The sequence below is a fragment of the Coregonus clupeaformis genome, unplaced genomic scaffold (genome assembly GCF_020615455.1).
Source record: "Coregonus clupeaformis isolate EN_2021a unplaced genomic scaffold, ASM2061545v1 scaf1044, whole genome shotgun sequence".
Taxonomy (NCBI): Eukaryota; Metazoa; Chordata; class Actinopteri; order Salmoniformes; family Salmonidae; genus Coregonus; species Coregonus clupeaformis.
In genome coordinates this window covers 14,884-159,062 of record NW_025534498.1, presented here as the reverse complement: position 1 = coordinate 159,062, position 144,179 = coordinate 14,884, and the positions used below count along the sequence as shown (strand labels likewise).

General features: G+C 44.8%; 6 protein-coding genes and 2 non-coding genes across 9 annotated transcripts; 5 read left to right on the top strand and 3 right to left on the bottom strand.

Moving 5' to 3' along the window:
• Positions 1 to 6,106: 6,106 nt before the first annotated feature.
• LOC121554695 (zinc finger and BTB domain-containing protein 18-like) lies at positions 6,107 to 19,484 on the top strand. The gene is made up of 6 exons (XM_045217377.1): positions 6,107 to 6,615; positions 7,048 to 7,178; positions 12,442 to 12,624; positions 17,092 to 17,232; positions 17,551 to 17,662; positions 18,079 to 19,484. Exons 1-6 carry the CDS (start codon positions 6,333 to 6,335, stop codon positions 19,038 to 19,040), a joined length of 1,812 nt encoding a protein of 603 aa, XP_045073312.1. The 5' UTR covers positions 6,107 to 6,332; the 3' UTR covers positions 19,041 to 19,484.
• LOC123486166 (zinc finger protein 358-like) lies at positions 18,083 to 21,149 on the top strand. Its single transcript, XM_045217376.1, has 2 exons — positions 18,083 to 18,206; positions 19,766 to 21,149. The coding sequence occupies exon 2, from the start codon at positions 20,135 to 20,137 to the stop codon at positions 20,702 to 20,704; it is 570 nt and encodes a 189-aa protein (XP_045073311.1). The 5' UTR covers positions 18,083 to 18,206; positions 19,766 to 20,134; the 3' UTR covers positions 20,705 to 21,149.
• Positions 21,150 to 41,406: 20,257 nt separating this feature from the next.
• On the top strand, positions 41,407 to 58,081 carry si:ch211-89o9.6 (Krueppel-like factor luna). Its single transcript, XM_041867610.2, has 8 exons — positions 41,407 to 41,899; positions 45,553 to 45,665; positions 45,900 to 46,011; positions 46,188 to 46,345; positions 49,115 to 49,205; positions 49,491 to 49,615; positions 55,964 to 56,057; positions 56,554 to 58,081. Exons 1-8 carry the CDS (start codon positions 41,602 to 41,604, stop codon positions 57,561 to 57,563), a joined length of 2,001 nt encoding a protein of 666 aa, XP_041723544.2. The 5' UTR covers positions 41,407 to 41,601; the 3' UTR covers positions 57,564 to 58,081.
• Positions 58,082 to 58,321: 240 nt separating this feature from the next.
• trnak-cuu lies at positions 58,322 to 58,394 on the top strand. The gene has a single exon. It is a non-coding gene; the product is annotated as a tRNA-Lys (tRNA).
• A 375-nt stretch (positions 58,395 to 58,769) lies between these two features.
• LOC121554700 (DNA repair protein complementing XP-A cells homolog) lies at positions 58,770 to 76,957 on the top strand. Of its 2 annotated transcripts, XM_041868395.2 has the most exons (7): positions 58,771 to 58,988; positions 64,853 to 65,984; positions 66,156 to 66,369; positions 74,732 to 74,837; positions 75,128 to 75,293; positions 75,694 to 75,811; positions 76,264 to 76,957. In XM_041868395.2, exons 3-7 carry the CDS (start codon positions 66,177 to 66,179, stop codon positions 76,416 to 76,418), a joined length of 738 nt encoding a protein of 245 aa, XP_041724329.1. In that variant the 5' UTR covers positions 58,771 to 58,988; positions 64,853 to 65,984; positions 66,156 to 66,176; the 3' UTR covers positions 76,419 to 76,957. The 2 variants fall into 2 exon arrangements, with proteins under 2 accessions (XP_041724328.1, XP_041724329.1); XM_041868394.2 differs by having other exon boundaries at positions 58,770 to 58,988; positions 64,853 to 66,369.
• trnae-cuc lies at positions 59,363 to 59,434 on the bottom strand. Its single transcript has one exon. It is a non-coding gene; the product is annotated as a tRNA-Glu (tRNA).
• A 1,930-nt stretch (positions 76,958 to 78,887) lies between the features above and the next one.
• Positions 78,888 to 83,834, bottom strand: saraf (store-operated calcium entry-associated regulatory factor). The gene is made up of 7 exons (XM_041867847.1): positions 83,616 to 83,834; positions 83,064 to 83,248; positions 82,697 to 82,877; positions 82,271 to 82,549; positions 80,228 to 80,477; positions 79,742 to 79,836; positions 78,888 to 79,469 (listed from the first exon to the last, which is right to left on the bottom strand). Exons 1-7 carry the CDS (start codon positions 83,680 to 83,682, stop codon positions 79,444 to 79,446), a joined length of 1,083 nt encoding a protein of 360 aa, XP_041723781.1. The 5' UTR covers positions 83,683 to 83,834; the 3' UTR covers positions 78,888 to 79,443.
• A 3,132-nt stretch (positions 83,835 to 86,966) lies between these two features.
• Positions 86,967 to 138,873, bottom strand: LOC121554137 (protein WWC2). Its single transcript, XM_045217378.1, has 24 exons — positions 138,588 to 138,873; positions 130,223 to 130,332; positions 110,369 to 110,484; positions 110,089 to 110,176; positions 109,925 to 110,001; positions 108,907 to 108,986; positions 107,633 to 107,762; positions 106,751 to 106,879; positions 105,936 to 106,009; positions 104,239 to 104,481; positions 101,747 to 101,834; positions 99,225 to 99,894; positions 98,162 to 98,273; positions 96,507 to 96,590; positions 96,302 to 96,388; positions 93,268 to 93,466; positions 92,797 to 92,958; positions 91,973 to 92,088; positions 91,250 to 91,484; positions 90,878 to 91,045; positions 90,068 to 90,160; positions 89,579 to 89,830; positions 88,878 to 89,005; positions 86,967 to 88,395 (listed from the first exon to the last, which is right to left on the bottom strand). The coding sequence occupies exons 1-24, from the start codon at positions 138,719 to 138,721 to the stop codon at positions 88,329 to 88,331; spliced, it is 3,642 nt and encodes a 1,213-aa protein (XP_045073313.1). The 5' UTR covers positions 138,722 to 138,873; the 3' UTR covers positions 86,967 to 88,328.
• Between the last annotated feature and the right edge of the window lie 5,306 nt (positions 138,874 to 144,179).

The following is a 144,179-nucleotide window of genomic DNA, read 5'->3' as shown; positions in this document are numbered from 1 at the left end:
GTCGAACCAAAACATACTTAATTCTTCAATCAACACATGGATTCTTTTTATAATACACTCCAATGGCTCCATATTGTTCGGTACCTGAATCACAGTGTTAGAGATGGGCTGTGGTTAACATTTTATAATGTCATGTTTCTGTGTGTACAGTAAAGAGTTTCTTATATAAACCTTTATATTCTCTTCTGTACAATTTGTGTTTACAGTCTGCAGTCCATAAGGACCTGCTGATATCCGGTGTTGCTGGCAGGAGAGACTGGACCTCTAAAGCGGCTGGTCACAAACCCTGGCCCCAGATCAGGACCCTGGATCAGGAGCCGTCGCTGTTCCTACCTGAGTTGGAACCGGGACCGAACCACGAGGGACAGAAACTCTGTAGTGGGCAATAATATTTGACGTGTATATACAGTATATATGATATTATAAATACCTCACATGCGACTCGTAATAAGACTAAGCAATTAGCCTATTAAAATGTTCATCTGACTCCATAAGATAAATATAAATATGCAAGAGATTATGTAAACTATGTACAATCAAGTATTATGCGTTTAGCTGACTAAGATCAAGGAATGGTCATGATGGAATTCTAAACAAGTATTACTGAATAACATTGTAAAATGAATGGATTCACATACAATGCATAAAGGTTAAGTTACAAAGCATTAACAAGCTTTACAAGGCATTATTCTAAGCATGGTCAGAGGGTGAGAAAGAAACCATAGCTCATGGGAGAGGGAGAGAAAGAAAGAGTGTAGGTATCTCACCACAGCAAGTCAGGAACATAAGAGAAAGAACAATTCATCTAAGACCCTTTTATAAGCATCTGAGTTGTTTGGATTCAAAAACTGAGTTGTTGACCAATAGTATTACTGTAAAGTTAACCTCCAATCAGATATCAGACCTACAGGATGTAACCTCTGCTTCTCAGAGGTGAGACAATGGGGGTTGGTGAGATCAACACAGAGGAAATTCATGCATACAGTTGATAAGAAGAATCACTTCAGGGGCTGAGCTGCCCTACAACTCCACCACCACACACAACACAACCAGTGGACAGGTGTACTGAACAACCTCCAGTCGTAAATTCAATCAGGGCTCCCGAGTGGCGCAGCGGTCTAAGGCGCTTGAGGCGTTCGATTCCAGGCTGTATCACAACCGGCCGTGATTGGGAGTCCCGTAGGGCGGCGCACAATTGGCCCAGCGTCGTCCCGGTTTGGCCGGTGTAGGCCGTCATTGTAAATAAGAATTTCTTAACTGACTTGCCTAGTTAAATACACTGCTCAAAAAAATAAAGGGAACACTTAAACAACACAATGTAACTCCAAGTCAATCACACTTCTGTGAAATCAAACTGCCCACTTAGGAAGCAACACTGATTGACAATAAATTCCACATGCTGTTGTGCAAATGGAATAGACAACAGATGGAAATTATAGGCAATTAGCAAGACACCCCCAATAAAGGACTGGTTTTGCAGGTGGTGACCACAGACCACTTCTCAGTTCCTATGCTTCCTGGCTGATGTTTTGGTCACTTTTGAATGCTGGCGGTGCTTTCACTCTAGTGGTAGCATGAGAAGGAGTCTACAACCCACAAAAGTGGCTCAGGTAGTGCAGCTCATCCAGGATGGCACATCAATGCGAGCTGTGTCAAGAAGGTTTGCTGTGTCTGTCAGCGTAGTGTCCAGAGCATGGAGGCGCTACCAGGAGACAGGCCAGTACATCAGGAGACGTGGAGGAGGCCGTAGGAGGGCAACAACCCAGCAGCAGGACCGCTACCTCCGCCTTTGTGCAAGCCCTGCAAAATGACCTCCAGCAGGCCACAAATGTGCATGTGTCTACTCAAACGGTCAGAAACAGACTCCATGGGGGTGGTATGAGGGCCCGACGTCCACAGGTGCGGGTTGTGCTTACAGCCCAACACCGTGCAGGACGTTTGGCACTTGCCAGAGAACACCAAGATTGGCAAATTCGCCACTGGCGCCCTGTGCTCTTCACAGATGAAAGCAGGTTCACACTGAGCACATGTGACAGACGTGACAGAGTCTGGAGACGCCGTGGAGAACGTTCTGCTGCCTGCAACATCCTCCAGCATGACCGGTTTGGCGGTGGGTCAGTCATGGTGTGGGGTGGCATTTCTTTGGGGGGCCGCACAGCCCTCCATGTGCTCGCCAGAGGTAGCCTGACTGCCATTAGGTACCGAGATGAGATCCTCAGACCCCTTGTGAGACCATATGCTGGTGCGGTTGGCCCTGGGTTCCTCCTAATGCAAGACAATATATACTAACATCCCCCATCAGGGTGGCCTAGAGGCCCTCAAGTTCTCCCTCAATGAACGTCCCCCTAATGCTCTTCCCAGCACCAATTGTATTGTGGACCTGGCTGAACTGGGGAGTACTATGGCTCCTTATTATGCTAACCTAAACTCAGCAAAAAAATGAAATGTCCCTTTTTCAGGACCCTGTCTTTCAAAGATAATTCGTAAAAATCCAAATAACTTCACAGATCTTCATTGTAAAGGGTTTAAACACTGTTTCCCATGCTTGTTCAATTAACCATAAACAATTAATGAACATGCACCTGTGGAATGGTCGTTAAGACACTAACAGCTTACAGACATTACGCAATTAAGGTCACAGATATGAAAACTTAGGACACTAAAGAGGCCTTTCTAATGACTCTGAAAAACACCAAAAGAAAGATGCCCAAGGTCCCTGCTCATCTGCGTGAACGTGCCTTAGGCATGCTGCCAGGAGGCATGAGGACTGCAGATGTGGCCAGGGCAATAAATTGCAATGTCCGTACTGTGAGACGCCTAAGACAGCACTACAGGGAGACAGGACGGATAGCTGATCGTCCTTGACGTGGCAGATCACGTGCAACAACACCTGCACAGGATCGGTACATCCGAACATCACACCTGCGGGACAGGTACAGGATGGCAACAACAACTGCCCGAATTACACCAGGAACGCACAATTCCTCCATCAGTGCTCAGACTGTCCGCAATAGGCTGAGAGAGGCTGGACTGAGGGCTTGTAGGCCTGTTGTAAGGCAGGTCCTCACCAGACATCACCGGCAACAACGTCGCCTATGGGCACAAACCCACCGTCGTTGGACCAGACAGGACTGGCAAAAAGTGCTCTTCACTGACGAGTCACAGTTTTGTCTAACCAGGGGTGATGATTGGATTCGCGTTTATCGTCAAAGGAATGAGCGTTACACCGAGGCCTGTACTCTGGAGCGGGATCGATTTGGAGGTGGAGGGTCCGTCATGGTCTGGGGCGGTGTGTCACAGCATCATCGGACTGAGCTTGTTGTCATTGCAGGCAATCTCAACGCTGTGCGTTACAGGGAAGACATCCTCCTCCCTCATGTGGTACCCTTCCTGCAAGCTCATCCTGACATGACCCTCCAGCATGACAATGCCACCAGCCATACTGCTCGTTCTGTGCGTGATTTCCTGCAAGACAGGAATGTCAATGTTCTGCCATGGCCAGCGAAGAGCCCGGATCTCAATCCCATTGAGCACGTCTGGGACCTGTTGGATCGGAGGGTGAGGGCTAGGGCCATTCCCCCCAGAAATGTCAGGGAACTTGCAGGTGCTTTGGTGGAAGAGTGGGGTAACATCTCACAGCAAGAACTGGAAAATCTGGTGCAGTCTATGAGGAGGAGATGCACTGCAGTACTTAATGCAGCTGGTGGCCACACCAAATATTGATCCCCCCTTTGTTCAGGGACACATTATTCAATTTATGTTAGTCACATGTCTGTGGAACTTGTTCAGTTTATGTCTCAGTTGTTGAATCTTGTAATGTTCATACAAATATTTACACATGTTAAGTTTGCTGAAAATAAACACAGTTGACAGTGAGAGGACGTCTCTTTTTTTGCTGAGTTTATATATATAGGAATGTTTGAAAAACAGGTGGTGCTGAATCCAGACCGTAACCCTTTTCTCTCCAATATTCTAATTCTGAGATATTTGGATGACATTTTCATGATCTATACAGGGACCCAGGAAGAACTTTTGGAATTCCATGCTTATCTAAACTCTATGAATGAACACCTTCATTTCACCATTAACTATCACCTATCACAAATCAGTTTTCTTGATGTGATGGTTATTAAGGACAAAATCTCCCTCTCTACAGATCTCTATAGGAAACCTACGGACAGGAATACCCTTCTTAGAGGTAACAGCATTCATCCACGTCCACTTATTAAAAGTCTCCCTATAAGTCAATTCAGTCGCATCAGAAGAATATGCAGCTCTGATGCATATCAGAAACAGACCACGGACCTCACACAGAGGTTTAAGGAAAGGGGGTACAAAGACAATTGGGTAAAACATGCCAATGATCATTTTGAAGGACTAACACAGCTGGAAAGCCTTCAACCAAAAGTTTAAGAAAAAGCAGAAGTTGTCCCCTCATGCTTCACCCAATACTCACCATTGGGGAAGGCATTTAAGGACATTATCAGGAAGCACTGGTACATTATTGATACTGACCCACAATTGAAACCCATTTTGAAAAATCCCCTACGTATGGTCTTTCAAAGACCCCCAAACGTGAGAGAGATTGTGGTTCAATCTGATTACCCACCAGAGAAAAGGGAAACGTTCTTGGACAAGGTTCCGGAGGGTAATTATAAATGTGGCCAATGTGCTCAATGCAGCTTCACATACAAATGCAACTAATTTACCCACCCTGCACAGGACAAAGATTTAAGATCAAAAGCCTGATTACCTGCATGTCCACCAATGTTCTTTACATGTTGAAATATCCTCGTGGTCTGTCTTACATAGGTAAATGCCTTAAGACACAGATCTGTGAGCACCGCAGCAATATATGGACAGGTGAGACAAAAAATCTGGTTGCTGTTCATTTTGTACAAGCTGGACATCCTATTAGTTCTCTGAGATACATTGGAATAGAAATGGTCAAGATGTTACGCAGGGGAGGGGACATTGAGAGGAAACTTCTTCAAAGGGAATCTTTCTGGATCCACAGGCTCAACACACTTTCTCCTCTTGGCCTTAACGAGGAGTTTGACTTGAAACCATTTTTATAGTTTCAATATGTCCAAATTGTGTTTGTTTTTTTGTCCTAATTGAACATTACATGAATATTGTATGTATATTACTGCAAATATTGATAACATTCCTTGTATATGATCATATATTTTGATACATTGAATGTTCATATTGTGAACCTATGTTATACATTTTTTACCTCCTGTTTCAGGAAGAGATGTCACTTAGTACTGCCCTTATATATATATAGGACCTTCCACCCCCACCTGGGATATGGATGGCTTATGAAGACCTAAGGGTCGAAACGTTGTTATAAATAAATATCACCTGGGAGCATGAGCAGCACAGTGCAGCGTTTTCCTTTCTGCTTTTCATATGTTCTTCAGCGTTTGTAGCCAACTCCTACTCATTTCAAAAACGTTTAATTCGGTAATTTTATTCCATTGTGCATTGCAGTAGTGAACTGTCACGCTACTTGCCACACATTGAGCCTATTTGTCGCTTTGATTGGCCAACATAAACAACAAGCTATACATGTGAATGCTACCTGTTGGCTACTGGTCTTTTTACGGGGCGCACATAACTACAAAGAAAAGTGTGCAGTTTTACTACATTAATCATTTGAAATGATTGTAAGATGGATGTTTTAATGTTTTATTTTATTTTTGCAAAAATTGTACTCACACAAGTATTCGAATACTATGGATGTTCGAATAACCGTGCACATCCCTAATAATCGTATTTGTGGCCAAAGCATAAATTGGATAAAACACTTCAAAAACCCCATCTTAAACTTTTATCTCAAACTAAGGTTAAAAAAAATGCTTGCTATTTCCTTAAACAGGATGAGCTGGCCAATCAGCAGTCTACTCGTGTGAATATTTTTAACGACCGGTATATGCCCACACCATTCTGTTGTTGGGGTACGCCCACACCATTCCAACACACAAAAGCTGCTTTTTAACATAATAAATTACAATTTTAAGCAGTACCGTATTTCAAAGAACATGACGCATATTTTTTATTTATTTAACCACACCCTTTGAGCTATGACGCCAACCAATAAGATCCTTTCTCTTCAGTGTTAACGGAAGTGAACTGTGACCAAGAACAATTTCCATGTTTGCGGTTTTATTTAGACGTTTATTAACACCCTGGAACTCAGAATATAACTAATGTAACTGCACAGCATCACATACCTACACCAGGTAGTGTTTAATTCGCGTTGGAGACAGGACTTGGTTGATAGATGTTATCTAGGTAACGCTAGCTAGTAACGTTAGCTGCTAACAATGGCTAACTGTATGGTTTTTCACACTCAAATTGCCTCCATCATGGAGATGCTAGCGAATTCAGCCGTGGCAGAGATTTGTAAACTCGTAGACGACGACTATGCTGTGTTTCGTTTGGAAATAACTCAAAGCCAGAAAGAAAACAGGGCATTGCGGAGGAAACTACAGCAAGTGGAACTGAAGGTGGCACGGGAGCGCGCAGAGAGGACAATGCGAGAGCGCGTCCTCGCCAGTCGTCCCAGTAGTGTCAAGATCCTCGACCGATACAGAGGAATGGCAAGAGGTACATTTTGCAGAAGGCGGAGGCTGCGGGGGCTGTCGCCCCGTTACCCTCACCACGTGTTCAGATGCGTTACCCATAATTGGGTCTTGTTCCATTATTGGTGACCCCTGATTACTTGTCTATCTTGCACACATTTTTTTATTTTACCTTCATTTTACCAGGCAGGTCAATTAAGAACGAATTCTTCTTGCACAAAGACACAATATAATATTCTAACGATATTCTTGATTTACTGAATTTCCTATTGTCATACTCAAAAGAATGTGATGCATGGAACATAGTAAATCAATCAATAAATAAATAAATAGTGTATCAAGAAGTTATGAGAAGTGTTTCCTTACATCCTTGCCAATTGAAGACAGTGTACAATATAGCGTTGAGCATTGACAGTACCTAACTTAACCACCCCTTTTTCCCCAATCACTCTCTTAGGTGAAGGACATCTCACTGGAGGCCACAGGAGCTTTGTGAAGCCAGCGGGACACAATGCGTGGAGAGATGACCAACCCTTAGCTATAGATGAGGGGAGTGGAACCTCAACTCAGGAGGTTATCGTGATAGAGGTTAGTGTCATAGTGTGACATACACATTTACAGATCATCAAATGTTGCCCATTTATTTCAGAAAGGCTCCCCTCAGCCAAGCTTTGGGGTCTGGTGGAAGAAATTCTTAGAATTTTAAAAACAATTTTCCTGCAATTCTACACTGTTTATTAACAGGGGGAATCCATATTTATGAACAGAACACAACCATTTTTCTTAGGTTTTGCCACAATAAATTATATTGAAAAAGTGTTTTAATTACTAGATTACTAATCTTCTCCCTTCCCTGAAAATCCCACCCCTAATAATTAATTGACAGATCAGAAACCCTACCAACCCTGTGACTCACAAATATCCTGCTCCTCCCCTGACAATCCCACCCATAGTGACCGATTGACAGGCCAAACTGTCAAGGATAAAGCATGATAATGAAATCGAAAATGGGAGGGAAAATATTGTTTTACTCAATAAGGATTTTAATTTTGTACTTGGTAGGTTAATTAAAAACATTGTTAAATTGCACATTAAGTTTATCTTCTTTTTTGTCACAATGCGATCACAATAATGTAGTACAATTACAAATGTGAACTTTGATTGATCTTTTATGGCAGTGTTATCTGGTAGGGCATTGAACAAGAACTGTCAACTTGAAAATGCAAACTAGAGCTCTCCATCACATGATCGGGTCTTTGTCACAGACTACAAATGAAGACACAACTGCGTGCGTTCTTATCCAATTCCGAGGTGCATGTTGAAGATCTTGGAAGAACTGTCCACATTTACTTTTAGTCAGCCAACAAGATGAGTAGGCCTAACGAACAGCAAAAGCACTAGCCTATGTCAATCTACTATCACCCATAGTACAAAAGTTGACCTATTCTGTGCGAGAAATAAATATTCCAAACAGTCTAGGACAGTTATGGGATGCGATAGATCCAAAATTAATACAACCACTAGCATCAAAAAAGATTTTTTTACACAATGTGGCTGACGCAACAGATCAGAACGTTTAGCTTTAAGTGTTGATAATCTATTAGGCTATTTCTTCACATGATAAGCGCAGCAATGCGCATATGGCAGTAGGCTATAAGCACAAATGATCCATTAGCGGGAAAACACCTTTATCAAAAGTGACCGCAAATGCAATTATGCATGTAATGCTTATATTGTAAAGTTGCATTTTTATGGTGAAAATTATCTTTCCAAAACTTAAAACTCACGCGCTGCTTATGTATGCCAGTTAGGTTCTACACCCATTGTAAAGCAAATTAATGTGCTTAATTTTAAGACGTTATTTGTCCACTTTAGTTGTGATACAAACCTTATCAAAGCATATAGGCCTATGGGCTCGGCTACATGAAGTGTGCGACCTATGATTAGAAAAAGTCGCAGGTGCATCACAAGTGATATGCTAATATTGCCACCCATCAGACTATTTTTGATTTAATCTTGTCTTTACATATATTAAATAATAAACAGAGCATTCGGGAAAGTATTCAGAACCCTTGAATAACAATAAAAATAATATGCCATTTAGCAGACGCTTTTATCCAAAGCGACTTACAGTTATGCATGCATACATTTTGTGTATGGGTGGTCCCGGGGATCGAACCCACTACCTTGGCGTTACAAGCGCCGTGCTCTACCAGCTGAGCTACAGAGGACCACAATCTTTCCACATTTTACATTACACCCTTATTCTAAAATGGATTAAATAAATAAAACATCCTCAGCAATCTACACACAATACCCATAGTGAACAAAGCGAAAACAGGTTTTTATAAATTTTTGCAAATGTTTAAAAAAATTAAAATACATACAGTGGAGAAAAAAAGTATTTAGTCAGCCACCAATTGTGCAAGTTCTCCCACTTAAAAAGATGAGAGAGGCCTGTAATTTTCATCATAGGTACATGTCAACTATGACAGACAAATTGAGAATCCAGAAAATCACATTGTAGGATTTTTAATGAATTTATTTGCAAATTATGGTGGAAAATAAGTATTTGGTCACCTACAAACAAGCAAGATTTCTGGCTCTCACAGACCTGTAACTTCTTCTTTAAGAGGCTCCTCTGTCCTCCACTTGTTACCTGTATTAATGGCACCTGTTTGAACTTGTTATCAGTATAAAAGACACCTGTCCACAACCTCAAACAGTCACACTCCAAACTCCACTATGGCCAAGACCAAAGAGCTGTCAAAGGACACCAGAAACAAAATTGTAGACCTGCACCAGTCTGGGAAGACTGAATCTGCAATAGGTAAGCAGCTTGGTTTGAAGAAATCAACTGTGGGAGCAATTATTAGGAAATGGAAGACATACAAGACCACTGATAATCTCCCTCGATCTGGGGCTCCACGCAAGATCTCACCCCGTGGGGTCAAAATGATCACAAGAACGGTGAGCAAAAATCCCAGAACCACACGGGGGGACCTAGTGAATGACCTGCAGAGAGCTGGGACCAAAGTAACAAAGCCTACCATCAGTAACACACTACGCCGCCAGGGACTCAAATCCTGCATTGCCAGACGTGTCCCCCTGCTTAAGCCAGTACATGTCCAGGCCCATCTGAAGTTTGCTAGAGTGCATTTGGATGATCCAGAAGAGGATTGGGAGAAAGTCATATGGTTAGATGAAACCAAAATATAACTTTTTGGTAAAAACTCAACTCGTCGTGTTTGGAGGACAAAGAATGCTGAGTTGCAGCCAAAGAACACCATACCTACTGTGAAGCATGGGGGTGGAAACATCATGCTTTGGGGCTGTTTTTCTGCAAAGGGACCAGGACGACTGATCCGTGTAAAGGAAAGAATGAATGGGGCCATGTATCGTGAGATTTTGAGTGAAAACCTCCTTCCATCAGCAAGGGCATTGAAGATGAAACGTGGCTGGGTCTTTCAGCATGACAATGATCCCAAACACACCGCCCGGGCAACGAAGGAGTGGCTTCGTAAGAAGCATTTCAAGGTCCTGGAGTGGCCTAGCCAGTCTCCAGATCTCAACCCCATAGAAAATCTTTGGAGGGAGTTGAAAGTCCGTGTTGCCCAGCGACAGCCCCAAAACATCACTGCTCTAGAGGAGATCTGCATGGAGGAATGGGCCAAAATACCAGCAACAGTGTGTGAAAACCTTGTCAAGACTTACAGAAAACGTTTGACCTGTGTCATTGCCAACAAAGGGTATATAACAAAGTATTGAGAAACTTTTGTTATTGACCAAATACTTATTTTCCACCATAATTTGCAAATAAATTCATTAAAAATCCTACAATGTGATTTTCTGGATTTTTTTTCCTCATTTTGTCTGTCATAGTTGACGTGTACCTATGATGAAAATTACAGGCCTCTCTCATCTTTTTAAGTGGGAGAACATGCACAATTGGTGGCTGACTAAATACTTTTTTTCCCCCCCTGTAAGTATTCAGACCCTTTGCTATGAGACTCGAAATTCAGCTCAGGTGCATCCTGTTTCCATCAATCATCCTTGAGATGTTTCTACAACTTGATTGGAGTACACCTGTGGTAAATTCAATTGATTGGACATGATTTGGAAAGGCACACACCTGTCTATGTAAGGTCCCACAGTTGACAGTGCATGTCAGAGCAAAAACCAAGCCATGAGGTCGAAGGAATTGTCCGTAGAGCTCCGAGACAGGATTGTGTCGAGGCACAGATCTGGAGAAGGGTACCAAAAAATGTCTGCAGCATTGAAGGTCCCCATGAACACCGTGGCCTCCATCATTCTTAAATGGAAGAAGTTTGGAACCACCAAGACTCTTCCTAGAGCTGGCCGCCCAGCCAAACTGAGCAATCGGGGGAGAAGGGCCTTGGTCAGGGAGGTGACCAAGAACCCGATGGTCACTCTGACAGAGCTCTAGAGTTCCTCTGTGGAGATGGGAGAGCCTTCCAGAAGGACAACCAACTCTGCCGCACTCCACCAATCAGGCCTTTATGATAGAGTGGCCAGACGGAAGCCACTCCTCAGTGAAAGGCACATGACAGTCCACTTGGAGTTTGCCAAAAGGCACCTAACCAGATTCTCTGGTCTGATGAAACCAAGATTGAACTCTTTGGCCTGAATGCCAAGCGTCATATCTGGTTGAAACCTGGCACCATCCCTATGGTGAAGCATGGGGGTGGCAGGATCATGTTGTGGGGATGTTTTTCAATGGCAGGGACTGGGAGACTAGTCAGGATTGAGGCAAAGATGAACGGAGCAAAGTACAGAGAGATCCTTAATGAAAACCTGCTCCAGAGCGCTCAGGACCTCAGACTGGTGCGAAGTTTCACCCACCTTCCAACAGGACAACGACCCTAAGCACACAGCCAAGACAATGCAGGAGTGGCTTCGGGACAAGTCTCTGAATGTCATTGAGTGGCCCAGCCAGAGCCCAGACTTGAACCCGATCGAACGTCTCTGGAGAGACCTGAAAATAGCTGTGCTGCAACGCTCCCCATCCAACCTGACAGTGCTTGAGAGGATCTGCAGAGAAGAATGGGAGAAACTCCCCATATACAGGTGTGCCAAGCTTATAGCGTCATACCCAAGAAGACTCGAGGCAGTAATCGATGCCAAAGGTGCTTCAACAAAGTGGAAAAAGTAAATGGGTCTGAATACTTTCCGAAGGCACTGTACGTGTGAAATTTGTTTTGATTTAGAATGGACCATTATCATGCACCTGTCTTGAAACCGTGGCAGCTGAATAAATACATGTCATCTATGCACTTAAATAGCGAATGGAGGATGCTTTTCCATTGGTTCATTTTCATGCCAGCCAGGTAGGCTATACTCCTGTTGTAAAGATAAGCAATGTGCTTAATATTAGGAAAGTTTAGAAATAAATATAGTAGGCCTAGCCTATAGAAAGCTGATGGGATCCTCCTCTTTTTAATAGAGGCCATCACATTGTTTTCTCGTGCAATTGCATAGCCTATAGAAATTTTGCATAGCCTATAGAAATGTTGTTCAACATGAGCTCATGGGCTCTCATTAAGTGTTTGATTAGATTTTTGAATAGATTTGCATTGATGTCAGAGTGATTAGAGGGACAACAGAGTGCTGAGTACCAGGCAGTTAACAAGTTTGGTAGGCTACCAATGACCATCAGCAGCATCAGAGCTTGGAGAAGCCTAATTACCGTGACTAAACAGTCCTGTGGAATTTGACTGCCTTCATGACTCGTGACCGCCGGTGTGGCGGTAATACGGTCACCACAACAGCCCTACTTGTGAGACTTCCCTACGACTTTGTTATTCAATTCAATAACCTCTCTTTTTGTCAGTCAGCAGATGCAGAGGCTGCAGGTCCTGGGGTCAAGCAGGAGAGGTCTGAAGGAGAGGAGGACCCACGGCACAGCAGAGACATCCAGACTGGCGCAGCAGCTGGAGTGGCGCCCCCTGTAGCAATGGAGGACATCGCAACTGCCGCCGCGCCCCAGGCCAAGACTCGACACAGCATCACGGAGGTCAGTGGAACGCAGAACGCCGTCAAGTCAGAGTCAGACACAGAGACTTTAACTGTAACACACAGGCTCTTACATACAGGATCTGACCACAGATCAGACCCAGAGGGACTGGGGCTGGGGAGACTGGGCTGTCCTCCTGCTCCTGGCACAGAGTACTTACCGGTATTTCACCAGAGCCAGAAGACTGTTAATTCCTGTGGAAATACTGATGGTGATGCGTTAGACACTAGCGGTGATGATCTGTCTTGTTTTTACACTACAGAGATGGACCCTGGCAACATATCCTTGGGTTTAGAGACACAGACTGATCTGTCTAGAGGGGACTGGAACCGGTACAGTAGTAGTGTATACTCTGAAGGGTGCCTAGATAAGAAAGGGGAGGTTATAGTCGTAGATGAGGTGACTGTGAAAGTGGAGGGCGACGCTCCTCCCACATGGAATGCAGATAGTCACCTAGGAGACGGACACTCACAGGGCAGAGATTTGTTAGATTACAGGGGAAGCTTAGAGACAAATCCAAATGCTGTGACCCACTCACCTTTACACACGTTCTGGGATCGCGACCCAGTGTTGACGTCGATGGCATCTTCTGATTCACACGGCCGCGTCCTTTTCGATCAGGTATTGAACTCAAACGACAGGGCTAGAGCCCAGGCTCAGGGAGGGGGAGCCACATCAGGCAATAGTAAAGAGAAACGGTTCCTCTGCATGTTCTGTAACAAAGGCTTCAGCTGCCCCAAGAAGGTGGAGGTCCACCAGAGGGTCCACACAGGTGTGAAACCCTTCAGCTGTACCCAGTGTCATATGTGCTTCGCCCAGGCTGGCAACCTGAAAAGGCACCAGAGGGTCCACACAGGGGAGAAACCCTACAGCTGCCCACAGTGTGAGAAGAGCTTCTCCCGCCAGCACCAGCTAAAGATGCACCTGAAGGTCCACACAGGAGAGCGGCTGTTTGCCTGTACGCACTGCGGGAAGAGGTTCTCAGAGAGGAGCTACCTCAGGATACACCAGCAGAAAAACCATTCCATTCCATAAAATAGAAAGTAACCATTCCACTCAATAGCTTCTGAGGTTTAGATCAAACCCTGCATTAAAGAGAAAGAATAATTACATTGTTGTCAGCAGAAAAGATCCACAGATGCATTTGGAATAACGAGAATAACAGATTTCAGTGTTGAATATTCCTGGGTAGAATGACCTCCTGAGTGGCGCAGTGGTCTAAGGCACTGCATCGCAGTGCTAACTGTGCCTCTAGAGATCCTTGTTCGAATCCAGGCTCTGTCGCAGCCGGCCGCGACCGGGAGACTCATGGGCGGCGCACAATTGGCCCAGCGTCGTCCAGGGTAGGGGAGGAAATGGCCGGCAGGGATGTAGCTCAGTTGATAGAGCATGGCGTTTGCAACGCCAGGGTTGTGGGTTCAATTCCCAGTATAAAGAAAAGATATATGTATTCACTAACTGTAAGTCGCTCTGGATAAGAGCGTCTGCTAAATGACTAAAATGTAAATGTAAATGTAGAATATTGCATCCAGACATTGTGTGATATACTGTGCAAATATACTGAACAAAAATATAAACGCAACATGTAAAGTGTTGGTGCCATGTTTCATGAGCTGAAATAAAAGATCCCAGAAATGTTACATACGCACAAAATCTTATTTCTCTCAAATGTTGTGCACACATTTGTTTGCATCCCTGTTAATGAGCATTTTTCCTTTGCCAAGATAATCCATTCACTTGTCAGGTGTGTCATATCAAGAAGCTGATTAAACGGCATGATCATTACACATGTGCACCTTGTGCTGGGGACAATAAAAGGCCACTCTAAAATGTGCAGTTTTGTCACAACACAATGCCACAGATGTCTCAAGTTTTGAGGGAGCGTGCAATTGGCATGCTGACTGCAGGAATGTCCACCAGAGCTGTTGCCAGATAATTGAATGTTAATTTTTCTACCATAAGCCGCCTCCAACGTTGTTTTAGAGAATTTGGCAGTACGTCCAACTGGCCTCACAATCGCAGACCACATGTAACCACGCCAGCCCAGGACCTCCACATCCGGCTAATTCACAGGCGGGATCGTCTGAGACCAGCCATCCGGACAGCTGATTCAACTGAGTATTTCTGTCTGTAATAAAGCCCTTTTGTGGGGAGAAACTCATTCTGACTGGCTGGGCCTGGCTCCCCAGTGGGCTGTGACCCTGCCCATTCATGTGAAATCTATAGATTAGGGCATAATGAATTTATTTCAATTGACTGATTTCCTTATATGAACTGTAACTCAGTAAAATCGTTAATTGTTGCAGGGTGCATTTATATTTTTGTTCAGTTTATAAGCAAAAGTCTGTTACATATTGTGTTTGTACTGTGTAGGCTGTATGATGTTCACAAATGCCTATTGCATTACTTCCATTCAACTACTTCATTTTTTTCCCCAAGACACTTTCAATAAGGAAATTATGCAGTTTATCAAGTTCATGCACATTTTTGGTTGAGACGTGTATGTTTTATTTTCATATGGATGTTTAATAAACACAATTGGACTTTTCTAAGATTGAGACTCTCTGTAGTATACATAACATCTGATCTCACCCAACGGCGCTTTAGAACCATTATAGACTTACTAAATATACCCACACACTAACAAACACCTACTGTACACATCAAAATAGTTTAGTCAGGTTTGTCTGATGATGACTTTTGACTTATCATAGCTGACTCATATTTACCCACAACATCATATTTATGTCTACCATGATGGTTTTAACAACAATGAAGTCATTCTGTAACTACAGTTGTGGTCAAAGGTTCTGAGAATGACACAAATAATAATTTTCACAAAGTCTGCTGCCTCAGTTTAGATGATGGCAATTTGCATATACTCCAGAATGTCATGAAGAGTGATCAGATGAATTGCAATGAATTGCAAAGTCCCTCTTTACCATTAAAATGAACTTAATCCCCAAAAAACATTTCCACTGCATTTCAGCCCTGCCACAAAAGGACCAGCTGCCATCATGTCAGTGATTCTCTCGTTAACACAGGTGAGTGTTGACGAGGACAAGGCTGTAGATCACTCTGTCATGCTGATCGAGTTAGAATAACAGACTGGAAGCTTTAAAAGGAGGGTGGTGCTTGAAATCATTGTTCTTCCTCTGTTAACCATGGTTACCTGCAAGGAAACACGTGCCGTCATCATTGCTTTGCACAAAAAGGGCTTCACAGGCAAGGATATTGCTGCTAGTAAGATTGCACCTAAATCAACCATTTATCGGATCATCAAGAACTTCAAGGAGAGAGGTTCAATTGTTGTGAAGAAGGCGTAAGGGTGCCCAAGAAAGTCCAGCAAGCGCCAGGACCGTCTCCTAAAGTTGATTCAGCTGCGGGATCGGGGCACCACCAGTGCAGAGCTTGCTCAGGAATGGCAGCAGGCAGGTGTGAGTGCATCTGCACGCACAGTGAGGCGAAGACTTTTGGAGGATGGCCTGGTGTCAAGAAGGGCAGCAAAGAAGCCACCTCTCTCCAGGAAAAACATCAGGGACAGACTGATATTCTGCAAAAGGTACAGGGTTTGGCTGCTGAGGACTGGGGTAAAGTCATTTTCTCTGATGAATCCCCTTTCCGATTGTTTGGGGAATCCGGAAAAAAGCTTGTCCGGAGAAGACAAGGTGAGCGCTACCATCAGTCCTGTGTCATGCCAACAGTAAAGCATCCTGAGACCATTCATGTGTGGGGTTGCTTCTCAGCCAAGGGAGTGGGCTCACTCACATTTTTGCCTAAGAACACAGCCATGAATAAAGAATGGTACCAACACATCCTCCGAGAGCAACTTCTCCCAACCATCCAAGAACAGTTTGGTGACGACCAATGCCTTTTCCAGCATGATGGAGCACCTTGCCATAAGGTAAAAGTGATAACTAAGTGGCTCGGGGAACAAAACATCAACATTTTGGGTCCATGGCCAGGAAACTCCCCAGACCTTAATCCTATTGAGAACTTGTGGTCGATCCTCAAGAGGCGGGTGGACAAACAAAAACCCACAAATTCTGACAAACTCCAAGCATTGATTATGCAAGAATGGGCAGCCATCAGTCAGGATGTGGCCCAGAAGTTAATTGACAGCATGCCAGGGCGGATTGCAGAGGTCTTGAAAAAGAAGGGTCAACACTGCAAATATTGACTCTTTGCATAAACTTAATGTAATTGTCAATAAAAGCCTTTGACACTTATGGAATACTTGTAATTATACTTCAGTATACCATAGTAACATCTAACAAAAATATCTCATAACACTGAAGCAGCGAACTTTGTGAAGACCAATACTTGTGTCATTCTCAAAATGTTTGACCACGACTGTACAGTATAGGACTCAAACGTAGTGGGGATGGGTAAACACTCCATGTTGAAACTGTGTTTATTATCTGTGTGTACGTCTGTGTAATCTGTATCACCTGTCTGTTCCAGGAGGAGGAGGAGGGTCCAGAGGTGCTGCTGATGAAGGAGGAAGGGTGTGAGGGGGCCATGGTCATGGAGGACAACCAGACTACACCTCCTGAACCATCAGAGGAACCAGCTGAGCAGCACAGGACCACACACAGTCTCACTGAGGTGAGCCCACTGTGAACTACTGTCTGAATGGTATTAGGTCAGGGCCCGTATCCACAAAGCCTCTCAGAGTAGGAGTGCTGATTGAGGATCAGTTTTGCCTTTTAAATCATAATGAATAAGATTATATGGAAAGATATTCGATCAGCACTTTTGCATATTATCAAATCAACTAGCACGTTTGCATTGTATCAAATACACTAACATGTTTTGTATAGTACTCATAGCAATCCTTCATTGCTCAATCAGAAGATGCTCCATAGCAGGGTGCTCATATCAGATTTCTTGATCCAACATCTTCTCACTCTGTATCTCTTACAGTCAGTAGACATGGAGGATGGGAAGCCTGATCTGCTGCTAGTCAAAGAGGAGACAATAGAAGACGGACCAGAGAGCATTGACCTGCTGAGTGGACTAAAGATGGGGGAGCAAGGTAAGGGAGAAATACATATAGCCTACCTACAGTAATAGAGGGCGGCAGGTAGCTTAGTGGGTAAGAGCGTTGTGCCAGTAACCGAAAGGTCGGTGGTTCTAATCCCCGAGCCGACTAGGTGAAAAATCTGTCGATGTGCCCTTAAGCAAGGCACTTAACCCTAATTGCTCCTGTAAGTCGCTCTGGATAAGAGCGTCTGCTAAATGACTAAAATGTAAATGTATAGATCTATAGTGGGAATAGTGATGCGCCTGGCTATAATTTTTTCTTCATTCATCAAATCAATACAACTTATGTTTAAAAACAGAAACACACATTATAATGTATGAACTTCACCAGGTATTTGACAAAAAAAACTCCATATAAAGAGTTCTCTGTCATGTTTGTAAAGTCTATCTTGTAACCTCTTCCTGCAGGTGATTGGCTGGAGGCTAACAGAGGAGACTGGGCGGCCATCTTGGATTCCCAGACCCAGACTGGTGCAGCCAAGGGCCCAGGAGACAATGTCACTGAGCAGGACAGGACCAGAGGCCACATAGTGGAGGTCAGTGGATGGGACAGCGTCCTCAACTCTGGGCTGGGGAACAACACTTTTAACCACTACCAGAAACAGACAGTTGAACACAAAACAACAACTGAACTTAGTCTCCATGACAACAGACTGGCTGAGACCAGGGCGAGGCGTAGATTTGATCTGCTGGGACGGGGTGGTGTCGGTATGCGGCGGAAGAGAACAGACTCGGCTAGCGATGCTCCGTCCTGCTCCTATAGTTGTGATTCAGAGAGACTGATGGCACCTCAGGTTAACCCCCTTATAGGTGCTGCCTTCAGCCTGCCTTCTATAGGATCTATCAACTGGAACATGGACCCTGTGACAACACAGACACTCCCTGGCCTTCGTCCTCCTCACACTCTCCTAATGTTAAACCAGACCTCAGACAATGCCAGTGCCTCAACACTTAATGGCTACACAAGCCCATTGACAAATGACAGTGGTAGTGACGCTATCAGCAGATCCGGTGGCAAAGATAAGCACTTCCCGTGTTCATTCTGTGGGAAAACCTTCAATTTCCCCAAACAGTTAGAGATCCACCAGAGGATGCACACAGGGGAGAAACCGTTCAGTTGCCACCTGTGTGAGAAGAGGTTCTCCCACCAGCACCACCTGAAGAGACACAAGAGGGTCCACACAGGGGAGAAACCCTACAGCTGTCCCCAGTGTGAGAAGAGGTTCTCACGCCAGGACCAGCTGAAGATGCACCTGAAGGTCCACACAGGAGAGAGCCCGTTTGCCTGTACTCACTGCGGGAAGAGGTTCTCAGAGTGGAGCTACCTCAGGATACACCAGCAGAAAATGCATATGTATAGTGATATATAATGTACTAGTTAATTTGTTCTTAGTTAATTCTGTTGGTTTTGGATATAGCGGGAACTGGATGAGGTGAACTGAGGAAAGAATGAGTATGATGAGGCAGAGTAGATGATATGGTGATGGTGTCTGTAAAAATGCTTCACTGATGAAAAGTGACAACCTTGTCCTGTTGTTTGATGCTGGTGTTTTATCATGAGGAAATTATAGTGCCTTAATTCATGTTTATTGACATAAAGTAGTTTGTAATGTTGAACCTTTTCCAAAGTATTTTTGTAATGTTGAACCTTTTCCAAAGTATTTTATCAAAGTGATGGTACCAGATTTACAGAGAAGGTAAAGTGTTACCATAGTGAGAAAAGTTATTCTACATGTCATGTATCATTTTGTGCAATAAAAGTACCGTACTTCACGTTATGTGATTGTATGACCATTTTGTTGAAATTAAATACAAAATTGACTGTGCTGACTGACTTGGTTATTTTTGTATCATTGCACGGACTGAGTTTCCCTTATCTCAGTCGAACCAAAACATATTTCATTATTGAATCAACACATATGGGCATTGTTTATAATACACTCCAATCGCGCCATATTGTTAGGTAATTGAATCACAGTGTTGGAGATGTGCTTGACTGTGGTTAACATTTTATAATATCATGTCAAGTTTGTGTGTACAGCAAAGAATTTCTTATATAAACCTTTATGCTTTTCTGTTCAATTTGTGTTTACAGTCTGCAGTCCATGAGGACCTGCTGATATCCGGGGTTGCTGACTGGACCTCTGAAGCGGCTGGTCACAAACCCTGGCCCCGGATCAGAACCCTGGATCAAGAGTCGTCGCTCTTCCTTCCCGAGTCGGAACAAGGACCGAACCACGAGGGACAGAGACTCCACCACAACCACCACACAGAACACAACCAGTGGACAGGTGGACTGAACAACCTCAGTCCTACTGGTCATCAGAGAGACAGAGGCTCCAGTCAAGGATCCAGTCTGCAGCCCAGACCCTTCTCTTCACAGTCTCAGTGCAGAGATGAAGCAGGGCCTGGGGCTGATAGCGATAGACCCTCCTGTTCCTATGATACAAACACCACAGTATCCATGATGAACAGAGCAAGTCACCCTGGGCTTCAGCCTTCACAGAGAGTGGTGGGAGACCCCCTTGGTGGTAGTCTATCAGGAAGTCTGTCTTCTCCTTCAGGGTCTTGTTTAATGCCTGGTGAATGGGTTCATAGAAAGCCTGGACCTATGTCTAGCCTTCCTCAGTTACCTCATGGTTGCCCCACCAATACAGACAGGTTCAAGATGGGCGTTCGCCACGAGAAGTACCTAGCCTATAACACAGCACACAATCCAAACAACACCCAAACAATGGCTAGAGGTCAAGGAGGGAGCGCAAAGACTAACCACCTGAGGGTGGTGGCTCCTGCTTCTACTTCCTCTAGTGTCATTGGGTCACAACGTGGGAGGCCGAGCATTAGGTCGGAAGCCGACAAGCCGTACGCCTGCCCCACCTGTGGAAAGCGCTTCGCTGAGGCAAACTATGTGAAGAGGCACCAAACCGTTCACACCAATGAGAGGCCCTTCAAGTGCAAGCTGTGTTACAAGAGCTTCTCCTTCCTGACTAACCTTATCAGACATAGGAGTGTCCACAATGGGAAGAAATCGTAGCAGTGTGGCTTGAGATATACACAGGTGATATCTGGGATCCATTCTTTAGCTGACATACTGTATTATAGTTATCATGTTAAGTGGCTTGGAGTAAGATATTGTTATTTCATTACAAAGACCCTCAGTTGAGCATCTGGGTATGCTCACATTCTCAGATGATACAGACTTGTTGTTTCGTGTGCTGGCATAGCCAAAACACTGTCATTTTATTGAAGTGTAACTATATTTCCCTTCTGAGTTTGGTTTTGCCTATGTTCTATACCCTCTATTTTTATAACATATTTATAACAACCCCTAACATTATTGGGCATAATCAGGTGGTACCTGTTCCTTTATGTGCTAAAACAATGTGATCAAATCTGTTAATAAATTAGGAACCAAGTTGTCCTTTTGATACACTATATGACCAAAAGTATGTGGACACCTGCTCGTTCGAATGTCTCATTCCAAAATCATGGGCATTAATATGGAGTTGGTCCGCCTTTTGCTGCTATAACAGCCTCCACTCTTCTGGGAAGGTTTTCCACTAGATGTTGGAACATTGCTGCGGGGACTTGCTTCCATTCAGCCACGAGCATTCGTGAGGTCAGGCACTGATGTTGGGCGATTAGGCCTGGCTCGCAGTCGGCGTTCCAGTTCATCCCAAAGGTGTTTGATGGGGTTGAGGTCAGGGATCTGTGCAGTCCAGTCAAGTTCTTCCACACCAATCTCGACAAACCATTTCTGTATGGACCTCGCTTTGTGCACAGGGGCATTGTCATGCTGAAACAGGAAAGGGCCTTCCCCAAACTGTTGCCACAAAGTTGGAAGCACCGAATCGTCTCGAATGTCATTGTACGCTTTAGTGTTAAGTTTTCCCTTCACTGGAACTAAGGGGCCTAGCCCGAACCATGAATAACAGCCCCAGACCATTATTCCTCCTCCACCAAACTTTACAGTTGGCTCTATGCAATCGGACAGGTAGCGTTCTCCTGGCATCCGGCAAACCCAGATTAGTCGGTTGGACTGCCAGATGGTGAAGCGTGATTCATCACTCCAGAGAACGCGTTTCCACTGCTCCAGAGTCCAATGGCGGCGAGCTTTACACCACCCCAGCCAACGCTTGGTATTGCGCATGGTGATCTTAGGCTTCTGTGCGGCTGCTTAGTCATGGAAACCCATTTCATGAAGCTCCCGACGAACAGTTATTGTACTGACGTGGCTGCCAGTGGCAGTTTGGAACTCGGTAGTGAGTGTTGCAACTGAGGACAGACGGTTTTTATGCGCTTCAGCACTCGGCGGTCCCGTTCTGTGAGCTTGTGTGGCCTACCACTTCGCAGCTGAGCCGTTGTTGCTCCTAGACGTTTCCATTTCACAATAACTGCACTTAGAGTTGACCGGGGCAACTCTAGCAGGGCAGAAATTTGACAAACTGACTTGTTGGAAAGGTGGCATCCTATGACGGTGCCATGTTGAAAGTCACTGAGCTCTTCAGTAAGGCCATTCTACTGCCAATATTTGTCTATGGAGATTGCATGGCTGTGTGCTCGATTTTATACACCTGTCAGCAACGGGTGTGGCTGAAATAGCCGATAATTTGAACGGGTGTCCACATACTTTTGTATATATAGTGTATGTTGACTTTTTACTTACTTGTTTGTTATATAGTATTATAAACTGGGTGGTTCGAGCCCTGAATGCTGATTGGCTGACAGCCGTGGTATATCAGACCATATACCATGGGTATGACAAAACATTTTTTTTTTTTACTGCTCTAATTACGTTGGTAACCAGTTTATAATAGCAATAAGGAACCTTGGAGGTTTGTGGTAAATGGCCAATATACCACATTTTACATTTACATTTTAGTCATTTAGCAGACGCTCTTATCCAGAGCGACTTACAGGAGCAATTAGGGTTAAGTGCCTTGCTCAAGGGCACATCGACAGATTTTTCACCTAGTCGGCTCGGGGATTAGAACCAGCGACCTTTCGGTTACTGGCACTACGCTCTTAACCACTAAGCTACTTGCCGCCCCCACCACGGCTAAGGGCTGTATCCAGGCACTCCGCATTGTGTCGTGCTTAAGAACAGCCCTTATGTTGCGTTCATAACCAAGTGGGAATTTATTACATACGACTGGGAAAGATCCACTTGAACGGCCCTCCAGCTGGTAACTACTGGTAATTACAAGTCTATCATCCTGAGCTCCCGATTCTCCCGCATGCTGACCTCTGACCTCACCTACTAAGGAAATGACCTCGATAATAGCATTTTGGGCTGGTAAATGCAACAACAAAACATGATTTATAAAAAGCAATCTATTAATATGGGTTTTCAACACTAATAATTTGTTTACAAGCAGGATAGCTGTACTTTTAGTTTATAGTTTACGCAGCTTGTTGGCCATTAGCCAATCTGCCTTTCTCAATGAGTTAAAAGCACGTGAATGCATCCAACTGGTATTTACGACTTAACAACTGGTAAATTCCCACCTCCCACTTAGTTACGAGCGCCTCATTAGCCGTGGTATATTGACCATATACCACACCCCTCAGGCCTTATTGCTTAATTAAAATTGGCCTTAGTTTCCTTGGCTTCCTTCAATCTAAGCCAAACGTGTCAGCCATTTTTTAAAGGTAATTTACTGTCATTTTTCCACCACTGGAAATGACCACCAGCACAGAGTAGGGTCTTTAGAATCTACACTGAGTGTACAAAACATTAAGAACACCTTCCTAATGTTGAGTTGCAAACCCCCCCGTCCCCCCATGTCGGGGCATGGAATCTACAAGGTGTCAAAAGCGTTCGACAGGGATGCTGGCCCATGTTGACTCCAATGCTTCCAACAGTTGTGTCAAGTTGGCTGAATGTCCTTTGGGTGGTGCACTATTCTTGATACACATGGGAAACTGGCACCAACTACTGTACCCCGTTCAAAGGGACTTAAATATTTTGTCTTGCCCATTCATCTTCTGAATGGCACACATACACAATCCATGTCTCAAGGCTTAAAAATCATTCTTCAACCTGTCTCCTCCCCTTCATCTACACTGATTGAAATGGATTTAACAAGTGACATCAGTAAGGGATCATAGCTTTCACCTGGATTCACCTGGTCAGTCTGTCATATACACTCAGTGTATATATGGTGCTATTTAATGGGGGTCTCTGGTCTAAATACTCAGCAACACTTTCTACTCCACCCACTCCATAGCCCCCAATGCAATACGCTGTAGGCCTATAAATTACATTAGTATTCCCAATGCCACTTTTACATTGGCACATAGCATAGTTTTTTCTCTATAAGCCAATATCAAATCAAATGTTATTTGCCACATGCGCCGAATACAACAGGTGTAGACATTACCGTGAAATGCTTACTTACAGCCCTTAACCAACAATGCATTTATTTTTTAATAAAAAAGTAAAATAAAACAACAACAAAAAAGTGTTGAGAGAAAGAGCAGAAGTAAAATAAAAGAACAGTAGGGAGGCTATATATACAGGGGGGTACCAGTGCAGAGTCAATGTGCGGGGGCACCGGCTAGTTGAGGTAGTTGAGGTAATATGTACATGTGGGTAGAGTTAAAGTGACTATGCATAAATAATTAACAGAGTAGCAGCAGTGTAAAAGGATGGGGTGGGGTTTGGGGGGCAGTGCAAATAGTCCGGGTAGCCATGATTAGCTGTTCAAGAGTCTTATGGCTTGGGGGTAGAAGCTGTTGAGAAGCCCTTTGGACCTAGACTTGGCGCTCCGGTACCGCTTGCCGTGCGGTAGCAGAGAGAACAGTCTATGACTAGGGTGGCTGGAGTCTGACAATATTGAGGGCCTTCCTCTGACACCGCCTGGTATAGAGGTCCTGGATGGCAGGAAGCTTGGCCAATATGTAATGTATAGGCCTACAGTGTCCCCCATTAAATAACACCATATATAGATTCTATAGACCCTACTGAGTAATCCCAACCTCACTTTTACCTTGGCACCTAGAATACTTTTCTCTCTATAAGCCAATATACACTGCTCAAAAAAATAAAGGGAACACTTAAACAACACAATGTAACTCCAAGTCAATCACACTTCTGTGAAATCAAACTGTCCACTTAGGAAGCAACACTGATTGACAATAAATGTCACATGCTGTTGTGCAAATGGAATAGACAACAGGTGGAAATTATAGGCAATTAGCAAGACACCCCCAATAAAGGAGTGGTTCTGCAGGTGGTGACCACAGACCACTTCTCAGTTCCCGTGCTTCCTGGCTGATGTTTTGGTCACTTTTGAATGCTGGCGGTGCTTTCACTCTAGTGGTAGCATGAGACGGAGTCTACAACCCACACAAGTGGCTCAGGTAGTGCAGCTCATCCAGGATGGCACATCAATGCGAGCTGTGGCAAGAAGGTTTGCTGTGTCTGTCAGCGTAGTGTCCAGAGCATGGAGGCGCTACCAGGAGACAGGCCAGTACATCAGGAGACGTGGAGGAGGCCGTAGGAGGGCAACAACCCAGCAGCAGGACCGCTACCTCCGCCTTTGTGCAAGGAGGAGCAGGAGGAGCACTGCCAGAGCCCTGCAAAATGACCTCCAACAGGCCACAAATGTGCATGTGTCTGCTCAAACGGTCAGAAACAGACTCCATGAGGGTGGTATGAGGGCCCGACGTCCACAGGTGGGGGTTGTGCTTACAGCCCAACACCGTGCAGGACGTTTGGCATTTGCCAGAGAACACCAAGATTGGCAAATTCGCCACTGGCGCCCTGTGCTCTTCACAGATGAAAGCAGGTTCACACTGAGCACATGTGACAGAGTCTGGAGACGCCGTGGAGAACGTTCTGCTGCCTGCAACATCCTCCAGCATGACCGGTTTGGCGGTGGGTCAGTCATGGTGTGGGGTGGCATTTCTTTGGGGGGCCGCACAGCCCTCCATGTGCTCGCCAGAGGTAGCCTGACTGCCATTAGGTACAGAGATGAGATCCTCAGACCCCTTGTGAGACCATATGCTGATGCGGTTGGCCCTGGGTTCCTCCTAATGCAAGACAATGCTAGACCTCATGTGGCTGGAGTGTGTCAGCAGTTCCTGCAAGAGGAAGGCATTGATGCTATGGACCGCCCGTTCCCCAGACCTGAATCCAATTGAGCACATCTGGGACATCATGTCTCGCTCCATCCACCAACGCCACGTTGCACCACAGACTGTCCAGGAGTTGGCGGATGCTTTAGTCCAGGTCTGGGAGGAGATCCCTCAGGGGACCATCCGCCACCTCATCAGGAGCATGCCCAGGCATTGTAGGGAGGTCATACAGGCACGTGGAGGCCACACACACTACTGAGCCTCATTTTGACATTACATCAAAGTTGGATCAGCCTGTAGTGTGGTTTTCCACTTTAATTTTGAGTGTGACTCCAAATCCAGACCTCCATGGGTTGATAAATTTGATTTCCATTGATAATTTTTGTGTGATTTTGTTGTCAGCACATTCAACTATGTAAAGAAAAAAGTATTTAATAAGATTATTTCATTCATTCAGATCTAGGATGTGTTATTTTAGTGTTCCCTTTATTTTTTTGAGCAGTGTATATTTCATATACAGTGTATTGCATTGAGGGCATTTATTTAACTTTGGAATATGTTTTAAACCCCATATTTAATGCACTTAAATATAAACAAATATGAATAATTGTTCATGTTTAGACAGACACATTTTCATATATCATGAATAAATGAAGGGTAATTAATTATACTTCTACTATTACATGGGGGACTTTTATTTTACTATTTTCCCCGAATTTCCGTGACCCGGAAGTACTTTTTTAATTTTACAGACGAGACACTGCTGAGCGTCACGGCAGCAACTGCAGCTTTGCATAGTGCACACAAAAGATTGAACTACATGGGGGGAAATCTAAACTAAAGATAATGACTACTTTAAATAAGATAAAGAATCTTATAATTGAAAAATGGTTGGAGCTTCAGTAAATGAATGTAAAGAACATAATAGCCTGCTGGTAAAAAATGTACAATGACAATTTAGAAAAATAAAATTTTATTTTTATGGTATGACTCTAGTTAATTTACTGGTGCTATTGTTCAAGGACGCAATTTTGAAATGTTTAAGAAAAGTCTTAATGTATTTTTGTTGTATTGCACACGCAAATTGCACTGTACAGGAAAAACGATTTCCATAAAACCAGGGTCCAGTCTACTCACTAGAGTCCCTATTATACAAAAAAGGTGAGTTTGAACAAAAAGCAAGTTCATAGCAAGTGTTGTTTATCTTTTACTGTGGTCAAACAACTTAAAATGGCACTGTACAGGCATAAAGATCGATTGTGTGTCCATAAAACCGGGGTCCAGTCTACTCACTGACTTAGCTATTTTACGAGGCAATAATATGTCACACAATCACAAAATCCTGAACACACACCTGACACCTAAGGCTGGCCTAGGGCTGATTTAAATGTATAAAGTCTGCAGCCTGCTCATCATCATTCGGATAATGTAGGTCATTTACAGGTATGCCAGTCAATTAACACTTCATCTACTGGTCACATTGTTTCCATTGTTTCATTGAAGCAGTTAGCTTCTTACCCAATCACCTGCTTATACTGGTTGGAATTCTGCACCAACAGTTGAAGTCGGAAGTTTACATACACTTAGGTTGGAGTCATTGTTGGAGTCATTAAAACTCGTTTTTCAACCACTCCACAAATGTGTTGTTAACAAACTATAGTTCTGGCAAGTCGGTTAGGACTTCTACTTTGTGCATGACACAAGTAATTTTTCCAACAATTGTTTACAGACAGATTATTTCACATATAATTCCCTGTATCACAATTCCAGTGGGTCAGAAGTTTACATACACTAAATTGACTGTGCCTTTAAACAGCTTGGAAAATTCCAGAAAATGATGTCATGGCTTTAGAAGTTTCTGATACCAACCTGGCGCCACGAAGATGGCGGCCTTGCGACTAGCTCTTAGGAAACGTTGCAGTATTTTGTTTTTTTATTTATTATTTTTTATATTATTAGCTCAGAAAGTGTTTTGTATCATTACATACAGCCGGGGAAAACTATTGGATATCAGAGCGGCGGTAACTCACCAGCATTACGACTTGGAATAAGACTTTCCCGAAGCAAATCCTTTGTTTAATCTCCCCAGGGCGACTGAACTGATTCCAGCGGCTGACCCAAAACATCGCCAGTGGAGGAGAGGCACTCGGAGCGGCCTGCTGGTTCAACTTTGGAGGCGCGCACACCACCCACCGCTTCCAAGTATACTACTCGCTAATGTTCAGTCTTTGGTTAACAAGATCGACGAACTCCGGGCAAGGATTTCTTTCCAGAGAGACGTCAAGGGCTGTAACATACTTTGTTTCACGGAAACATGGCTCTCTTGGGATATTCTGTCAAAATCGGTCCAGCCAGAGGGATTCTCAGTTCATCGCGCAGACAGGAATAAATATCTCTCCGGGAAGCAGAAGGGCGGAGGTGTGTGTTTCATGATTAACGACTCATGGTGTAATTGTAGTAACATACAGGAACTCAAGTCCCTTTGTTCACCCGACCTAGAATATCTCACAATCAAATGCTGACCGTATTATCTCCCAAGATAATTTTTTTCGGTTATAGTCACGGCCGTGTATATCCCCCCTCAAGCCGATACCACGACGGCCCTCAAAGAACTTCACTGGACTTTATGCAAACTGGAAACCATATATCCTGAGGCTGCATTTATTGTAGCTGGGGATTTTAACAAAGCAAAATTTGAGGACTAGGCTGCCGAAGTTCTATCAACATATCGAATGTTGTACTCGCACTGCCAAAATCCTAGACCATTGCTATTCGAACTTCCGGGATGGTTATAAGGCCCTCCCGCGCCCTCCTATCGGCAAATCTGAACAAGAGTCAATTTTGCTCCTCCCTTCCTATAGGCAGAAACTCAAAAAGGATATACCTGTGCTAAGGACTATTCAACGCTGGTCTGACCAATCGGAATCCACGCTTCAAGATTGTTTTGATCACGCGGACTGGGATATGTTCCGGGTAGCTCCCAAAATAATTTAGATGAATACACTGAAACGGTGACTGAGTTTATCAGGAAGTGTATAGGTGATGTTGTGCCCACTGTGACTATTAAAACCTACCCTAACCAGAAACCGTGGATAGATGGCAGCATTCGTGCCAGTCTGAAAGCGCGAACCACCGCATTCAACCATGGCAAGGTGACTGGGAATATGGCAGAATACAAACAGTGTAGCTACTCACTCCGCAAGGCAATTAAACTGGCAAAACATCAGTATAGAGACAAAGTGGAGTTGCAATTCAACGGCTCAGACACGAGACGTATGTGGCAGGGTCTACAGACAATCACGGACTACAAAAGGAAAACCAGCCACGTCGCCGACACCGACGTCTCGCTTCCAGACAAGCTAAACACCTTCTTCGCCCGCTTTGAAGATAACACAGTGCCACTGATGAGGCCCACTACCAAGGACTGTGGCCTCTCCTTCTCCGTGGCCGACGTGATTAAGACATTTAAGCATGTTAACCCCCGCAAGGCTGCCGGCCCAGACGGCATCCCTAGCCGCGTCCTCAGAGCATGCGCAGACCAGCTGGCTGGTGTGTTTATGGACATATTCAATCTCTCCCTTTCCCAGTCTAATGTTCCCACATGCTTCAAGATGGCCACCATTGTTCCTGTACCCAAGAAAGCAAAGGTAACTGAACTAAATGACTATCGCCCTGTAGCACTCACCTCTGTCATCATGAAGTGCTTAGAGAGACTAGTCAAGAATCATATCACCTCTACCTTACCTGTCACCCTAGACCCACTTCAATTTGCTTACCGCCCCAATTGATCCACAGACGATGCAATCGCCATCACACTGCACACTGCCCTATCCCATCTGGACAAGAGGAATACCTATGTAAGAATGCTGTTCATTGACTATGGCTCAGCATTCAACACCATAGTACCCTTTAAGCTCATCATCAAGCTCGAGGCCCTGGGTCTGAACCCCGCCCTGTGCAACTGGGTCCTGGACTTCCTGACGGGCCGTCCCCAGGTGGTGAAGGTAGGAAACAACATCTCCACTTCGCTGATCCTCAACACTGGGGCCCCACAAGGGTGCGTGCTCAGCCCCCTCCTGTACTCCCTGTTCACCCATGACTGCGTGACCAAGCACACCTCCAACTCAATCATCAAGTTTGCAGACGACACAACAGTAGTAGGCTTGATTACCAACAATGACGAGACCGCCTACAGGGAGGAGGTGAGGGCTCTGGAAGTGTGGTGCCAGGAAAAGAACCTCTCACTCAACGTCAACAAAACAAAGGAGATGAATGTGGACTTCAGGAAAAAGCAGAGGGTGCACCCCCCTATCCACATCGACGGGACCGTAGTGGAGAAGGTGGAAAGCTTCAAGTTCCTTGGCGTCCACATCACCGACAAACTGAAATGGTCCACCCACGCAGACAGTGTGGTGAAGAAGGCGCAACAGAGCCTCTTCAACCTCAGGAGGCTGAAGAAATTCGTCTTGGCACCTAAAATCCTCACAAACTTTTACAGATGCACAATTGAGAGCATCCTGTCGGGCTGTATCACCACCTGGTCCGGCAACTGCACCGCCCGCAACCGCAGGGCTCTCCAGAGGGTGGTGCGGTCTGCCGAACGCATTATCGGGGGCAAACTACCCGCCCTCCAAGACACATACAGCACCCGATGTCACAGGAAGACCAAAAAGATAATCAAGGACATCAACCACCCGAGCCACTGCCTGTTCACCCCGCTATCATCCAGAAGGCGAGGTCAGTACAGGTGCATCAAAGCTGGGACAGAGAGAATGAAAAACAGCTTCTATCTCAAGGCCATCAGACTGTTAAATAGCCATCACTAGCACATTAGAAGCTGCTGCTGCTTATTGAAATCACTGGCCACTTTAAGAAATGGAACACTAGTCACTTTAAAATTGTTTACAGTCACTTTAATCATGTTTACATATCTTGCACTACTCATCTCATATGTATATACTGCATTCTGTTCTATAATATTCTATTGTATCTTAGTCCATGCCGCTCTGTCATTGCTTGTCTATATATGTACAGTGGGGAGAACAAGTATTTGATACACTGGCGATTTTGCAGGTTTTCCTACTTACAAAGCATGTAGAGGTCTGTAATTTTTATCATTGGTACACTTCAACTGTGAGAGACGGAATCTAAAACAAAACTCCAGAAAATCACATTGTATGATTTTTAAGTAATTCATTTGCATTTTATTGCATGACATAAATATTTGATCACCTACCAACCAGTAAGAATTCCGGCTCTCACAGACCTGTTAGGTTTTCTTTAAGAAGCCCTCCTGTTCTCCACTCATTACCTGTATTAACTGCACCTGTTTGAACTCGTTACCTGTGTTAAAGATACCTGTCCACACACTCAATCAAACAGACTCCAACCTCTCCACAATGGCCAAGACCAGAGAGCTGTGTAAGGACATCAGGGATAAAATTGTAGACCTGCACAAGGCTGGGATGGGCTACAGGACAATAGGCAAGCAGCTTGGTGAGAAGGCAACAACTGTTGGCGCAATTATTAGAAAATGGAAGAAGTTCAATATGACGGTCAATCACCCTCGGTTTGGGGCTCCATGCAAGATCTCACCTCGTGGGGCATTAATGATCATGAGGAAGGTAAGGGACCAGCTTAGAACTACACGGCAGGACCTGGTCAATGACCTGAAGAGAGCTGGGACCACAGTCTCAAAGAAAACCATTAGTAACACACTACGCCGTCATGGATTAAAATCCTGCAGCGCAAGCAAGGCCCCCCTGCTCAAGCCAGCGCATGTCCAGGCCCGTCTGAAGTTTGCCAATGACCATCTGGATGATCCAGAGGAGGAATGGGAGAAGGTCATGTGGTCTGATGAGACAAAAATAGAGCTTTTTGGTCTAAACTCCACTCGCCGTGTTTGGAGGAAGAAGAAGGATGAGTACAACCCCAAGAACACCATCCCAACCGTGAAGCATAGAGGTGGAAACATCATTCTTTGGGGATGCTTTTCTGCAAAGGGGACAGAACGACTGCACCGTATTGAGGGGAGGATAGATGGGGCCATGTATCGCGAGATCTTGGCCAACAACCTCCTTCCCTCAGTAAGAGCATTGAAGATGGGTCGTGGCTGGGTCTTCCAGCATGACAACGACCCGAAACACACAGCCAGGGCAACTAAGGAGTGGCTCCGTAAGAAGCATCTCAAGGTCCTGGAGTGGCCTAGCCAGTCTCCAGACCTGAATCCAATAGAAAATCTTTGGAGGGAGCTGAAAGTCCGTATTGCCCAGCGACAGCCCCGAAACCTGAAGGATCTGGAGAAGGTCTGTATGGAGGAGTGGGCCAAAATCCCTGCTGCAGTGTGTGCAAACCTGGTCAAGACCTACAGGAAACGTATGATCTCTGTAATTGCAAACAAAGGTTTCTGTACCAAATATTAAGTTCTGCTTTTCTGATGTATCAAATACTTATGTCATGCAATAAAATGCAAATTAATTACTTAAAAATCATACAATGTGATTTTCTGGATTTTTGTTTTAGATTCCGTCTCTCACAGTTGAAGTGTACCTATGATAAATATTACAGACCTCTACATTCTTTGTTAGTAGGACAACCTGCAAAATCGGCAGTGTATCAAATACTTGTTCTCCCCACAGTATATTTTCTTAAATTCCATTCCTTACTAGTTTTGTGTGTATTAGGTATATGTTGTGAAATTAGATATTAGATATTACTTGTTAGATATTACTGCACTGTCGGAGCTAGAAGCACAAGCATTTCGCTACACCCGCTATAACATCTGCTGAACACGTGTATGTGACAAATAACATTTGATTTGATTAGATTTTTAGGCTAATTGACATCATTTGAGTCAATTGGAGGTGTACCTGTGGATGTATTTCAAGGCCTACCTTCAAACTCAGTGCCTATTTACTTGCCATCATGGGAAAATCAAAAGAAATCAGCCAAGACCTCAGAATAAAAATTGTAGACCTCCACAAGTCTGGTTCATCCTTGGGAGCAATTTCCAAACGCCTGAAGGTACCACGTTCATCTGTACAAACAATAGTACGCAAGTATAAACACCATGGGACCACGCAGCCGTCATACTGCTCAGGAAGGAGTCGTGTTCTGTCTCCTAGAGATGAACGTACTTTGGTGCAAAAAATGCAAATCAATCCCAGAACAACAACAAAGGACCTTGTGAAGATGCTGGTGGAAACAGGTACAAAAGTATCTATATCCACTGTAAAACGAGTCCTATATCGACATAACCTGAAAGGCCCCTCAGCAAGGAAGAAGCCACTGCTCCAAAACCGCCATAAAAAACCCAGACTACGGTTTGCAACTGCACATGGGGACAAAGATCTTACTTTTTGGAGAAATGTCCTCTGGTCTGATGAAACAAAAATAGAACTGTTTGGCCATAATGACCATCGTTATGTTTGGAGGAAAAAGGGGGTTGCTTGCAAGCCGAAGAACACCATCCCAACCGTGAAGCACGGGGGTGGCAGCATCATGCTGTGGGGGTGCTTTTCTGCAGGAGGGACTGGTGCACTTCACAAAATAGATGGCATCATGAGGAAGGAAAATTATGTGGATATATTGAAGCGACATCTCAAGATACAGTGGGGGAAACAAGTATTTAGTCAGCCACCAATTGTGCAAGTTCTCCCACTTAAAAAGATGAGAGAGGCCTGTAATTTTCATCATAGGTACACGTCAACTATGACAGACAAATTGAGAAAAATAAATACAGAAAATCACATTGTAGGATTTTTAATGAATTTATTTGCAAATTATGGTGGAAAATAAGTATTTGGTCACCTACAAACAAGCAAGATTTCTGGCTCTCACAGACCTGTAACTTCTTCTTTAAGAGGCTCCTCTGTCCTCCACTTGTTACCTGTATTAATGGCACCTGTTTGAACTTGTTATCAGTATGAAAGACACCTGTCCACAACCTCAAACAGTTACACTCCAAACTCCACTATGGCCAAGACCAAAGAGCTGTCAAAGGACACCAGAAACAAAATTGTAGACCTGCACCAGGCTGAGAAGACTGGATCTGCAATACGTAAGCAGCTTGGTTTGAAGAAATCAACAGTGGGAGCAATTATTAGGAAATGGAAGACATACAAGACCACTGATAATCTCCCTCGATCTGGGGCTCCACGCAAGATCTCACCCCGTGGGATCAAAATGATCACAAGAACGGTGAGCAAAAATCCCAGAACCACACGGGGGGACCTAGTGAATGACCTGCAGAGAGCTGGGACCAAAGTAACAAAGCCTACCATCAGTAACACACTACGCCGCCAGGGACTCAAATCCTGCAGTGCCAGACGTGTCCCCCTGCTTAAGCCAGTACATGTCCAGGCCCGTCTGAAGTTTGCTAGAGTGCATTTGGATGATCCAGAAGAGGATTAAGAGAATGTCATATGGTCAGATGAAACCAAAATATAACTTTTTGGTAAAAACTCAACTCGTCGTGATTGGAGGACAAAGAATGCTGAGTTGCATCCAAAGAACACCATACCTACTGTGAAGCATGGGGGTGGAAACATCATGCTTTGGGGCTGTTTTTCTGCAAAGGGACCAGGACGACTGATCCGTGTAAAGGAAAGAATGAATGAATGGGGCCATGGATCGTGAGATTTTGAGTGAAAACCTCCTTCCATCAGCAAGGGCATTGAAGATTAAACGTGGCTGGGTCTTTCAGCATGACAATGATCCCAAACACACCGCCCGGGCAACGAAGGAGTGGCTTCGTAAGAAGCATTTCAAGGTCCTGGAGTGGCCTAGCCAGTCTCCAGATCTCAACCCCATAGAAATTCTTTGGAGGGAGTTGAAAGTCCTTGTTGCCCATCGACAGCCCCAAAACATCACTGCTCTAGAGGAGATCTGCATGGAGGAATGGACCAAAATACCAGCAACAGTGTGTGAAAACCTTGTGAAGACTTACAGAAAACGTTTGACCTGTGTCATTGCCAACAAAGGGTATATAACAAAGTATTGAGAAACTTTTGTTATTGACCAAATACTTATTTTCCACCATAATTTGCAAATACATTCATTAAAAATCCTACAATGTGATTTTCTGGATTTTTTTTTTCATTTTGTCTGTCATAGTTGACGTGTACCTATGATGAAAATTACAGGCCTCTCTCATCTTTTTAAGTGGGAGAACATGCACAATTGGTGGCTAAATACTTTTTTCCCCCACTGTATCTGTCAGGAAGTTAAAGCTTGGTCGTAAATGGGTCTTCCAAATGGACAATGACCCCAAGCATACTTCCAAAGTTGTGGCAAAATAGCTTAAGGACAACAAAGTCAAGGTATTGGAGTGGCCATCACAAAGCCTAGACCTCAATCCTATAGAAAATTTGTTGGCAGAACTGAAAAAGCGTGTGCGAGCAAGGAGGCCTACAAACCTGACTCAGTTACACCAGCTCTGTCAGGAGGAATGGGCCAAAATTCACCCAACTTATTGTGGGAAGCTTGAGGAAGGCTACCCGAAACGTTTGACCCAAGTTAAACAATTTAAAGGCAATGCTACCAAATACTAATTGAGTGTATGTAAAATTCTGACCCACCGGGAATGTGATGAAAGAAATAAAAGCTGAAAGAAATAATTATCTCTACTATTATTCTGACATTTCACATTCTTAAAATAAAGTGGTGATCCTAACTGACCTAAGACAGGGAATTTTTACTAGGATTAAATGTCAGGAATTGTGAAAAACTGAGTTTAAATGTATTTGGCTAAGGTGTATGTAAACTTCCGACTTCAACTGTACATTATAGCGCAAGTCTGGAATGGCGTTTTATTTCACACTGGTATCAAACAAAGACTAAGCTAAATTAGGAATTTATTGTTTTGTTATTTGGATAAAGTCCTGAATTAGTCAGTCAGCAGAGAGTTAAAGTGACAGTACAAAATGCAGATCTATGATTTAGACTCAACCTACATGAGTATACTGATCTCATAGTGGGTGCTGTTACAGAGTCTTGCACATCTGGCCTTGGTGGACCTCATCTGTTTACTTGAAGGAAGAGGCTTGAAGAGCGGATTGGCTGTTTTGTATTCTAGGGACACAAGTGAATAGACTGGACCCTGGTTTTATGGACACACTATAGATTGTTTTGCCTGTGCAGTGCAATATTTGTATCGTAGAGTGTCCAATGGCTCCATATTAAGTCATTTGACGTTATTTGTCAGGCAGGCCATATGCATTTTTTGGCACAGGTCAAGGCCAGTGGGCTGATTTAAATGTGTAAAAGGCGCAACTGGCTCATCATCATTAGGTTATAGGTCGTTTACAGCAGGATTTCCTGAACACTGTCCTGTGCCCCCCCTGGGTGGACGTTTAGTTTTTTGCCCTAACACTACACAGTTGATTCAAATAACCAACTCATTATCAAGCTTTGATTATTTGAATCAGCTGTGTAGTGCTATGGTAAAAAACTAATAGTGCACCCAGTGGAGGCCCCAGGACCGAGTTTGGGAAACCCTGGCTTACAGGTATGCCAGTCCATCATTGTTTACATTGTGTCTTAAACTAATCTCACCTATAGGCCTACAGTGTATTTGTACAAATGGCTGTGAAGTATTTGTAGTTAATCATTTTCAGTAATGTTAGTTCATTATATCAGAGCTGTAGCTCCACCCACCGGTGAAGTGGAGCAGAGCATGCTGGGCGATATCCAGCTTAGAGAAGATCAGCTCGAGAAAAGTCAAGTGAGAGAAAGTTCCAGCCATCCTCGTGTTTTCCCAACAGTTAGCTTTCATTGTGTTAGCCAAGGCCGGTGTGCGTCCTTGCTGATATACCACACACACACTTTGGTTGAAGCAAGTTGCCAGACCACTAAGTGCCTTAGCCCATCCATACTACATACAATGTGCTGTGCTGTTCCGTCCCTGTGCATATTCAGCGTTATTAAACCACCTCAACTGGAATCCTACCTGTCTGTCATCTGTGCCCTTACCAGCACACGGGAGCGAACACATAAAGTAGAAACTAACCTAAATAATATACAGTCCACCAAGTCCTCACTTACATTGTGGTCCGTTCGAGCCGGATAAAGGTGCAGCGAGTTACCGGTGAAGCCAAGCCTCACCTTATCCAAGTTATGGTAGCACAGCACAGTATGTACATGGGCAAGAAGACGACCTTCAGCCTCGCATGGAGGGAGCTGCCAAGATGACACCCCTCACTCCACCCAGTCCCTTCCTCTCCAGCCAGGCCAGATGGGACACAACTCCAGATGAGTGGGGGACCTTCAGAGAGTACAGGTCCGTCCTAAACCCCCCATCTGACCCACGAGAGCAGAAGGATGAGCCACAGTAAGCAGAGTAAGGAGCAACATAGAGGTTTGTCCATGGTCTACAACAGTCACTGGGAACACAGGAAGCGACCTACAGAGCATGAGCTAGTGAGTACATCGAGCAAGAGAGAGCCCAGCTGCGGCAGTCCCAGCAAGCTATGCAGGTCAGGCTCACTCAGCTACGTGAGCAACAAGAAGAGATGGTACAGCTCTCCGAGACACTCCGCTCCGTGCTGCCACAGCTCACTTCCCAGTCTATAGCTAGTCTCTCTCCCACTAAGCCAGCCCCTACAGAGCCCTCATCCCGAGGTATCCTTCCAGCAGATAGAGTTCTGCTGGCACCACCACTGCCTGCGTTAGAGCTGGTTGAGCATATGAAACCATCACCCAACGAAGAAGATACGGCTTGCGATGGACAGTACGACAACAGTGAGTGGCCTGACCCCCCCAATGTGGCCTCCAGCATTTGATGAGTCACTACTGCCGTGTCATCAGAGTGACACTCCAAGCCTACAGTGCGGCTACCAAGAGCCTCCTTCAGCAGCTATGAGTTCCCTCAGTCCCGGCGCTCACTCCACCTGTCAGGAGGCTACTCCTCCACCAATGGTCCAGCTAAGAGACATACCTACCTGTCAGCTCCTAGACACTCCCAGTGTGGAGTACCAGCCCGTTGACGGTGCCAGGGTGTGTCTACCCGTCCCTGCCATTGGTTCTCAGTTTGCCCTCAGAATGGGTATCCAGCCTGTTCCTGACAAGGTGTTTCAGTCTGCCACCACGAAGGACCCATCAGTCAACAGTAGCATACCCATCAGTCAACAGTAGCCTGCAGCCAGCCACTGTTCCAGAGTTGCCACCCGATCCTGCTACAGAGCCGAAGTTAATCAACGAGGTGGACTCTTCAGTTGCTCCGGCTACAAAGCATCAGCCAGGAGTAGCCACGGTGGTGCTCCAGACCAACATGGTGCTACAGCCGTCTTCGGTCACAGGGGCTCTGCCTACCCCTGTCCTGGAGCCCAGACCAGCTACCACAGATGGGGCCCAGTCTGCCCCTTCATTTAATTTTTTATTTTTTTACATTTTAGTCATTTAGCAGACGCTCTTATCCAGAGCGACTTACAGTTAGTGAGTGCATACATTTTTTATTTGTTTTTTTCATACTGGCCCCCCGTGGGAATCGAACCCACAACCCTGGCGTTGCAAACGCCATGCTCTACCAACTGAGCTACATCCCTGCTGGCCATTCCCTCCCCTACCCTGGGCCAATTGTGCGCCGCCCCATGGGTCTCCCGGTCACGGCCAGCTACGACAGAGCCTGGATTCGAACCAGGATCTCTAGTGGCACAGCTAGCACTGCGATGCAGTGCCTTAGACCACTGCGCCACTGATTATGGGGCCGAGCCTACCTCCTGCTCCAGTCTCCTGTCTGTTCCTGCTATAGGAGCTCAGCCTACCCCTGTCAAATCAGACTCACTGTCTGCCAGGCATGAGGAGCAGCCTTCTCCACCCACGAGGGCCCAGCCTGCTTCCGTCATAGTAGACCCAATGCCTCCTACCCGGGCAGCCCAGCTGGACCTGAAAGTACAACCTGGCCCTGTCTTCAGATCACCAGCTCTTGCAACAGAGAGCCATCGTGTTGCAGCCACAGGCCCACAGACCGCCGTTGATGCAGATCATCAGCCAGCATCTCCCTGGTTGCCACCAGCCGCAGCCCAGGGATCCACAGCCCCTGTCCCAATATCGCTGCCACCAGCTGCAGCCCAGGGGCAACCACCTGGCTTTACACTAGGAGTCATCCCTTTTTCAGTTAGGGGGGCTTCACCAGAAGCCAACGACAAGCCCCCACCAGCTCCTGATGAGGAGCCCAGTTCATCTCTAGCCACGGGCCCTCCACTTGGCCCTGTCTTCCAGACACCGGCTGCCCATGCAGTGCGGTTCATACTTACCTCAGCACAAACAGACCAGCCCAGCTCTGTTGGGGAGCCCCCACCTGGTCTTGAGTGGGAGCCCACCAGGGCTTCCTCTACGGGGGCCGCTTCAGCCTCCACCCAGAGTTCCCATCCAGTCCTCGCCAGCAAGGTCCTCTCCGATCCTGTGGGGGAGCCTCAGCTTGCTCCTCGTCGGAGACCTTCAGCGACGCCTCCTAAGAGGCCAGAACTTGACCCTGACTTCTGGGCCCTTCAGGCTTCTGCCCTGCAACCTCCGCTAGTCCCTGCCTGTGATGTCCACCCTGGCTCAGTCGGGGAGCCCCAACCTGCCAGTCGTCGAGAACCCTCTGCAGCTCTAGCCCAGGGTCCACAGTCACACCCTGCCTGGGGAGCTCTGCTGCCTTCTCTGGAGAACGCGCCTGTCCCTGCTGTGAGACCTCAGCTCAGCCCGATTATCAGCTCAGATCTGGCTCCTGACCCTAAGACTCAGTTTCCCCTCGTCTGGAGGTCCTGATCCGGTTGGGGAGTCTCCGCCAGAGCCAGAGCCCTTTACGCTGTCCGCCATAGAGCTATTACCTGGCCCTGCTCTAGGGATCAAGCCAGCTCCTGCCAATGGTGCCCAGAGCGCTCCCTCTTTCGAGTCTCAGACTGTGTCAGCCCCAGAGACTGTTTCCTCTGATAAGTTTGCCCCTAGTACAGATTTCCTGCTGGTAGCCCCAACAGCCTCTGATAGTCAGTTGCTGGAGACCTGTTGGACCATGTAATAGGACCTGTCTGCCAGCCTTTACTTGCCACAGTGTCCTGCACTTGGTTATTAGTCAGGCCATGTTGCCAGGCCTTTAGGTGCCCCTGTCCTTAGCTCCCCAGTCACCAGACACTCAGGTGCCCTATTAACTAATCAGTCAGGTGTTTCCCCTAATTTCCTGCCAGCTGACACCCTAGTAGTTTGGACTGTTTCCTGCTGTTAGAACAAAGCAGTGTTCCATCAGTTACATTCACCCCTCTCCCATGAGGACATTCTCACCACAGTGTGCCCCTGATGGACTAAGTGTTCCTGCCCAGCTGTTACGGACAGCAGCTCTTCTACTCCACAAGAGCAGATAACCCTTTGCATAATTTAAGTACTGGACTAGAGTTTATTTGTTATTAGTGGTTATGCCTAGCGAGGCCCTCTATTGATGGGGCGGCTAGACACCCATGTCTGTTAAGTTTGGGTATGATATGTAAGTAAGAGTTAAGTAAGAGTTAAGATAGTCAAGTGAAGTATTGAGCCTTTCTTAGGAGTGAATTAACATAGTGAATTCAGGGGCGGCTGTACAAAAGGCTGTGAAGTATTTGTAGTTAATCATATCAGTAATGCTAGTTCATTATATCAGCGCTGTAGCTCCGCCCACCGGTGAAGTGGAGCAGAGCATGCTGGGCGATCTCCAGCTTAGAGAAGATCAGCTCGAGAGAAGTCAAGTGAGAGAAAGTTCCAGCCATCCTCGTGTTTTTCCAACAGTTAGCTTTCATTGTGTTAGCCAAGGCCAGTGTGCGTCCTTGTTGATATACCACACACACACACACACACACACACAAACACACACACACTTTGGTTGAAGCAAGTTGCCAGACCACTAAGTGCCTTAGACCATCCATACTACATACAATGTGTTGTGCTGTTCCGTGCCTGTGCATATTCAGCGTTATTAAACCACCTCAACTGGAATCTTACCTGTCTGTCATCTGTCGGGAGCACACGGGAGCGAACACATAAAGTAAAACTTAACCTAAAGAATATACAGTCCACCAAGTCCTCACTTACAGTATTGTACTGCAGTGAATGGAGTGGGTGAAGTAGAAAGTGTTGCTGGGTATTTACACCTCAGTCCCCCATAAAATAACACCATATATAGATTCTACAGACCATGGTGAGTTATCCCAACGCCACTTTTACTTTGGCACCTTTAATAGTTTTCTGTCTATAAGTAAATATGTAATTTATAGGCCTGTAGTGTATTGCATTGGGACCGATGGAGTGGGTGGAGTAGAAAGTGTTGCTGGGCATATAGACCTCAGTCCTCCATGAAATTAAACCATATATATACATTCTACAGACCCTAGTGAGTAATCCCAACCCCACTTTTACGTAGGCACCTAGAATAGTTCTCTCTATAAGCCAATATGTATTTCATATACAGTGTATTGTGTCGGGGGCATTTATTTGACCTTGGAACAAATTTTAAAACCCACATTTAATGCAAATGTCACGTAAATATTAAAACATGAATCATTATTAATGTTTAGACAATTATTTTCCATATATCATGAATAAATACAGGTTCATGACACTTTTATACTATTACGTGGGTAACATTTATTTTTAAAATTTCCGAAATTCTGTGACCCGGAAATACTTTTGTAGTGTTGGTGACGAAAGGCTGGTAGCACAGAAGAAGAAACTGGAGCTACAGAGCTAGCAAGCTACTTGTTTTAGCCCACTATTTATGTTTAATCACTTCGTCCAACTTAGTCGTTGTCGAAATTTGAAGTGAACGTGATTCAATATATCCAATATACATCGCATGAGACTGTATTTATCGACTTTTAGTGCTCGCGAGCCAATCGTCCAAAGATGTCGGGTCGCCTTGAGTTCCAGACACAGCTAGCTTCCATTATGGAGGTATTGGCCAATGCAGCCGTGGCAGAAATCTGCAAACTGGTAGACGACGACTATGCGGTTGTAAGTTTGCAAATGTCACAATGCCAAAGGGAGAACAAAGGTTTGAAGCGAAAGCTGAATCTTCTCGAGCTGAAGATGGCCCGTGGTTACGCCGAGCGAAGGCTACGGGAAAGCGCAATGAACAGCCGACCCAACAGCAGAGTTCATATCAACACCAATGACAAATTCAGAGAGTCGTCTTTATCAGCTGGTAAGAAGACTGTCAGTAATACCATACCATCTTAAATACTAGTTTATTTGATTACCCTGCTGATTAAAATAAAATAAAAACACCACTGGAAAATAGGGCAGGCTGACATGGCCAAAATATCGTAGAACGGTGTTTTAATTTTTGACGATATTTGACGGTTCTGAATAATACGTTCTAAATATGCTTTATAGGTAGTGCATTAAAAACTTAAATGGTTTTAATGGGCTTTTTCCATTCTGATTGCTTTATACTGTTCAATCAAACTTCAGCCAAAAATAATAGGTGGACAAAACTGACAGTAAAGTAGTCCTTTTTGTAGAACATTACATAGAAATCAAAGTCCTATTTTGTAGCCTCAAACTCTGGTACTGTTTCTATTTGCATAGTTATTTGTTCACTTCCAGCATTCATTTCCAGCATTTTCATCAATTTCTTCATTTCCTGCAATCATTTTATCATTTGCACACTAACGTTTCTGTTAAAGTTTCCTTTATGACAATAATTATTCTCCTCTTTCACTGTATTTTCGGCTTTAATTGCAGTTCTTACTTTCGCCACTAGGGGCAGTCGGCCGAATTCCGGGGCTCTATTTGGCAAGCTTGCCTTCGGTCATGTCTAGATGGGATACAGCTTTTGTCAAATTGATGTGAAAAGTTGTTTTTTTTTGCATTTTAGCTAACCCTATCCCAGGGGTCTCCAACAGGTAGATGATAGATCTCAAGCTACCAGTAGCTCACAGCCCGACGAGTAGTTCGCTAAACAATTCTGAAAGTGCATGCATTTTTTTCATGTTCCATAGTAAACTGTCAAACATAAAGCTCCTCCCGGCTACTATCCAATCAAAGCTACATTATCCAACCCCTGGTTAGCCACTATTGGCATAAAAAGCCAAACGTAACACAATATCTGCCAATTGATTTCCAGCAGTATTGCTCGTCTGTCTGTTTGGTGCACGCATTTGTCTATCACTCCGTAAGTAGCCAGTTAGTGATGCTAGTCATGATGACCATCTTGTGGGTAGACAAAGACTTTCCCAAAAATCTTCTCAATTAATGTTAACTGCAAAGTAGGCTTAACTGACAGAAATATATCATGATTATTTGTATCAATCGGGTGGGCATTTTTGCAAACTCTGTCATGACGTGCTGCAGCAGTAGGCCTAACATCGCTGTGGTCCTCTGTAGCTCAGCTGGTAGAGCACGGCGCTTGTAACGCCAAGGTAGTGGGTTCGATCCCCGGGACCACCCATACATCAAAAAAAAAAATGTATGCACGCATGACTGTAAGTCGCTTGGGATAAAAGCGTCTGCTAAATGGCATATTATTATTATTATTATCGCTAGACCGACACATTCCTCTTTGTCTAAATGCGCAATTAAAAGGGTATTGCACTCAAATCAAAATGTGTTCGTTTTTTTCCCCAGACCTCAAAATTGTTATTCTGATGGGATTTAAGCATTGACATGGATTCAGAACATCAGTTTCTCTATGAATAATTGTACTATTGAGAAAAATATACTTTTATGGGGCCTTATTGCTTGTTTATTTAAGCAATAAGGCCTGAGGGTCTGTGGCATATGGCGGATATACCACAGCTAAGGGCTGTTCTTATGCACGACCCAATGCGGAGTACAGCCCTTAGCCGTGATATATTGGTAATATACCACAAACCCCCCGAGGTGCCTTATTGCTATTATAAACTGGTTACCAACATAATTAGAAGAGTAAAAATAAATGTTTTGTCATACCAGTGGAATACGGTCTGATATACCACGGCTTTCAGGCAATCAGCATTCAGGGCTCGACCCATTATTTTACAAGGTATGTTGACCGAAAACACATCTCTTGTACACCAAGGATCCGGGGTTGCAGGGTAGAGGGGAAGTGAAAAATGTGCCAATTTGAAAGCTAAAAAAAAAAGGTTGGAGACCCCTGCCCTAACCCTTTTCCTAACCTTAACCTAATTCTCCTAACCTGCTATGTTAATTCTCCTAACCTGCTGCGTAATTTCTCCTAAACATTTTGACAAGCTGTATCCTTTCTAGACAAAACCCTTGCCCTCCCGTAGTTGTTGACTTGTGCTAGAAAGTTAGTTAGCTAGCAGTTATTGCCATCATTTTTTCCAGTCACTACTGAATTATTTTATGTAATAAATCAAACATTAAAATAGCGTTATAGAAGTTCAAGTCAAAATCCAAACTGGTCCGTGAATGAATACCGGTATATCATTTTGACGGTTTACCGCCAAGCCCTATGGGAAAACCATAAAAACGTGTGTAATATTGACAGCTTTTTCCCCCATTGGGGCCACCTACACTGAGTGTACAAAACAGAAACACCTTCGTAATATAGAGTTGCACCCCCTTTTGCCCTCAGAACAGCCTCAATTCGTCAGGGCATGGACTCTACAAGGTGTCAAAAGCGTTCCACAGGGATGCTGGCCCATGTTGACTCCAATGCTTCCCACAGTTGTCAAGTCGGCTGGTAGTGGATCTCTACTCCAACTAGCTTGTTCCATCTTATTCCACAGATGCTCAATTTAACTGAGAGCCGGTGACTGGGCAGGCCACTGCAGTAAGCTGAATTCATTCCTGGACAATCCTAGCCTTGTGGCATGGGGCATTATCCTGCTAGAAAAAAATCTATTCGCAGATGGATACACTGCTGCCATGAAGGGATGCACCTGATTAGCAACGATGTTCAGATATCCTGTGGTATTCAAACGTTGCTCCACTTTTATCAAGGGGTCCAATGTGTGCCATGAAAACACACCCTACACCACCCCCACAAGCCTGCAATGTTGACACGCGGCATGATGGATGCATGCACTCGTGGTTTTCTCCGTACCCTAGTCCTCCCCTCAGTGTGAAACAGAAGGAACCGGGATTCATCAGACCAGGCAATGTTTTTCCAATTCTCTAGTGTTTTCGTTCCTTAACCCACTGCAACCGCAGTTTCTTGTTTTTTGCTGAAAGAAGTGGAACTCTGTAAGGTCGTCAGCTGCCATACCCCATTTGTGTCACGGACTAACGAGTTGTGCAATCTTTTATTGGTCTTTGGGCACCAGTGTTGTAACTGTAGCCCGTCTGTTGTTCTGCACAATTCGTGTCAGCCTTCTTTGTCCTCTTTCATCAATGGCCTGCCGTTGGCTGGATGTCCTTTGGATGGTGGACCATTCTTGATACACACTGGAAACTGTTGAGTGTGAAAAACCCAGCAGCGTTGCAGTTCTTGACACACTCAAACCGTTGCGCCTGGCATCTACTACCATACCCCGTTCAAAGGCACTTAAATATTTTGTCTTGCCCATTCATCTTCTGAATGACACACATACACAATCCATGTCTCAATTGTCTGAAGGCTTACAAAAAATCCTTCTTTAACCTGTCTCCTCTCCTTCATCTACCCTGATTTGAAGTGATTTAACAGGTGACATCAATAAGGGATCATAGTTTTCACCTGGATTAACCTGGTCAGTCTGTCATGGAAAGAGCATGTGTTCCTAATGTTTTGTACACTCACTGTATACAGTCATTGGGATCCACCTTTTTTGGGGGGTTATTAAAATCTGACAAAGCTCATCTAGGCCAATGTTACCTCGTCAACCTGCAATTTTTTTAATCAGTAATTTTTAATCATTTTTTTTATTATAGGTGGTGTCTACGACATACAACTGGATCCCATGGGGATGTGGTCAGGAGGACCTGTAGCCAATAATGATCACAACAACAGCTCCCAGATGCATTCCAATCCCATCCGAGACAAGGTAAATTCAAGAAACCAATCCTGTAATGCTGGTTGTCAATGTCTTACACAGTTCAAGAAAACAAATATACTTGGTGGCTAACCGTTATATTTCATTATAGCATAGTCCTACAGTACACAATGGCCCATTTTGAACCATTTTGGGCACTTGGCAGCGTCTGTCACCAGTAGGTCATCATCAACCATGTTGTGGTGTATATTTATGCAGTTAATTCCTGACCTTTCTATCTTCCAGTCGCCAGATCTGCAGCTTGTGGAGCCTGAGTCTCTTCTGGTCAAAGAGGAGAGGATGGAGGATCCCCTTGGAGACGCAGAGGCAGACGACGTAACACTGATCGGAGAGGACGGTTAGTGTGTTAGTCCGTCTCAAGTTTGGTTGCTGTGTTGCAGATACTGTAATTACTCACCCCATGCATTTGATCAACATCAAGACTCCATTCTCACACTAGTCAACCTTGCCATAACTTTGACTTGAGTTAGCTCAACCATTAACCTGCTCTCATTCCCTTCCTCTCTCCTCCAGGAGTGGTGGAGTGTGGACCTCGTGGAGGCAGAGGTAGAACCGGCGCTGAGGACACCCCATCCCATCCACCCACTTCAGCCCATGGCCCAGAGCAGCTCAGCCAGCCTCAGCACCCCGAGCAGCAGCAGCAGGGCCCCAGGAACAGGCACCGTGTGGAGGTCAGTGGCTCGGCACCTCTCCTTAAGTCTGACAGTGAACCCCAACACGCAGGACTGCTGCACCAACCCCACCCTGCTGAGTTTGATATGTTCGGTGGTGATGACGACAGAGGGGATGTTCTAGGGCCGCTGGGCTCGTTCTTTAATGAGAGCAACCAGGCAGAGACGGCCGGGGCCGGGCAGCCATCTTGTTCGTACAGCACAGTCGCTGAGGCCGCCGCGTCGTTTCAGTCCAGGCACCGCCGTCAACTTTCACTTCCTGCTTCGGTCACCATCCACCGCCATCTCCCGGGGAAACGAGAGGAGGTTCTGAACGTCGACGAGGAGGAGGAGGAGGAAGGGAAGGAGCCTCCGGAGAAGTGGGGCCGCGACAGTGGAATGTCTGCAATGTTTGGGGGAGGAGGCAGGTTCCAGGGTAACCATGGCAGCATGGCCGCCCCATCACAATCTCGCTCCATCAATGACATTGCAATGCCGTCGACTTCCGACGCAAACGGGTGGGCACACGGCGGCGGGGGCAGAAACACTGGCGGCGGCAACACTGGCTTCCCCCTGACGAGGGACGGCAAGGTCCCCCACAGGACCAGTGCCCGGGAGAAACTGTTCATCTGCAACTTCTGCGGCAAGGCGTTCAACCGGCCCAAGAAAGTGGAGATCCACCTGAGGACCCACACAGGGGAGAGACCATTCAGATGCAACACCTGTGGGAAGATGTTCTCTGAGGCTGGCAACCTGAAGAAGCACCAGAGGGTCCATACAGGGGAGAAACCCTTCCACTGTGAGCTCTGTGGAAAAGGATTCGCCTGGATACGCAACCTCAAGACCCATCATGAGAGGAACCATCCAGACGTATATCCCCCGGACATGAACAGGGACATGAGCCCTAGTTTTATCTCACCTGGACTACTGCCCAGTCATATGGTCAAGTGCCACAAAGAAGAACATAGGCAAATTACAGTTGGCCCAGAACAGAGCAGTATGGCTGGCCCTTAAATGTACACTGAGGTCTAATATCAATAACATGCATGTCAATCTCTCCTGGCTCAAAGTACAGGAGAGATTGACTGCATCACTACTTGTCTTTGTGAGAGGTATTGACATGTTGAAAGCACCAAACTGTCTTGTTCAGACAGCTAACACAGCTCAGACAGCCAAACATACCCCACAAGACATGCCACCAGGGGTCTCTTCACAGTCCCTAGTCCAGAACAGACTCTGGGAAACACACAGTACTACATAGAGCTATGACTACATGGAACGCTCTTCCACATCAAGTAACTCAAGCGAGCAGTAAAATCCGATAAGAAAAACCCAGATAAAACAACACCTTATGGCACAATGCGGACTGTGAAGAGACACGCGCATACGCTAACACATGCACTCTACACACACACATACATTGTAATATTGAGTATTGTAGTGGTGTAATGTGTTGTATGATGTATTGTTTTATTTTTTGTGATTTGAATCCTGTTTGGACCCCCCTGGGCAGCAGCTAGTGGGGATCCTAATATATACGAATACAAAATTAGCTTCACCTAACGGCAGGGGCAGGGCCCCAACTTACTCATTTAGTTTTCCTTCTCATCTTAAGCTAATCAAGTTTCCACTGTGTTTTAGAAACCAGCCTAATGTTTCTAGCCAGGAGGACGCAACCTTATGATTAAAAATGAATCAGGGGTGACCTACCATCTGGCGAACTAACAGACCAACAACTAAACACTGCTCTAGGGCCAGTCATCATGAATCACAACTCACTAGAGTCAGAGCCCCGATAGATGGGTACGCATGCAAATGTTCTGGGGCATGACGGGTTGTTTTGATTATGTACATAAGACATTTCATATCAGTTGACTAAGGGAGGGTGAATATCTGGTCCAAAATAAGCTACCGATAAGGTATTCATGGTAAATGTCAACCTTAAAGTGTCAATCTGGAGTGGATGATGCTGGTTAGTTTTGTGTACATATTTAAAACAGTACTGTATATCTAATGCTAAGGGAATATTTTACATTGGACAAATTAACTTTGTAAATAAGGCCCAGCGGCCCCAATAAGTTTATGAATGAGTGGCAGTTTGTTAAAGTAAATCACTTTTCTCCTAAAGAATCAGCATGTATTACAATGCCTCTTCTATGTTTTTTTGATTTTCTACATATGGAACTATTATGAATAAAATACATTCCTTACACTGAGGTTTCTGTCATTATTGAAATTAATAGTCAATGGTGCTTTATATGGCAGACAAAGGAAAGCTGAAGGGATTCAAATGACTAACCAATAAGAAAAGCTGTACTGGAGTTACTTGAAAGTCTGTCACACAGAAATATCTCCCACCACCTGCAAGAACACTCATAAATAGTCAATATTTGTTTAATCCTTATTTAGCAAGACACAAGTTTGTTAATCTTCCAAGAAGTTCTTAATGTCACTTAATCTTTGTGAAATAAATTATATATATATCAAATCACTCAAACCCATAAGGTCACTATAACCACAATATTTAATTGGACAGGTCCAATAATGAGGTTCTGAGTAACAGACATCTATTAACTAATCAAATGATGCAACAAGATGCATATAAAATATCAGTAAACATCTTATATAGCTACATAACATACTTGTTGCATACATGTAAGATATACACAATTTGTAATCATTGGTCCGAATATTTATTCCAGTCACAGTTGTGTGATTTAGAAATGAATATGATTCATTGCATAATAGTAATTGTGATATCTAATTCCTGGTCCATCCCTGTGTTTCCAGTCTGCAGCAGTGGAGGACAGAGACCCTGACATCGTGCTGATCAAGGTGGAGGATCTGGACCCACAGGGAGGAGGACTCAGCATCCAGGAGGGTGAGTGGAGACTACAGGGGTGGAAGGCAGTGTGTGGTGAAAGTGGGTAGTGGTGCTAACAGCAGGGCTTGGTAATCAAGGGGTTAGACTTATTAGGATCTGACACAAGGCTAGTTAGATCCCATGTAAAGACTACGCTGTTGCAGACATCCCTGCCTGTTATAGAGCTTTGAAAACATGTTATAATGGCATTGACATTCCCCAAGTTTAGCTCCATGGTGAGATCGCCCATTGATTTCAACACCAGCCAGTGGTGTGATTGTGACGCTGTATTCTCTTCTCCAGGGCTGGAGGAGTCGACCAGAGACAACTACAGAGGAGGAGCATTACCCCTGGAGGCCACCCACCACACCTCACCCTCAGACCACACCCACCACCACCCCGGGACGACCAGGCACCACACCACGGAGGTCAGCTATGGCCGTGTGTCGTACGAGAACCACCCCCTTCCACTGTGGACGAATGGGGGCAGTGGTGGTTCTGGTGACACTAGCGTCCCAGGGCCGTCCTCCCTCAACCTCTCCTACCCAGCAGGCCCAGGCATGCTGATCATGGGAGGGAGGATGGGGCCTGCTGGCTCAGAGATGGGTCAGCACAGGGGCTTCACTGTAGAAGGCTCCGGAAGCTTCTCCGGTTCTATGGGTTGTAGAGAGGGGTCAGAGATGGCTGGTTATGAGATTGCAGAGGCACAGGGGGGTCAGGATATGTACAAAAGCGGGAGGAAGAAAGCGGTGAGGAAGAAAGCGTACCTCTGCAAGTTCTGTGGTAAAGGGTTCTCCTCCCCGGCCAATCTAGAACCGCACCTTAGAACCCACACGGGCGAACGGCCGTTTGGGTGCACGGTGTGCGGGAAGCACTTCTCTCAGTACTGGAACCTTAAGATCCACAAGAATGTTCACACGGGGGAGAGGCCATACCCCTGCGCGCTCTGTGGGGAACGCTTTGCCGATCCTAGCAACCTAAAGAAACACCAGAAACGACATCATCCTCAGCAGTAGTAGTACTAGATGGGACAGGGATATAATATCAACCATCTATTACAATATGAGGAGGGCCAGGTTTTTCCTGAAAGCTCAGATGGTTATAGATTTCAACTAGGACCAAGTGTTGTCCCTGATCACATGACCTGACCAGAAACAACTCTGATAGTTATAGGATAAAACTAGGACCCAGAGTTTTTCCTCTGGTCAGGTCACATGATCAGGAATCTCTTGGCCTTGAATCTAGACCCTATATTAGAATTAGTAAAGGGGCTTAGGGAAGGGTTGTTGGTGGAGTCTTAATCTCTCGTGGGAAGATGCACGTGCATTTGAAGCAATTACGCAAAGATTTTAAGTTTGGGTGTCCGAGATTAGTGTAGTCTGGGTAATTTTGTCTTAGCTGGTGATGGTAATAAGCATATTTATTTGTTTTCTATTCATAAAGTTGTATGAAAATTATACTATGTGGTGAGAATAGTGCATGTTTGATCAAATCCATTTAGAAGATAGATGATTCCCCTTATACAGTGGGGAGAACAAGTATTTGATACACTGCCGATTTTGCATGTTTTCCTACTTACAAAGCATGTAGAGGTCTGTAATTTGTATCATAGATACACTTCAACTGTGAGAGACGGAATCTAAAACAAAAATCCCACTCTAAAACAAAAATCCCAAGATGCTTCTTACGGAGCCACTCCTTAGTTGCCCTGGCTGTGTGTTTCGGGTCGTTGTCATGCTGGAAGACCCAGCCATCTTCAATGCTCTTACTGAGGGAAGGAGGTTGTTGGCCAAGATCACGCGATACATGGCCCCATCCATCCTCCCCTCAATACGGTGCAGTCGTCCTGTCCCCTTTGCAGAAAAGCATCCCCAAAGAATGATGTTTCCACCTCCATGCTTCACGGTTGGGATGGTGTTCTTGGGGTTGTACTCATCCTTCTTCTTCCTCCAAACACGGCGAGTGGAGTTTAGACCAAAAAGCTATATTTTTGTCTCATCAGACCACATGACCTTCTCCCATTCCTCCTCTGGATCATCCAGATGGTCATTGGCAGGGGGACCTTGCGTGCGCTGCAGGATTTTAATCCATGACGGCGTAGTGTGTTACTAATGGTTTTCTTTGAGACGGTGGTCCCAGCTCTCTTCAGGTCATTGACCAGGTCCTGCCGTATAGTTCTGGGCTGATCCCTCACCTTCCTCATGATCATTGATGCCCCACGAGGTGAGATCTTGCATGGAGCCCCAGACCGAGGGTGATTGACCGTCATCTTGAACTTCTTCCATTTTCTAATAATTGCGCCAACAGTTGTTGCCTTCTCACCAAGCTGCTTGCCTATTGTCCTGTAGCCCATCCCAGCCTTGTGCAGGTCTACAATTTTATCCCTGATGTCCTTACACAGCTCTCTGGTCTTGGCCATTGTGGAGAGGTTGGAGTCTGTTTGATTGAGTGTGTGGACAGGTGTCTTTTATACAGGTAACGAGTTCAAACAGGTGTAGTTAATACAGGTAATGAGTGGAGAACAGGAGGGCTTTTTAAAGAAAAACTAACAGGTCTGTGAGAGCCGGAATTCTTACTGGTTGGTAGGTGATCAAATACTTATGTCATGCAATAAAATGCAAATTAATTACTTAAAAATCATACAATGTGATTTTCTGGATTTTTGTTTTAGATTCCGTCTCTCACAGTTGAAGTGTACCTATGATAAAAATTACAGACCTCTACATGCTTTGTAAGTAGAAAAACCTGCAAAATCGGCAGTGTATCAAATACTTGTTCTCCCCACTGTAACACCAAGGTATAGGTTCAACATACAACAAAAACCAGTAAATGGGTTGAAGTAACCATATTTGTTAGCAGTAAACTTGTAAATATCTTGTTGGGTGATGGTACTATTTTCTATTTTGAGTCCAAAATACTCTACGCTTATAGGGATAAGTCTATTGTGTCACAATTCTGTGAAACTTTGATCGATGTCCTTATCTTGTAATGTTAAAAGAAGATTAAAATGTTTCTTTGCAAAAACGATGAATGAATTAATGTGGTTATTAACATTACATTACTCCATCACAGGACATTCAATTTCCTCAACTGTGACACAATATCAATATCTTAAAGAGCATTCATCACATCCACAATCTATGCCTAAAATGGGAATAAAATAATTATCACTTAAAGATATTCTCCGGTACTTTTGTATACTTTTTAGCCAGTAGTTCTGAAAGTAACACCCACGAGCCAAAAGTGGTCCTGGAAAATTGCGTTCTACATCACAAATGTGCAGATGTGTGCACCACCTCACTGCTCTCTCTCTACTTTGTGCGCGTCTTGCTAGCTTTCACTCAAATGGCAAGGGGCTGAAGCTTATTGGTTGAAACTCGAATTGCTAGGGGGCTGGCCCACGTGGTAGTAAATGTAGGGAAAATGGCGCCACACAGCTTCCAGAAAACAGTCGCTTTCAAACTAGGGATTTCGTGGCTAATTGAGGTAAGACAGTAATTCTGATCATAGATTATGCATGTATGAGCCACACATTGACACATCCAGCCCAAAGCGGGAGGTTTAAAAAATACTATATACTCACCAGTACCGGAGCATGTCTTTAACAAATGTACTAGTTTTAAGAAATTATTATTTATAGCATGGAAGTCAAAATGGTGAATTAGATTTTCCTAAATATATGTTTGATTTACAGTACACGGAGTATACAAAACATTAGGAACACCTGCTCTTTCCATGACAGACTGACCAGGTGAAAGCTATGATCCCTTATGGTTGACACTTGTCAAATCCACTTCCATCAGTGTAGCTGAAGGGGAGGAGATAGGTTAAAGAATGATTTTTCGCCATGAGACAATTGAGACATGGATTGTGTATGTGTGCCATTCAGAGGGTGAATGCCACAGGAATGGATATCTGAACATCATTACCAGTCAGGCGCATCCTTTCATAGCAGCAATGTATCCATCTGCAAATTGAGTTTTTCAGCAGGATAATGCCGCATGCCACAAGGCTAGGATTGTCCAGGAATGGTTCCACGAACATGACAGTGAATTCAATTTACTGCCCAGTCACCAGATTTCAATCCAATTGAGCGTCTGTGGGATGGGATGTAACAAGCTATTTGGAGTAGAGATCCACTACCAGCCAACTTGACACAACTGTGGGAAGCATTGGAGTCAACATGGGACAGCATCCTTGTGGAATGCTTTCCACACCTTGTAGAGTCCATGCCCTGATGAATTCAGGCTGTTCTGAAGGCAAAAGCGGGTCCAACAGAATATTACAGTAATTACAGTAACCTCTAAATCAAATCCAATTTTATTGGTCATGTACACATATTTAGCAGATGTTTTTGCGGGTGTAGCGAAATGCTTATGTTTCTAGCTCCAACAGTACAGTAATACCTGACGATACAAAGCAATACATGTACAATTCTGAAAAAGAAAGGGATTATGAAATATATAAATATTAGAACTAGCAATGTCAGAGTCCGGAATATAAATATTTATGTATATGATGGTGTGTATACAGTCGTGGTCAAAAGTTTTGAGAATGACACAAGTATTGGTCTTCACAAAGTTCGCTGCTTCAGTGTTATGAGATATTTTTGTCAGATGTTATTATGGTATACTGAAGTATAATTACAAGCATTCCATAAGTGTCAAAGGCTTTTATTGACAATTACATTAAGTTTATGCAAAGAGTCAATATTTGCAGTGTTGACCCTTCTTTTTCAAGACCTCTGCAATCCGCCCTGGCATGCTGTCAATTAACTTCTGGGCCACATCCTGACTGATGGCTGCCCATTCTTGCATAATCAATGCTTGGAGTTTGTCTGAATTTGTGGGTTTTTGTTTGTCCACCCGCCTCTTGAGGATCGACCACAAGTTCTCAATGGGATTAAGGTCTGGGGAGTTTCCTGGCCATGGACCCAAAATGTTGATGTTTTGTTCCCCGAGCCACTTAGTTATCACTTTTTCCTTATGGCAAGGTGCTCCATCATGCTGGAAAAGGCATTGGTCGTCACCAAACTGTTCTTGGATGGTTGGGAGAAGTTGCTCTCGGAGGATGTGTTGGTACCATTCTTTATTCATGGCTGTGTTCTTAGGCAAAATTGTGAGTGAGCCCACTCCCTTGGCTGAGAAGCAACCCCACACATGAATGGCCTCAGGATGCTTTACTGTTGGCATGACACAGGACTGATGGTAGCGCTCACCTTGTCTTCTCCGGACAAGGTGTTTTCCGGATGCCCCAAACAATCGGAAAGGGGATTCATCAGAGAAAATCCTGTGTAGCTCAGTTGGTAGAGCATGGTGCTTGCAACACCAGGGTTGTGGGTTCGTTTCCCACGGGGGACCAGTATGAAAAAATGTATGCACTCACTAACTTTAAGTCGCTCTGGATAAGAGCGTCTGCTAAATGACTAAAATGTAAATGTAAAATGACTTTACCCCAGTCCTCAGCAGTCCAATCCCTGTACCTTTTGCAGAATATCAGTCTGTCCCTGATGTTTTTCCTGGAGAGAAGTGGCTTCTTTGCTGCCCTTCTTGACACCAGGCCATCCTCCAAAAGTCTTCGCCTCACTGTGCGTGCAGATGCACTCTCACCTGCCTGCTGCCATTCCTGAGCAAGCTCTGCACTGGTGGTGCCCCGATCCCGCAGCTGAATCAACTTTAGGAGACGGTCCTGGCGCTTGCTGGACTTTCTTGGGCACCCTGAAGCCTTCTTCACAACAATTGAACCTCTCTCCTTGAAGTTCTTGATGATCCGATAAATGGTTGATTCAGGTGCAATCTTACTAGCAGCAATATCCTTGCCTGTGAAGCCCTTTTTGTGCAAAGCAATGATGACGGCACGTGTTTCCTTGCAGGTAACCATGGTTAACAGAGGAAGAACAATGATTTCAAGCACCACCCTCCTTTTAAAGCTTCCAGTCTATTATTCTAACTCAATCAGCATGACAGAGTGATCTCCAGCCTTGTCCTCGTCAACACTCTCACCTGTGTTAACGAGAGAATCACTGACATGATGTCAGCTGGTCCTTTTGTGGCAGGGCTGAAATGCAGTGGAAATGTTTTTGGGGATTAAGTTCATTTTCATGGCAAAGAGGGACTTTGCAATGAATTGCAATTCATCTGATCACTCCTCATGACATTCTGGAGTATATGCAAATTGCCATCATCAAAACTGAGGCAGCAGACTTTGTGAAAATTAGTATTTGTGTCATTCTCAAAACTTTTGACCACGACTGTAGACATTGTGGACAGTATATAAATAGAGAAGGTGTGTACAGCGGTAGTTATATAGGATAGGACTATAATACAGTATATACTTATGAAGTGGGTAAAACAGTATGTAAACATTATTAAAGTGACCAGTGTTCAATGACTATGTACATAGGGCAGCAGTCTCTAAGGTGCAGTGTTGAGTACCGGGTGGTAGCCGGCTAGAGTTCTGGGCAGGGTACTGGGCGAAGGCCGTCTAGTGGTGACTGTTTAACAGTCTGATGGCCTGCAGATAGAAGCTGTTTTTCTGTCTCTCGGCCCCAGCTTTGATGCACCTGTACTGTCTCCACCTTCTAGATGGTAGCGGGGTGAACAGGTCGTGGCTCGGGTGTCTGAGGTCCTTGATGATCTTCTTGGCCTTCCTGTGACACCGGGTGCTGTAGATGTCCTGGAGGGCAGGCAGTGTGCCCCCGGTGATGCGTTGGACTGACCGCTATCTATCTAGAGTTTAGTTCATCTCATAGGCTCTTTCTCCTCTCTTCTTCCTAGTTTGCAGCTCCTGAATCAACTCCATCAACACTAAGACTGGGACAGAACCTGGGAAGTATCACACCAACAGGAGGACCTGACCTGACAGCAGAGTGTAAGTGGAGAATGAAAATAAACCAGGAATGCATGATAACCGTGTCGGCGCCCACCAGACAGCGTCACTCACTTACAATAGTTTACTAAAAGCTATTTTTTTATGAGGAGGGAAACGAGGCTAGTTCAGTCCCCCTTTTAAGTTGAATGCACTAACTGTAAGTCACCGTGGATAAGTGTGTCTGCTAAATCAGGGTTTTCCAAACTCGGTCCTGGGGTCCCCCCTGAGTGCATGTTTTGGGTTTTGCCCTAGCACTACACTAATTAAAATAATCAAAACTTGACGATGAGTTTATTATTTGAATCAGCTGTGCAGTGCTAGGGCAAAAACCAAAACGTGCACCCAGGGGGGGTCCTAGGACCGAGTTTGGGAAACAATAACTAAAATGTAAAAGGCCTCTCTAGCTTATTATCCTTTACCATAACTTTTAACTCAGAATGAGTGTCTTAACTAGTATTTACAATAAACATGCACCTTTTCCATGTTCCTTATCCAGGTACTGTGGAGTCCTCCAGACCCACACTTCCCGCCCCTGCCTCACAAAAAGGTATTGGAACCACCAGTCCCACAGCGAGCCTAGGTAATACAGCCAATGTGCCCAAGGGAGCGCCAGACAACACACCTCCAACCCAGACCACACAACAGCTCAGCAAGCAGAGAGCAGCCAACACGCAAGGCTCTGAGTACTCACTGTTTGAGCTGGAGACCTTCTTCACGCGCTGGGCCCCAGACACATCGGCATCAACAGCGCCCTCCGGTGGTCCCTCGTGCTCCTACACCGACGACACTACAGACACTGACCCAGACTGCCTCATAGTCGACCCAGAGCCTCATCCCCAGCTCCCCTCAGCGACTGTCAGGCCCACAGGGGAGGGTGTGCCTTTCTCTGGGCATCAGGGAGTTCAAGCAGCCACTCTGGGTGTGGGTGGGGCCATCCAGGGGCATCCCACATGGAGCAGGGCAGCCATTTTGAGAGCGTCTCAACAAGCACATCAGCGGCAGCTTCAACGACGCCTCAGAGCACAGCAGCTACAACAGACTCACCCAGAAAACCCAACTACCTCCACCACCAACACTACTAGTACCGGTATGTCTTCCCAATCCCTTCACTCCCTGGTAGGTCTACCACCAGGGAGAGGGGCTACGGCCAAAGGCTTTGCCCACATCGAGGTGACCCTGGCTGGACAGCAGGCAGCCCAGCTGGCCCAGCAGCACTGCGATGTGGCCGGGAGGAGAAAGAGCTACGTGTGCCGAGCCTGCGGTAAGGCCTTCACCGGTCAGTCCAACCTGGAGGCTCACCAGAGGGTACACACAGGGGAGAAGCCGTTCAGGTGTGCCACCTGTGGGAAGATGTTCTCAGAGGCTGGCAACCTGAAGAAGCACCAGAGGGTCCATACAGGGGAGAAACCCTTTGCCTGTAGCCACTGTGGGAAGTGCTTCGCCTGGATATGCAACCTCAAGACTCACCAGCAGTCAGTCTGTGGAGGTGGAGGAGGAGGGGTGTGAGGCATAGAATTAGAATCAGTAGACTGGACGGACATGGTTCTAAAATCTACAATAGAATATTGCTCACACAGACATTAATGGGAATTCATTCTAATTCTATGTTGTGCGAGCAACAACACCCCAAACCTCCAAAACAAACACTACAATACAAAGGAAATGTAAAAGGGATTAGCAGAAAGTTGTCTTTACATGTGACACTTTTTTCCTCTGTTCAACTCCAGATCTTTGTTACAGTAGTTAGAATAAGGGGCTTATAATTTCATGGCCGACACACTACCTTAGGCGATTATTAGATAAAGTATCTTTATTTGAAAGTAAAATGTGGTATTAATATCGAATATCATGTGCGTATTTTCTGAACAAATGTGTTCCAATACATGTATTTTTTATATTATTAAGGTACACCTTTTTTTTTTTTTGCAAGATTTGACATGTACTAAATAATTGTCAATCTGTGTCAGTCATTCAATAGCAAGTAATATAATGTGGCCACAGACAGTGACATCAAAATAAACATATTTTCTTAACACAATAAGGTAGTATTTGGTACTAAATATTCACATCGATTATGAACTATTCTGTGCTTTTGTGAGACCAGCAAGTTTGTTTTAAAAATCCGTTTTTGTTACGGGGACCTACAGTCATTGTGTAATACTAAATGCAACCGCAATGTGGCAAAACGCTACAAGTAATTATATTTCTTTTCAGACTTTCCCGCCGTACTTTCAAATTCATCTGCAAATACAGGCTTCTTGTAGGCCCGGCTAGCTCAGTCGGTAGAGCATGAGACTCTTAATCTCAGGGTCGTGGGTTCGAGCCCCACGTTGGGCGCTATTTTTTCTATAGACCTTTGAAACGAACAAGTCATACATTTGGCATTTACGGGTGAAAGTGTGTTGCCTTTTTTATGTAATTCCGCTGCTAAATCGATAGCTTCAGAGTCCATACATTCATCGTGGAAAATAAACGCTAGTGGGCGTGGCGTTTGGCCGGAGCGATGTGGCTAGGTTCAAACCAGGCATTTTACTATCGCTTCCCTTAAAAATATAATTAATATAACATACATGATACATGATACATGATGTATAAATACGCCACAATACATGATGGTGAAAAAGATTAGCAGAGGATGGTGTCAATCCATCCACCGATGGGTAACCTAGCTAACGTAGAAGGCGTGAAATAAAACCTTTGGGTTATGTGCACAGCTGTAGCTGTATTTTCATTGGTCAATTCTTGTGGCGCGGTCTCTGGTCGGTTTTCGAGGATCAATTCTTGGTACAGTTTTGGTAGAGGACGTGGTGAAAAAGGACTAGCAGAGGATGGTTTCGATCCATCGACCTCTGGGTTATGGGCCCAGCACGCTTCCGCTGCGCCACTCTGCTCTGGAATGCTTTAACAAAGGATTTTGTTCATAAACCTGAGGTAGGGCATATATGACATATATCAACTGCTGGTTTCATTGCTACTCTTTTCTTTTGTTGTATATTATTTGTTTATATTTATTTTTGTACCCATAATTTGTCATCATTACAGTTCAATACATTCATACACTTCCCTTTCACCCTTTCAAAAACAATTAGCTACCTTTTTCAAAAGGTAAACATTTGATAATACTCTTGTTTCACACATACAATGTGCATAATATATCATGCATGTATATTTACGGCCGCTGATTTATTTGTGAATTTACGGGGTCTATTTATGTATCTGAACATTACTAACAATGATTGTTATAACTAACCCATTGTTCTAGCTGTGCATGCGGTTATACGACTGAGAATGAAGAAAAGTATTAATTCCCTGACCGGGAATCGAACCCGGGCCGCGGCGGTGAGAGCGCCGAATCCTAACCACTAGACCACCAGGGAAAGTTAAAAAACTTAGGACAGTTTGACTATTCATCTGGGTTACCATTTGACGCTTTGCGCTCTGCCTGGTAGAGGATGTTTTCACAGTGAAAACAATCTTCACATGAACTTGATTGGTCAACTCGCCCAGCTCTCCTGCATTCATTTACATAACTGGTATCCTTTTGGGTTAACTTTGCCCATTCAGAGGACTGTAAGAAAACGTTGGTTTACTGATGTAACATTGGTTCTCTGAGTAGAGTAACTGGTCGCCAAACGACCTATGGTAAAACTCCTGCCCTTCACGCGATGTGATTGAGATGCTTAATATCAAAGTCGTTTACAGTCATGCCACACCCGTACTGTACCCACGTGACCTGCCACTGTGGCTGATATACTTACAACAACAGCTCACTGATTGTTGATAAGTATAGGTTCATGGTAAGCTCACTTATATGGGTTGAGAGAGCGTGCCATGTCCAGAACCACAGACCCCACTGATGGTGTGGACATAACATGTGAGGATATGACAGAGCCAAGTGACTTGGTGTATAGCGAGAATAGGAGAGGGCCTAGAACTGAGCCCTGGGGGACACCAGTGGTGAGAGCACGTGGTGCGGAGACAGCTTCTCGCCACGCCACTTGGTAGGAGCGACCGGTCAGGTAGGACGCAATCCAAGAGTGAGCCACGAGGGCACTGCGTTCATCCACCTCTGGTCTGCTGCCTTTGATACTGTGAACCATCAGATCCTCCTCTCCACCCTCTCCGAGCTGGGCATCTCCGGCGCGGCTCACTCTTGGATTGCGTCCTACCTGACCGGTCGCTCCCCCCGTTGTGGTGTTTCAAATGTCTGTTGTGGTGACCGTATTACCGCCACACCGGCGGTCACGAAACATGAAGGCAGTCAAATTCCACGACTGTTTAGTCACGGTAATTAGGCTTCTCCAAGCTCTGATGCTGCTGATGGTCATTAGTAGCCTACCAAACTTGCTAACTGCCTGGTACTCAGCACTCTGTTGTCCCTCTAATCACTCTGACATCAATGCAAATGTAATCGAAAAACGAATCAAACACTTCATGAGAGCCCATGAGCTCATGTTGAGCAACATTTCTATAGGCTATGCAATTGCGCGAGAAAACAGAGTGATGGCCTCTATTAAAAAGAGGAGGATCCCATCAGCTTTCTATAGGCTAGGCCTACTATACTTATTTCTCAACTTTCCTAATATTAAGCACATTGCTTATCTTTACAACAGGAGTATAGCCTACCTGGCTGGCATGAAAATGAACCACGGGAAAAGCGTCCTCCATTCGCTATTTAAGTGCATAGATGACATTTATTTATTCCCTTGCCCCTGTTTCGAGTCAGGTGCATGATAATGGTCCATTCTAAATAAAATAAAATGTCACACATACATTATTTAGTATATATAAAGACAAGATTAAATCAAGAATAGTCTGATGGGTGACAATATTAGCCTATCACTTGTGAATGATGCCCAGCATAAGGCAAAAACAACGCCTTTTTTTACGACTTTTTTTAATCATAGTCGCACACCTCATGTAGCCTAACCCATAGGCCTATATGTTTTCATAAGGTTTGTATCACAACTAAAGTGGCCAAATAACTTCTTAAAATTAAGCACATGAATCCGCTTTACAAGGGGTGTAGAGCCTAACTGGCATACATAAGCAGCACGTGAGTTTCAAGTTTGGGGAAGATAATTTTCACCATAAAAACGCACCTTTATAATAAAAGCATTACATGCATAATCATATTTGCGGTCACTTTTGATAATGGTGTTTTCCCGCTAATGGAACATTTGTGCTTTTAGCCTGCTGCAGTGTGCGCATTGCTGCACTTATGATGTGAAGAAATAGCCTAATAGTTTATCAACATTTTAAGCTAAACGTTCTGATCTGTTGCATCAGCCTCATTGCGTAAAAAAGGTTTTTTGATGCTAGTGGTTGTATTAATTTGGGATCTATCGCATCACATTACCAGACTATGTTTGAAATATTTATTTCTCGCACAGAATAGAATTGATCAACTTTTGTACTGTGGGGGATAGTAGATTGATGTAGGCTAGTGTTTTTGCTGTTCGTTAGTCCTACTCATCTTGTTGGCTGACGAAAAGTAAATGTGGACAGTTCTTCCAATATCTTCAATATGCACCTCGGAATTGGATAAGGACGCGCAATTGCGTCCCAAATGTGCCTGTCTTCACTTGTAGCCTGTGAGAAAGACCTGATCACGTGATGGAGAGCCGTATGAGTAATAGGTGCTTCAGAGCACGCAGCACTCAGGGAGAAGGGAATTATAATTATTATACATAGCCCAAGGGCACAATGGCCACTGGCCCGCCAAATGAATTGATTTTTTTAGGGTGCATAACGGCCACACAAAGGGGATGCCGCCGGGAAATTCGAGGCATTATCAAGTGCTTGTCAAATTGTGAATGAGAGACTGATGAAGTGTGTACAGCCTGCGCAAAAAACAAAGCAGAGCTCATGCCTTTCAAGCGACTTTTTTCAAATCATCATTAGAGTCGCATCATGCAGCCTTACAATGTATTAAAAATCATATCATACTAAATGGAGTGTCTCGGTTTTACATACAGAATAGTACGAAATGCTCTGAGACCAGTTTGAGAAAGCGCATGTAATTCTCCAACTCACTTGGATGAAACAATAGCCAATAGAATGGCAGTCTTGACTGAGAGCTCATATAGCTCAATTGAAGACATGGGCTCAAATGGTGGGCTCATATGTGATCGTAGGACAACATCTAACTCCCATGAGGGTACTGAAGGACCCCTGGGGGGCAGTAGTCTGCTGGCACCTTTCATGAATTGGGATACTAGAGGGCGTGCCCGCGCTGAAGACGTCTAAATCGGTCCACTAATACAGGACTAGTAAAGGATCAGTGCACTACTTTTGTGATTAAAAAAACAACAAAATGTATTGCAGTGTTTACCAGCATTTGTAACTTGAGTCTGATAATTATCTGCACAAAACAGTTAATTTGATAATACTTGTGGAATGTAAAAAACTTGCTTGATAGGCCTATATGTTTTCTAGTTCCTTCAAATGCAAATGCAACTTATTTCCAATGTGAAAACTAAAATTGTCTATTCATTACTTTTTAGTAGATACTCTTATCCAGAGCAACTTACAGTAGTGAGTCCATACATTTACATACTAGGTCCCCCATGGGAATCAAACCCACAACCTTAGTATTGCAAGTGCCATGCTCTACCAACTAAACCACATCATCACAAACCACTTGATGTCTCAATGTACTCAATTACTGTATTGTGCATTGTTTTTCTTCATGGTGATGGAAAGTCTACAGGTACAAACCTACAGTTGAAGTCGGAAGTTTACATACACTTAGGTTGGAGTCATTAAAACTCGTTTTTCAACCACTCCACAAATGTCTTGTTAAAAACTATAGTGCATGACACAAGTAATTGTTCCAACAATTGTTTACAGACAGATTATTTCACTTATAATTCACTGTATCACAATTCCAGTGGGTCAGAAGTTTACATACACTAAGTTGACTGTGCCTTTAAACAACTTGGAAAATTCCAGAAAATTATGTCATGGCTTTAGAAGCTTCTGATAGGCTAATTGACATCATTTGAGTCAATTGGAGGTGTACCTGTGGATGTATTTCAAGGCCTACCTTCAAACTCAGTGCCTCTTTGCTTGACATCATGGGAAAATCAAAAGAAATCAGCCAAGACCTCAGAAAAATAATTGTAGACCTCCACAAGTCTGGTTAATCCTTGGGAGCAATTTCCAAACGCCTGAAGGTACCACGTTCATCTGTACAAACAATAGTACGTAAGTATACATGGGACCACGCAGCCATCATACCGCTCAGGAAGGAGATGCGTTCTGTCTCCTTGAGATTAACGTACTTTGGTGCGAAAAGTGCAAATCAATCCCAAAACAACAGCAAAGAACCTTGTGAAGATGCTGGAGGAAACAGGTACAAAAGTATCTATATCCACAGTAAAACGAGTCCTATATTGACATAACCTGAAAGGCCGCTCAGCAAGGAAGAAGCCACTGCTCCAAAACCGCCATAAAAAAGCCAGACTACGGTTTGCAACTGCACATGGGGACAAAGATCGTACTTTTTGGAGAAATGTCCTCTGGTCTGAAGAAACAAAAATTGAACTGTTTGGCCATAATGACCATCGTTATGTTTGGAGGAAAAAGGGGGATGCTTGCAAGCCGAAGAACACCATCCCAACCGTGAAGCACGGGGGTGGCAGCATCATGCTGTGGGGGTGCTTTCCTGCAGGAGGGACTGGTGCACTTCACAACATCATGAGGAAGGAAAATTATGTGGATATATTGAAGCAACATCTCAAGACATCAGTCAGAAGTTAAAGCTTGGTCGCAAATGGGTCTTCCAAGTGGACAATGACCCCAAACATACTTCCAAAGTTGTGGCAAAATAGCTTAAGGACAACAAAGTCAAGGTATTGGAGTGGCCATCACAAAGCCTAGACCTCAATCGTATAGAAAATGTGTGGGCAGAACTGAAAAAGCGTGTGCGAGCAAGGAGGCCTACAAACCTGACTCAGTTACACCAGCTCTGTCAGGAGGAATGGGCCAAAATTCACCCAACTTATTGTGGGAAGCTTGTGGAAGGCTACCCGAAACGTTTGACCCAAGTTAAACAATTTAAAGGCAATGCTACCAAATACTAATTGAGTTTATGTAAACTTCTGACCCACTGGGAATGTGATGAAAGAAATAAAAGCTTAAATAAATCATTCTCCCTACTTTTATTCTGACATTTCACATTCTTAAAATAAAGTGGTGATCCTAACTGACCTAAGACAGGGGATTTTTACTAGGATTGAATGTCAGGAATTGTGAAAAACTGAGTTTAAATGTATTTGCTAAGGTGTATGTAGACTTCCGACTTCAACTGTAGATGACCAGCTTATGTACAACACAGTAATGTACATTTACATTAAGTGGTTTGTAAGGATGGTAAATTAATACTGAACAAAAAGTGGTTGTTTTCCATGTTATTTGATCAAGAAAAATATTTAATTTGATGAGGATGTTTTGTGTCTTTGAACATAACTTTGCACCTTTTGTTGTAAATGTTTGAGGACAGGGTTTTATTCTTTTTGGATCCCGTTAGAATGACAATCGCAGAGAAAGGGACAGGGCAACCACTCTTACAATTCCAACTATTGAATCCTGCAAGATACCGTTCTTAATTATGCAACTACTTTTTTGGCAAAGCAGAGATGCTGAAAAAATTGTTTTGTTCTCGCTACAGATGTCTATATCGGTCTGCTAATACTAGTAATGGCCCAGTGTACTACTTTTGTGAACACATATTTTTATTTTTTTGTGTAAATATTTTGTATTCATATTTTTTTGGTATTCTGATTTTTCAGGGGGTGTTGCAGCATCCTCATCACTCCTAGTTCCTGTGGCTATGCCTGGAATGGCTCAAGAAGGAGGCTAGACTGTTCTGGAGTGGCCAGCGAAGAGTTCAGATCTGAATTACATCCCTAACCTATGGCGAGCGCTGAAAACAACAGTTGGTGGAGGGCACCCCTAAAACATTGAAGAATTAGAGCAGTTATCTTGGTCAAAGGCTGTTGACTGGGTGCCAATAACTTTACCCATGCCATTTGTCATTTTCTAAATTAAAATTGTAAACTTAAGTTTACAAAAATACAATTGGTTCTGCAGTGTTGAAAATCCAATAACAAGGTGTGGAGACCAAACGTTTTTTTTCTTCAATTTCAACTTATTAGAGAAGAAATAGGTCATTCTTTAAGAAAGTTGCAAGGGTGCCTATATATTTGGCCACAATTGTATGATTGAATTGTTGACAACACACTATATTATGCAACATAAATGGGTTAAACCACATTTCATGCCCCATGGGGTCAATAATCAATATTCAGACTAAAGGTTGCCTTTAAAATAATACCTGTAATAGTAATAAAATAAAACACTTTTATTATCTCAAAATGTAGTCTGAACATGTGGGAAACATGATGGAAATTCAAGAAAAACATTTTGGTGGATATTGCACACTATACACCACCTGAAAACGCATTCATTTCAATGTAATTGAATATTCATGTTTTGTCACACAAAATTACCATATTTTTCCCAAATTCAACATCAGTCCTCATTTAACAATGCTTACCTAACTATGAAAGCCATTGAAGCAGACCTAAAGTAATTTATTTAATATATATATTTTTATAAGCAAAAATGTTATGCAAATTGCAATTCTAATCCTGCTTGACTTCTCAACCGCCTGGTAGAGCTCTGTAATTTCCAAATTAAACATAAAGTTGAAAAAGTTTTTATTTTAGTTGTTCATAATAGGAATTTACAGTGAAATAACACATTTTGTTCAACGTGTTTTTCAAGAAGTGACAGTTAAGATGTGGCTTTGTTTTTGTACAAAAGCGCAGGTGGATTGCCACTCTAACAGCTGTGCACGGGCTAAAAAAACAAGACCAAAACATCTCTGCCCTCCTTTCAACCCTGCCAGCTGTCTTTCTGGTAAACATCTTAAATGTATTGCAATTTCTAAGACGCTGGAGAGTGTAACCTACAGCGATCTAGTGTAACAGCCAGCTAGCTCCAGTCCTGCGTTTTGGGATGGATCTGTTGGAGCCCCCCGCGCCGATGAATGATCATGCTGCTTCTCCTCCTTCGGTGTCCAAATCCAAGAACTGCGATCTGTCCCCGGCTATGAGAGCCAAGATCGAACGGAACAGACAGCGGGCTGTGATGCTGAGGCAAGCCCGCCTGGCCAGCAGACCATCGGCTGGAGAGGGGGGTGGAACCTCGGCTAAAGTCGCCAAGACAGTCGACTCTGGTGGAGGGTTCTTCATTGATGAAGAAGAGGAGGAGCAAAGGACAAAGAAAGTGGTGCATCAACCAGGTATGTGGATTTATAATAAATTAAACATTGCTGGGGGCATCAAGGTATTCATATCTGTTGCATTATGTAATCTCTCATCTGTCAAGATGTCAGATGTGAAACAGAGAAAGATGTATTGGTGGTTCATGTGCGCCCCCTTGTGGATTCATGTCATACCACATGCCAGTTGCTGATTGGAGTTTGTTTCTTTCAATCAGGTATAACTACCTGCTACAGTAAATAATGGCCATAATACATTATTTACGGCATACGTGACAACCAACCACTATCTGAATGACTAGTAACTCAGTGTTTGACTATAGCATCTTGGGTGAACTCTCCTCCTAGCACTCTTTCCAAACTGATTATAAGTTATATATACTGTGTGTGTATATATATATATATATATATATATATATATATATTTATTTTGGTATTGTATATATATATATGGTACTGTGTATATATATATATATATATATATATATATATATATATATATATATATATATATTGGTATTGTATATATATATATGGTACTGTGTATATATATATATATATATATATATATATATATATACAGTGAGGGAAAAAAGTATTTGATCCCCTGCTGATTTTGTACGTTTGCCCACTGACAAAGAAATGATCAGTCTATAATTTTAATTAACAGTGAGAGACAGAATAACAACAAAAAAATCCAGAAAAACGCTTGTCAAAAATGTTATATTTGACCCCTCTGCAAAACATGACTTAGTACTTGGTGGCAAAACCCTTGTTGGCAATCACAGAGGTCAGACGTTTCTTGTAGTTGGCCATCAGGTTTGCACACATCTCAGGAGGGATTTTGTCCCACTCCTCTTTGCAGATCTTCTCCAAGTCATTAAGGTTTCGAGGCTGACGTTTGGCACTCAAACCTTCAGCTCCCTCCACAGATTTTCTATGGGATTAAGGTCTGGAGACTGGCTAGGCCACTCCAGGACCTTAATGTGCTTCTTCTTGAGCCACTCCTTTGTTGCTTTGGCCGTGTGTTTTGGGTCATTGTCATGCTGGAATACCCATCCACGACCCATTTTCAATGCCCTGGCTGAGGGAAGGAGGTTCTCAACCAAGATTTGACGGTACATGGCCCCGTCCATCGTCCCTTTGATGCAGTGAAGTTGTCCTGTCCCCTTAGCAGAAAAACACCCCCAAAGCATAATGTTTCCACCTCCATGTTTGACGGTGGGGATGGTGTTCTTGGGGTCATAGGCAGCATTCCTCCTCCTCCAAACACGGCGAGTTGAGTTGATACCAAAGAGTTCCATTTTGGTCTCATCTGACCACAACACTTTCACCCAGTTCTTCTCTGAATCATTCAGATGTTCATTGGCAAACTTCAGACGGGCATGTGCTTTCTTGGGCAGGGGGACCTTGCGGGCGCTGCAGGATTTCAGTCCTTCACGGCGTAGTGTGTTACCAATTGTTTTCTTGGTGACTATGGTCCCAGCTGCCTTGAGATCATTGACAAGATCCTCCCGTGTAGTTCTGGGCTGATTCCTCACCGTTCTCATGATCATTGCAACTCCACGAGGTGAGAACTTGCATGGAGCCCCAGGCCGAGGGAGATTGACAGTTCTTTTGTGTTTCTTCCATTTGCGAATAATCTCACCAACTGTTGTCACCTTCTCACCAAGCTGCTTGGCGATGGTCTTGTAGCCCATTCCAGCCTTGTGTAGGTCTACAATCTTGTCCCTGTAATCCTTGGAGAGCTCTTTGGTCTTGGCCATGGTGGAGAGTTTGTAATCTGATTGATTGATTGCTTCTGTGGACAGGTGTCTTTTATACAGGTAACAAACTGAGATTAGGAGCACTCCCTTTAAGACTGTGCTCCTTACCTCAGCTCGTTACCTGTATAAAAGACACCTGGGAGCCAGAAATCTTTCTGATTGAGAGGGGGTCAAATACATATTTCCCTCATTAAAATGCAAATCAATTTATAACATTTTTGACATGCGTTTTTCTGGAATTTTTGTTGTTATTCTGTCTCTCACTGTTCAAATAAACCTACCATTAAAATTATAGACTGATCATTTCTTTGTCAGTGGGCAAATGTACAAAATCAGCAGGGGATCAAATACTTTTTTCCCTCACTGTATACACTACCGTTCAAAAGTTTGGGGTCACTTAGAAATGTCCTTGTTTTCCATGAAAACATACATTAAATTAGTTTGAATAGGAAATATAGCAAAATGCATAGGAAATTTAGTCATTGACAAGGTTAGAAATAATGATTTTTAATAGAAATAATAATTGTGTCCTTCAAACGTTTCTTTCGTCAAAGAATCCTCCATTTGCAGTAATTACAGCCTTGCAGACCTTTGGCATTCTAGTTGTCCATTTGTTGAGGTAATCTGAAGAGATTTCACCCCATGCTTCCTGAAGCACCTCCCACAAGTTGGATTTGCTTGATGGGCACTTCTTACGTACCATACGGTCAAGCTGCTCCCACAACAGCTCAATAGGGTTGAGATCCGGTGACTGTGCTGGCCACTCCATTATAGACAGAATACCAGCTGACTGCTTCTTCCCTAAATAGTTTTTGCATAGTTTGGAGCTGTGCTTTGGGTCATTGTCCTGTTCTAGGAGGAAATTTGCTCCAATCAAGCGCCGTCCACAGGGTATGGCATGGTGTTGCAAAATGGAGTGATATTCTTCCTTCTTCAATATCCCTTTTACCCTGTACAAATCTCCCACTTTACCACCACCAAAGCACCCCCAGACCATCACATTGCCTCCACCATGCTTGACAGATGACATCAAGCACTCCTCCAGCATCTTTTCATTTGGTCTGCGTCTCAGAAATGTTCTTCTTTGTAATCCGAACACCTCAAACTTCGATTTGTCTGTCCATAACACTTTTTTCCAATCTTTCTCTGTCCAGTGTCTGTGTTTTTTTGACCATCTTAATCGTTTCTTTTTATTGGCCAGTCTGAGATATGGCTTTTTCTTTGCAACTCTGCCTAGAAGGTCAGCATCCCGGAGTCGCCTCTTCACTGTTGACGTTGAGACTGGTGTTTTGCGGGTACAATTTAATGAAGCTGCCAGTTGAGGACCTGTGAGGTGTCTGTTTCTCAAACTAGACACTCTAATGCATTTGTCCTCTTGCTCAGTTGTGCACTTGGGCCTCCCACTCCTCTTTCTATTCTGGTTAGAGCCAGTTTGCACTGTTCTGTGAAGGGAGTAGTACACAGCGTTGTACGGGATCTTCAGTTTCTTGGCAATTTCTCGCATGGAATAGCCTTAATTTCTCAGAACAAGAATAGACTGACGAGTTTCAGAAGAAAGTTATTTATTTCTGGCCATTTTGATCCTGTAATCGAACCCACAATTACTGATGCTCCCGATACTCAACTAGTCTCAAGAAGGCCAGTTTTATTGCTTCTTTAATCAGCACAACAGTTTTCAGCTGTGCTAACATAATTGCAAAATGTTTTTTTAATGATCAATTAGCCTTTTAAAATGATAAACTTGGATTAGCAAACACAACGTGCCATTGGAACACAGGACTGATGGTTGCTGATAATTGGCCTCTGTGCGCCTATGTAGATATTTCATTAAAAATCAGCCGTTTCCAGCTACAATAGCCATTTACAACATTAACAATGTCTACACTGTATTTCTGATCAATTTTGTGTTATTTTAATAGACAAAAAAATTGTTTTTATTTTGAAAACAAGGACATTTCTATGTGACCCCAAACTTTTGAACGGTCGTGTATATATATACAGTACCAGTCAAAAGTTTGGACACACCTACTCATTCAAGGGTTTTTCGTTAATTTTTACTATTTTCTACATTGTAGAATAATAGTGCAGACATCAAAACTATGAAATAACACATATGGAATCATGTAGTAACCAAAAAAGTGATAAACAAATCAAAATATATTTTATATTTGAGATTCTTCAAAGTAGCCACCCAGTGCCTTGATGACAGCTTTGCACACTCTTGGCATTCTCTCAACCAGCTTCACCTGGAATGCTTTTCCAACAGTCTTGAAGGAGTTCCCACATATGCTGAGCACTTGTTGGCTGCTTTCCCTTCACTCTGCGGTCCAACTCATCCCAAAGCATCTCAATTGGGTTGAGGTCGGGTGACTGTGGAGGCCAGGTCATCTGATACAGCACTTTATCACTCTCCTTCTTGGTCAAATAGCCCTTCCACAGCCTGGAGGTGTGTTGGGTCATTGTCCTGTTGAAAAACAAATGATAGTCCCACTAAGCCCAAACCAGATGGGATGGCGTATCGCTGCAAAATGCTGTGGTAGCCATGCTGGTTAAGTGTGCCTTGAATTCTAAATAAATCACAGACAGTGTCACCAGCAAAGCACCCCCACACCATAACACCTCCTCCTCCATGCTTCACGGTGGGTACTACACATGCGGAGATCATCCGTTTACCCACACTGCGTCTCACAAAGACACAGTGGTTGGAACCAAAAATCTCAAATTTGGACTCCAGACCAAAGGATACATTTCCACCGGTCTAATGTCCATTGCTTGTGTTTCTTGGCCCAAACAAGTCTCTTCTTCTTATTGGTGTCCTTTAGTAGTGGTTTCTTTGCAGCAATTCGACCATGAAGGCCTGATTCACACAGTCTCCTCTGAACAGTTGATGTTGAGATGTGTCTGTTACTTGAACTCTGTGAAGCATTTATTTGGGCTGCAATTTCTGAGGCTGGTAACTCTAATGAACTTATCCTCTGCAGCAGAGGTAACTCTGGGTCTTCCTTCCCTGTGGCGGTCCTCATGAGAGCCAGTTTCATCATAGCGCTTGATGGTTTTTGCAACTGCACTTGAAGAAACGTTCAAAGTTCTTGAAATGTTCCGTATTGACTGACCTTCATGTCTTAAAGTAATGATGGACTGTTGTTTCTCTTTGCTTATTTGAGCTGTTCTTGCCATAATATGGACTTGGTCTTTTACCAAATAGGGCTATCTTCTATATCAAATCAAATCAAATCAAATTTTATTGGTCACATGCGCCGAATACAACAGGTGCAGACATTACAGTGAAATGCTTACTTACAGCCCTTAACCAACAGTGCATTTATAAAAAAAAAAAAAAATAAGTAAAAATAAAACAACTAAAAAACAAACAAAAAAAAAAAGTGTTGAGAAAAAAAAGACCAGAAGTAAAATAAAGTGACAGTAGGGAGGCTATATATACAGGGGGGTACCGTTGCAGAGTCAATGTGCGGGGGCACCGGCTAGTTGAGGTAGTTGAGGTAGTATGTACATGTGGGTAGAGTTAAAGTGACTATGCATAAATACTTAACAGAGTAGCAGCAGCGTAAAAAGGATGGGGTGGGGGGGCAGTGCAAATAGTCAGAGTAGCCATGATTAGCTGTTCAGGAGTCTTATGGCTTGGGGGTAGAAGCTGTTGAGAAGTCTTTTGGACCTAGACTTGGCACTCCTGTACCGCTTGCCGTGCGGTAGCAGAGAGAACAGTCTATGACTAGGGTGGCTGGAGTCTTTGACAATTTTGAGGGCCTTCCTCTGACACCGCCTGGTATAGAGGTCCTGGATGGCAGGAAGCTTTGCCCCAGTGATGTACTGGGCCGTACGCACTACCCTCTGTAGTGCCTTGCGGTCGGAGGCCAAGCAGTTGCCATACCAGGCGGTGATGCAACCAGTCAGGATGCTCTCGATGATGCAGCTGTAGAATTTTTTGAGGATCTGAGGACCCATGCCAAATCTTTTCAGTCTCCTGAGGGGGAATAGGCTTTGTCGTGCCCTCTTCACGACTGTCTTGGTGTGTTTGGACCATGATAGTTCGTTGGTGATGTGGACACCAAGGAACTTGAAGCTCTCAACCTGTTCCACTACAGCCCCGTCGATGAGAATGGGGGTGTGCTCAGTCCTCTTTTTTTTCCTGTAGTCCACAATCATCTCCTTTGTCTTGGTCACATTGAGGGAGAGGTTGTTGTCCTGGCACCACACGGCCAGATCTCTGACCTCCTCCCTATAGGCTGTCTCATCGTTGTCGGTGATCAGGCCTACCACTGTTGTGTCGTCGGCAAACTTAATGATGGTGTTGGAGTCGTGCCTGGCCATGCAGTCATGGGTGAACAGAGAGTACAGGAGGGGACTGAGCACGCACCCCTGAGGGGCCCCCGTGTTGAGGATCAGTGTGGCAGATGTGTTGTTACCTACCCTTACCACCTGGGGGCGGCCCGTCAGGAAGTCCAGGATCCAGTTGCAGAGGGAGGTGTTTAGTCCCAGGATCCTTAGCTTAGTGATGAGCTTAGAGGGCACTATGGTGTTGAATGCTGAGCTGTAGTCAATGAATAGCATTCTCACGTAGGTGTTCCTCTTGTCCAGGTGGGAAAGGGCAGTGTGGAGTGCAATAGAGATTGCATCATCTGTGGATCTGTTGGGGCGGTATGCAAATTGGAGTGGGTCTAGGGTTTCTGGGATAATGCTGTTGATGTGAGCCATGACCAGCCTTTCAAAGCACTTCATGGCTACAGACGTCAGTGCTACGGGTCGGTAGTCATTTAGGCAGGTTATCTTAGAGTCCTTGGGCACGGGGACTATGGTGGTCTGCTTGAAACATGTTGGTATTACAGACTCAGTCAGGGACATGTTGAAAATGTCAGTGAAGACACTTGCCAGTTGGTCAGCACATGCTCGGAGTACACATCCTGGTAATCCGTCTGGCCCTGCGGCCTTGTGAATGTTGACCTGCTTAAAAGTCTTACTCACATCGGCTACGGAGAGCGTGATCACATAGTCATCCGGAACAGCTGGTGCTCTCATGCATGCTTCAGTGTTGCTTGCCTCGAAGCGAGCATAGAAGTGGTTTAGCTAGTCTGGTAGGCTTGTGTCACTGGGCAGCTCGCGGCTGTGCTTCCCTTTGTAGTCTGTAATAGTTTTCAAGCCCTGCCACATCCGACGAGCGTCAGAGCCAGTGTAGTACGATTCAATCTTAGTCCTGTATTGACTCTTTGCCTGTTTGATGGTTCGTCGGAGGTCATAGCGGGATTTCTTATAAGCGTCCGGGTTAGAGTCCCGTTCCTTGAAAGCGGCAGCTCTACCCTTTAGCTCAGTGCGGATGTTTCCTGTAATCCATGGCTTCTGGTTGGGGTATGTACGTACGGTCACTGTGGGGACGACATCATCGATGCACTTATTGATGAAGCCAGTGACTGATGTGGTGTACTCCTCAATGCTGTCTGAAGAATCCCGGAACATGTTCCAGTCTGTGCTAGCAAAACAGTCCTGTAGCTTAGCATCTGCGTCATCTGACCACTTTTTTATTAACCGAGTCACTGGTGCTTCCTGCTTTAGTTTTTGCTTATAAGCAGGAATCAGGAGGATAGAGTTATGGTCAGATTTGCCAAATGGAGGGCGAGGGAGAGCTTTGTATGCGTCTCTGTGTGTGGAGTAAAGGTGGTCTAGAGTTTTTTTCCTCTGGTTGCACATTTAACATGCTGGTAGAAATTAGGTAGAACGGATTTAAGTTTCCCTGCATTAAAGTCCCCGGCCACTAGGAGCGCTGCATCTGGATGAGCGTTTTCCTGTTGATTAATGGCCTTGTACAACTCATTCAGTGCAATCTTAATGCCAGCATTGGTTTGTGGTGGTAAATAGACAGCTATGAAAAATATAGATGAAAACTCTCTTGGTAAATAGTGTGGTCTGCAGCTTATCATAAGATACTCTACCTCAGGCGAGCAAAACCTTGAGACTTCCTTAGTATTTGATTTTGTGCACCAGCTGTTGTTTACAAATATACACAGACCGCCACCCCTTGTCTTACCGGAGTCAGCCGTTCTGTCCTGCCGATGTAGCGTATAGCCTGCTAGCTGAATGTTATCATTGTCGTCGTTCAGCCACGACTCGGTGAAACATAAGATATTACAGTTTTTAATGTCCCGTTGGTAGGATATACCTTGTCACAACACAACTGATTGGCTCAAATGCATTAAGAAGGAAATAAATTCCACAAATTAACTTTTAAGAAGGCACACCTGTTCATTGAAATGCATTCCAGGTGACTACCTCATGAAGCTGGTTGAGAGAATGCTAAGTGTGTGTAAAGCTGTCATCAAGGCAAAGGTGGCTACTTTGAAGAAACTCAAATATAAAATATTATTTGATTTGTTTAACACTTTTTTGGATACTACATGATTCCATATGTGTTATTTCATAGTTTTGATGTCTTCACTACTATTGTACAATGTAGAAAATAGTAAAAATAACGAAAACCCTTGAATGAGTAGGTGTGTCCAAACTTTGGACTGGTACTGTATATATATATATATAAGAGCGTCTGCTAGCCTGATGTATGTGATGTAGACAGTGTTGAGCTTTACTGCTCTCTCTGACTGTCCTCCTAGCCCCGGTGATAGAGGCAGACTACCTGGTGTGTGATCACTGTGACAAGTCGTTTATGGATTCCTACCTTAGCAACGGCTTCGATCTGGCAGTCTGTGACAACTGCAGGTAAAACCAGTGCTGTTCCTTCTTGTGTCAATGACATCAGAATATGCAACTATACAGATATTGTATTACTTATACTAGCCTTGTATTTAAGCTTCAAGGGTATAAGAATAATAGCCTGGTCCAGATGTATTTGTGCTGTCTTGCCAACTAGTCATTGTCACGCACCCCACTATTACCATAGGAGTTGGTAAGACAGCACAAACTGATCTGGGACCAGGTTATAAGAATAGAGGCTGCAAATGAGCTAGTATACTATATTTTCTCTTTCCACTATGAATGTCCCCCACCAGAGACTACGAGGTGAAACACAAGCTGATGTCCCGTACGGCGGCAAAGCAGCTCTACCTACTGAAGGACTGTGATCTGGACCAGAGGGAGCCAGTGCTGAGGTTTGTCCTGAGGAAGAACCCACACAACCCTCACTGGGGAGACATCAAACTCTACCTCAAGCTGCAGGTAGGACGAGCTAACAGCCATTATTACTGCTTCTAAGTCGCTGCTTTTCCTCATCTTGGCTGTGTCTGATGCCTCCTCCTACGTGCTTAGAGAGGAAGGTGAGGAAGCAAGGCTTTGGTGGCTAGTGAAGTTTTCAGACACAGACCTTGTCTTCACTTGTCACTGTACTAGTGTTCCCCTACTGTTGTTTACAGCCACCCCCTAATGTGTTAGTGGCTCGTCTTTATTAGGCACCAAACAGAAGAAAGAATACTGAGATAGGGAAGGAATACCTAAACTCGTCTAGAATACATTTTTATTATCATTTTCAGTTTCAAAACGTTTTATGTTGCGTGCCCTAATGAACATGACCCAGGTGTATTTACGTTAGATCAGTAAACATGTTGTGCTGTGTTTCCAGGTGGAGAAGCGCTCCTTAGAGGTGTGGGGCTCCGAGGAGGCCCTGGAGGAGGCCAAGGAGTCCAGAGAGGAGAACAGGGAGGTGCAGAAGCAGAAGCGCTTCAACAAAAAGGTCAAAGGTCAGTAACACTGATTTTGTAAATGTATTTAACATGAATTAAATAGTGGGATTGAGACAGACAATAGGCTTTACAGACAACAGAACGACTGTGTTCTGATCCTCACTCGGACACAACACAACTGAATCATGAAGTCACCTTTTTCTCTTTAAAAAGCTTGCAGAAAGATGCATTAATATAGATAAAACCTAGGACCTCCAGTGGTTTGTACTAATCAGGTGATGCAGTTTTGTTTCTTTATTATTGACTTGCACACTGAGCTTGCCAGTGTCACGTGATTATTCAGCTTACCGTATTTTAAATCAATAATAGTGAAACAAACTATATTAAATAAATACAAATTAATCAAATAATTCCCACACACCTGCAACAAGTACCCTCAAATGTGCGACTGCTTTTCTTATTTATGTAGTGACAATTTACTGTATTATGATTTTGGCTGTTGTGGCCAGAGCTGCGTTGTGCGATGAGGAGCAGCGTGTGGACAAAGGGAACCAATGTTCACCAGCACCAGTACTGCCCTGAGGAACTAGTGGATGAAGAGGAGGATCTCTACAGGAAGGTCTGTAACACCTGTGGACATGAACTGACCTATGAGAAGATGTAGCCTGGTGTCCTTTAAAGTTCGTTTTTTGTGGACCACTGGTAGACACCGGACGCGTAAACTGACATTCAAATGACTGTTACCTTGTACTTGACACATGCCTTGAAGCGAGGAGGCCTACCTGAAATCATGTCTCAGTACATGCCATACACAATACAGATATACATCAATATTTATCTCTTACAATCTGTTGTGTTGTGCTCAGAAGATGGTGATAGTTGTTATACTATAAAATATCAACTGTTAATATGCTTAACTTCCCTTTTCTATAGACCATTTGTAAAATCATGTAATATGTCAAAGGATCTGCATGTCTGAAATTACTTTTGTAATTGTAATGAAAAATACATATTTTTCCATAATGTGATCACTTTTTTTGCAATAACTTGAACATTTAGTTGGATTACTGTGGATGGATAAAGACAGGATACAATCCGGAGCGCGGAAGATCCACGTTGTAGCGGTAAATTAACTTGCGTCATTATTCTGAGGTTGGTGGTTCAATCCCCATTTGCTATTTTTCACAATTAAAAATATTTAAAGAGAACATTGAAATGTTAGATAATTTGTGGGTCAGATAAGATCTGTGTTCTGTAATTCTGGGCCCAGTTTTTCCGATCACATAACTTTTGAAAAACTGGGCCCAGATGAGTCAAAATTCAACTGCTTAGGCTTCCCTGAGTATAAAGAAACAATGTGATGATGTTGGGAAAATGTGCAGGTGGCTGAGCGGTTAAAGCAACTTTCTTGGTACCCTGAGGTTGTGGGTTCTAATCTAGATGTACAATATGTGCTTTTGACTGTACTTCACAATGTCAAATACACCAACCTGGTCTCAGAGCATTTTCGTATTATTCTGTACGTAAATCCGAGACACTACATTTAGTATGATATGTTACGTTTCATATGGTATGTATTAATTTGTGGATGTGCATCATCCATTTCGTATATGTTACCGCCCCGTGGTTCCAGAACAGCAGTGGTTATGGAGGGAAACCGCTGGAAAAAGTAGGTACAGATTTTAAAAGCACTAAGTGACTACTTTTTCCAGAGGTTTCCCTCCATAAACGCTGCTGTTCACAGGAGGGAGAACCGCAGGACTTAACCCCCATTAGTGGTCACGGTCCACCAACCATCAGTGAGTGTCAATGCAACCACACTCACAGGATCTGCCTGGGCTTGAACCTACAACCCTGCGCTTATACACCAAGTGTATACTAAGAGGCCACTAGGTGGCAACATGGGAGCTGTAAATAGCAGTCTGTTAGTGACCTCTACTGGTCAGGTCCATAGTCCAAGAAACACCTGGGGTGTATTTATTACGGCGATTCTGTTGCAAAAGTTTTTTTTGTGTACAAAATAAACCATTTACTCCAAAACATTTAGCAAATTCAGTTAGGTCCCTCCCCGTTTTTGTTTCCATTTGGTTCTTAAACAGTAAACGGTTTCGCAAGACGTAATGAATACAACCCAGGTGCGGGAGCTTGAGGCAGACAACTGGCCCTAAGACAACCGGCATGGGGTGGAACTGGCTGGAGAAGACTACCAAGAACAGAGAGCTCTGTGGGAGAGTCGTCTCTAGCCTATGCAAGGGCTAGATTCTACCAGATCCGCGCTAGCCGACACCCGCATAGCGGCTGTTTTGGCGGTGTCGGTGGAACTGTGTTAGAGCCTTCAAATCGACAAGCGGCTCCTGGCATTATACATATCATGGACATTGCCATTGCCTGCAGCTAATTTCCTGTAAAAAGACAAATGTCCATGGCTTATGACATGGGGGGGGGTACGCCAGTCGCATGCAGCCGTGTTTACAAGTTTGAACACTGGAATGTGATGTAATCTACACCTCGATTAGGCTGATAGAAATCCTCATTATTTTCTTCAATTTAAGTATCATTATTTCTATATACTACACTTTCTCGTTCTGAACTTTTCAAGTGAGTGGGACAGGTGTGGCTTTGTGAGAATGACTACACGAGCAGCCACTCACTGATTTGACAGCTCCAACGCAGTTACACCTCCGACATATCGCGTAAATAAATAATACGATCTGCTGTGCAGGTGTCGGTTATCCCGGGTTAACGCTGAATTGATTGACTCGAGCCCATAGTTGTCACCCAGCTTCAGTTCGAGGTTGGATACATGGCATCTATAGGCCAGTCGTGTGGGCCAGACAGCTCTCCCTCAGACACTGGGCAGAATCACATCAGAATGCAAACACAGCCAAACCCTGGACAGATCAACTAGACAATAAGGCCACACCTCTGAACTCACCTAACCTTAAGCTTCCATCTAAACTGTGCAGACGGATATTCATGTCTTAAACAACTTCTAAAATCGTCATGAATGACTTCACCCTAAGAGATAACACAACATGATCAAACACCAAACATATACCTCATAGTAAATTTATGAAAAACATCATCCTCAAACTGTCAATACATTTTATCAAAATAATTTATACAGTAAACATTTTCTGTTTTGTTTGTTTTTATACGAGAAAGAAAAGCCTTATACATACGACCAGCTGAGAAATTCAGCAATCCTACAATTTCAATAGCAACAAAATGTGACTGTACTGGTATTACACTGCCACTGAAGAACACATTCACAGCAATCTGATGAATAAACCAGAAAAAATGCATATACATAATTCCTTCTGAAGGAATTTTAGAAATTCACAGATTTAAAAAAAGGAAATATAATTTGCATTAAATTCAAACGCAAAATAAAACAAGTTAAACTGCAAATGTTCCTATGGTTTTAAGGACCATACGGGTAAGGTATCAACTGTTAGTGGTATTATTTTCTAAAACAATTATACAGTCCTATCCCGCAGACTGAACATTTAAGAGTTCTTGAGTCATTCCAATCTTTCTTGACATATCAATCAGTGTGATATTCACAATTCCACATCAACCACACCAATTTAAGTACAGACCGTCACCTATGCTTGTCCCAGATCCCTGATGACATCACTTGCTGTTCTTCTGACATCATGGAAAGCTGCCAATGGCCTCCTGCCCATCTATCTTCTCTTGGTACCTCCAAAGCCTGACAAAAAGGAATCAAAAAGCCATCCTAAGAAAAACTCACCCATTCCTTACAGTACCTGTAGCAGCAGGCCGTGGGACAGAGTAACTCCGTGTTGAACTGAGAATAACTTAATGATTGATTTATACAAACATGTTGTACTGTATCCACACATATACATTTTTATTTAGACGTCTACTGATTTTATTACATTGATTTGACAATTTATAAACTACACACCAGTACATACAGATGCTCTGGCTACATTAGTTATAGTAGTTGGGCAGCAGTACCTGAAGCAGCGCGTGTTCCGGTGCTAGGGGCTGGGGTCGGTGGTGTCCTGGGCGCAGAGTAGTTTGAGTGGGTGTTTGTGTACGGCGTCTGGCGTCTACAATAAACAGGGAGAGGAAAAAACATGACCAACAACTTTAGCTGTAAATCTGAATTTTAGTGTCTAGTGATCGTCATGTCCTACCCCTTCTCTAAGCCCACCAACCTGCATGTCCACACTACATGCCCATCCCTGTATGACAGATCCTTCCCCAAGACGGATCATCAAGACACCGTAAACCAAAGGTATGCATACACAGCCCAATGAAATACACTGCCATAGATTACACCAGTGTTTCCCAACTCCTCGAAGGCCCTCAACAGTACACATTTTTGTAGCCCCGGACAAGCACACCTGATTCAACCTGTCAAGCCCTCAATGAGTTGAGTCTGTCCGTGGCTGTTGGGGGTACTGAAGGAGTTGGGAAACAATGGATTACACCACTGACCTTTGGCTCCCAAACAGATAACCGAGGACTCCTCCAGTCCCCATCCCAGTCCAGAATCCATTCCCTGTTCCTCCAGCAGCACGGGCCCCTGCTCCTGCAAAGTGCTGCTGCTGCTGTCCGCTGTAGTCACTGCGGAACCCGTACCCAGGGTTGGCACCGTAGCCAGCAGAACCAGCATATCCTCCAGCAGAACCAGGGAACCCAGAAGCACCTGGGAACCCGGAAGCACCTGGGTAACCTGAAGAGGAACCTAGGATAGAGAAAGATACCATTTACAATCAGTGACAGCCTGGTCCCAGATCAGTTTGTGCCGTCTTGCCAACTCCTATGGTCATGCCAATTGGCAATACAGCACAAACCGATCTAGGACCAGGCTACATACAGTGTCGTCTGAAATTATTCAGACCCCTTGACTTTTTCCACATTTTGTTACGTTACTGCCTTTTTCTAAAATGGATTAAATATTATTTTTTTATCAGCAATCTACACACAACACCCCATAATGACAAAACTAAAACAGTTTATAATTTTTTAGAAATGTATTAATCCTAAAAAACAGAAATACCTTATTTACATAAGTATTCAGACCCTTTGCTATGAGACTCAACTGAGCTCAGGTGCATCCTGTTTCCATTGATCATCCTTCAGATGTTTCTACAACTTGACTGGAGTCCACCTGTGGTAAATTCAATTGATTGGACATGATTTGGAAAGGCACACACCTGTCTATTTAAGATCCCACAGTTGACAGTGCATGTCAGAGCAAAAGCCAAGCTAGGAGGTCGAAGGAATTGTCCGTAGAGCTCCAAGACAGGAATGTGTGAAGGCACAGATCTGGGGAAGGGTACCAAAACATTTCTGCAGCATTGAAGATCCCCAAGAACACAGTGGCCTCCATCATTCTTAAATGGAAGAAGTTTGGAACCACCAAGACTCTTCCTAGAGCTGGCCGCCCGCCCAAACTGAGCAATCCGGGTACAAGGGCCTTGGTCTGGGAGGTGACCAAGAACCCGATGGTCACTCTGACAGAGCTCTAGAGTTCCTCTGTGGAGATGGGAGAGCATTCCAGAAGGACAACCATCTCTGCAGCACTCCACCAATCAGGCCTTTATGGTAGAGTGACCAGGCTGAAGCCACTCCTCAGTAAAAGGCAAATGACAGCTCGCTTGGAGTTTGCCAAAAGGCACCTAAAGACTCTCAGACCATGAGAAACAAGATTATTTGGTCTGATGTAACCAAGATTTAACTATTTGGCCTGAATGCCAAGCTTCACGTCTGGAGGAAACCTGGCACCATCCCTACGCACGGTGAAGCATGGTGGTGGCAACATCATGCTGTGGGGATGTTTTTCAGTGGCAGAGACTGGGAGACTAGTCAGGATCGAGGCAAAGATGAACGGAGCAAAGTACAGAGAGATCCTTGATGAAAACCTGCTCCAGAGCGCTCAGGACCTCAGACTGGGGCAAAGGTTCACCTTCCAACAGGACAATGACCCTAAGCACACAGCCAAGATACTGCAGGAGTGGTTTCGGGACAAGTCTCTGAATGTCTTTGAGTGGCCCAGCCAGAGCCTGGACTTGAACCTGATCGAACATCTCTGGAGAGACCTGAAAATAGCTGTGCTGCGACACTCCCCATCCAACCTGACAGAGCATGAGAGGATCTGCAGAGAAGAATGGGAGAAACTCCCCAAATACAGGTGTGCCAAGCTTGTAGCGTCATACCCAAGAAGACTCGATGCTGTAATCACTGCCAAAGGTGCTTCAACAAAGTACTGAGTAATGTTGCCTAATGTGATATTTCAGTTAATTTATAAATTAGCAAAAATGTATAAACCTGTTTTTGCTTTGTCATTATGGGGTATTGTGTGTAGATTGATGAGGGGAAAAAAACAATGTAATACATTTTAGAATAAGGCTGTAACGTAACAAAATGTGGAAAGATTAAAGGGGTGTGAATACTATCCGAAGGCACTGTACCTGAACCCTAAATATAAGCAAGGGTGTGTAAGCAGACGGGGTAGGTGTATAGACTTTAGCCCACCTGTGAAGTCTGGCTTGAATCCAGGAGGTGGTGGCCCATTGGGATTGTGGGTATTGGAGCCGTTATCAGGGAACTGCCCGTTTTGTCCTAGATTCGTCGGTCCACTCAGGAAAAGCTTGTACACACCATAGGCCAGAAACAAGAGCAGAGCGACTACCAACAACCCGCTGGAATCTCCCTCCCCTGTAGAACTCTGTTGTCTGTTGTTGCTATGGTGATGCTGGTTGTTATTGTCTGAGGAACCCTTGAAGAAGCTGGAAGCGAAGTCACTGAAGCCACCTGGGAAATCATGGTTTTGTTCATTGGTATCAAACGGAAGAAAACGTACTGAAACAGGGAGGGAACTTGTCCAATAAGACACTCGTTATTGTTTTCCGTTCCATAACGTTTTGAAACATTTCACAATGGTGTGTACTAATGACCCACCTGTTGAGCCGTGTGAGCCCCCCTTGTGCCTCCTATGGCCTTCCTCAGTCAGCTCCAGTGAGTACTCCAGTCCACACGAGCCCTTCAGTATGTAGGCGTCATCTGGATGGTTGAATCCCTCACAGCTGACCTCTATCCGTCCAAATTTGTAGGCGTTGTCCATGTCCGTTTTGCACTCCCACTGAAAGTGAAACAAGGATCTGTCAAATCTGGCACTCTTTTCATTTACCTTGTAAATGTATGCTCACCTGGTCCCAGATCTGTTTGTGCCATCTTGCCAACTGCCAACGGTCATTGTGCTAGATCTGGGAGCAGGCTAGATGTAGCGTTACACCCTTTTCCTCCATCTGCAAGTGTTCAGTCTTACCTGTGCGTCGACTCCGTCCCAGCCTTTGTTTTTGCATTGAACCACTTCAGGAATGAAGGATCCACAGCCGGCTGAGCCTCCAACACACTGCAGCTGAGGTACAGGGCTACTGCGTCTGGCAGTGGTGTACTTGCCCTTATACAGGGTGAGTACCTGCACGTCTCGGAGCAAAACACTACCTGGAGCTGTATAGAGAGAAATAATTATTCTCCATTCCAGGCATTATAAGGCTGAGCAAATAGGCTACAGATGTAAAACGTATGGCAAATTGGCAATCCTCAACAACCTAGTCATTATGTGTAGAATGTGTTTATAATATAATGTTGCCTAAGCCTCCCTTGTATGTATTGTGGATCTTTGATCTTTACGGCACAAATGCAAATTCTGCAAATGCATGCAAATGCATGAACACTAATATCCACCTGCCTAGCTGGCCATTTCTTAAATTGGTACAATGATATTTGAGCTATAATGCTGTAGCCTAAACGTTTACCAAGAAAGAGAACTAGATTCTAGAAAGTGACTAGCTATTATGCGGAAGTAAACACTGACCGTCATTCCAACTTCTGATGTGAGCTACAGAGAGGAAAAGCAAAACGATTTGAAGCAATCCCTTCATCGTTGGTATTCGTCCACCAAATCCTTCAGACGTCGTGGTGTGTAGTCAGTTATAAATGCTCATTTGAATCATATCCTGGGCAAAAAAAATAGCTAAATTTACCTGACTGATGAAACCACAACTTCCGGGTGTAACGTAATCTGTTTAGAGCAGGAATGAGCCAATCACGAGCAAGCACGACAGTGCTGTTATGTTCATTGCTCCGTGGCGCTCTCTAGCGTACATATCTAGGTAGCTAATGATCGAAAGAGGATTATAGTCATATGATGCAACACAGTATGTGGATGTTTCTATTAAGACAAATGTGTATTTTTAGGCCAGGCTAATTGAGATGGTGTTTATCCAGATTACGTTCCTTTTTTATCCATATAGTCTTGCTCTATGGCCTCTTCAAAGCTGAATGTGATATAAGCCCAATGTTCCTATGACTGGAATTAATACTAATACTGCCCTTGATAAATGTGAAATCAAAAATACTCTGACAAGGTTGTTTGTTTCAGTTATCAATATTTTATTTTATATATATATATATTATCAATTTTGTGTTCACTCTAGGCAAAATCCTAGAGGAAAATCTGGTTCAGTCTGCTTTCCACCAGACACTGTGAGATGTGCTTTAGGTTATTGTCCTGCTGAAAGGTGAATTCAAGGCCAAATCTACACCGGAGTTGCTTACCAAGAAGACAGTGAATGTTCCTGAGTGGCTGAGTTACAGTTGAATACTTACGTACATTTGATATTTCTGTATTTAATTTTCAATACATTTGCAAGAATGTCTAAACATGTTTTCACTTTGTCATTATGGGGTATTGTGTAGATGGGAGAGAAAAACATATATTTTGAATTCAGGCTGTAACACAAAATGTATAATAAGTCAAAGGGTATGAATACTTTCTGAAGGCACTACATACAGTATATACATACAGACAAAAGTAAAACATTTTACATTTTTTTTGCAGTATTACTTTAGTGCCTTGTTGCTAACAGGCTGCATGTTTTGGAATATTTTTATTCTGTACAGAAGTGGAGACTGCTGAGGGGAGGATGGCTCATAATAATGGCTGGAATGGCATCAATGGAATGGTATCAAACACATCAAAGATGTGGTTTCCATTTGGTTGATACCACTCCATTGACTCCATTCCAGCCATTATTATGAGCCGTCCTCCCCTCCGCAGCCTCCACTGCTGTACAGGCTTCCTTCTTTTCACTCTGTCAATTAGGTTAGTATTGTGGAGTAACTACAATGTTGCTGATCCATCCTCAGTTTTCTCCTTTCACAGCCATTAAACTCTTAACTGGTTTAAAGTCACCATTGGCCTCATGGTGAAATCCCTGAGCGTTTTCCTTGCTCTCCGGCAACTGAGTTAGGAAAGACACCTGTATCTTTATAGTGACTGGGTGTATTGATTCACCATCTAAAGTGTAATTAATAACTTCACCATGCTCAAAGGGATATTCAATGTGTGTTTTTTTTTTTTTTACCCATCTACCAATAGGTGTCCTTCTTTGCGAGGCATTGGAAAACCTCCCAGATCTTTGTGTTTGAAATTCACTGCTCGACTGAAGGACATTTACATTTTAGTCATTTAGCAGACGCTCTTATCCAGAGCGATTTACAGTTAGTGAGTGCATACATTTTCATACTGACTTACAGATAATTGTATGTGGAGTACCGAGATTAGGTAGTCATGCAGAAACCATGTTAATGTTAATATTGTCCATGCAACTTATTATGTGACTTATTAAGCACATACTCCACATACTCACTTACTCCTGAACTTATTTAGGCTTGCCATAACAAAAGAGGTTGAATACCTATTGACTCGAAGACATTTCAGCTTTTCATTTTTTATTAATTTGTAAAAATAAATCGAAAAACATAATTCCACTTTGATATTATGGGGTATTGGCCAGTGACACAAAATCTCAATTTAACCCATTTTAAATTCAGGCTGTAACACAACAACATGTGGAAAAAGTCAAGGGGTGTGAATACTTTCTAAAGGCACTGTAGGTCAGTTGTATAAAACATATTTGATATCAGTGTGGGTCTCTAAACTAGTTTATCATCAGCGGGGAAAAAGTGGGTTAACATTTGATCCATCCATAAGTTGCTAATTAAAAAGGTCCAGTGGGGGTGTGTCTGTACAGAACCAAAACATAAATAATACACAAAAAATAAATACACAGGAAAAATAAAGTCCAAACTTTTCTGCCAACCCGTTACACAAATCCATGTTTCCATCTTTGTTGTCGATATTGTGAGGCAATATTGCATTGGTAAACTAAACGGATGTGAACAAATTTGATTGGAAGTGCCATATATATCTCGAGTCCAGGGGTAGCTATACAAACTAAGTATGATACCACAGATACTGTTTATACTCACAGTTCAATCAGATGTTGGCCCCTATTCAAGCCTCTCAGAGTAGGAGTGCTGATCTGGGATCAGGTCCCCCTTCTTCATTACCAATTAAAAGTCTAAACTAATCCTAGATCAGCACTCCTACTCCGAGAAGCATTTTGAAGACAAGCCTTGTTGTTCCTTAGCTATCAGCTGTTAAAAAAGCAAAGTAAAAACAATACTGTTTGTTCTCTATGGTTTACAGACACACAAACAAAACATTTCATAGACACAAAATAAAGAGAAGAAACCACAAAGGTCAATCGTTGTCCTATTATTCAGAAAAATAGAGCAGGAGACTCATTGGGGAAATAATAAATATAATTAATTACTGGAGTACAACAACACATTATTATACAAAGAAACTGAAGTATACTGAATATTATAGCTTTCATGTATATGATAAAACCAAAAATGCTTGATTTGACTATGTCTGCTCTGAAATGCCACCCTGTTTTCTATACAGCCCACTGCTTTTGACCACGGCCCATAGGGCTCTGTGCTTTTGACCAGGACCTATAGGGCTCTGTGCTTTTGACCACGGCCCATAGGACTCTGTGCTTTTGACCACGGCCCATAGGACTCTGTGCTTTTGACCACGGCCCATAGGACTCTGTGCTTTTGACCAGGACCTATAGGGCTCTGTGCTTTTGACCAGGACCTATAGGGCTCTGTGCTTTTGACCAGGACCTATAGGGCTCTGTGCTTTTGACCAGGACCTATATGGCTCTGTGCTTTTGACCAGGACCTATAGGGCTCTGTGCTTTTGACCACGGCCCATAGGACTCTGTGCTTTTGACCAGGACCTATAGGGCTCTGTGCTTTTGACCAGGACCTATAGGGCTCTGTGCTTTTGACCAGGACCTATAGGGCTCTGTGCTTTTGACCAGGACCTATAGGGCTCTGTGCTTTTGACCAGGACCTATAGGGCTCTGTGCTTTTGACCAGGACCTATAGGGCTCTGTGCTTTTGACCACGGCCCATAGGGCTCTGTGCTTTTGACCACGGCCCATAGGGCTCTGTGCTTTTGACCACGGCCCATAAGGCTCTGGTCAAAAGTAGTGGACTACATAGAGAATAAGGTGCTATTCCAGACACTTAAAAACACTGGAAGGCTGGAAATTACATGATTCGGGTCCAGTATGTTTCCTATATTGTCTTTGTTCTAGTCCAGAGAACCTATTTGTAACAAAAGGCATTTTAACAAAGGCATTAACACAGTTACAGAGGTTTTTTTGTTCATCCAAACAGGTGGGAAAGGAAAACCAATCTTACAAATGAAGTGATTTACAAAATAGCCTGGTCCCAGGTCAGTTTGTGCTGTCTTTCCATCAATGACAAAAACCACAGGAGTTGGCAAGACAGAAAAAACATATCCTGGACCAGGCTATTAACTGACAAAACATTTAACTGTAAAATTGAGACTAGTGCCCAGTGAACGCAGTAATAATTAGCGTTGCGGCGGGTCGGTGTGAAAAATCCTAAAGCCACAGAACAGTATCAGTGCAGTATCTCAGAGACAGATAGAGGTGGAAAAGCGGTTACATTACATTCACAAGGTTTATGTTTGTTTTGTTCTGAATGAGAGAGAAAAAAATTGCAGAGCACCAGCTTTGGACAGAAGACATTATATATGATATACTGTAGTAGGTCACCTTCTCTCTCTCACACACACTTAGCTAACACTGATGCCCAATACCAAATCAACCCCTAGCCCCTACCCACGATACACCTGTGGAGATCAGAGAAGATTGGATGGATGTAAGAAATACTAGCAGAAGGCAAAGTGGCGTTATTACCATATGACTTACACCTGTCCAATCCTGTTAGATCTCCATAAGAGTGTAGGGGATAGGGGTTGATTTGGGACTGAGACTCTCAATCTACCCCGCACCCTGCCCTGTGGTGCAGTTCCACCACAGGACACCAGAGGGTGACAAACACACACATTCTCACACACACACACACACACACTCTCCTCCCCCCCACACACACCACTCTCCAACACACATTATAAAACTGTACAGAAAAATCACGAGCAGAATACAAGTACCAAAACAACTCTATTTTGGGTTTCTCCTGATATAAGAAAGCCATTATTTTGGTTCTTTTTTTTTTACAAGATAGTATTCAATTACAACTTATTATACAAATGCATAAACTATAGTGTACAAACTATTAGATTGTTTTCATTCAAAGTAACTACACTATTAAAATACTTCATTGTTTCACTATGTATTCATACATCATCAGCCGGTAGGGATGGTATATTGATCTTAGCTCGTGTGAAGTAGGCCATCTTCTCCCTGCAAAGAGAGAAGAAATGGGTATCAATCCATCAAATGTATTTATAAAACCCTTTTTACACCAGCAGTTGTCACAAAGTGCTTATACAGTAACCTGACCATCAAGGCCTATCAGGATGGAGCATAACAAGTTCAGAGACTACAGCCCTGTTTATACCTGCTTCTTACATTATCTTCTGAATATGCCCACATTTTTTGACATATTGTGATCTAATTGTGATCAGATCTTATAAATGTAAACAGACAAGATCAGGACGAAGGATGCATGTTAACGGCAGGTATAAACACGGCTTATATGACCAGTAGGGTCAGTTATCCAAGATGGCGAGACAAGATACAAACAGTTCACACCCTATGGTCAAATAGCTGTCCCTAAAGGCATAGGGGCTGGACGAATGGACGAATGGACGGACGTCTGTCTGTCTGTCTGTCTGTCTGTCTGTCTGTCTGTCTGTCTGTCTGTCTGTCTGTCTGTCTCTCACCTGAAAGACTGGACCTGCAGGGGGACCTTCTGGCTCTGCTCTCTTAGCCGACACACGTCTTTGGAGGCCCTCCTCATCAGCTTCTCAGCCCGCTGCTCCTGACGCTGCTGCTCCTTAGACTGCTCCGCCTGGGACGGAGACAGAGGAAGTGTTCATTGAATGAGAGAGAGAGGAAGTGTTCATTGAATGAGAGAGACTGATTTAATCGAGAGAGAGAGAATTCCATAAAAGTGAGAGCAAGAAAGTATTTTCCTTCAGTTCCTCTGAAATGCAGGATACAGTGTCTTCCGACTGATGTGTATTCTGCAAATGAATGTTTCATTCTTTATGCCAAATTCAAGTTGTGACCTGGGCAACGTTTTATTTATTTTTAAAGGGTCACTTCAGGTGAAAGCAAACGGCACCAGATTATACAGCCATTAAGTCTCTTCAGTGCCTAATCAAGCCTGAGAGAAAACCTGGGGCCAGAGGGCTGGCATTAACTGCCGTTAGCTGCTATTAGTGAGAGTGGCTGATGGCATCATGGCATGGTAGAGTGCCTGAAGGGATATAAGGGGGTACAGGGTACCCTTACACCAACCATCCGACTGCCATTTAAACCATTCCAAAACATTGTGACGTCGAGTGGCCTTGGCCTAGGAAATTAGCCATGTGTATGCATGTGCATACTGTATATATCACATGTCTATCCAGCCACTTACCTGTCTCTCGGCCTGCTCCAGCAGTCTGTGAAACCTCTGGTCGTGCAGCACGGATCCAGGCAGCTCCGTCTCTCCCCGGGCCTTCAGGGCCTCCAGGTGGGCCTTCAGGTCCCTCAGGGCCTGGAGCTCGTCGTTCAGACGGCTCTGACGGGTCCGCGACGCCTGGAGGGCCAGCTCCAAGTCCAGGGAGGTCCGGCTGTTGGTCTCTCCGGCTCCGCCACGCCTCCGCACCACCACCGGCTGGCACAAGGTCTGAGGGAGGGGGAGAGAGAATGAAAGAGCAATGCATAAATAGTTGCTTCCTTATATTGCACATAGTTGAAGAACATTCTCAGCATTGCTCTTCAGGTTATATCGAGTTTCATGGTATTTCTTGCACAGATCTGTGCTCTTTTGCCTGATGGAAATGTCCCCCTTTATTGACAAAATCACTACCATTAAGTTAACCGAAACTGAATGCAAGATAAAGAGATAACATGTTCTACTCACCCTCTTAACCCTTAGGCTGCGTCTCTCCGAGGTGTTCCGGACAAAAGGGCACTTTTTGGATAATGTGGAGCTGTCGCTATCACTCCGGTTCAACTGGAAGAAGAAGGAGAGAGAGAGGGGGAAGAATGGAAAACAGGAACATCCACTAGTGTTAGTCTGTGAAAGCTCTGTGGTAGTTTGGTATTTGGTCTGGGATTGGGGGTGTGTGAGTGTGTGTGTGTTTCTGTGTGTGAGCGTGTATCTAAAAAATGACACCTCTATCCAAAGTGCGACCCGACCCCGGATTTGGCACGGTTGCCATTTTAACGCCCAGGAAATCGATTTTTATTCTACAACAGAGGAAGGATACTGTAGTGTTAGTGTCAGACTGTCTGATTTGAGCAGTCAACCCCCTGGGCATCTTCCAACAGACACCCCATGTCTCAACCACAAAGTGGCACTGCTGCCTCTATATCCATGACTTTAGAGATACATGCACAACTGGGTTCCAACTGGGGTTCCAACTGGGGTTCCAACTGGGGTTCCAACTGGGGTTCCAACTGGGGTTCCAACTGGGTTTCAACTGGGGTTCCAACTGGGGTTTCAACTGGGGTTCCAACTGGGGTTTCAACTGGGGTTCCAACTGGGGTTCCAACTGGGGTTTCAACTGGGGTTCCAACTGGGGTTCCAACTGGAGTCCTAAGAACTGTTTCCCTCTCTGTGTGCTGTAGATGTGAATATTGTCAGGGCTAAATTCATGCAGTATTTACACATTTCAGTGGGCGTGTGTATATGTGTGTGTGTGTGTGTGTGTGTATACAAGCCACTCACCCTGCAGATGTACTGGTTGCGCTCCCCGGGGGAGAAGGTTTGAGATCTCATGATCATACTGTTCCGTACGAAGCCTCTCTGAGCGCTGCGTGGTCCTGGTCCCAGACTGGGTCTGTCTTTAGGCCTCACCGCCACACCACACATCTCTGTGTTCGTCTCTGCATCCACCTGGACAAGGTTAGAGTATACTACAGCTACAGAGACATGCAACTAAGGCAAGAACATGGGTTCACTGTATGTGTGTGTGTCTAGATCTAAAGGGCTCTGGGTTCCACATTAAACACACCTCTCGAGGCTAGATTTCTCCATTCAGCCGGGTGTGTGTGTGTGTGTGTGTGTGTGTGTGTGTGTGTCAGAGCACACGCGGCTTACCAGCGTTGGTCCTTCATTTGCCTGAGGGAGTCTCTCTTTACATCTCCTCTCCTCCTCTTCCTCTCTGGCTGGCTCTTCTCGACACTCCTCCCGCTCTTCTCCTCCATACGCCTGCCCAGATCCAGCAAACCTCTTCTCTGCCTTGACAGAATCTTTCCTCTCCTCTTCCTCCTCCTCTTCCTCCTCCTCCAGTCCGAGGACCAGTTGAGCGCTGTCCTCTCCCAGCATGCTTAACCTGTCATGAGAAGAGAGGTCAGGGGTCAGCCATATTGTTACATGCAATACAACCTGTCTATTAAAAATGTTACGGTGTGTTTGCTCACAGTGAGAGAAATATCACCCAGGGGGTATGTTTGAGTAAAATGTTGATGTAGCCATGTTGTGTGTATGTCTTGAAAGTAAAACCCTAAGGTGTTTTTTAAATTGATTTTAAAACATACAATCTACCTGCAGTGAAGCCGCTCAACATTTACATCACATTCAGTCATCTAAACGTCTCCCGTCCAGAGCAACCCACAGGAGCAACCAGGGTCAAGCACCCTACCCAAGGGCACGTCGACAGATCTCCCACCAAGTCAAAAGGTGTTTGTAATGGTTATAAAGTGTCATCTGTGCGTGTCAGTACCATTGGTCTCTGTCCACCTGTGATATGTGTGTATATTGAGACTAATGTTGTTTGTAATGGTAGTAAAGAGTAGGTTGTGAGGGACAGTGTGTCAGTACCATTGGTGTCCGTCCATGTCCATCTGGCTCACTCTCTCCTTCTCCTCCAAGGCCAGCTCCTGTTCCACTGCCTCTAACTCACTGGAGGTCCTCTGCAGCAGGGCCGACACCGCGTCCTGACAACATACACACAACACAATATATGACGAGGCGCCACTACAGCCTGGTGTTCGATCCCAGCCGTGACCCGGGAGCCCCATAGGTCGGCGCACAATTGGCTCAGCGTCGCCCGGGTTAGGGGAGGGTTTGGCCGGGGGGCTTTCCTTTGCTTATCGTGCTCTAGCGACTCCTTGTGGCGGGCTGGGCGCCTGCAAGCTGACTTCGGTCGTCAGTTGAACAGTGTTTCCTCCAACACATTGGTGCGGCTGGCTTCAGGGTTAAGCGAGCAGTGTGTTAAGAAGCAGACCGGCTTGGCGGGTCATGTTTCGGAGGATGCATTACTCGACCTTCGCTTCTCCCGAGCCCATTGGGGAGTTGCAGCGATAAGACAAGATCGTACTACCAATTGGATATCACGAAATTGGGGAGAAAAAGGTGTAAAATTACAACAACAAAAAAACACAATCATTTACATTTTATAACTTTCCATTTGACTTTCGTGTGCTGCCATCTGCGGTTGATACAGCTATTGGTGACTGCGTAGATTGAGGCCTCCACTAGTCATTTCTCCTTCAGTAGAATATAATGCATGTTCTGTATAATATAACCTGCATGCAGCAGTGAATTCCAACTGATCTCCAATCAAAGTGAAGTGGACATATCCAGAAACATATAGACTGAGGCAGGCAGAGTCAAGTGGTCTGAAGTGGTGGAGGAGGACTCACCATGTCTACGGGTCCTGCAGTGTGCTGCTCTGGCCCAGGGCCGGGTCTCTCCTGGCTGGCCTCCTCTGTCTCTCTGGTCCTCTCACTGGTCAACAGGTTGTACCACACACTGGTCATATCCCCACTCACTGGCAGCTCTGCCAGACTCACATGGGCTCCAGCCTAGTGAGAGTGAGAGTGAGAGAGAGAGAGAGAGAGAGGGAGGGGGGGGGGTGACAGGAGAAAGATAATGACAAAAAGAGTGTTTGTGAGAAAGTGTCTGTCAGTTCGTCCGCCCATCTCTGGTCACATCCTTTGCCCTGTCCCAGTAGTAATGGTTGACGTTGTTATAAGCAAGCAATATGTTGTTGTGCGGTAATTCTACAGTGGGGGTGTAGAATTAGCTCGATATCTGTATTTAGTTAACTGAGTGTTGGTAGGTGCAACAAAGGCTGTTGGTAAGTGTGTTTGTGCTGTGCATTGTGTATGTACCAGGCAGTCCTCGGTGCGTCCGGGGCCCACGGTGCAGGCGTCGATGCGGAGCGTCTTGTGCCGGAGGACGCTGTGCGGCGCGGCCGCCCTGAACACCTCGTTGAACGTCACGCTGTCAGGCAGCGCCACGGGCACCACACGGGTCCTGAACAGACTGCTGATGTCACTGGAAGACGGGAGGAGCGCCACCCGGATGTATCTGTTGGGGGGAGGGTGGGGAGGAAGAGAGAAAAGAGAGTTATACAAATACATATATATATTTTTTTCACCTTTATTTAACCAGGTAAACCAGTTGAGAACAAGTTCTCATTTACAACTGCGACCTGGCCAAGATAAAGCAAAGCAGTGCGATAAAAAACAACAACACAGAGTTACATATGGGGTAAACAAAACATAAAGTCAAAAATACAACAGAAAATATATATACAGTGTGTGCAAATGTATCAAGTTATGGAGGTAAGGCAATAAATAGGCCATAGTGCAAAATAATGACAATTTAGTATTAACACTGGAATGATAGATGTGCAAGAGATGATGTGCAAATAGAGATACTGGGGTGAAAATGAGCAAAATAAATAACAATATGGGGATGAGATAGTTGGGTGGGCTAATTTCAGATGGGCTGTGTACAGGTGCAGTGATTGGTAAGGTGCTCTGACAACTGATGCTTAAAGTTAGTGAGGGAGATAAGAGTCTCCAGCTTCAGAGATTTTTGCAGTTCGTTCCAGTCATTGGCAGCAGAGAACTGGAAGGAATGACGGCCAAAGGAGGTGTTGGCTTTGGGGATGACCAGTGAGATATACCTGCTGGAGCGCATGCTACGGGTGGGTGTTGCTATGGTGACCAATGAGCTAAGATAAGGCGGGGATTTGCCTAGCAGTGATTTATAGATGACCTGGAGCCAGTGGGTTTGGCGACTAATATGTAGTGAGGACCAGCCAACAAGAGCGTACAGGTCACAGTGGTGGGTAGTATATGGGGCTTTGGTGACAAAACGGATGGCACTGTGATAGACTACATCCAATTTGCTGAGTAGAGTGTTGGAAGCTATTTTGTAAATGACATCGCCGAAGTCAAGGATCGGTAGGATAGTCAGTTTAATGAGGGCATGTTTGGCAGCATGAGTGAAGGAGGCTTTGTTGCGAAATAGGAACCCGATTCTAGATTTAACATGTGCTTCAGGCTTTCAGCAGAAAACGAGACATTTTCATAAGCAACTTCGAGTTCCAGAAGAAGACATATAAATGTTGAGGTCATGTCGTCCAATAACAACATAATATTCCTAAACTCAGAGTTAATGTGGAGACAGAGGCAGTAGGTTGTAAAAGTTCATGTGGCCTGGGGAGTGTTTGGGATAAAGGCTGGTTAACTCTGGTGTCTTGTGTTATTGAGATATGTTCTGGGGCGTTTTCTCATCTCTTTCTGCCTGCTGTTCTGTAGCTTCTGGCCAGAGGCTTCAACAATCTTTGAGGATTTCTCTACTCCAGTTAACACTGACTCAAACACTTCCCAGAAAAACCCTCTCTGCAAGACTCCTCTCCTCTCACCCACAAACAAACCCCCATATAGCAGACTCATCCAAATATGCATATTTCACAAACTACAAAGGAGCCCAAATTTTCACTCAAATGAGTTGAATGATAATAACATGAAGGAAGTTTGGTTGAAGAAAGAAAAAAGAAAAAAAAGAAGAAAAAAAACAAAGACTTAAAACGCCTAGCTACCCCCTGCTAAGTTTTATCATATTTTTTGGGACATATTTCAGCTGAATGTTGTGTGAGGGATTCAAAGGCGTTTCCCCGCTGTTCGATTGGACACGAATGTCTTTTCAAGCCTGGGAACATGAGAGGATGGATTAACTTCATTTTTCATTTCTGTCGGCCATAAAAGAAACACGAAAAGGGTCTGCTGGCGGGAGAGATAGCCGCGAGGGGTCTCAATAAATAATACAACGACAGAGCCCACCCACCCCTGCAGAGAGTAGACAAGACACACCTGTGTGATGTAAGGGCAAGTGTGTGTGTGTGTGTTTCAAGCTTTAATTAGTCGTATGTACGGGATACATATGGTATACACTAGGGATATTCAACTCTTACCCTTCGAGGTCCGGAGCCTGCTGGTTTTCTGTTCTACCTAATAATTAATTGCAAAACACCTGGTGTCCCAGGTCTAAATCAGTCCCTGATTAAAGGGGAACAATGAAAAATGCAGTGGAACTGGCTTCGAAGTCCAGAGTTGAGTCAGGATGCTCTCGACGGTGCAGCGGTAGTATTTGGATGCAGCGTGTGTGAGAGAGAGTTTGTGTTTCACAGAGAGGTGTGTGTTTGAGGCTGTCCCTCCTCTCCTCCCAGTCAGTCTCATACTTCTCTCTGAGAGAGAGCGAGAGACAGAGAGAGAGAGTGTGTGTGTGTGTGTGTGGACGTGTTTAACTATTCTTGTGGGGAACAGAAGTCCCCACAAGAATAGTAAACTAACAAAAATTGGAGGTCAAATGCTATTTCTGTGGGGTTTAGGGTTAGAATTACGTTATGGGTTAGGGGCTAAGGTTCAGGGTTAGGTTTTTGGGTTAAAGGTTACGATTAGGGTTATGGTAAGAGTACGGGTTAGGTTTAGGGTTTAAGGAAAATAGGATTTTGAATGGGACTGAATTGTGTGTCCCCACAAGGTTAGCTGTACAAGACTGTGTGTGTGTGTGTGTGTGTGTGTGTGTGTGTGTGTGTGTGAGAGAGAGAGAGAGGACATCACACCAGCCCAGTATTAAGCTCTCTAGATTCAACATTGACACACGTCCCCAGAACAACCCTAACACCTCCAGGTGCCAAGTCAACTCAACACTGACAGGGTGAGCACAGCAGCACTCTCAAAGTCAACATTGTCTGTAACATACCGCGATGCTGTCTGTGTAAACTCAATACTGACAGAGTCTAGTTAGTACACACGGATATACGAATGAATGAAAGGAAAGAAGGAATGAATGAATGAATACATTGATGAATGAGTGAATGGAAGAATTAATGCATGGATGAATACTCACACTCTGGTAGTGGAGGGGACTGACAGGGCAGCAGGGTTTTGCAGCTGCATGATCACCATGACAAAACTGGAGTTGGCAGCATCATATCTGTAAACAACAACACAATCTTTCATTTGTCCGACAGCAGTGTAGGATGGAGTAATAGACATTGTGTAGTTTAATGTGTGTGTGTGTGTGTGTGTGTGTGTGTGTGTGTTACTCTTACTTCAGCCCTATCTGGACCTGGGCAGACTCAGGAAGGGCAGGCTCATCCTCCAGGTACACCGCTGGTTCATCAGCCTCCATCGACCTACAAACACACACAGCAGTTTTTTCATTTATTTAAACGTTTTTTCATTATTACCAATTGAAAAGAAAGTCTGGAATATAAAACAGAGAACAGTGGCGGAGCAGAGGAGAGAGACAGGAGGGAGCAGAGGAGAGAGACAGGAGGGAGCAGAGGAGAGAGACAGGAGGGAGCAGAGGAGAGAGACAGGAGGGAGCAGAGGAGAGAGACAGGAGGGAGCAGAGGAGAGAGACAGGAGGGAGCAGAGGAGAGAGACAGGAGGGAGCAGAGGAGAGAGACAGGAGGGAGCAGAGGAGAGAGACAGGAGGGAAAATAGGAGAGAGACAGGAGGGAGCAGAGGAGAGAGACAGGAGGGAGAATAGGAGAGAGACAGGAGGGAGTAGAGGAGAGAGACAGGAGGGAGCAGAGGAGAGAGACAGGAGGGAGAATAGGAGAGAGACAGGAGGGAGTAGAGGAGAGAGACAGGAGGGAGCAGAGGAGAGAGACAGGAGGGAGCAGAGGAGAGAGACAGGAGGGAGTAGAGGAGAGAGACAGGAGGGAGTAGAGGAGAGAGACAGGAGGGAGCAGAGAGACAGGAGGGAGCAGAGGAGAGAGACAGGAGGGAGTAGAGGAGAGAGACAGGAGGGAGCAGAGAAGAGAGACAGGAGGGAGCAGAGGAGAGAGCCAGGAGGGAGCAGAAGAGAGAGACAGGAGGGAGCAGAGGAGAGAGACAGGAGGGAGCAGAGGAGAGAGAGAGAGAGTGGAAAGGGTGTCCTTGGCTCATTGTCTAATTAAATCAAACCAAGGGGAGAGCAAGGGAGGACGGGAGGAGAATAAATAAATAAAGAAAAAAATATATATAAAAAAGAGCAAGCAGAGACAGAGAGCAAGAAAGAAAGAAAGAAAGAAAGACAGAAAAGGGGAGCGAGGAAAGGAGGGAGGGAGAAAGCTAGCTGAGAGAGACAGAGTCAACACCACACTGGTTGAAGGGATCATCATCAAACTATCTCTTTAGGGGGCAAGAGATGATGAAAGAGTTTGACCATAGGAGCAGTTTTAGTGGGAAAAACAAACATCAATGAGGCCATTCTAATTACGAACAGCCAAACTGGGCAACCGAGCCCATGCACTCTAATTAGGAAGAAACAACTGGGCAACAGCACTCTGTGTCTGCATCTCAAACATCTCTCACTTTTGACAAACACAAAGGAACACAGACAGGGTTCCTTCCATTCAGTCATTAAAGATCAGATTTAGCGTTCGTCTCCAACTGTGATACACGTGAGACGAAGCTAATTGTGTGTGTGTTTGGTGAGTTGAGGAGCCTTCAGTTTGGTGGTCTGTTTTAACTGAGGTCTTGTGGTTTGGAAAGAGAGGAGGGGAGGTTAAAAGAGCCATCATGACCCTTTGAGTGGACCAACACTATTGGGAAGAGCAGCACCTCAGGATAAAGGAGAGAGGGAAGGAGAGGTGGGGAAGAGGTTGAGAACGAGGTTGAAAATGAAAGGCAAGGGAAGGGAGAGATGGAGAGTGCTGAAGAGACAGTGTGCGATCATTGGAAAGAATATAAAGAGCTGAAAGTGAGTGTTACCCACCGTTTGATATTAGAGGCCTCGTACACCCCACTGTCCCCGGCCACAGACTCGTCTGACACGGCTGCAGACACACAGGCTGGCTTGTCCTCCCCCGGCCTCTGGAGGTCCACGTCTGACAACAACACAGACGTAACACAGACAAAGACATGAAGTACAACTGAAACAAGACACCAGAGTTGATATGCGCGGGGGACACAAGAAACGTGTTGTCAATGAGCATTGGTTCATTCATTAATCAAAAAAAGTATTTTCATATATCTACGAGACACATCCAAGGCATGAGACATAGATGTGATGGGAGCCTACAAACTCAGCATGAGTGATTCAGCGTTTCCCAACTCCAGTCCTCCAGCACCTCCACCAGCACACATTTTTGCTGTAACTCTGGACAAGCACACCTGATTCAACTTGTTAACTAATCATCAAGCCCTTGAGTTGAATGCAGAGTGTTTGTTCGGGGCTACAATACAAATGTGTAATGTTCGGGGAACTCGAGGACTGGAGTTGGGAAACACTGTACTAGTTTATGCAGCGGTGGTGTTTCAGTGCAGCTCCATTTTGAGTTACTAGGTGGCAGCGTTGCGCCATGAAGCACCAGGCTTTTCTAATCAGTGATAAATTCCACTGAAGGGAGGAAGGGAGAATTTCCCTTATGAATAAAGCCAGTCCCAGCACTTTGGAAACATGGAAAGTAGCCACCTCAGAAATCTCTAAACTGTTGGATATGATGTAGGTGTGTGATGTAAAATGTTTACTTGATGGTGTTGTATTAGCAAATGACTTTGCTGTGTATATTCCAGTGTAGTGCGTGTTGTTTATTTTAATTTGATTAAAACCTTTTTATATATATATTTTTTTAATATATTATGGGTTGTCCAAGGTTGGGGATAGGGTGGGGCCGCCAGGGGTATGTTGGGAATAGGTGGGGTTGGAGGGTGTGTCAGTAAAAAAAAAAAGGGGGGAAAGTGTCGTACTTTATTTTGATGATTGTATTGCCCTTGTGACCCAATAAAAAACCATTGTTCACAAAAAAGGAAGAATTTGAACAGAGCAAATGTCTCACCTGTAATACTCTCTCTGAGGGTAGCCAGTGACCCTCTCCCTTCCCTCCCCCCCTCCCCTCCTCTGTCCCTCTCCCCCGTCTCCGGCTCAAACATCCCCATCCCCTGGCCGTCGTAGAATCCCAGGCTGAGACCGCCAAAGTCCGACACCACCAGACCGACATCCCCGTCCCCAAAGTCCTGTGGGCCCACCGGCGGGAACGCACCGACCCCCTCCAGCACCAGCGGCGAGCCCGGCGGCGAGAGAGAAGACAGCGACGACCTGGAGGAAAGCGACGTCACCGACTTGGAGGGCTCGGCCGGCTTCGAGGACACCGCAACCAGCGGCGCTAATGGGACCAGGTCGGTGGTACCGGTTCCGACGGTGTGAGTGTGAAGTGGGTGTGTGTTTTCCACCTCGTGTTCGTGGATGGTGGTGATAGTTCCTGGGGGGTCTCCCCGCCTGTAGGTTATCCCAGACGGGGTCAGGGGCTCCTGGAGGAGCAGGTCCAGTTTGCACTGGTAGTCCAGGTCTAGGGGGGAGGGGGGTTCTGTAGGGGTGTAGTAGAGGTCTCCGGAGGAGAGGGAATTGAGGGAGCCGCGGGAGGAGGATGCGTTGAGGGATCCACGGCTTGAGGCCAGAGAACCCAGGCTGCTGCCTGATGAGACGGACAGCGTACTGGCCGACAAACTGTAAGGGAAAGAACACACACGTTGAACAAACACCTCAACCAGCAACGTATTACTTGAATTACTGTAGCTGTATGTAAACTCAGCAAAAAAAGAAACGTCCTCTCACTGTCAACTGCGTTTATTTTCTGCAAACTTAACATGTGTAAATATTTGTATGAACATAACAAGATTCAACAACTGAGACATAAACTGAACAAGTTCCACAGACATGTGACTAACAGAAATTGAATAATGTGTCCCTGAACAAAGGGGGGATCAATATCTGGTGTGGCCACCAGCTGCATTAAGTACTGCAGTGCATCTCCTCCTCATGGACTGCACCAGATTTGCCAGTTCTTGCTGTGAGATGTTACCCCACTCTTCCACCAAGGCACCTGCAAGTTCCCGGACATTTCTGGGGGGAATGGCCATAGCCCTCACCCTCCAATCCAACAGGTCCCAGACGTACTCAATGGGATTGATATCCGGGCTCTTCGCTGGCCATGGCAGAACACTGACATTCCTGTCTTGCAGCAAATTACACACAGAACGAGCAGTATGGCTGGTGGCATTGTCATGCTGGAGGGTCATGTCAGGATGAGCCTGCAGGAAGGGTACCACATGAGGGAGGAGGATGTCTTCCCTGTAACGCACAGCGTTGAGATTGCCTGCAATGACAACAAAGTCAGTCCAATGATGCTGTGACACACCGCCCCAGACCATGACGGACCCTCCACCTCCAAATCGATCCCGCTCCAGAGTACAGGCCTCGGTGTAACGCTCATTCCTTCGACGATAAACGCGAATCCGACCATCACCCCTGGTGAGACAAAACCGCGACTCGTCAGTGAAGAGCACTTTTTGCCAGTCCTGTCTGGTCCAGCGACGGTGGGTTTGTGCCCATAGGCAACGTTGTTGCCGGTGATGTCTGGTGAGGACCTGCTTTACAACAGGCCTACAAGCCCTCAGTCCAGCCTCTCTCAGCCTATTGCGGACTGTCTGAGCACTGATGGAGGGATTGTGCGTTCCTGGTGTAACTCGGGCAGTTGTTGTTGCCATCCTGTACCTGTCCCGCAGGTGTGATGTTCGGATGTACCGATCCTGTGCAGGTGTTGTTACACGTGGTCTGCCACTGCGAGGACAATCAGCTGTCCGTCCTGTCTCCCTGTAGCACTGTCTTAGGCGTGTCACAGTACGGACATTGCAATTTATTGCCCTGGCCACCTCTGCAGTCCTCATGCCTCCTTGCAGCATGCCTAAGGCACGTTCACGCAGATGAGCAGGGACCCTGGGCATCTTTCTTTTGGTGTTTTTCAGAGTCAGTAGAAAGGCCTCTTTAGTGTCCTAAGTTTTCAATACTGTGAGCTTAATTGCCTACTGTCTGTAAGCTGTTAGTGTCTTAACGACAGTTCCACAGGTCCATGTTCATTAATTGTTTCATGGTTCATTGAACAAGCATGGGAAACAGTGTTTAAACCCTTTACAATGAAGATCTGTGAAGTTATTTGGATTTTTATTAATTATCTTTGAAAGACAGGGTCCTGAAAAAGGGACGGTTCTTTTTTTACTGAGTTTATGTGTATTGGAGGAACACTTTGGCTGCGTTTAGACAGGCAGCCCAATTCTGATACTTCTTCCCACTTTTGACCAATCACATCAGATCTTTTCAAATCAGATCTGATATGATTTGTCAAAAGACCAATTAGTGGAAAAAAATCAGAATTGGGAAGAAGAAGTGGGAAGAAGAAGTGATTGCCTGTGTAACCGCAGCCTTAGGGCAAGAGTGTATTTGTGTATAGGTATACATGCATGAAGTGCACACACACACACACACACACACACACACACACACACACACACACACACACACACTCTTGAGCTGAGAGTGGAGCAGTGTGGTCAGTCTGGTTGATTCCTCCAGTCTCTGAACCAGGACTCGTCTCCTCTCCTGCACCTTCAACCTAGAGAGACAAATCATTATTAGTACAACATATCTATGTGTGGGACAGAACAGATACAGTGCATTCGGAAAGTATTCAGACCCCTTGACCTTTCCACATTTTGTTAAGTTACAGCCTTATTCTAAAATTGATTAAATTGTTTTCATCAATCTACACACAATATCCCATAATGACAAAGCAAAAACTGGTTTTTAGAAATGTTTGCAAACTTATAATAAATAAATAAACTGAAATATCACATTTACATAAGTATTCAGACCCTTTACTCAGTACCTTTGGCCGCGATTACAGCCTCGAGGCTTCTTGGGTATGACGCTACAAGCTTGGCACACCTGTATTTGGGGAGTTTCTCCCATTCTTCTCTGCAGATCCTCTCATGCTCTGTCAGGTTGGATGGGGAGCGTCGCTGCACAGCTATTTTCAAGTCTCTCCAGAGATGTTCGATTGGGTTCAAGTCCGGGCTCTAGCTGGGCCACTCAAGGACATTCAGAGACGTGTCCCAAAGCCACTACAGCGTTGTCTTGGCTGTGTGATTAGTGTCGTTGTCCTGTTGGAAGGTGAACCTTCACCCCAATCTGAGGTCCTGAGCGCTCTAGAGCAGGTTTTCATCAAGGATCTCTCTGTACTTTGCTCCGTTCATCTTTCCCTCAATCCTGACTAGTCTCCCAGTCCCTACCGCTGAAAAACATCCCCACAGCATGATGCTGCCACCACCATGCTTCACTGTACGTAGGGATGGTGCCAGGTTTCCTCCAGATGTGACGCTTGGCATTCAGCTCAAAGAGTTCAATCTTGGTTTCATCAGTCCAGAGAATCTTGTTTCTCATGGTCTGAGAGTCCTTTTGGTGCCTTTTGGCAAACTCCAAGCGAGCTGTCATGTGCCTTTTACTGAGGAGTGGCTTCCGTCTGACCACTCTACCATAAAGGCCTGATTGGTGGAGTGCTGCAGAGATGGGTGTCCTTCTGGAATGCTCTCCCATCGCGACAGAGGATCTCTGGAGCTCTGTCAGAGTGACCATCGGGTTCTTCGCACCTTCCTGACCAAGTCCCTTCTCCTCCGATTGCTCAGTTTGGCCGGGCGGCCAGCTCTAGGAAGAGTCTTTGTGGTTCCAAACTTCTTCCATTTAAGAATGATGGAGGCCATGGTGTTCTTCGGGACCTTCAATGCTGCAGAATTTTTTTGGTACCCGTTCCAAGATCTGTGCCTCGACACAATCCTGTCTCGGAGCTCTACGGACAATTCCTTCGACCTCATGGCTTGGTTTTTGTTCTGACATGCACTGTCAACTGTGGGACCTTATATAGACAGGTGTGTGCCTTTCCAAATCATGTCCAATCAATTGAATTTACCACAGGTGGTGAGAAACATCTCAAGGATAATCAATGGAAACAGAATGCACCTGAGATCAATTTTGAGTCTCATAGCAAAGGGTCTGAATACTTATGTAAATAAGGTATTTCTGTTTTAAATTTTTAATACATTTGCAAAACATTCTAAAAACCTGTTTTCACTTTGTCATTATGGGGTAGTGCGTAGATTGATGGCAAAAAAAAAATCAATTTTTAGAATAAGGCAGTAACGTAACAAACTGTGGAAAAAGTCAAGGGGTCTGAATACTTTCCGAATGCACTGTATCTAGGTCTCCTTTGAGAAAGAGTTCTTCTGACCTCAATGAGATTTCTTGGTCAAATAAATGCTAAATAGACAACATGCCCCCTTTCCTCTGGTAGGAATTCCCTCTCCTCTGTTCTGCTAACAAAGCTTCCAGAACACTAACCTTAATTACTGTCTTCATTTATCGAGCAATTACACAGAGCCTAATTAGCTCAAGACACAATTATAGGGCTTTTTCAAATGTAGTCAATGTGTGTGTGGTGTGTGTAGTGTGTGTGTGTGTCTGTGACAATATGTAATTACAATTACAACCCCTACAAGCGTCATGTTTCCAATTACGGCTGTCGCTCTGCCTACTAATGTGACGCAATGTTTCAGCGACACAGTCTGCTTCCAAAACAAGACAATTACCACACAGTGTGTGTGTTCAGTGTGTGTGTGAGTAACAATTGGTATGCTAATGAACGGTAATTAAAGGCACCTTACAGTGTTTACCCTTTGGAACGTTTGTGTCGTTCATTAGGAAAACAAAAGGCTGTAACCGCGTGGGTGGGAAAATCAATTTGTTTGTTATCTGATGGACGTCAATGGGGAACTCAAACAGAAACACTACATAGACACAGCCTCAGGTATCGCCAACGTCTGACTGAGTAGTAGTGGGGACTTCACTTATCTTTTTAGAGTTCTCTATGTCTAAACTTCTGGAACTGTACGGCAACGACTAGCTGCGAGCCACCACCAGGTTTTTAAAGGGAAGGTGCCGGGGATAGTGTTAGGGGTGTGTCTCACCTCTGGGCCAGGGCGTGGCTAGGGGTGTTCCTGACGGCCTGCAGCTCCTGCTCCAGCTGCAGCCTCTGGGCCTCCAGACGTTGGAGATCCTGCGGGGTGCGTCGTCGTGGCGATACGAACTGCAGCTCCTTGAGGAGCTCCTCCTTCTCCGAGACGAGGAGGAGACGTTCCCGCTCCACGTCCACCGCCCCCGGCCACGCCTCGCTCTCCAGCTTGGCCAGCTCCACCTGCACGTTGGCCATACTGGGGGAAGGAAGGAGGGAAACAGAAAGTAGGGATGCTATATACACTACATCGCCAAAAGTATGTGGACAACCCTTCAAATTAGCGGATTCGGCTATTTCAGCCCCACCAGTTGTTGACAGGTATATAAAATCGAGCACAACTTGACTGGCCTGCACAAAGCCCTGACCTCAACCCCATCCCTCAACCCCATCGAACGCCTTTGGGATGAATTGGAACGCCGACTGTGAGCCAGGCCTAACCGCCCAACATCAGTGCCCGACCTCACTAATGCTCGTGGCTGAATGGAAGCAAGTCCCCGCAGCAATATTCCAACATCTAGTGGAAAGCCTTCCCAGAAGAGTGGAGGCTGTTATAGCAGCAAAGGTGGGACCAACTCCATATTAATGCCCATGATTCTGGAATGAGATGTTCAGGTGTCCACATACTTCTGGCCATGTAGTGTATTTCAACGCATCTATAAAACACACATGCGCTCATACGGGAATAGAGTGAAAATACTTGACTTGAACGCCTTCCTCCTGGCACAAACACTCCTATGGGTCTAAAGCCAGCAGCAAGCCCAGGGGATAACAAGGAAGTTGTCATGCTGCCACACTCTACTGCTGGCTCTCTGTAGAAACACCTGTTCTATACCGGCGGATTAGAAAACGTTTCAAAGCCTAAATGTCAGGGATTATCGTCCATAAGGGGAGGGTTTTACCTGCCTTTTACTCACTGAGCCTAAAACTGCCCACCATTGTCACAGATTACATCGCTAATGTGTGAAACTGACAGTCGTCCAAGTCACAGCCTGTGACTGATAATGCATAACCATTTAATGGCTGGACGTGGGCCCTTAATTGCTCTGATCTGAAGTCAGATCGGAAGGGACTTAACGCCCATGTTAAAGTGATCTAAGGCCCATGTTAAAGTGATCTAAGGCCCATGTTAAAGTGCTCTAAGGCCCATGTTAAAGTGATCTAAGGCCCATGTTAAAGTGCTCTAAGGCCCATGTTAAAGTGCTCTAAGGCCCATGTTAAAGTGCTCTAAGGCCCATGTTAAAGTGCTCTAAGGCCCATGTTAAAGTGATCTAAGGCCCATGTTAAAGTGATCTAAGGCCCATGTTAAAGTGATCTAAGGCCCATGTTAAAGTGATCTAAGGCCCATGTTAAAGTGATCTAAGGCCCATGTTAAAGTGATCTAAGGCCCATGTTAAAGTGCTCTAAGGCCCATGTTAAAGTGATCTAAGGCCCATGTTAAAGTGATCTAAGCCCCATGTTAAAGTGATCTAAAGCCCATGCTAAAGTGATCTAAGGCCCATGTTAAAACAGGCTTTCTGGCAAGTGCGCCCTCAATCCATATCTATTGAGTTGAGTTTACTCTTGCAGTTCTGTGGCCAGGTGATATGTATATTAACATAAGGAATGTCTGCAGTAAAAAAACAGAGAGAGAGAGCTGGAGAGAGAGATTACCTTCTTTTGGCCTCTTCATATTGGAGACTAAGTCTGACCTTCTCAGCCAAGGATGACCTGCTCCTCAAACCCGCCTGAGAAACGGAGGGAGAGCGAGAGCGAGAGAGAGAGAGAGAGAGAGAGAGAGTGAACAAAAAACATCACATGTACCTGCTTCAAGTTCAAGTGACTGGGTTTAATATCATTAGAGAGACCCCCACCTCTCCCTCCCCACTCCCTTCTCCCTCCCTCCATTTAGCATTCCATCGGTGAGACCGAGAGCAGGTCTCGCTCTGTGTGTGTGTGTGTGTGTCTCTTTGTGTGTGTGGAGAGAGAAAAGCCCCAGTGTAGTAAGCAGCTTTGCCTCTACCTCTAACCCTGAGCCCAGTCTGCCAGGCCCCTAGCAGCTATCATCTGCTCCCAGGAACCAGAGGAATCCAGTGTGTGTGTGTGTGTGTGTGTGTGTGTGTGTGTGTGTGTGTGTGTGTGTGTGTGTGTGTGTGTGTACAGAGGAATCCAGTCCCGCTAGGGAAGGCACACAGAGGCGGGGCGGGTGGACATTCCTCTCAGAAACACACAGGCATTTTATTAAGACAAAGGAGGGACATGGGAGGGAAGGAAAGAGAGAGAAAGAGATAGAGAGAGGAGAGAAAACAAGAGAGAGAGAGAGAGAGAGGAGAGAAGGCAAGAGAGAGAGAGAGGGGGGAGGGTGGGCACAAATTGTTGCGTGAGAGTGGGAGAAGATAGAGAGTTCGAGAGCCCAACTTGTGTGTGAGAATAAGGGGAGAGAAAGGGAGAGAGAGAGAAATAGAGGAGAGAAAGAGAGTGGTGCTCACCTCTCCAGAGACGTCTGTCTGGGAGCCGGCTTCTAGCGTCTGTCTGGAGCCCACTGGGTTCCGTAGGTCCGGTTCAGAACGGCCCATGTTGTGTTCCGAGTGGAACCTCTCCTTTAACTTAACCAGAGACTATGGGAGAGAGAGGAGACCATGGGGTGGGTCTAGAGGGAAGTTCAGGGTTGAAAGGCCGTACCAAAACGGAAAATGAAAATGAGCATTTCTAAATCTGATAAGTTCAGGCAGTCCCTTCCTGTTTCAGTCCGTTTCCTTCTGTTTGGTGCCTAATGAACATGACCTTGCCAGGAGCTCTCAAAAGCAGATATACAGTGCCTTGCAAAAGTATTCATCCCCCTTGCCGTTTTTCCCATTTTGTTGCATTACAACCTGTAATTTAAATGGATTTTTATTTGGATTTCATGTAATGGACATACACAGAATAGTCAAAATTGGTGAAGTGAAATGAAAAAAATAACTTGTTTCCAAAAATTCTAAAAAAGTAATAACGGAAAAGCTGGAGCAGTTTTGCCTTGAAGAATGGACAAAAATCCCAGTGGCTAGATGTGCCAAGCTTGTAGATAAAATACCCCAAGAGACTTGCAGCTGTAATTGCTACAAAAGGTGGCTCTACAAAGTATTGACTTTGGGGGGGTGAATAGTTATACACGCTCAAGTTTTCAGTTTTTTTGTCTTATTTCTTGTTTGTTTCACAACAAAAAATATTTTGCATCTTCAAAGTGGTAGGCATGCTGTGTAATTCCAGGTTGTAAGGCAACAAAATAGGAAAAATGCCAAGGGGGGTGAATACTTTCGCAAGCCACTGTAGGAACCCACACACAGACCAAAATAATTCACACACACACACGCATTCACACACACACGTACCTGCATGAGGTCCTGTTTTTCCTTTTCTCCAGAGCTGATGGCCTTGCGGAGAGACTTGAGCTCCGTCACGATGGCCTTGGCCTCCTTCAGACGGTAGCCACTCTGCTCGCCACACAGTTTTTGGTCGATCCTGCAAAAGGGAGTGCACACACACGTAAAATAAACGTCACACTGAGTGAGTCCAAAGAGAGAAAAGTTTTGTTCACAAATATCAGAATCTCCAATGATCTATATGGGTGTTAAAGTCCAGATATACTGTACGGCTACAAGCATTTTCACTCACTCACAAGCTAGCTTTTTGTTGAGCGATGTGAGTGAGTGTTTGTCTATAAAAACAAATAAAGAGAGTACACATACTCTATATATAAACTCCCAGTAATTTATTGGGTAAGAAACCACCAACGTTTCGCCATCACTGTGTCTTCTTCAGGATCTGTCTAACAGCATAGTATGATAAAATTACATAACAAGCAGCCTTTGTTAAGCTGCCATGCATGATTTCTGACCTCCCTAACGTGCAGTGTGTGTGTGTGTGTGTGTGTGTGTGTGTGTGTTTCCTGACCCCTTTTCACTCTTCCTTTATTGTATGTGTCTCCTGAGCGGATGGAGTGTGTGTGTGGAGGGTGAACGACAATGCGTCATTGTTTCAATTATTGTAATAAAAAGTGGCTGCTTCGGACAGGGCTTAATCCAGAGCCTGCCATGTGAGCAACATAACCCCTCTCTCTCTTTCTTTCTCTCCCTTCATCTCTCTGTCTACTCCCAATCCCCCTTTCTCCTTCTCCCTCCCACCTCTTACATTCTGTCTCTCCTTCTATCAACCCCTCTTTCCCCCCCTCATTCTCTCCCTCCCTCTCTCTTTACCTCCTATCTCACGGTCATTCGCTCCCTCACTACGAATGTGAATTCCTATTAGTAGATTGTAGCGGCTCTCTCGAATAATCCTGTACAGAGGTTCCTACAGATGTCGGATCTTAATTTGAGCCAGTTTGCTACAGCAGGAAAATATAATTAATGGCCATTTTTGTAGTTTTAAATTTCCTGCATTGCAGGAAAGTGCTCCTGCAACAGAGTGATCAAATTAAGATCCTACATCTGTAAACTGTTTTACGACCGCCCCCAGGCCCTATCAAGTCCAACAGACACATAACACTAAAGCTGTAAAATCACAACATTCACAGAGCAACATACAATACACAAGTGTGTGTGTGTGTGTGTTTAATAGGCAGGTGTGTGACAGACAGGTGTGGGATCAATATGAAAAGGGGACTTACTGCTGCAAGGTTTCAAAGCCTTGTTCTTTGTAGATGAGCTCCTGTTTCATCTGGGAGAGCTCTCTCTTCAGCTTATTCACCTACAGTAGGGGACAGAGACAAAGACAAATGTTATAACCAGAGTACACACACATACACATTAACAGAGACACAGAGCAATACACTTTCATTGAGAAGAGAGGTGTGTTTTGTTTCTTGTTTATTTCACTTGCTTTGGCAATGTAAACATACATTTCCCATGCCAATAAAACCCCTTTGAATTGAATTGAGAGAGAAAGAGAGCGAGAGAGAGAAAGAAAGCTAGAGAGGTAGAGGGAGAAAAAGAAAGAAGAGTGAGAACAAGATAGACACAGACAGTCTAGAACACACTAGTTGGCCTCCCGAGTGGCACAGCGGTCTAAGGCACTGCATCGCAGTGCTTGAGGCGTCACTACAGATCCGGGTTCAATCCCAGGTTGTGTCACAACCGGCCGTGATCGGGAGTCCCATAGGGCGTCGCACAATTGGCCCAGCGTCGTCCGGGTTAGGGGATGGTTTGGCCGGGGGGGGGGGCTTTACTTGGCTCATCGCGCTCTAGCTACTCCTTGTGGCGGGCCGGGCGCCTGAAGGCTGACTTCGGTCGTCAGTTGAACGGTGTTTCCTACGACACATTGGTGCAGCTGGCTTCTGGGTTAAGCGGGCGGGTGTTAAGAAGCTCGGTTTGGCGGGTCATGTTTCAGAGGACGACCTGAGCGCGTTGGACAGTTGCAGCGATGAGACAAGATCAAAATTGGGGAGAAAACGGGGTAAAAAAAAAAAGACACTAGTAGAGAGAGAGAGAGAGAGAGAGAGAGAGAGAGAGAGAGAGAGAGAGAGAGAGAGAGAGAGAGAGAGAGAGAGAGAGAGAGAGAGAGAGAGAGAGAGAGAGAGAGAGAGAGAGAGAGAGAGAGAGAGAGAGAGAGAGAGAGAGAGAGAGAGAGAGAGAGAGAGAGAGAGAGAGAGAGAGAGAGAGAGAGACGGAGCGAGAGATGCATCTTACCCTGACTTTGGTGGTGGAGATCTCAGCCTTGAGGATGTCAGGGTCATATTTAGTGCTGGACGAAGACCCTGAAAACACTGGAGGAGAGAGAGCCGTCTGGACAGTTAGTGTGTGAAGGACAGAACGTGGTTTAGAACTAGGTTTGGGTTAGGTTCACTACTCACGGCTGGTGCGTGAGCTGGACTTGTCCTTGTATGCGTCGTTGAGGCGTGTGTACTGGTCCAGGGCCAAGGCCAGCCGCTGCTCTTTGACCTGGTAACGAAGATCACAATGGAATAAGTCTTGTTCGTTCATTCATTCATGCGTTCCTTTGTTCATCCATTCACTCATCCTATTTGTTAATTCATCCATCCTTCCACCCATCCATTCAGTCATTCTTTCATTTAACTATCGATCCAGCCATATATCCTTCCATCCATCCATTCACTCAACCATCCATTTCACCTGGTACAGTTCTTTCTGGGTGACCAGGGCATCCTGGGCCACTGTCAGGTACTCCTTCAACATCCTCTCCTGCTCCTTCCTCCACTCCGCCCGGGGGTCCTCTAGCTGGGTACTCTCTGGGGAGGGGAGGGGAGAATGCCATCAATGAGATCTACTCCCATATAAAAACATGATGATGTTGATACTTTATTTGTAGCCTATTTTTGTGTCATGCAGCTACATCATGCCAGAACACTGATTCAGATATACAGGTAACTGCCAAAATAATGGAAACACTTGAGTAAATGAGGGACCCAAAGTATTGAAAGCATGTGCTTCCACACAGGTGTGGTTCCTGAGTTAAATAAGCAATGAATATCCTTAAGGTCATGTATAAAAATGCTCTGCAGCCCATTATTTTGGCTACCATGGCTATGCCCACATAGGATGACAATGCCCTCATCCACAGGGCACAAGTGGTCACTGAATGGTTGGATGAGCATAAAACAGATATAAACCATATGCCATGGCCGTCTAAGTCACTAGATCTCAACCTAATTGAACACTTATGGGAGATTCTGGAGCGGTGCCTGAGACAGAGTTTTCCAGCACCATCAACAAAACACCAAATGATGGAATTTGTCGTGGAAGAATGGTGTCGCATCCCTCTAATAGAGTTCCAGACACTTGTAGAATCTAAGCCAAGGCACATTAAAGCTGTTTTGGCGGCCAGTGGTGGACCAACACCCTATTAAGATACTTATTGTTGGTGTTCCTTTATTTTGGCAGTTCTGTGTACATTTTCTCTTGGTTGACATTTTCTTCAGGTCAGTCATATCCAAAGAAAATCAACACTAACAACATTGGCATTTTACTGTGTGTTTTACACAATGTTCCTATTCTTTTTATCGTATTGTAAGCACAACAGACACCAGTCAGACTCTCTAAAACACAACACACTCAATTTGTCTCCCATTTTTGTTTTAAAAAAATCCAACATACAGTGCCTTCAGAAACTAAGTGAAAACATGTTTCAATTTTTTTTGCAAAATGTATTGAGAATGAAATACAGAAATATCTCATTTACATAAGTATTCACACCCCTGAGTCAATACATGTTAGAATCACCTTTGGCTGCGATTACAGCAGTGAATCTTTCTGGGTAAGTCTCTAAGAGTTTTGCACACCTGGATTGTACAATATTATTATTTAAAAAATTCTTCAAGCTCTGTCAAGTTGGTTGTTGATCATTGCTAGACAGCCATTTCAAGTCTTGACATACATTTTCAAGCCAATTTGTCAAAACTTTAACTAGGCCACTCAGGAACATTCAATGTCGTCTTGATAAGCAACCTTGTGTTTTAGGTTATTGCTGAAAGGTGAATTTGTCTCCCAGTGTCAGGTGGGAAGCAGACTGAACCAGGTTTTCCTCTAGGATTTTGCCTGTGCTTAGCTCCATTCCGTTTATTTTTTATCCTGAAAAACTCCCCAGTCCTTAATGATTACAAGCATACCCATAACATGATGCAACCATCACTATGCAAAAAAATATGGAGAGTGGTACTGAGTAATGTGTTGTATTGGATTTGCACCAAACATAACACTTTGTAATAAGGACAAAAAGTTAATTGCTTTGCCACATTTTTTGCAGTATTACTTTAGTGCCTTGTTGCAAACAGGATGCATGTTTTGGAATATTTTCATTCTGTACAGGCTTCCTTCTTTTCACTCTGTCAATTAGGTTAGTATTGTGGAGTAACTACAATGGTGTTGATCCATCCTCAGTTTTCTCCTATCACAGCCATTCAACTCTGTAACTGTTTTAAAGTAATTATTGGCCTCATCCCTGAGTGGTTTTCTTCCTCTCCAGCAACTGTGTTAGGAAGGACGCCTGTATCTTTGCAGTGACTGGGTGGATTGATACACCATCCAAAGTGTAATAAATAACTTCACCATGCTCAAAGGGATATTCAATGTCTGCTTTTTTATTTTTGACCCATCTACCCTTATTTGCGAGGCATTGGAAAACCTCCCTGGTCTTTGTGGTTGAATCTGTGTTTGAAATTCACTGCTCGACTGAGGGAACTTAAATATAATTGTACGTGTGGGGTACAGTGTCAGCGTCTGGGTGAAGTGGGGAAACGGAATCAGGCGCAGGACACAGAACTGAGAGATAAATGGCTTTACTAGACTCAAAGTAAACCATAGCAAACCTTCCACGCAGGGAAGAGCAAAACAACAGCTCAACAGACGACGTAACAAAGAACAATCACGCACACACCCAGGAGGGAAAACAGAAGTAATATAGGGAAACTAATAAGCCTAATGAGTAACAGATGTGAAAAATAAAGACAGAACTAGTGAGACACAGAAACATCAATCGGTAGCAGCTAGTACTCCGGTGACGACGACCGCCGAAGCCTGCCCGAGCGAGGAGGAGGGGCAGCCTCGGCCGTATCCGTGACAGACCCAGCTCCGTTCCTCCGGACCGTACCCCTCCCACTCCACGAGATACTGCAGGCCTCCAACCCGACGCCTCGAATCCATGATGGAACGGACCGAGTACGCCGGTGCCCCGTCAATGTCCAATGGGGGCGGAGGAACCTCCCGCACCTCGGACTCCTGGAGCGGACCAGCTACCACCGGCCTGAGGAGAGACACATGGAACGAGGTGTTAATACGGTAATCAGGGGGGAGCTGTAACCTATAACAAACCTCGTTCAACCTCCTCAGGACTTTAAAGGGTCCCACAAACCGCCGACCCAGCTTCCGGCAGGGCAGGCGAAGGGGCAGGTTTCGGGTCGAGAGCCAGACACGGTCCCCCGGTGCATAAACCGGAGCCTCACTGCGGTGGTGGTCGGCACTCGCCTTCTGTCTCCTAATCGCCCTTTGCAGGCATACATGGGCAGCGTTCCTCAGAGCGCCGGAACCATTCATCAACTGCAGGAACCTCGATCTGGCTCTGATGCCACGGTGCCAGGACCGGCTGGTAACCTAGTACACACTGAAAAGGAGACAGGTCAGTGGAGGAGTGGCGGAGGGAATTTTGTACCTCAGAAACCTACCCACATCCTGGTTTACTCTCTCCACCTGCTCATTACTCTCGGGGTGAAAACCTGAGGTCAGGCTGACCGAGACCCCCAGATGGTCCATAAACGCCTTCCAGACCCTCGACGTGAACTGGGGACCCCGATCAGACACTATATCCTCAGGCACCTCGTAGTGCCAGAAGACGTGTGTAAACAGGGCCTCTGCGGTCTGTAGGGCAGTAGGGAGACCGGGCAAAGGAATGAGACGACAGGACATAGAAAACCGATCCACAACGACCAGGATCGTGGTGTTACCCTGTGACGGAGGAAGATCCGTAACAAAGTCCACCGATAGGTGTGACCACGGCCACTGTGGAACGGGGAGAGGTTGTAATTTACCTCTGGGCAGGTGTCTAGGTGCCTTGCACTGGGCACACACCGAACAGGAAGAAACATAAACCCTCACGTCCTGAGCTAAGGTAGGCCACCAGTACTTCCCACTAAGACAGCACACTGTCCGACCAATGCCAGGATGGCCAGAAGAGGGTGACGTGTGAGCCCAATAAATCAAACGATCGCGAACCTCGGACGGAACGTACGCACGACCCACTGGACACTGGGGGGGAGTGGGCTCCGTGCGTAATGCCCGCTCGATGTCCGCGTCAACCTCCCATACCACCGGTGCCACCAGACAAGAAGCCGGAAGTATGGGAGTAGGCTCCCTGGTCCGATCCTCTGAGTCATATAGCCGGGACAGAGCGTCTGCCTTAGCATTCTGGGAACATGGTCTATATGATAGGGTGAACACAAAACGTGTGAAAAACATGGCCCACCTTGCCTGACGAGGATTCAGTCTCCTCGCTGCCCGAATGTACTCCAGATTGCGGTGGTCAGTCAAAATGAGAAAAGGGTGTTTAGCCCCCTCAAGCCAATGTACCCACACCTTAAGAGCTTTCACAACAGCTAACAGCTCCCGATCCCCCACGTCATAGTTTTGCTCCGCCGGGCTGAGCTTCTTCGAGAAGAAAGCACAGGGGCGGAGTTTGGGAGGCGTACCCGAGCGCTGAGACAGTACAGCTCCTATCCCCGCCTCGGACGCGTCCACCTCGACTATGAATTGCAAGGAAGGATCCGGATGAGCCAGCACGGGAGCCGTGGTGAACAGCGCCTTCAGCTGACCAAAAGCCCTGTTCGCCTCAGCTGACCACTGCAGGCGCACCGATCCGCCCTTTAGCAAAGAGGTTATGGGAGCTGATATCTGGCCAAAGCCCCGGATAAATCTCCGGTAGTAGTTGGCAAAACCCAAAAATCGTTGCACCTCCTTTACCGTGGTAGGAGTCGGCCAATTACACACGGCTGAAATGCGGTCACACTCCATCTCGACCCCTGACTCTGACAAGCGGTATCCTAAGAAGGAGACGGACTGTTTGAAGAACAGACATTTCTCAGCCTTAACGTACAGGTCATGCTCCAACAGTCTACCAAGCACCTTGCGCACCAGGGACACATGCTCGTCGCGTGTAGCGGAGTATATTAGAATATCATCTATATACACCACTACACCCTGTTCGTGCAGGTCCCTGAAAATCTAATCGACAAAGGATTGAAAGACTGAGGGAGCATTCATCAACCCGTACGGCATGACAAGGTACTCATAGTGACCAGAGGTGGTACTAAATGCCGTCTTCCACTCGTCCCCCTCCCGGATACGGATCAGATTCTACGCGCTCCTGAGGTCCAATTTTGTGAAGAAGCGCACCACATGCAATGACTCCGTCATACTAGCAATGAGAGGAAGAGGATAGCTGTATTTTACGGTTATCTGATTGAGACCTCGATAGTCAATGCACGGGCGTAAACCTCCATCCTTTTTCTTCACAAAAAATTAACTTGAGGAGGCAGGGAAAGTGGAGGGCCGAATGTATCCCTGTCCCAGAGATTCGGTGACATATGTCTCCATAGCCACCGTCTCCTCCTGTGACAGAGGATACATGTGACTCCTGGGAAGTGCAGCGCCCTCACGGAGATCTATCGCACAATCCCCTCGTCGATGGGGTGGAAATTGAGTCGCCTTCTTTTTACATAACTTTTTTATGAAATTCCCAGCTGCGCCGGAATCTACGAGCGCCCTATGCTGGGAATGTGGGGAAAACTCAGAAAAAATAACATTTATCATCATGTGAGCAACAGGGAGCTCTGGTGTGTTGGGTGCCTACTCACCTGGGATGGTCCCCCAGAACCCTGCCTGCTGCCTCGATTCCATGAGGGTCTTCTCCTGTACCGGCCCGCAGTGTGTCCTCTGCGGCCACAGTTGGTGCAGGAGACCACCCCCTTGCTCGTTCTCTCCGCATCAGCACTTCCAAGCTCCATAGGTGTGGACTCGGAAGTGCTGGGGGATGGACTGGATGGACCCTGATCTGGACGTCCGCGGGTAGCCAACAGGTTATCCAGCAGGATCGATAAATCTACCAGCTGGTCCAGGTTAAGATTAGTGTCCCTGCAGGCCAGCTCCCGACGAACGTCCTCCCGTAGACTGCATCGGTAGTGATCAATCAGGGCCCTCTCATTCCATCCCGCGCTGGCTGCCAGTGTCCTGAAATCCAGGGCGAATTCCTGTGCGCTCCTCCCTCCCTGGCTGAGGTGAAACAGACGCTCCCCCGCCGCTCTCCCCTCAGGCGGATGATCGAATACTGCCCGGAAACGGCAGTATTCGATCGCTCTCGTATCCCGACACGCTCTCATATCCCGAGGGAGCTGGGTGGATGGTGGCCAGGTAAAGCTCCACCTGGAGCAGGAAACCCTTACACCCGGCAGCTGTCCCATCGTATTCCCTCGGGAGCAAGAGCCGAATACCACTGGACCCAGGATTTGAGGGTCTTGATGGAAGAGAAATCGGCGAAGGAGGAGGTGTAGAAAACCCAACTCTCTCCCATCGACCCATGGTGTTGATCACTTGATCCAGAGCTGAACCTAGTCTCTGCAGCATGGTCGCGTGCTGGTGGATGCGTTCCTCCACCGAAGCGCTGGGATCGGGTGTGCCTGCTGACTCCATAAAGGGTGCGTGATTCTGTCAGCGTCTGGGTGAAGTGGGGAAACGGAATCAGGCGCAGGACACAGAACTGAGAGATAAATGGCTTTACTAGACTCAAAGTAAACCATAGCAAACCCTCCACGCAGGGAAGAGCAAAACAACAGCTCAACAGACGACGTAACAAAGAACAATCACGCACACACCCAGGAGGGAAAACTGAGGTAATATAGGTAAACTAATAAGCCTAATGAGTAACAGGTGTGAAAAATAAAGACAGAACTAGTGAGACACAGAAACATCGATCGGTGGCAGCTAGTACTCCGGTGACGACGACCGCCGAAGCCTGCCCGAGCGAGGAGGAGGGGCAGCCTCGGCCGTATCCGTGACATACAGAGATGAGGTAGTCGTTCAAAAATCACGTTAAACACTATTATTGCACACAGAGTCCATGTTATTATGTGACTTGTTAAGCAATGTTTTACTCCTGAACTTATTTAGGCTTGCCATAACAAAGGGGTTGAATATTTACTGACTCAAGTCATTTCAGCTTTTCATTCTTAATTAATTAGTTTAAAAAAGAAAATTCAAACATAATTGCACTTTGACATTATGGGGTATTGTGTGTCGGCCAGCGACACAACATTTCAATTTAATCAATTTTAAATTCAGGCTGTTAACGCAACAATATTTGGAAAAAGTCAAGGGGTGTGAATACTTTCTGAAGGCACTGTATATTGCACACGAAGCAGGCCTACACCCATGTCTTAAATCAAAAGCAGTGCTCTAACAGTGGGTTGTTTTGAGGAAAGAGAAAGGCACAGTGGGAGAGCAGAGGAAGCAATCCATCTGAATCAATCACAACACTACTCTCTTTCTCTCTTCCTCTCTCAGTCCTGCTCTCTTTCACTCCTTTTCCATCTCTCTCTCTCTGCCCTCTTTTGTTTGTCTCTTTCCCTCTCTTCTGGGGTAGCCCAGAACTCTGTCCGGTGGCAGGGAAGGAAAGGGTTAATCCTTCATTCCTTACTGTACTTTGGCAGTGTCCCAAATGCCACCCTAGTGTAGGCCCCATAGGGCTTTGGTCAAAAGGGAATAGTGTGCCATTTGGGACACACACAGCCTTTGTGTGGAAAACAACAAGTCTCTACACTGAGCGCACGGCCCCCTCCGTGCCACACTAAGTATGTCAGCAATGCAAAGACTGGCTGCTATGAGGAATAACCGGATTTCACTCCAGCAGGATTTGTGTGTGTGTGTACTGTGTGTGTCTGTGTGTGTGTACGTGCTTGTGACTGTGTCTGTGACTGTGTCTCCACTCTCTCAATCTCTCTCTCTCTCCCTCTCTCTCTCTGTCTCTGTCTCTCTCTCTGCTGAGGGTATAGGCTGCCCAGCAAACCAAAATTGGTTCTGTGAAAGTTCCCAGAACATTTGTTAGGTCGAGGCAAATGTTATCATAACACCAAAACTTTCCAGTCGTGCTGATGATTATAGAATGGTTGTCTAAAACATTTGCCTGATGTTGCAAGAACGTTCCTAGAACACATTACAAAGTTCTTTAAAGGTTCCCAGAATATTTCATTTGGTTGTGGGAACAGTCTGGAAGGAACATTATGGGGACATCACAAAAGATACAGTGGGGGAAAAAAGTATTTAGTCAGCCACCAATTGTGCATGTTCTCCCACTTAAAAAGATGAGAGGCCTGTAATTTTCATCATAGGTACATGTCAACTATGACAGACAAATTGAGAAAAAAACATCCAGAAAATCACATTGTAGGATTTTTTATGAATTTATTTGCAAATTATGGTGGAAAATAAGTATTTGGTCACCTACAAACAAGCAAGATTTCTGGCTCTCACAGACCTGTAACTTCTTCTTTAAGAGGCTCCTCTGTCCTCCACTCGTTACCTGTATTAATGGCACCTGTTTGAACTTGTTATCAGTATAAAAGACACCTGTCCACAACCTCAAACAGTCACACTCCAAACTCCACTATGGCCAAGACCAAAGAGCTGTCAAAGGACACCAGAAACAAAATTGTAGACCTGCACCAGGCTGGGAAGACTGAATCTGCAATAGGTAAGCAGCTTGGTTTGAAGAAATCAACTGTGGGAGCAATTATTAGAAAATGGAAGACATACAAGACCACTGATAATCTCCCTCGATCTGGGGCTCCACGCAAGATCTCACCCCCGTGGGGTCAAAATGATCACAAGAACGGTGAGCAAAAATCCCAGAACCACACAGGGGGACCTAGTGAATGACCTGCAGAGAGCTGGGACCTAAGTAACAAAGCCTACCATCAGTAACACACTACGCCGCCAGGGACTCAAATCCTGCAGTGCCAGACGTGTCCCCCTGCTTAAGCCAGTACATGTCCAGGCCCGTCTGAAGTTTGCTAGAGTGCATTTGGATGATCCAGAAGAGGATTGGGAGAATGTCATATGGTCAGATGAAACCAAAATATAACTTTTTGGTAAAAACTCAACTCGTCGTGTTTGGAGGACAAAGAATGCTGAGTTGCATCCAAAGAACACCATACCTACTGTGAAGCATGGGGGGTGGAAACATCATGCTTTGGGGCTGTTTTTTCTGCCAAGGGACCAGGACGACTGATCCGTGTAAAGGAAAGAATGAATGGGGCCATGTATCGTGAGATTTTGAGTGAAAACCTCCTTCCATCAGCAAGGGCATTGAAGATGAAACGTGGCTGGGTCTTTCAGCATGACAATGATCCCAAACACACCGCCCGGGCAACGAAGGAGTGGCTTCGTAAGAAGCATTTCAAGGTCCTGGAGTGGCCTAGCCAGTCTCCAGATCTCAACCCAATAGAAAATTTTTGGAGGGAGTTGAAAGTCTGTGTTACCCAGCGACAGCCCCAAAACATCACTGCTCTAGAGGAGATCTGCATGGAGGAATGGGCCAAAATACCAGCAACAGTGTGTGAAAACCTTGTGAAGACTTACAGAAAACGTTTGACCTGTGTCATTGCCAACAAAGGGTATATAACAAAGTATTGAACTTTTGTTATTGACCAAATACTTATTTTCCACCATAATTTGCAAATAAATTCATTAAAAATCCTACAATGTGATTTTCTGGATTTTTTTCCCTCATTTTGTCTGTCATAGTTGACGTGTACCTATGATGAAAATTACAGGCCTCTCTCATCTTTTTAAGTGGGAGAACTTGCACAATTGGTGGCTGACTAAATACTTTTTTTCCCCACTGTATGTTCCCAAAACCCAAAAACTGTCCAGTTGTGCGGATGATTCTACAATATTTATTTTAGGGTGCAAAAAAAACATTCACCTGATGTTACAAGAACGTTCACAGAACACATGTTGTTTGTTCTTTAAAAGTACACAGAATGTTTCTTTAGGCTGTGGGAACATTGTGGGGATATGATAAGTGATAGGTTCCCAAAACACTAAAACTGTCCAGTTGTGTTGACATTCAGATAATGTTTGTATTAAGGTGCACAAAACAGTCCTTTGATGTTGTAAGAATTTGTTGACAGAACACCAGGTCTAAGTTCTTTAAAGGTTCCCAGAACATTTAATTAAGTATGGGAGTTGTCTGGGATGTTGTAAGAATATTATTGTGATATTCACATAGGTTGCACAGAACATTCCCACATCGTTGCAAAATGTTCCACAATTTCCAAATAAGTCAGTTTTTATGACGTCAGCGCATTTGTGTGTCAACGAAGGAATAAACTCTGCATTCGGTGATTACCCTCCTGCGCCTGACTCCTTTCATCACACTCATCACAGAATCACCCACCTGCTATGGAGTCAGCGGGAGAAGAGCGCATGCCTGGAGTCGTGGCACAGGTCCAAGAGCATTCCACGATCCTGGCCAGCTTGGGGGAAGCGATGGATCGGGTTCTTCAGGTCGTCCAATGCCTGGAGAGGAGAGGACCCAATCTGTCTAGACCAGCTGGCCAACCGGATCCAGCCACCTACACCCCAGCACCCGGAGGGATCCAGATATCCCGACCACGGGGGTTTGATGGGACGGCGGCGCTGTGCCAGGGATTCCTCCTTCAAATGGAGCTGTACTTCTCCAGCATCAGGCCGGCGCCATCGGAGCGTGAGAAGGTGTCCATCCTTGTTTCCTGTCTCTGTGGGAAAGCCCTGGAGTGGGCCAACACGGTGTGGAACAAAGGAGGTGCCGCGTTGGAGGACCACGGGGAGTTCGCTCGCCTCTTTCGGGCGGTCTTCGATCGTGCAAGGAGACGATTAAATTTAGTTATCCTCTCCCCCTCATTCCTTCAGTGATTGAGTCAATGCATGGGGCGCGCTTCTTTACTAAGCTAGATCTCAGGAGTGCATACAACCTGGTGCGTGTTCGGGAGGGGGATGAGTGGAAGACTGCATTCAGCACAACCACGGTGCATTATGAATACCTGGTGATGCCCTACGGTTTGATGAATGCTCCATCCGTCTTCCAGTCCTTTGTGAACGAGGTGTTTCTGGATATGCTTGGTCGCGGTGTGGTGGTCTACATCGATGACATCCTGGTATATTCCGCTACTCGCGCCGAGCATGTGTCCCTGGTTCGCAAAGTGCTGGCCCGACTGTTGGAAAATGACCTTTATGCCAAGGCAGAGAAGTGTATGTTTTTCCAGCAGTCCGTCTCCTTCCTCGGATACCGCATTACCACCTCAGGTGTGGAGATGGAGGGAGATCGCATTTCAGCCCTGAGTAATTGGCCGACTCCAACCACGGTTAAGGAGGTGCAGCGCTTCCTTCCGGAGGTTTATCTGGGGCTTTGGCAAGGTTGCAGCTCCCATTACATCCCTGTTGAAGGGTGGGCCGTCCCGGCTCCGCTGGTCGGCTGAGGCTGAACTGGCCTTCAGGAGACTGCGGGGTCTGTTCACCTCAGCTCCGGTACTGGCCCACCCCGATCCATCACTACCGTTCGTAGTGGAGGTGGATGCATCCGAGGTAGGGATAGGCGCTGTCCTGTCCCAACGCTCGGTCACACCACCCAAGCTCCACCCCTGTGCCTTCTTCTCTAAGAAGCTCAGCCCGGCGGAGCAGAACTACGACGTTGGTGATCGGGAACTGTTGGCTGTTGTCCGAGCTTTGACCGTGTGGAGGCATTGGCTCGAAGGGGCGAAACACCCTTTCTTCGTCTGGACGTACCACCATAACCTGGAGTACATCCGGGCAGCGAGGAGGCTGAATCCTCGCCAGGCCAGGTGGGCCCTATTCTTCACCCGGTTTGATTTTACACTGTCATACATTCTGGGTATGAAAAACGTGAAGGCAGACGCACTGTCCCGGCTGTATGACACAGAGGAGAGGCCCAGAGACAACACCCCCATACTCCCAGCCTCCTGCATTGTGGCGCCGGTAGTATGGGCGATGGACGCGGATATAGAGCAGGCATTACGCACAGATCCATCTCCACCGCAGTGTCCAGCTGGGCTGCGGTACATGCCTGCTCTTATCCGTGATCGTCTGATCTTCTGGGCACACATGTCACCCTCCTCTGGTCACCCAGGTATCGGTCGTACAGTGCGCTGCTTGATCGGAAAGTACTGGTGGCCTACCTTGGCTAAGGACGTGAGGGTGTACGTCTCCTCCTGCTCGGTGTGCTCCCAGAGTAAGGCACCTAGGCACCTCCCAGCGGGTAAGCTACAACCTTTATCAGTTCCACAACTCCCATGGTCTCACCTTAGTATAGATTTTTTAACTGATCTTCCCCTCTCCCAAGGTAACACCACCATCCTGGTCGTTGTGGACCGCTTCTCCAAGTCCTGCCGCCTCCTTCCTCTGCCCGGTCTCCCCACGGCCCTGCAGACTGCGGAGGCCCTGTTTACTCACGTCTTCCAGCACTACGGGGTGCCAGAGGATATAGTGTCCGACCGAGGTTCCCAGTTCACGTCCAAGGTTTGGAAGGTGTTCATGGAACATCTGGGGGTCTCGGTCAGCCTGACCTCTGGGTTCCACCCCGAGTCAAATGGGCAGGTGGAACGGGTAAATCAGGATATGGGTAGGTTCCTGCGGTCCTACTGCAAGGACTGGCCGGGGGAGTGGTCGGTGTTCTTGTCATAGGCAGAATATGCCCAGAACTCTCTGCGCCACTCCTCTACTAACCTAACACCATTCCAATGTGTTTTAGGTTACCAACCGGTTCTGGCACTGTGGCACCAGAGCCAGACCGAGGCTCCTGCGCCTGACTCCTTTCATCACACTCATCACACATTCTCAGCATGCAAATTTGTACCTATTTTCTTGCAACATGAGGCAAATATTTTATACAAACATTGTATAATCATCAGCACGACTAGAAAGTATCTGTGTTATGAGAACATTTGACACAACCTAACAAATGTTCTGGGAACTTTCACAGAACCAATTTTGGTTTGCTGGAAAAACATTACTGGTACATTGTGTTATTACATTACCTGGAAACCTAATGAGAACTTTTGGGAATGTTCTGTAGTCGTTGTTACAGATGTTGTGCACAACATTTTAGTGAATGTTAGGAGACCATTCTAAGGATATTTAATTTAAGACATGGGGGAAAAAATGATTTTGCTATCATCCTAACATTAGATAAAACCCTAACTACAACTTCATGGAAATCTTAGCTAATGTTCTGGGAATGTTCCGGTTTGCTGGGTAGGATAATCCTCTCCTAGGCCCTAAGTAATGTTTTGTTTCTGATCTACTATTTAACTTAAAATCAAATCAAATTGTATTTGCCACATGCGCCGAATAAAACAGGTGTAGACATTACAGTGAAATACTTACTTACAAGCCCTTAACCAACAATGCAAAGTAAAACAAATAAAAAAAAAGTGTTAAGCAAAAAAAATTAAAGCAAATAACTAAAGAGCAGCAGTAAAATAATATAACAGTAGGGAGGCTATATACAGGGGGGTACCGGTGCAGAGTCAATGTGCTGGGGCACCGGCTAGTTGCGGTAATATGTACATGTGGGTAGAGTTAAAGTGACTATGCATAAATAATAAACAGAGTAGCAGCAGAGTAAAAAAGGGGGACGGGGTGGGGGTGGGGGGGCAGTGCAAATTGTCCGGGTAGCCATGATTAGCTGTTCAGGAGTCTTATGGCTTGGGGGTAGAAGCTGTTGAGAAGCCTTTTGGACCTAGACTTGGCGCTCCGGTACCGCTTGCCGTGCGGTAGCAGAGAGAACAGTCTATGACTAGGGTGGCTGGAGTCTTTTACAATTTTGAGGGCCTTCCTCTGACACCGCCTGGTATAGAGGTCCTGGATAGCAGGAAGCTTGGCCCCAGTGATGTACTGGGCCGTACGCACTACCCTCTGTAGTGCCTTGCGGTCAGAGGCCGAGCAGTTGCCATACCAGGCGGTGATGCAACAAGTCAGGATGCTCTCGATGGTGCAGCTGTATAACTTTTTGAGGATCTGAGGACCCATGCCAAATGTTTTCAGTCTCCTGAGGGGGAATAGGCTTTGTCGTGCCCTCTTCACGACTGTCTTGGTGTGTTTGGACCATGATAGTTCGTTGGTGATGTGGACACCAAGGAACTTGAAGCTCTCAACCTGTTCCACTACAGCCCTGTCGATGAGAATGGGGGCGTGCTCAGTCCTCTTTTTTTCCCTGTAGTCCACAATCATCTCCTTTGTCTTGATCACGTTGAGGGAGAGGTTGTTATCCTGGCACCACACGGCCAGGTCTCTGACCTCCTCCCTATAGGCTGTTTCACCACTGTTGTGTCGTCAGCAAACTTAATGAAGGTTTTGGAGTCGTGCCTGGCCATCCAGTCATGGGTGAACAGGGAGTACAGGAGGGGACTGAGCACGCACCCCTGAGGGGCCCCCGTGTTGAGGATCAGCATGGCAGATGTGTTGTTACTTACCCTTACCACCTGGGGGCAGCCTGTCAGGAATTCCAGGATCCAGTTGCAGAGGGAGGTGTTTAGTCCCAGGATCCTTAGTTTAGTGATGAGCTTTGAGGGCACTATGGTGTTGAACGCTGAGCTGTAGTCAATGAATAGCATTCTCACGTAGGTGTTCCTCTTGTCCAGGTGGGAAAGGGCAGTGTGGAGTGCAATAGAGATTGCATCATCTGTGGATCTGTTGGGGCGGTATGCAATTTGGAGTGGGTCTAGGGTTTCTGGGATAATGGTGTTGATGTGAGGCATGACCAGCCTTTCAAAGCACTTCATGGCTACAGACGTGAGTGCTACGGGTCGGTAGTCATTTAGGCAGGTTATCTTAGTGTCCTTCTGCACAGGGACTATGGTGGTCTGCTTGAAACATGTTGGTATTACAGACTCAGTCAGGGACATGTTGAAAATGTCAGTGAAGACACTTGCCAGTTGGTCAGCACATGCTCGGAGTAGACGTCCTGGTAATCCGTCTGGCCCTGCGGCCTTGTGAATGTTGACCTGCTTAAAAGTATTACTCACATCGGCTATGGAGAGCGTGATCACAGTCATCCGGAACAGCTGGTGCTCTCATGCATGCTTTGTAGTCTGTAATAGTTTTCAAGGCCTGCCACATCCGACGAGCGTCAGAGCCGATGTAGTACAATTCAATCTTAGTCCTGTATTGACTCTTTGCCTGTTTGATGGTTCGTTGGAGGGCATAGCGGGATTTCTTATAAGCTTCCGGGTTAGAGTCCCGCTCCTTGAAAGCGGCAGCTCTAGCCTTTAGCTCAGTGCGGATGTTGCCTGTAATCCATGGCTTCTGGTTGGGGTATGGTCACTGTGGGGACGACGTCATCGATGCACTTATTGATGAAGCCAGTGACTGATGTGGCGTACTCCTCAATGCTATCTGAAGAATCCCGGAACATATTCCAGTCTGTGCTAGCAAAACAGTCCTGTAGCTTAGCATCTGCGTCATCTGACCACTTTTTTATTAACCGAGTCACTGGTGCTTCCTGCTTTAGTTTTTGCTTATAAGCATGAATCAGGAGGATAGAGTTATGGTCAAATTTGCCAAATGGAGGGTGAGGGAGAGCTTTGTATGCGTCTCTGTGTGTGGAGTAAAGGTGGTCTAGAGTTTTTTTTCCTGTGGTTGCACATTTAACATGCTGGTAGAAATTAGGTAGAACGGATTTAAGTTTCCCTGCATTAAAGTCCCCGGCCACTAGGAGCGCTGCCTCTGGATGAGCGTTTTCCTGTTTACTTATGGCCTTATACAGCTCATTGAGTGCAGTCTTAGTGCCAGCATTGGTTTGTGGTGGTATATAGACAGCTACGAAAAATATAGAAGAAAACTCTTGGTAAATAGTGTGGTCTACAGCTTATCATGAGATACTCTACCTCAGGCGAGTAAAACCTTGAGACTTCCTTAGTATTAGATTTTTTGCACCAGCTGTTGTTTACAAATATACACAGATCGCCACCCCTTGTCTTACCGGAGTCAGCCGTTTTATCCTGACGATGTAGCGTATATCCCGCCAGCTGTATGTTATTAATGTCGTCGTTCAGCCACGACTCGGTGAAACATAAGATATTACAGTTTTTAATGTCCTGTTGGTAGGATAACCGTAATCTTAGGTCGTCTACCTTATTTTCAAATGATTGAACATTGGCTAATAGGATTGATGGAAGAGGCAGTTTACTCGCTCGCCGTCAGATCCTTACAAGGCACCCCGATCTACGTCCACGATATCTCCGTCTCTTTCTCATGCGAATGACGGGGATTTGGGCCTTGTCGGGTGTCTGTAGGATATCCTTCGCGTCTGACTCGTTGAAGAAAAAATCTTCGTCCAATACGAGGTGAGTAATCGCTGCCCTGACATCCAGAAGTTCTTTATGGTCATAACAGACGGTGGCAGAAACATTATGTACAGAATTGCTGTAAAAACTTGTGGTCAATGTTGGGAGTTGCTCTTGCACGCCAAGGTTGATAACAGTTCCCTATTAATTGAATGATTAGCTTGTGAATCAATGTGTTGTTTCATGTTTGCTAGACACTGTATCGATGTCCTACAGAAGTCGCTGTATTATACGATAAATGATTTGAGCCTCACACACACATACACACACTTGCGAACACAATGCCACATGCTGATGAGCAACCCTAAAGGTATGAGGTAGTGGCTGGAGCACAATGGACAGTGTTGACACAGTCAGTCTGTTGTTCTGTCATTGGTATCTGACAGCACACTCCTGCCTGTATGGGCAGGACACACCCACCTCAACTCTCAGGATATGACTGAATATCTGACAATGAATGACTGACACACACCTGATTTACAGGACACACAAGCGTATGTCCACCTATAACCTACAATGTCATTTTATGAGAGCTTATAAGAGAGTGAGGGAGAGCATGTGTCTGCCTACCTCTATGCATAATAGACACAGGACTTCAACAGGACCTACACTAGGATAGGGGAACCCAAAGCAACTCCCTGAGGGGTTATGTGAAGGCAGGGGAAGTTCCCACTAGGTTAGGAAACCCTGTTTCTGGGCTCATCTATGCCACATAAGAGAAGGCAAACCACCACAAATAACAGACCCCCCCCCACACTCCAACAATGCAGGGAGGCCACAGGGCAGCAGCAGAGTTTACATAATAAGGAAGTGAGGCCTGCTGGGAGAAGCTAGGACAGGACAGTCAGGGTACAGACAGGGCAGGGAGAAGTAGGTACCCACCCAGACTAACCCCCCAGCCATCCCTGCCCTGTCTTGCCATAACTAGGGCCAGGAGTTTTTTTCCCCAGACCACCTGACCTGCCGATACATCCTAGACAGGTGACGGGAGATTTAGTCTGAAGAGAGTATGATGGCCTTGAGCTAGACACTTTTCAAACGCCTCTCAATTTCAACATGCACATTATGTCTAAAGAAACATACATTTACAAACGGTCATTGGAGTGTTTGCTGAGAAAGGAAAGTGTATCACTTCTATAAGGGGGCTTTCGAACCAAATTGGTCTGGAGTGGTTTTTACAGCTCTGGTACATTTTCCTCCTTAGTTCAGTTCGTTTGGACTGGTGTGAACACTCCGTCAGCACTCGGGAGCACACTAAACAAAGAACCGTTGTTCACTCAAAAAAGGTGGTCTCGGTCCGATTCCATTTGTACCGTGCTGCACGGTATTCCGAAACGTCTGTACTTTTTCTATACTAGAACATGAACAATGAATTTTTGTAATTTTCGGAATTTCTGTCAAATGTGTCTCACGGATCAACACTGTCTATCAGCGCAGCCGATTTCCCCCTTATAGCGCGAAAGCACTGTGCTTGCTCCACTTAGCCTGCACTGATAGTCTGGACTGCATCTTGTTAGCTCCCCACTCATGCTGCACAGAAGTTAACACACTTGAATAATGCGAAACAGCATGTAAAAATGTTGAAACTGTTAATTACTGTTCACAAAACAATGTCCATACAGGCTAGACCACTTTACAATTCATGAAATTACCAGTAGCTTCCTGCTTTGTTGGCTAACTTTTCTTTCTAGCTTACAGCTTTGTTTGTGATAATATGCAAACCATAGCGCAACATATGCTGATTTTAACGTTGATTGATCCCAAAGATTATCTATTGCCTTAGTGTACTGACTCCGGGCCGCCCCCTTCTTGCCTGGTGAATGACGTCATTACTGGGTAAAGACACAGTGCACACTTTTATCAAATAAGCGACTCCTATGCGAATTTTATTTATCAGTACAATAAAATAAGTCCCAAATGGAAGGGAAACAGATTGTTCTGTTCATCTGTATCCCCATGAAATCAGCCAAAACAAGCTCAATAACTCAATGCATGAACACATTCCTATTGATTATCTGCATTTATGTGAATAGGCCTAGGCTACATGTTGATTTACCCAGTTTATCAATAGAGATTTACCATTCAAATAAAGAATTACCATTATGTTATGTAGTTAGATTGTAAAAACAAAGTCAAATTGATTGTATGATTGTATAATTGGTTCATTATTGCATGCATGGCTGTTTGTGAAAAATGTTGACGCGAAAAATGTGAAATGTAACGATATTGAACTCAAAAGATGCCCAACGATTGAACAGAGCAGTAGCTGAGTTTATCTGTCTGGATCAAGTGCCATTCTGTGACTTTGGTTAATATGCCTTCTTTTTTTGCAGCGGTATCGTTTTGGTATTGAGTATTGTGATGGTATCGAGAACTGTGATACTTAACCTGGTATCGAAGTCCAAATTCTGGTATCGTGACAACACTAATAGGCTACTGAATATAGCTTATTCACGTCACAGTTAGAGCGGATATTGAGCTGTTTCCTCCCGCATGTTGTTGGAAGACCAAAGTGAAAGTAATATGAAGTTTGGGACACACAAGTTACGCTTCTTCATAATCATAGATGGATTTAACATAAGCATTTATTTCCAATAAACAGATGATTCATGGTTTTGTTTAGGCATTCTAGTTCATTTGACATTTGCCAATGTGAAACCAACCAGACCAAATGAAAAAAATACAATGTAACAAATAACCAAACTTTGATTCGAACTATAGCTCAGAACTGTGTACAAACGCAGAAATACACAGTATCCAACCACCCACAGGAGGGCCAGCCTTAACACACTGAAGCTAAGCCTTGAGTCTCCACACAATCATCCACTCCTGATTGACAGCTGACTGCCTTTGTTTAGCCACCAGTGTTAAACAAACAAACAAAGCTAAATCTCACCAGAAATGTGTGTGAGTGCAACAGATAAATATAATCTCTAGCCCACACAACAACAACAACAACAACTAGCTCTCATCTCAACCCCGCGGCTACAGCCAGACAGCACAATGAAAAACATTTGGGAAATGGATTTAATCTGCGTTGAGAGAAAACAAAAGTCTGATTTAATTGAATGGAGTTAATGTAAGTATTTTTTATTTTATGTCAGGTAATGTGAGTGTTTTCCTAAGGGATGAGCAGAAGACAGACGGTCCGTGTGGAATTGAATCTGCTCATTTAGAAATGAACGTGACTAATTTAATCATAAAAGTATTTCATTTAGTGGAGATGAGTTTGAAAACTTTTCGCTCTCCTTCTCTCTACGTATTCAGTTTTTCTTAAATTGGTCTATTCTGATTCCTGGAAATGATGTGGCATAATAACTTGCAAAGGTGAGGGAATACCATTTCAATATGTAAAATTCATATGAAAAATTCCTTGACAATATTAATATCAAGATCAATCTGGTGACAATATTGATAAATTCAACATAGCTTATCGTCTTTGCCTGACACTTGACCAATAATGGCATCTGTGAGTTTACAACATGTTTAGCTTTAACATGCTTACTTAATGTCACTGATAAGACTGCTGGCAGTCATCATCCTTGACACTATACTCATATCTCTGGATATCATCAGATCAGGGCTATTTAGCCCATATCAGTTAGAAAACAGGTTTTCACAACTGAAAACTCTTGACAAATGCAGAGCATAAAACACAGCTAAAGACTAGCGAGCAAAGAAAGGCCAGAGTAAAGATTTTCGCCACTGTAAGGCCTTTGACTCGATCATTTCTCAAAGTTCAGTCAATCCAAATAATACATTCATTATTCGATGGAGACACTTGGCGAATGATCATACGTCTCATCAATATCAAACAACATGGCGCTCTGACTATAAATAATCAAATAAGTTCCAGTGATTTTCAGTTCCTAAATAACGCTACATAATTCAGAGAAAGAAGAACAAAAAAAATCTATATAATTACCGTTTCTGCCGTTCTACTAATTTCTCTGTGTTGTGTTTGAGAAATTCAAATCCAGTGTCGGAATACCCCTGCCAAAACATCTGAGACGGAAGGCCCAGATGGTTTGGGCATAGACATAATGTTAATGAGTGGGGTAACGCTGAGGCAAACCTGTCAACTTACTGTTGATGTGGTCGATGTAGTAGATGCCAATCTGAGGGTCGTATGAGGCCTCCCATCCCCACGGTAACTCGTCTCCCACACAGTCCGCAAACGACAGGGGCTTCGTCAACCTGAGAGAGAGAGAGAGAGAGAGAGAGAGAGGGAGAAAAACGTACAGTATCTATACATTTACATTTTAGTCATTTAGCAGACGCTCTTATCCAGAGCGACTTACAGTTAGTGAGTGCATACATATTTTTATTTATTTTTCATACTGGCCCCCCGGGGGAATCGAACCCACAACCCTGGCGTTGCAAACGGCCATTCCCTCCCCTACCCTGGACGACGCTGGGCCAATTGTGCGCCGCCCCATGGGTCTCCCGGTCACGGCCGGCTATGACAGAGCCTGGATTCAAACCAGGATCTCTAGTGGCACAGCTAGCACTGCGATGCAGTGCCTTAGACCACTGCGCCACTCGGGAGACAGACACAGAAACACATGAAACGTAAAGCTAGTGCATATCGTAAACAATATATAAACTACATAATGTGGTTCATTCATATAAAAAGAAGAGTAAGAAGAAAAACCATAAAGGAATCATCCATTACTACAACGCTGGTTTATAGTGACTTCCGTCAGAGGCCATAGACTGTCTATAACTTTTCATGTGAAAGACCTAGTGACCTTAGAAACTAGAGTCCAAAAAGACAAGCCACTAAACAACAACAACATACACCACTGGAGCATCCAGCAGTAACAGTAACACATTCCTGAGTGACCAAAGTCTAAAGCTGCCGGCGTGGTACCACTCACTCAGCCAAGGCCCTTTCTGTTACTGTGTGGCTGGCTGTGGGCTGGGGGAAGTCTGGCTAGACAGGGAGAGAGAAGGGACACTAAACCACTGTGCCTTCTATTTGGGATGCGTTGCCCAAGGACTGGCTGGGTGGCTGCCTGAACATTGTTCCCGCACTCCTTTCTACTGGTAGTTTGGATGACTTGGCTCATGCAGACACTAGACTAGAGACAGCCAAGTTCACTGGCAGGGTCATGACAAGATGGGGGTGGGGAACGGGTGTAGGAGTGAGAGGGAGAGAGTGGTTTTGGAAGAATGTGTTGCATCTTTGAAACTCCTAAATCTGTTTGAGAAACTGGGACCGAATCTATATCGGATAAGTCTAAGACTGTGGGCAATGGGTATTCACTTGGAGTTTAAGCCAAGACAGCATGCCGCCCCGCGTACTTCACTGTGTTTATTCAGTGCACTCTCACTCTAAGATACACAAACGCTAATGCAAACAAACAGGTGCACCCACACACACACACATCTCTACTGGCCTGGGCGGCTGTCAGTCTGGTATGCACGCTCCCTCTCGGCTGTAAACGTTAAAAATTAGACAGGCGGTATTCCTGGTATGCCCCCTCGGCTGGGCCGGCCAACTATCGCACTCCGTACACCACCGACGACCTTTGAACTCAGAAGCCAGTCTCTGGACTCGTCTGCTATCCTCGCACTGTCCTCCTATAGGTATTGGCCTACTATAACGATTACCTACAGTTATTACTCTGCTACTAGTTTAGCATCAGTGTGGCTGTTCAACTGAAGAATGAATGCATGAATCAAGCGTTTGACGAGCTAAAACCTCCACACTATCAGTAGACCAATCACTAACATCACACTGATCAAACCAACACTTTACTGTTTGGACACAGGCCCAACACCGAGAAATGTACAACACTCAGTGAGGTCAGCAGCAACACTAAGCAATGTCAAAATAGAGACCGTACTGAAGTGACAGGATAGGGACCGCCCTCCTCCCTCTCCACTATGGTGTGACTATTGAGACATCTTCTGACAGGTAGTCTGCCCCTCAGTGTGTGTGTGTGTGTACCACATTCCAGAAATTGATAACTCACTCACACCTTGGCTACCCCCCCCACCCCCCATGAGATGTCACCCAACTGCCATGTCACACATTCTGTATCACCATACACACATCCTCATTGTGCTCTGAACCCTCTCACACACACAATGCCCAGCCCAACACCTCCCTCAGCCCCATACATCACCTCGGGGGGCACCTCCTCCCCCTGCACAATAACCAAGACTGTTACAAATGACATCATGTCCAAAATGTCCAAAAGAGAGAAAAGTGTTAATCTGGCCCTGCACACATCTGAGGACAAATCATTGAGATTGCCAGCCACACAGTCGGCGGTGGGACACAAAGACCTGGACTGGAGCTTGTTGCTGTGGCTGAGATAAGATATCTGACTGACTAGCACCTTTTGATGCGTCCCGACCAACAGAAGGAGCCAAACATCACCACTACAGAGTGGAGTGTGTGTGTGTGTGTAGAGGAGGTATGTGAGGGAGAGATAAGAGGAAGACAACAGGGGAGGTGGGATGGGATGATTGGACGGTACACTGTCCACTGTCGTCATGGTAATAATGATCCAAGGTCTCTAGGCCTATTTCTTACCGCAATGGTCGGCTGAGGGGACATAAAGAGACTCCCATTAGTCACTGTCTCTGACAGTATCTCCTGAACAGGGTGATTGTTGAGGGTTGAATGGATGTGAGAAACAACCTGTAACCATCCTAACAATGGAAATCCCAAATGTGAGGTAGCGCTTTGTTTTCTGGACAAAGCCAATTTTGCACCTAAGTAATTAGCCTATCAGACCACAACAAAACAAACTAGTTGCTACGTCTGGGGAGACGGGCCTATTTTGTTGAAATTGACTTTCACACGAGAGTGCTGACCCCTGTGTCAAGAGATGCTATACGGAAGAGGTCAGTAACAGGCATGCAGGCTTTTGTTCAAGCCCAGCTGACACCTAATTCAACTGAACATTACAACCTTGGTTAGCTGAATACAAGTGCAAACATACAGTAGTAGGCTACTAGATAGATTCACTTTTGAAAGAGACACATTGACAGCCTTCGCCTAGCCCCTAGGAATCTGTTGGCCGGCCAGTCCCAGACAGTGAAGGAGCAGGAAACCGTGGCCTGTGGACGGCCATGTGTGTCGCACATTACAGGCCGCGGCCATGTTTTCTGGTCTCCAAGGCTACCGCACACTCTTGTTTTTGTCTCTCCACCCTCTTCCCTCTATTCCCCTCTTCCTCTCTCTTCTCTCTCTGTCGTTCAGACCCAAGCACAGATGCCAGCAGCTCTGAAAAGCCACGATTTACATCACTTATTTTATTATCGTTCTTCTTCTTGTCTCTTTTTCCCCCCTACCAAGCCAACAACGTCATACAGAGCGCCAAAAAAAGAAGAAGAAAAAAGAGAGAGAGGGAAGACTTTTGTGGCAGAGGCCGTGCTTTTACAAATTCGACCCAATTAAACGGGTCAAGCTCCAAACAGAGAGGGCAAAAATAATTTGTGTGTGTCTGTATGTGTATGGGAGGGAAGACACTTGGGCTGGAATCTTATCTATGCCTCCTCTTCTGGAAATAAATGTTTTTGGGGCTGGAGCAGTGAGGAGGAAGACATATACATTTCTCTCTTTTCTGGGGGATTTAGACAGGGAGGGAGGGAGGGCTCTGGAATGTGGTGCAGCCCTCTGACACTGCCTCTTATTCTCAGCCCCTCTCTCATAAATCTGAGATCTGGATGGCTGGGCCTTTCAGACGTCAGGGGGAGGAGAGAGAAAGAAGGAGGGAAAAAGAGAGAGGAAGGAGGAAAGAGGACGGCTGAGGGAGAGGTGAAATAAAAAAAGGGGGGTGGCAGAGGGGGAAGAGTGAGAGGGGGACAGAGAAAGAAGAGAGAGGGATGGAGAGTGCGAGAGATTGAAATAATTTGTCAACCATACTGTAGAACCTTTCACAACGTTAGATCTCTCCTGTCAGTTAGGCCTTGGCCTACTTTGAGAGGCAAAGCAAGGGAGAAATTGAGAGAAAGGTGGAAAAAAAGAGGGGGATTCCTTTTCCTGCCAAAAATGTGTATTCCCCCTCTGGCCAGCCAGGGTCCCCTCTGCTTGACTGAACAGAACAGGTCTAGTCCCTGGCCTGGCTGTAACCATGGGGATGAGAGGGGATGAAGTGCAGGTGAAGCAGGAGACAGTCTTGGCGCGGCGGAGTGCTATGCTAAGGGTGGGAGGGTCCGCACTCGCACACATCCATATCTTTCCAAAATGCATCCTTTTGGGATAAATCAGGGGATATTGCGTTGACAGGGCTCGTGCTCTCCAACTTTACTTCATAATACCAGAGTACAGGGGTAGATCATTTGTAAATATGAAACACCTGTTGATCTCTGGCAATGGGAGTTTTCCCAATTCCCATACACGAATCCATCCTATGATGAAAAGTTCCATCCTATGTCAATGGAGAATCATTTATGGATAAATTATACGGATGAAGTGAGTTATTCATGTTATGCATGTTTTTGTTCCAGCGATCCATCACTTCATGGTTATTATGATGCACTGAACCTGTACCTCGCAACCAAACAAAACAATATGATGGCAACATTCAACAAATCATAGGACATTTCTGCAAAATGCATCAAGTCGCCTTCCTTCCTGTGCAGTCAAATGGCAAACTCTCTAATGTTTCTGTCAAGGGGTGCTGAAGGTGGGTGTGGTGCATGAATCAAGCGCAGGACGCAGAAGCTCAGTCCAAAAGACTTTAGTGCAATATTCACGTAGAAAATAAGCACAATAAGCCCGAAGGCGAAATAACGGCGCACACAGGCGTCAAACAAACGGCGCACTAACGTGCGAAAAACCTCTCCAAGACACTGGAGGGAAGTACGTAGCTCCAACACGAAACAGAAGAGCAATCACACACAAAGACAAACACACACAACGAGAACTAAATAGGACACTAACGAGGACTAACATGACACAGGTGTACAACATCAAGACAAAACCAAACGAACATGAAACATAGATCGGTGGCAGCTAGTACTCCGGGGACGACGACCGCCGAAGCCTGCCCGAACCAGGAGGAGGAGCAGCCTCGGCCGAAACCGTGACAGTTTCCAAGCTGTCAACAAGTTGCCGCAATTAACACCATTAACTTTAATTATGAATTAAGTGCATAGGCCTACAGTGGCATCACATTACTACCAGCCAGTAGTGACGGGGATAAATAGATACAGTTACATATTACAATATTATTTTTAGACTATATTATATAGATATTTTACTCCAAGTATCGATTTTTAATTTGTTTTGCTGCTGTAGTTAGCATTAGCTAGCTCTAGTCATCTGTACCTGCGCCAAAACTCCGGTATTTTTCATCCTATAGCTTGTTCTCCATCTTCTTTTTAAATAGTGAGGCAATATGTTTTCAACACTTTTATTTCCCTGACTGATGAAAACTTGTTTTCTCATGCTCTCTTGTCTCTCTGCAGCAGACAATATAGTCAGCAATATGTTTGGGACATCAAATCACAAGTAAATCACAGCATCAAATCGCAGTACAATTAAAATTGCAATACATATCATATCGGCATCTAAGTATCCTGATAAGATCGTATCTTGAGGTCCCTGGCAATTCCCAGCCCTACAAGCTAGGCAGCGCAATCTCTGCCGGGCCCATATTCATAAAGTCTCAGAGTAGGACTACTGATCTAGGAACAGGTCTGCTCTATCCATGTAATCTTATTGATTATGATCTAAACGACTGATCCTAGTTCAGCAATGCTACTCTAAGAAGATTTTTGAATACAGGCCCTGAGCTAACCTTGTGACAGACAGAATACCTAGAAATAAATAGTCTGTAGCATATCAAGCTGAAATAACTGGATGGAGTAATAACAACAATAATGAATTTAACTTGTTTAACACAATCTCAAAGTGCATAGTAGGCCGGATGAGTAAGCTGATCCTAGATCTGTGCCTACCTGCAACTTCTCTCCTAAACAGGACTCTGAGGTGTAGCAGAGTTGGCAAGAGCAGGGCATGCCGCCAAAGCTATGGCCGCCGGTAACACAAGGGATATATTAGTCAAGCGAACCCTCATCTCAGTACACACTATCTTTATAACCGTTTTGTTCTTCACAACAATGTATCGACAGATAATACAGGGCCAGTAACAATAGTAGCCTAATACTAGTAGACCTACATATCCCCATGGGTCAAAGATGCTTTTTATACCGTGAACATATCACAGTAAGGTCCTTAAGGTCCTAAATACCGTTAGCATTTCTGAGCCTGGGCCAAGATTGAGATTGTGAAAAGGGGCTGAGTATGATTCCCTAGAATCAGAGGTATTAGCCTATCATTCTAGGAGGTTCATATCATTCTAGAATGTGTAGAATGTGTCGAATCTAGACGCAGTTCAGGTGGAGGGAGGGAACCATGGATAATGATGATTTGGCTGGTTTCTTAAGTGGGAGCAACTTGATAAATATAATTCACAATGCCTGGTGGTGTTGGTGGTGGTCTCATAGGAATGACTGGCATGCCACCTGTTATAGGCTAGCAGTTTTCTAACAGTATAAGGCATTAAGACACACTATAGAAGCATTTGGCTTCAGTTATACCCTCGCTCGTTTAGCTTAGGGGAGACTTAGTGAGCACAGACTGGAACATCGTTTTTCAGCACAGTGTCACATGGCCTTCTCTTTAGACTCTTTAGGTTTCAATCAGCAACACACATCTGACATACATATGTGAGGCATCAATGACAACACTATAGGACTACTGTTGTGATTGCTATGAAGCAAGTTGATTTAAATAATATAACTTAGGCTAATGCCTAGAATTGTTCAGTCATTGAGCGTTTTAATCAATCGCCCCATGTTCTATCCATGCCTGACTCAACACTGTAACGTATAACTAATATAGCATTAACGAATCTCACATTTCCATAGGGCGGCTAGCCATTATCGTTCATTTACAGTCGTACTGTCTGACCAATTATCCTCATAATTAGAGCTTAATGGTTTGTCATAAGTGGCTTGTGTCGTGTGGTGAACCCTATGTAATAAAAGCCGGGTAAGAAAGACCTCAATTGAATTAAGTGCGCGTGTCAATACCGGCTAATGTACAGAATTAGCCTATTATTGAAAGCAATGGGCTGTTAGGTTACTTCCTCCCCATGAAATTAGCCTATAATAATATGCCAATCAAATATGCTACAGTTTAAGATTATTGTGTTGCATGTGAAATATTTTTTTTTCCTCCAATACCAAGGCACAGCATATCATGCGGCATGTCAGTGATTAGTGAGCTAGAGCATACCTGATCATATGAGGCCACATACATCTGGACCGGAGGCCTCCACTTCTCCAGAGCAAATTTATTTTGGGGATCTCAGATTCCCATATTTTTCATGACAATGTAATAAAATATTTACAAAAGCCAAAACGGTAACTTCTGGGAAGCTGGTGCTTTAAACGTGTCATGGAATCTACCATTTCGGAGTGAGTGATGAATGATCAGGGTCCTTTCAGAGTGCAGGAGACTCCACTTTCTTCCATAGCGTTTCTGCTTAGCATTTTAATTGTCTTTTCATAGATAACTAGATAGTAAGTATAGCCATCTGTAATGAAATAACTTATTTTACTGTAATAACTTTAGTATTGCTTTTATTTTGTACGTATTTGCTTCTCTGATCGAATGGAATCATACGCAGTAGAAGTTCTAGAATCTCAGCAACAACAGAGCTCACGAGTTTGCTGTAGTTGCATAAAATGAGCACGTGAAATGTTGGTTCGGTAGCTTGCTAACTCATAAGAATAATGTTGCTAGCTACGTTAGCTAGCTATGACTTGTTGAATCCTCATTGAAATTGTGAAACAGTTAGCTAGCCAAGCTAATGAATTTATTCCATAACCATGGCATGACAAAGTTAGCTATCCAGTTAGCAAACTATAGCTAGTTGCTAGCTACATCCGGCATAGCCAGCTGAAATTCCATTTCTCTAAACCAGGGTTTCCCAAACTCGGTCCTGGGGCCCCCTCTGGGTGCACGTTTAGTTTTTTTAACCTAACACTACACATCTGATTCAAATAATCAAAGCTTGATGATGAGTTGATTATTTGAATCAGCTGTATAGTGCTAGGGCAAAAACCAAAACGTGAACTCTGGGGGCCCCCAGGACCGAGTTTGGGAAACCCTGCTCTAAACTATGCAACTAGCTATCAGTTATCACAGTTTTTGCAATAGCTAGATATGCTCAAATGACACGTTCTGCACGTTCTTGCAATAACATTAGCTATGCTAGCTAACTTAGCAAAGGCGTGTTGATAGTTTCACACTATAAAAATACAACTAGCTACTGTAACAGTTACTGTTCAAGGCATTCCCTTTTTCGAAACCCTTTGCTTCGTTACGTAAAAGTTTGTATAAACTGTTTATAAACTGTTTACAAATGCTGCCTGTGTCAACTTCGCAAATTTTCGCTAACAGCCGCTCTCTTGCTTACCTGTCCCTCGGGTCTATCCAACTTGTTTGTTTAGTGTTGTGGTCGATATAAAACACTTTGCCGTCAAAGTCCCTCGCTTCTTCCCAGCCGTCGGGTAGCGGCAGCTGGCCATTCCCCTTTCTAGGCATGTTCATCTTCTAAAAGTTCCGCCATAAGTACGGTAAAAACTCCAGTGGAATACTAAAAATCGACGAAAAACTCAGTAAAGATCCATGTTTTGCCTTCCCCTGTCCTCCATCTTGGGTTCCTAGCTGAACACATAGGCCTGGACAGACAGACTTGACTCCGTTCCCAGCCAACGGTGCATTAGCATATCATTAGCATAAATCTATTTGCATGCACATTCCTGAGTGTTGCATTCCTGCGGCTTAACCCTTTCCAAGACATCACCGGCGTAAAATGTGTGTTGTCAAGACAACTTGTTACACTGGTCCCATCCAAGTATTTGGTCCCATCCCCACGGGACACATTACACCGCCGCGTTAAATTGTTTTGTTATCGGCCGCTGGTAGAAAACGTTTTGGAATGGTGAAATATGCACCATTGCAAAAGATAGGCAGATAGATGGGACAGTGACAGGGATGAAATATGATACGTCCCCAGATAATTAAATATCTACATACACTTGGGGAAAATAATTATTGAACATAATAATATAGAAAGTTTAACAACACTGCATAACTTTAAAGGGACAATCTGTGATTGCTGAAATACAAACAAAGTCTTATATTGGTGTCTATATTGAACTGGTAAAAGGTCATTGTGATATGAAGAAGGGGAAAAAATTACTCCATTAGGGTGTGGTGCCTCGACTATTTGTAAAGGGAATCCTATAAGCCTATAGGCCTATACACTGCACAAACGTGCACAAACATTATGAACACCTGCTCTTTCCATGACATAGACTGACCAGGTGAATCCAGGGGAAAGCTATGATCCCTTATTAATGTCACTTGTTAAATTCACTTCAATCAGTGTATCTTAAGGGAGGAGACAGGTTAAATAATTATTTTTATGCCTTGAGACAATTGAAACATGGATTGTGTATGTGTGCCATTCAGAGGGTGAATGTGCAAGACAAAATATTTAAGTGCCTTTGAACAGGGTATGGTAGGCGCACCGGCTTGTGTCAAGAACTGCAACACTGCTGGATTTTTTATGCTCAACAGTTTCCCGTGTGTATTAAGAATGGTCCAGCACCCAAAGGACATCCAGCCAACTTGACACAACTGTGGGAAGCATTAGAGTCAACAAGGGCCAGCATCCCTGTGGAACGCTTTCAACACCTGGTAGAGTCCATGCCCCGACGACTCAATATTAGGAAGGTGTTCTTAATGTTTTGTACACTCAGTGTATATCAGTGTTATAGCATATGTTATATAATTATATTTTCTATTTTTGACTGTTATGGGTGAATCAGAGCATATTTCAGCTTTGTATATAGGCCTGACGGATAGGCAACACGTGATTATCTAGAGACCTGCTGATTCTCACGCATAGATCAATAATAAAAGTAACAGACTAACAGCATTGTTTTTGTGGCTAGTGAAATAATCACATTGCTCTTCACTCCTGCGGTTAAACATCAGCTGTAATCCTGCAAGCAATATGGAGTCACACTACAGGGTACGTAGGCTACAAGATATTACCTTGAGTGAACTCTGGGCCAGGGGGAAAAAACACCAGTTTTATTCATACAATTTCAATTGCTTGTCTGTTCTCTTTGGGCTAGGATGCAATTTGACACATTTTCTGTACAAATAATCGGAAAACGTTGATCTTCCCTTCAAAAATAACTATAGTGAGACAATCTATTTCTAGGAATACACAGACTGTGCATCTTCTTTTCTTTTTCAAACTTTTCCCAACCATTCTCAACCAATTGTTGCCTTATTGTTAACTTCTGTCCATGGCAATATGAATCATTTTTACTTCATGAGAGAACCTTTGATCCCCCTGTAGGTGGGCCTTTTCAGAAACAGATTTGTGATCAAACTTCATTCTCTGATCAAAGCAGGATATGTCTTTATCTCAGAGTCTGTGTGATGTAGGTCCACAGCACCTTTCTCTTTCCTCTCCTCATCTCATCAGCCTTGCAGGCTGCTCATTCTGACCAGGGAGGAGACGGAGAGGGCAGTCACGTCAGAGGGGCAGGGCTGGAAATATTGTTTGAAATTCAAGACAGCAATGGAGTAATACAGAGAGGTAAATGGAGAGACAGGCAGAGGGGAGAAGAGATGGAAGATGGGTCAGAGGGGTGGAGAGGAGATGGAAGACGGGTCAGAGTAGGGCAGGGCCGGAGATATTGTTGATATGACATTCAAGAGAGGACATGAACAATAGGGAAATTGAGAGACAGGTAGAGAGAGAGAGGGAGGAGAGGAGATGGATGAGAGGTCCCAGTGGGCACAAACTGTATGAATCAATGTTGTTTCAACGTCATTTGTCAACGTATTGTGACGTGGAATCTATGTGGATAATACATTGGATTTGCAAAAAGCCATCAATGTAAACTGTTGTTTTGAGGGTGAAATTTCAACCACAGAATTACGTCATCATGGTAATCTCAACATAGACAAACGCTTATAATGTGTTGAATTTGTACCTTCGAAATAGTGTTAGATCTTCAACGTTATATCCACTATCAGAAAAAAACAATAGGCTATGCAGCACCTCCTACTGGAGAGTTGATATATCTACAGCTATCCATTTGGTCTCCCATCCAGGGTTTTAACCAGTCCTGCTTAGCTTTGATATTTGTCACTGGCTACTACCAATGTACAGTCATGAGAATTATTATTGAGAGATCTCTTCATAACTATATAGATTCACTGTTGCTATCGAAGTCAAATCCAAAGGGTAGGCTTAATAGAGCAAATGAAATCTAACCTCTATAAGTCATATATCATCAATGATACTATTTAGGCCTATATAGCATTTGCAAAGTCATCAACAGCTATTGTTTCAATTCAACCTGGGTTCAACTAAAAATAGACAATACATATAGATAGGCCTTCATGCTTTGGTTGATGTCAAAATTAATCTTCAAGTTAATAATAAATATGCTGGATTCACAACGCTATTTCAACCAAAAATCTAAGTAAAATAATAGGACTAAATCAAATCAAACTTTATTTAAAGTGCATTTATTTTTGGTTGAGATGGAGACGTGAATCCAACATAACAATTATTAATTTGTAGACAAACTGGAATTAAAGTCAGACTAAGTCAGTGGCACAAAATCTCCTTCAAATGTTAATATTTGGTTCCGTTGACAACCAAACACAATTCAATATCACTTTTGCAATACAGTAAATAGCCTATTAATTTGTCGACAAGTTAACAAATTATATGTTGGATTCACATCTCCAACTAAACCAAAAATAAAAGTTAAAGAATAGGATTAAGCCAGTGGCTCAGATGAAACTATCCAAGCATTAGATACATCTCCTTTAATTGTTGATATTTGGTTGTGTTGTCAACCTAACACAATTCGATAATACAGTAAATAGTCTAAAGTTAAGGCTATCTTACAAACTAATGTAACAGTTTTTATTCAACCTTAAAATGAGTAACTCATCCATGGCCACATTTTGAGGTTACTGTAACTATAAAAGTCTTATTATGTAATTATAGAAAGTATGTATGTCCAAGATAGCATGCTAAGGTCGCAGGTCTGTGGAGATCTTCACAATATAAATATCTGTTGCAGAATCTCGAACAGAATTGACCACTTAAAAATATGTACTTTGAATGTAATCTCAACTACAATCCAGGTCATTTGGTTGTGCTATTAGATGAAGCACAGTGATGATAAAACATTAAGTTGTTGTATAAATACAAAATATCTGACATTGTATTCCCATTTGAACTTTGTTGTGCTTTTAAATGGTTTAAAGCATAGTGATAACACATTGGGAATTCAACAAACTTATGGCAGTCTTTTTGAGTGGGTGAATAAAGGCTTAAATCTCATTGATCAACCAAAGATGTCCACGTGAGCCCAGTGGGGTGGTAAATAAGACAGGAAGCTTGATAGATGTTGAAAGGAAAAAAGAGATCAAGAAGAGTTGGAGAATAAAGAGGGAGGAAGAGAGAGAGGGAGGGAGGAGGATAGGAGAGAATAGCTCAGGAGGCGGTACCATTTCTGCAGTGCTGCTGACTACGCAATATGATGAAATAAATCATTCTCACATCGCTGCTGGTAAACATCTTTGTCTTTTTGGTAAACTCAATTTGGTGGATGAGGGACATTCCCAACCTTTTGATCAGATTTGCTGAACGTGCAGGAATCAAATTAGTAGAAAACAAGAAGCTTCTACTTTCCTTCCATATCTTCTGTCACATTTGATAAATGGATACAAGTGGAGGCTGCTGAGGGGAGGACGGCTCATAATAATGGCCGGAATGGAGTGGATGGAATGGTATCAACCACACGGTCATGTGTTTGATACCATTCCATTCACCACATTCCAGCCATTATACGCCAGTCCAGCCATTATTATGAGCCGTCCTCCCCTCAGCAGCCTCCACTGATGGATACTTCAGGGATGGTGACTGGCTGCCATCTTTGTTTTGGTTGGAATAGCAATGCCCTACAAGTAAATCAAGTAAACACTTGAGTAAATGAGGGATACAAAGTATATTGAAAGCAGGTGCCTCCACACAGGTGTGGTTCCTGAGTTAATTAAACAATTAACATCCCATCATGCTTAGGGTCATGTATAAAAATGCCTACTTAATCCATCCTTTAGAAATATCACATTTACATAAGTATTCAGACTCTTTACTCAGTACTTTGTTGAAGCACCTTCGGCAGCGATTACAGCCTCGAGTCTTTTTGGGTATGATGCTACATGCTTGGCACACCTGTATCTGCAGATCCTCTCAAGCTCTGTCAGGTTGGATGGAGAGCGTCGCTGCACAGCTATTCTCAGGTCTCTCCAGAGATGTTAGATTGGGTTCAAGTCCAGGCTCTGGCTAGGCCACTCAAGGACATTCAGAGACTTGTCCCAAAGCCACTCCTGCGTTGTCTTGGCTGTGTGCTTAGGGTCGTTGTCCTGTTGGAAGGTGAACTTTCGCCCCAGTCTGAGGTCCTGAGCACTCTGAAGCAGGTTTTCCTCAAGGATCTCTCTGTACTTTGCTCCGTTCATTTTTCCCTCGATCCTGACTAGTCTCCCAGTCCCTGCTGCTGAAAAACATCCCCACAGCATGATGCTGCCACCACCATGTTTCACCATAGGGATGGTGCCAGGTTTCTTCCAGAAGTGAAGCTTGGCATTCAGGCCAAAGAGTTACATTTTGTTTCATCAGACCAGAGGATCTTGTTTCTCATGGTCTGAGAGTCCTTTAGGTGCCTTTTGGCAAACTCCAAGCGGGCTGTCATGTGCCTTTTACTGAGGAGTGGCTTCCGTCTGGCCACTCTACCATAAAGGCCTGATTGGTGGAGTGCTGCAGAGATGGTTGTCCTTCTGGACAACCATTTAAGAATGATGGAGGCCACTGTGTTCCTGGGGACCTTCAATGCTGCAGAATTTTTTTGGTATCCTTCATTAGATCTATGCCTCGACACAATCCTGTCTCGGAGCTCTA

Coding starts and splice junctions, on each gene's coding strand:
- LOC121554695 (XM_045217377.1), top strand. CDS start 6,333: ATGGCTAACTGTATGGTTTTTCACACTCAAATTGCCTCCATCATGGAG. Junction 7,179..12,441: donor AGGAGGTTATCGTGATAGAG/GTTAGTGTCATA, acceptor TCTTTTTGTCAG/TCAGCAGATGCAGAGGCTGC. Junction 17,663..18,078: donor ACTAAAGATGGGGGAGCAAG/GTAAGGGAGAAA, acceptor CTCTTCCTGCAG/GTGATTGGCTGGAGGCTAAC.
- LOC121554700 (XM_041868394.2), top strand. CDS start 66,084: ATGGATCTGTTGGAGCCCCCCGCGCCGATGAATGATCATGCTGCTTCT. Junction 66,370..74,731: donor GAAAGTGGTGCATCAACCAG/GTATGTGGATTT, acceptor CTGTCCTCCTAG/CCCCGGTGATAGAGGCAGAC. Junction 75,294..75,693: donor AACTCTACCTCAAGCTGCAG/GTAGGACGAGCT, acceptor CTGTGTTTCCAG/GTGGAGAAGCGCTCCTTAGA.
- LOC123486166 (XM_045217376.1), top strand. CDS start 20,135: ATGATGAACAGAGCAAGTCACCCTGGGCTTCAGCCTTCACAGAGAGTG.
- saraf (XM_041867847.1), bottom strand. CDS start 83,682: ATGAAGGGATTGCTTCAAATCGTTTTGCTTTTCCTCTCTGTAGCTCAC. Junction 82,550..82,696: donor GGGCTCACACGGCTCAACAG/GTGGGTCATTAG, acceptor ATGATTTCCCAG/GTGGCTTCAGTGACTTCGCT. Junction 79,470..79,741: donor CGGAACACGCGCTGCTTCAG/GTACTGCTGCCC, acceptor CCTTTTTGTCAG/GCTTTGGAGGTACCAAGAGA.
- LOC121554137 (XM_045217378.1), bottom strand. CDS start 138,721: ATGAACATGCCTAGAAAGGGGAATGGCCAGCTGCCGCTACCCGACGGC. Junction 110,485..130,222: donor CTACATCGACCACATCAACA/GTAAGTTGACAG, acceptor TCCCCTCCCCAG/AGAGTACCCAGCTAGAGGAC. Junction 110,177..110,368: donor CCCAGAAAGAACTGTACCAG/GTGAAATGGATG, acceptor CTTCGTTACCAG/GTCAAAGAGCAGCGGCTGGC.
- si:ch211-89o9.6 (XM_041867610.2), top strand. CDS start 41,602: ATGTCGGGTCGCCTTGAGTTCCAGACACAGCTAGCTTCCATTATGGAG. Junction 46,346..49,114: donor GGAACAGGCACCGTGTGGAG/GTCAGTGGCTCG, acceptor CTGTGTTTCCAG/TCTGCAGCAGTGGAGGACAG. Junction 49,616..55,963: donor CCAGGCACCACACCACGGAG/GTCAGCTATGGC, acceptor TCTTCTTCCTAG/TTTGCAGCTCCTGAATCAAC.